Source organism: Anser brachyrhynchus (assembly GCF_964034855.1).
Source record: "Anser brachyrhynchus genome assembly, chromosome: 2".
NCBI classification, from domain to species: Eukaryota; Metazoa; Chordata; class Aves; order Anseriformes; family Anatidae; genus Anser; species Anser brachyrhynchus.
Genome location: NC_137695.1, coordinates 140,981,935 through 141,092,095, shown reverse-complemented (window position 1 = coordinate 141,092,095; position 110,161 = coordinate 140,981,935). Strand labels below are relative to the sequence as shown.

The window sequence follows — 110,161 nt, the reverse complement described above, 5'->3', positions numbered from 1 at the left end:
ATCAACATCTAGGCAGTACATGTGACTGGCGGGCTAGGGCTCCTACAAGAAATTCAGTCCAACAGCACAAACATGCCCACTCAGTACATATTGCCACAGTCAGTATTAAGAGAACTAAATTCATTTTTTCATTTTTCAGGATTCATATGGTAGATAGCTGTAGTGAGGAACCTAGCCATAAAGAAACAGGACGTTATCAACAAGATCATATGAGAAAGCATTGTAATTCCAATGTCTATTTTTATACCCTGAATATTGTAAGTTTTCTGTCTCTCTTGCATGAAGTATTGTGAGCAGAATCTTTGCTGAAAGGAATTCCAACTGTTTTTCTATCAAAAGATGCACAGTGCCAGCACATATGTTCCTGTCTGAATTGTGAAACAGAGAAAATGGAATGGGAGACAGCTGTGACTAGGTTAATAGTAAATTAGCATTTTTCTATTGGAGTGTGAAGAGGGAGGTAAGAAGCATTGTTAATTCCCAATCTCCCTAAAGAGTCTTAAGAAAACTAGTCAGTTATCTCACAACTTAACATTTTGCAATGCTGCTTAACATTCAGCTACAGTAAGTGAAAACCAGCACTGGCTACTGTGCTGTACTTATTAAAGCTAGCAGAGCATTACAGAAAAAAAAGATTTATGGTTACTAGCAGGGATAGAGGTAATGTTTCCAGCAAGAGGGAAAAGAAAATAATTCACAGTGCAAATGTTACTTTTATTTGGTTTGCATATATACTATGTATTATATACCTAGTGCCCCAAACTTAATGTGTTGCTAAAGAAAAAGAACCCCTTCAATAATGAAATATACTTTCATGTAACAATTGAACAACATACAGTACAAAGAAAGTTTTATATTATTGACCAACTGTCTCAATACTGAAGATACATCCATAGATTTAAACACGTGAGAACACAAACTGCCCTAAGAAACAGCAAGTAATCTCACTACAATTGGCAAAGTTACTCAGTGTTCACATCTGTGTGAGTGAGATCTTTTCTCCTATTAAATCCTCATGTATTCAGGTGATAATGTACTCTTTTGACTGTTGCATGATAGTCTGCTTAATCTTAGAATAAGCACAAAGAAACACGTGTGTATTGAATATTAATATTCCTTTAGCAATATATTCTGAGGTTATGGCTTTATCAAAAAGCAAAAACACAGCATCCAAGTTCCCCAGGCTAATTGTGTGCTGGGGTTTTACAGAAGATAAGTGCTATGCTTTATGCTTTTGCATACTGTCAGAAGGTGTGGAGGGACAATTTTGGGTGGGTTGAGAGCTGGAGGAAGCAAGCTGGTAACAAGTCCCGTAGTTGCTTACCTGTGATCTGCCCTGGTTTTTCACTCTTCTCTTCTAAGAAGAGAACATCTTCTTAGAACATCTCTTCTTTAAAAAAAAAAAAAAAAAAAATCAGGACCCATAGATGATTTCTACACTGATGCAAATATAAATAAACCTTGTTAAGAGATAACCTTTCCTCTGATGCCTCCTCCCATTTCTTCGCAATCCATTTCCTGTTTGTTAGGGTTCATTTTCCCACATCATCTGCTGTTGGACTTTGCTTTGAAACCTGACAGGCATGAAAGACAGCTCCTATAAGAAGGCAGGCTATCTCTAGAGTTTATGCTTTTCACCTACTTGCAGTAAGAAAGGAACCTCTGAGAAGCGGTGGCAGTGAATGTTGGGGCTAAGGCTGGAGGAGAAATTAGTTTTGTAATGTTCCAGAATAGGCTTGAAAAGATTCTTTTAGTAACTTTTCTGCCAGGCTCAAAGCTTTATCTTGTTGATTTTTGACTCAAGTGCTTAGCCACTATTCAGAGCTGTGCCCAATTACTCTGTTAGTAGGGAAAATTGGTCTTTACAATAAGGTTTTTCTTTAGTGAGATTCAGTTTATTTACAGAGAAATCTGCACAGCATCCTGCATGTGTGACCACACTAGGACCACATGGCAGCAGGCAGTTCACTTCCTCACGTTTTCTAAGCTGTCCTTCCCAGTGAGTTTCACCTCGGGAGCTCAGTGTGCTTCTTCCCCGACAATCGCAACGGCAGCTGCTTCACCCCCCTATTCTTGTTCCCTGGTGCCTTTGATCAGCATATGCACAGATCTGCTGTCAGCCAGCCTCTGGCTCCATGGGGTTTAGCTGTGCCTCAGTTTGCCATGCTGCTTCTGGCCTTTAGCTTCAGATTTAATTGCTCCTTCCTTTAGCAGGGACAAAGGACATTTGCCTGCTGGTTGACACAGTCCAGGTGCTAAAGACAAACACAAGCTTCTCCTAGCACAGCAGCACGAATATCTTCCTCCTAAAATTTCATAACTTCAACATGGGAAGCATTCGTTTCTTTTTGCATGTGTTATCTTATGACTTTTATCTGCAGAAAGGATATGAAAAGGATGATACTCCAATTATGTTTGCTGAATTTGTTAATATATATTTATATCTACATTACACACTGCATCCCCTCAAAATGAAAAGGGGAATCCTTTTTCACGTATGTATTAAGAAAGGAATACGTACACCAGGTTTGGGAAGAAATGTGGCTGTCCTAAGTCAAAGCCAAAGCTTTGGCATGAACCACTACTTTTCACAGATCTGAATTATTCAAGATACAAAACACAGGAGCTTCGCCTATTTGATTTTATGCAAAAGCCTTTTAGATCCTGATTTTTAAAAGCACAATTGGATCACTTTAGAAAAAATACTGTGAAGTTTAAAGAATATATAATTGTGAAGATTGCTTAGAGAAGGAAAGAGACCTCGGTTGAACAGAATATAGGAAAACAGCAAAACAAGAAGCAAAGAAAATAGCTTACTTGTCAATAATACTGATGTACTATACTTACAAATATTTCTTATTATTCATTCATTCATTATTATTATTTTTAAGCTGGTAGCATTTAACCTATTACTGTGTCTAGAAGGAAGTGATTATAGTCTGCGACAGAATTTAAATTAAAATCCTAGCTATAGTGTTGTTTTGAGAATATTTTAATTCTGGGACTGTTGCCATCATGTATTTATAACACAGAAATTTTTGCAACTGGAAGAGTTATCCATAGTAGTTAACAGACTGAGTTATATCTGTGATACTGCAGTTATCTATTATTTTAACATAGTAACTATGATTTCACTGTAGCTGCTAGTATGGAAAATATTGAGTTTTAAAACACAATATATTAGTGGAGTGAAGAAGACAACCTTGCTAGTTCTTTTACACTGAAAAATTTCATGGTGTGACTTTCCCTAGAGTTTTTCCACTGCTAAGAATACTGCTGTTGTTTATGTGATACTGAACTTGTTTTTTCCTGCAGGGAGTTCAAGACACACAAGCCAAATGTTTTAATAATTGTAACAACTAAATATGATGGTGTTTAATATTCTTGCATTTGTAATGAGACTTTGTTGACTGTTTAGTCTGTTAATTCTTTTGTAAAATGTTGCCTGCTACACTGGAAGAAATTATGCCTGCCTTCTTTGTATTTAGATCAATGAAAAACAGCATTTGAGGAAATGCTACATCAGATCTATTATCAGTACTCTTCAGATTTGTAAAACATAAGATGACCGATCAGTTATTTCAGTGCTCTGCAGAGCTAGAGAGATAATCTCTAAGTACACAATTTAAACTGAATAATTACAAGAAAGACATTGAGAGATTTTCATTTGGATATCTTTAGAGTCTATTGAAATTAAGATACTGGCATTTTATTTTATTTATTTCCTTGATATTTATATATATATTATTTCTTTATTTGTATTTCATTTATTATATATCATTTTATGTTATCTCTGCTGACATTCTATCTTCTGTATTACATCAGTGAGCAGCAACAGCAGTACTTTGGGTTTTAAGAATTATGACAGTAGACAAAATGGTAAATTGTTTATCTAACAGCTGCTTTACATTTTCAATTTACCGTTCTTTGATGATGTCTTGTTTAAAACAGTGTGTGTTTTTTGGATTAAGACATTGTATGATTCCTTTGTATTAGTGTAACAACTAACTTGACTTCTTAAATTTGTTAGTAATTTATTTTAAAGGACTGTTTGCTGAGCAAGCTAAACAAATGCAGGTAGTCGTTCTACCTGTGGTAAAACTCAGAGGTCCTGTAGTATAAACAGTATCAGCTACTCTTCTGAATTAAAAATATACAGAGGGAGATTCTCACAAGTTAAGTTACTTTGGAGAGGATGAATTATAGGTCAGATAACCTGGCAGCCTTTCGACTGACAGTGTAATGTTATGAAAGTGAAATGTGATCATAAATTTCCTTTTTCTTGCAGCTAGTAGTTGCTAGCATTGCCCAGACCAGGATATAAGTGCACGTACAGTCAAGTTGGTGAGAAGAGGTACAGGTATGGGCTCAGACCTTTTGCTTGGCAGCTTCTGTACATTGGCATAATTGTATAGTTCCCTACAGTGGCCAGACCTGGATGGCATATGTGCCTGATTCCAGATATACTTCATCTCCTGCATTCACATGCATTGCAGGTGTTTTTTTTTGTTTGTTTGTTTGTTTGTTTGTTTGTTTTTGTAAAGAAGCAATTGAGTTACCTGGCAAGATGTTCCCGTTTCACTTCCAGAACAAAGCATGCTACCCAGCCCACATGCACTTCTGTCGCAGGGGAGCAGCTGAGAACCCACATGTGGTAGTTGATGGTAGCTGTGATCCCTAATCCCCTACAAGATACTCAGAGACCACGGCAATAAATGCAGTATTAAAATGTATGCTGAATGAAATAGTATGATATACTGTCAGCCCCCACAGAAGTTCATAGGTATTTTGTTGTTGACTTCATCTTGAATTCTACCCATGCTATTTCAAGGTAATTGGAAAGTTTTCTTGAACATTTATATCAAATTTGGATTTTTTTTTTTATGAAGGCTTTCTCCTTATTTAACAAGGCAAGTTTGGATTTTACTGTTTATCATTGCACTGTCTGACTAAAGAGGGACCCCAAACTCACATCACTACTGACCATGAAAATGGTCATCTCCCCAAGACTCCTAAAGCCCTATGAGATTTTACACTTGTATCTAAGAGTTATCTGATCAAAATCTGAACTAAGGTAGTAAGGTGCCACATGTATTTCCATCTGCATTCTCTGGCCTGTTGTTATTAGTCCTCACTAATGGAGAGGTAAAATAACATAGGTACATACAGATTTTCTTATTTATTACCTTAATTACATTTACTATAGTTCAAGATATGTTTAGCAAATTGTATTTACTACTATTCCTTTATATATTACAATAATTTTCATCAGTCCATCTTTTCATTTCCAGTTCCTCAGATATGTTTCTGGCTCTCCCTTAGCTTACAAAATATAATTACAAGTCATTCAGTAATTTTATTAGTTAATACTCTGAAGAATATAGGGTGCATATCTTCTAGACTTGCTCATCTTTATATATTCTGTTTCATCATGTATTCCCTTACCTGCCAGATCACCAGATATAGTGACATAATCTTCATTACTTAATTATAATTATTAGTCAAGGGGTTTCTACCCCAGACATATAGCTTCTGAACAAAGTCTCTTGAACAGATTAGCAACAAGTTTGAAAAACAAACCATTTGGCACTGGGAATATTATCTGCTGGCCATCTGAGAACAACAGTAGCAGAATAAATACTCATTTATTATTTGGAGGATACTATGTAATGAACAAGCATAATGACAGAATGAAGACTGTAAGTGCATCCACTGCTTAAATTTATTCACTTTTGAAAGCACTGCAATTCAAAGTACTTTTTTCCCTTCGCATATAAATTATGCATGCATACATATATGTATATCAAAAATGTTTGTATGTTCCTTATGTGGGTTGGGGGTTTTCTTGGAGAGAAGGGGGGAGGAGAGGGAGCCTGAAATTCCAGTGAAGCCTAATTTGCAAGCAATTTGCACCAGCAGCTATAAATTTTACTCAAGAGATTTCCAGGTGCTTGGTGTACGCCTATACATGGGGAACATTTCTGAGGAAATGAAGCTTGATGGCTGCATTAAAATGAATCAGAAGCCGTATCTTGATGCAGGGTATTTGCATCCCTACTTTTTGTGAATCTTCATGGATGTGTCTTTTGCTTTTGCACTGTCCTCAGTTTTTTGAAAAGAAAACAGATGAATAAGCTTTCTAATAATGAGCTACAATAACAGCCTGCTGAATTTCCTGACAACCATTTCATGATTGTACTTGTTTTATAGAGGTAGTTCTTTAATTGAGTTTACTATACATATTACAGTATGCTTGAAATCAAAATCCTTGAACTATTGGCGCCACGAGTTCATGCTTTGAGACATCCAACATCCAAATCTTCTCAGTTTAATTTGAAAAGATGGGCAAATGAGCATTATCATTCTTTACGTTGGAAACTAGACTCAGAAAGAGTTTGTTATTTTTTGTTTTGTTTTGTTTTGTTTTTCTCATGGTCACTGAGTATAACTGTGACAGAGTCAAAATGTTATCTCTTGACAACAGTCTGAACAAGATCAGTTTGTGCCACCTCCTCTGGAAGTCCTCCTGTCAGCAGCACTCCAATCTCGAATTATTCTTGACCTTTTTTTTTTTTTTTTTTTTCCCCCTTCTGGCAAAGCCTAAATGTCACAGAGAAAAATAGGTCTTACAGGCAGGTTGGACCATCCCGTGCAGTACTGTCTGTACTGAGAGTAAGAATTTTGTCTGGGTTTGTTTAATGGGTAGTTGAAGTAGGGAGCAAATCAAAATACATGGGATACGTTTCACTTCTCTGAGCTGCTGGTTGGAAGAGCAGAAAATAAGTAACTAATGAGCAGAGCTCTAGAGTCCACAGGAAAGTTGTAGCAGTATGTGGAGATTTTAACAGCCTTTCTTTTGTCAGGAAATTTTACTCCTTAGAGCAAGAAGCATTGTGCCTGTACCAAGCCATCCAGGGGAAGCCAGCAGGGTCACCACAAGCAGCAGCCAAGCTGGAGGTTGTTTTAATAGGTTTCTTGCTGTACTAGATTGTTGGAATGAAGTTTCATAGTTCTGACCCTAAATGCAGCAGGTTTTATCTCCTCCTACAGGAGGAAATTACTAGACCAAGACAGGGATTTGTTCCTGCATTTTATGTTCGCATTCAGGCTAGGAAGTTGAAGTCTTCCCAGGAAGCAACCAAGTGAGTTTTATCATCTCCTCAGTGTCTACAGCAGCTTCTCTAGAAAGCTTTATCTGTTTACGGGATTTAGAGATTAACAGCATGGCCCAAGTGTATACTGTCTCTGGACACACAGATTAAGTGTGAGGAAATATTGGCTTCCCTTCAGTTTTTATCCTTCCTGCTCTAGATCTGTGATGAATGGGGAGGGAGGGTGGCACTGGGGAATGAAATAAGAGACGGGTGTTGCATTGTCAGCTAGCTGGGTTTCTGTGACATGGACCAGTCATCAGGGACAGGATTGCAGATAATGATGAAGGGTTTATTATTGACAGAGGCTTTGTCTTTATCCTTTTGCCCTGGACAGTCATGAATAAACAAGTAAAATTTGAACACTGTAAAAAATAACAAAATGCTTTTCTGAATTTTAAGAGCCTCACATGCTAGTTCAGAAGACAATGATCCCAGCTGCCAGAATTTCCAGGAGTCCCAGATATCTCCTGCAATACAATTATGCAGGCTCAGTAGAAAAATATTCTGCACATTTGGAGCTAAAGGACAATATAATAAATGACTACAGGAAACTACGCTGCTATTGCATCAGATTACATCTGAATCCACCACCAGTGGTTTTTCTGGTGTAGGAAATCTGCCCTTCAGGATCTCATTGTCCTCTTCTTTGTTTGCTCACATCCTCCTTGATACTGCAATACTAGTGCAAGTCAAAGGTAGATTAGAAACAGCTGTTTTGTAACAAACAAACAAAACCTTTTGTCTGTTAGCTGTTAATTTTTTTATATTTTTTTTTCCCAGTGGGTAGAAAACGCCAGCTGCCTGTTTGCAGACAAGCAAAACTCCAACAAATGCTTGAACTTTTTACAAATGGAAAATCTGGAGCTTGATCCAAGAGCGGTTTCAGGAAACCTTGATATTAGTGTAGTTTCATTTACTTCAGGGAATAGTGCTAATTCCTGCAGTTCATGATACAGCCTCTAGGTCTAAAATCTCTCAATACTGCCACAAAAATATGTCAGTGTTACTGTGCTACTGCTCAGTTGGAGTGTGTCAAAGACTTCTACAAGCCTGACAGGAATATATTGAAAACTTCATTTACAATAAATAAGCAATGTAACATAGTAGGACTAAAGCTTGAAAAGGAAAAATGAAGTGCAAAACTGTCTGGCACAGTGGAAAACTAACATGTAAATCAACTGAATCTAGTCCTCAAGACATTTTGTAGTATATTGAAAGGCTTCTCTGAATTACCACACTAATTCTAATACCCTGATCTCCGTGACTGCAGAGGAATGGGGAATACGAGGAGGTCTCTTCTGCCATGGATCTTCCACTCTCACTTACAGCAGATGCACTGAGATGTAAATGGGATTAGGACACGCAGGCCTTAATTTACTCCTGTAGCTCTAATGACCGGACATAAAATGTACTGTTGGTATATTCTCTGAAGTGTAGGTGACAAAATGTGAATGTCATCTTCCTTTCTTATTTTTGTGTATTTTAAAAAGTCCTGAAATGCACTTACTCTATCTTCTGTGCAATTTCATACAGGTTTGAATTTACAAATAAAGTTAAGTTTATACAGTAGATTTCAAATAAAGGTAGTTTTGTCAGAGTAGACTAGAATGCTCTATAAAATACCTTTGTACATGTAAAAGAAAAAAAAATTAACTGCCTTAAGTTCTAATTTGCATGTGTGTTTTGCACACACTTCACAACTAAAAAGTTCACGTTCATCTTTGGGACTTGTAGAGCTTTGCAAATCCCTGGCACTCTTAACATAGTGCCACATGGTGTTTGACTTAGCTTAAATGGGTGAGCATATAATGGTACTGCCAAGTTTTATGAGTCAAGTCATATGCAAAGTCTTATTCTGAGTCTTACGATTTTTAAGTAAGCATGTGATTTGGGGAAAGGGAAGACAAGACCTAAAATGACTCCTAGACTGTTTGGAATTGGCACTATTAAAATTAAGGTGCCTAGATAAGAATTTATTATTTGTATTATTCATATTAATATTTATTATTTATATGATTATGATACGTATGCACGTCTGTACAAATTTTGGACTTTTGACAGAGTAACTGTCATGTTCAGCAGTTTAAGTGGAAACCTGTAATAGTCCTTGGAAGGCTTTTGCTTAAACAAGCAGTTGTCAATTACTGCTGGTTTTAGCAGCCAAGAGTGTATCTTAGAAACCCCTTCTCTAACTTTGACTAACCTACGAATTATGTTGAGGTCTGCAGTTAGTTAGATGATCTGACTCAGTTCTCACTAACCTTCACCTAAGAGGTATCATAATTTTTGGATTTAAGAGTAGACTTTCTGTTGCAAAATCAGTTTCACTCGTGTTATGAGCCAAATTATGACTCTGCACATTGGGTTCTACTGGATGGGACAGTGGAAAGGCAGGGTAACAATGAAGTAACATAATCCTTCTCCAACTGTCTGGTTCTTGTAGGGTTCCTCCCTCCAAAGCTAGGAGCTATCCTGCAGAGCGGTCACAAACATGCCCTCCTCTACAAGTTTATACCACATGGTATTCCCCAAATTGCAACTCACATCTATGAAATGGCATCAGGTATGGCTATGCCAAGCAAAATCTGTTAAGAATTTTAAAAGAGAACCCAACTGCTATTGTGAAAGACAAACAACATACTTCAGTCCTGGTTCTGGAGAACTGTAGAAATCAGATTTAGCAATACTGAGGAGACTGAGTAAGTTTCTGAGAGAGATAAGGGGATGCAGAGCTCCTCTGTCTGTCCTCTGACTCAAAGTCCTCCACTTGGATGTCACGGGTCCACAAGACAAACACGTGATCTGGATCCATAGCTAAAGATTAACTGTACTTGTGAAAAGATAAAAGAAGTTATTTGGGCAAAATATTAACACTTGATATTGGTTGCATTTTCTTCCAGACCTGTCTACATGCAGAACATAGCTACGACTATAAAACTACAGTTCACTCCACTTCTTTTAACTTGGGCTATATTTTAGAAGTAGTTCACTACTTCAGACTTCATGCTGGCTCTGTCTTAATGACCAGTGGGGACATGATGTGTAAGTGCAGGCCAGATGCAGAAGGTTCTAATTTAACCTAATTAGAAAATCAAGAATATTACTAGTGTCAGTATGCAGCTTGAAAAGATAATTGCTTCAAAAATTGGGTGTAAGAAAAAATAAATTTAATTTAGAATCAAAAATGTAGCCAAAAAAAAGTATGTTTTTTAATAGCTCCTTTTACAGGAGGTAATTAGCCTGTTAGGTTTTGAAAACTGCTTATGAAATGTTCTGTTTGTATTAAGGAGATTTTTGATGTTCTTTCGAATCATGAAGTCTTCTGTTTTGGCTTTTTCTCTCTTTTGGAATATTCAGGTGTTTGGTTGTTGATGTTGTTTTGTTTCATTTCTTTCTTTCCTTTTCCCCTTGGTCTTTAGGCTTGTCTGCTCTAAAATTGAAATAGCATTAATAGTTTAGTTCTTCATTCTGTCCATGAATCAGCTGAACAGTTGCACTCTTTCTGTGACTGGCTAATTATTCAAAATTATTTGACTGTTTTACACAAATGTCTTTGCCTATAAATTCATTGCTTTATCTAGACCTTAAACTCAGGCTTTTTTTATGGCTTCATTACAATGTTTTCTAAAGCAGTGTGCACAGATGTAAAAAAAAAAAAAAAAAAAGGCAAACAACAACAAAATAAAAGACACAAAGGTTTTTGTAAGAGATTTTAGTGACAGAAGTTTCTTTCAGTTTTCAGCAAGCAGATTCTGTTCCTTACTCCCAAGAAGCTAAGTCCAAAGGTAAGGGAATGGCTGCTAAGTGCAGTCCGCTAAGTGCAGCCTTAGGTCTCTAAAGACTGGAGCAAAAGACAAGATTTTCTTCTGAGATGTGATGTGACTACACACTCAGATTCTCTGCTATCTTTTGATGCTGTTCAGCCAGTTTAGATAACCACAGATGCTTATCTAGTACATTGGTAATTCTGTAGTAAAATTATACTAATACAGTGGTTCTTACGCCTTTTCTGGGTCTGGTATTAAGGATACAGACAGAGGAATGAAAGTATCACCAAGCTTGTTGATATTTGCCTGCCACCTAGGTCCACATTGCTACAATAAGACTTAAACTGCTTTAGTTGACAATAAGGAAATAACAAAAGCAGTTTTAACACCATTGTTGTTAACATGTTGTAAGTACCCATCTAGGCATTATGTTACTCACTGTAATTGCAGACTGAATTAGGCCACGCTTTGTCACAAGGTTTATTCCAAACTGAAGCTACTTCTGTTGGATTGTCTTTGCAGCAGCAACATACTTTAATAAATGAACAAGCTTGGGCAGCTTTTCCAGAACTGTCTAAAACTAAATAATTAGTCAATAGCCATTCATGCAGCATATGACAGAGGTGCTATCATTGTCAGGGAAACTACAGAGCCTGTGATAACAACTCATGACTTAATCTGAACAGTTAGTTGAACATAACATGCCTGTAATATTTAAAGCATAATATCTAATACATGGGAAAAAAATAAAAATAAATAAATAAATACTATTACATTAGGGATATGATTTGCTTTTAAACAAGCTAACAAATTTTGCAGGTTGTTTTTAAAACTTGCTTATATACAAATACCTTTTCCCTGCTGGGGATCCAGTTGCTCCGTTTAGACTTTAGGCAAAAGAGCTCACAAACTGCCTGCAAACCTACAGTTCCCAGACGATAAAACATGGAAAACGAGCCCTGACTTATTTCAAGTGCTTTGTGGTAGTTTGAAAAAACTAAAGTGGATCCCAGAATCACTTAGTGGGGCACGGTGCTTAAACGAATATGCCCTACAGAATCAGTTTGAGTGCAACGTCATGATGATGCAGCTACACTGTCACTGGCTCCAGACATACTTCATTTGCAGTTAGCCAAGCTAACTATTTGGACTGTTTTCCACTGTACATTGTACAGCATGTCCTATATTTGTACAGTCCTAAGCATAATGGGACCCTACCCTTGATTGGCCTCTAGACAATAGCGATACTAATTATAAATATCAGGGAAGTAAATGATCACATAACACCTTTGATGCATTTTCTCCAGCATGCAACAGCAATATTAATATGTACTCCCGCACAATGCAAGCAGATTCTGATGTATGCGATATATTTTTAACACAATGGACTTGATCCAGACATTTCTGGCACCATCTTCTATTGTCTTTCATCACTTTGCAGCAAAGTTATGTAGGGTACTCTAGACTTGAGGTAGCTGTGGTCTAGTATTAAAATTAATGTTGAATAAAAAATCAAGTCTATTAGCACCCTTTAGGCGATTGCTGGGCAAACATCTGTTTGTTTGCTAAAAAATAAATATTATTTAAAAAAATGGAAATGAAAAAATGGAACAAATCATTTTTGTCCCACTCTACGTTCATACACTGTGCTGCAGAACAAATGAAAATCTGGGAGAGACATTCACTTCCTCTGATGCCTACTTTTTTCTACTTTAAGTTTATAAATAATTGATTTGGAAAAAATAATACCATAAAATAAACATATTTAGAATTCCACTGATGTCCCTTTTATGATAAAATCCTTGAATTCTTCTGCAAAAAGAAGATGCAGTAAATTCAGACGTGGTAGAGATCTCACCCCAAATTAAAATCTGATACTGAAAATATCAGCATTTCTTATGCCCTCACATGAAGGGAGTTTATGAGACAGAAAGTAATGAAACTGGTAAAGTTTTTATTTCATTAAGCTGAGATCTAGTCAACATCTTGAATTGTTCCCTTTCTTATTATGTATTAAAGTGGTGTCGAGATGTCCCAACCAGAAGTTGGCATTAGGGAGACATGATGTAAGATTGCCCCCTACAATTTTACAGACAGTCAGAGGAAAAGTACAGAGAAAGGAATGAACTGGGGAGAACTTTTACAATGGCTTGTAAAAGTGCTGTTACATCTGTGGGTGGCATTTGCTAACAGCATAGTCTGAAGGGGCAAAGAAGAAAGGGAGAACTGGTGAGGAAGGTGTAGGAAGAGAAAAAAAGAAGAGCAAAGATAGAAGGAAACACGTGACAGGCAACGAAGTAAAGCTGAAGTGACTGTAAAAAGACAATCACTGAAAAGAAAACAATGTGGAAAGTAAAACTGCAGGGTAATAAAGTAGTAAGTCGATATCATCAGTGGGTTCCTGATAATTCTTACTGAAGCTGCTTCAGTAGATTCACATGACAACGTTGAACTTCAAGCAGAAGAAAAATTGACTGTTATGAAACTCTTGGTTTGGTTCAAGGTCAATCGTGTACAATTTCAGGATAATTTATCTTTACCTGCCTTAAAATCCAAAAGAAATACAGTGTCAACTTCCGTGCTGCTTAAAAATTACTTCTACTGATAAAATTTTATTTTTCGTCTTCAGATAAGAGTAAAAAAATCCATGCAGTCATGATTAGAATTTTATGTATATACATTTATGATTTACTAGGCACTTTTCAGACATAAGGAAAATGATACTTTTCCCCCAAACATCAAAGAGATGAAGACAGAGAGCTCTTGGCAGAGGCCAACAGAAGGAGCTGCAAAATAGGCGTAAGATTTTTTCTCACATAACTTTGCCAGGAAAGAAGTCTTTTAAGTATGTCAAAGTTCATAAATTTGGTGAGCTTGCTAAGAGGACTACTGGGAAGATGTTACCTGATATCATGAGCATCTTGTCTGGACCTAACACATTCTCCTCCCTGGACTTAAAAAATCCAGTTCATCATAAGTAGGCAAACCGCAGCTGCAGAGGTTGTTCCTTAGGTCATTACATCACTATCTCACCTTTTGCTTGCCAAGATCGTTTAGTACCCAGGCAGGAGTCTTTTACATATCATCCTTTGCTTTGCATCTTTGATAACAGTGTAAAAATTAAGCACATGATGCCAGGGGTTCATGCTTTGCTCTCCACTGCCTTGAATGATCAACCTGGGCACACGATAAAGGGTAACCACTTGTTTGTGTGAGTGACTGAAAGCAGTTTTGCCAATAGGGATGTTTGGAATAGCATTTAATCTGAAAAGATAATTAATGTTTTCTTTGTTGTGCAACTGAAGTCTCTGGAAAGAGAATCATATCACATCTCTCAATAACATGCAACTGGGTGGTAGAAATTGGGTTGAACTAGACAGACAAAAATAACTTTGGGAGGAGCAGAGAAAGGTTATGGATCATGAGCTGATTTGTTTGTTTAATGTTGACCTATCTCTACAGCAGAGAGTTTAATGAGTTCCAGTAAGGACTTGCACCCAGAAAGTACAGCTGCAATTACTGTGGGAGGGTTAGAAGTCTCTGTGTGGGCACATGTTCTGTGCTGCATCTGTTCATAAAGGTAGCAGTATCTTTCTCAGCAGCTACAGATCAGACTTCCTAAGCATCCTTCCACTGCCCCCCTGTTAATAATTAACAACAAAAAGAGGAATGGGATACACTGGGTGGAAATATAGGGCATCTGAGGTTTCACTGAAGTTGCTCAAACCTGCAAGTAGAAAAAGAAAGAAAAAGTTTACTGGCGAAGACACTGTGAATATTTATTTGTATAAATCTGTAAATAGAGGTTGTGTTTCTTTCACCTTTCAAGTGCTATTTTTTGTATGCATGGTTACGGCTTCTGAGAGGTGAAGTCACATCTCTCATAGGTTCAAACTGTGACTGGATAAATTTACCAAAGACTAATCCATTGAGAGTTATTAAACTTGATGATATCATCTATAATTCAGGGTGTTCCTGAGCCACAACTTCCCAGAGAGTAAGGGAACATTCAGGCTTGTCTGGTTTGTCTTCCTTCTTTAGTGACTATCACTGATACTTCATCTACTTCAAGATACTCGTTCATATAACAACCTATTTCCCCTCCACGCCTCCAAAAAAGACGTATCTGCCAATATACTTCTCTTCCTTCTGAAATAAAATGGTGGGTGGGAAATAAACGGGGGAGGAATCAGAGAAGAGCAGTGAAAAAAGAAAGGAATAAGGAGAAATAGAGCACTCGCCACAGGCATCAACTTTCATGGAGCCAGAACTCTGGTCAGATCCAAAACATGTTGTCATGATGTAGCAATGAAGCCCTACCTGTGTGATTTTTGTTCTTTTAAGGAATGGTAATAATTTATTTTCCTAATAAATCAGCTCATCTAGTAGAACTGAGGACCTTTCAGGCAATAAACACTTCTCCAAGTCTGCAACTGACGCTGCAAAATTCAAGATAGAGATTGCACTGTGAATCCTACTTGCTTTTGATACTCGGTTAAACAATGGAGAGCAATAGGTAGGTGTGGAAGAGAAAAATAAGGTCATTAAAAGGTGAAGGATGGTTAATTTTATGTTAATAGAAATGTACGGTGGAGGATGATTAATCGTATGTTAAAAATGTACAGTGTCAACAGAAATGTACAGTGTCAAAGCTAGTCCGTAAATCTGGATGCAACGCATCAACAGCAGTTTCACTTTTTGTTTACACACTGCTTTTTAGGTCTTATTTGTGAAACGCGGATTTGGAGGCCAGAAACGCCTCGGCTGGGGCGTCTCGGTGCTTCACGGAGCGGGCTGCATTTCACACACACGTTTTCAGGGCACCGTGTCGGGCCGAGCCGCCCGGCTGCGATAGTACCGGGAGACGTTTCACCCCTCCAGCTCCTTGGAGCACGCTTTACGCCCTTCCCTTCAGGGGTCGCGGCCTCCCAGCGGCGGGGCGGGCCCGGCCGGGGCGGGAGGCGCCGGGCCGAGGTCGGGCCCTCCCCCGCCGCCCCGCTCCGCTCCGCCCCGCCCCGCGGCTGCCGGCGGCGCCTCCATGCGCTCGGGCGGGCAGTGCGCAGCCGCGGCGGAGCCCAGCCGGGAGGAGGAAGCGTTTGCGGGGCGGAGGGAAGGAGGCCGAGGCCGGCGGAGGCGGCTGCTCATGGCTCCGCGGGCGGGCGGATGAGGCGGGCGAGTGCGGGCCGCTAGCGCTCCCCGAGGCCGCAGCTCCGGCGGGGGGGCGAGACGAGGCCGGCTCCCCCCCCCCCCCTCTCGCTTGCGGCGGCTCCGGCTGCGTGTCGGGGGCGCGGCGGTGGCAGGTCCGGCTGCTCGTCGCCTCGCCGCGGGCCGGGGTTATGGCCCCTTGGGGGAGCGCAGGAGGCTCCCCGGCATGGAGGTCAGCGCAGCTCCTGCTCCTCGTCGTCTCCTGCTGCGGTAGGTACCGGGGCAGCGACGCCGCCCGGCCGCGGGGTGGGGGGGGGTAGCGAACAAAGCGGCCTTTCGGCGGCGGGCCCGGCCGGCCCCGGGGTCCCTCGGCACGGAGCAGGGCCCGGGGGCACCCCCTGGACCGCCCCCGTCCTGCCGGCCGGCCCCGGGCTTCCCCTTGCCTTCCCCCAGCCGCCGAGCCCGGCCGCTCCACGACTCGCTCTTTGTAATTTCTTTTTTTTTTTTTATTTTCCCCCCAACCCTGCTTGGGGGGCGTGGGTGGAAATCTCCTCAGGGAAGTCCTGCAGACGGAGGCTGGGATTTGGCCCAGCTGCCCTCGCCTTTATCTCCCGCAGATGTGTGCGCGGCTGGGAACTCCGGAGTTGGTGCTCGACTGCACAAACAAACAAACCCCAAATCCTCTGAGTCACGAGTGAGCGTTGGCTCTGGGTGGCGAGAGGATGCCTGGGAGAGATGTTCCACACCGGCCGGGTTGGGACGGAGGCCGTGCAGCATGTGCTCTCCCTCGGGGTGCCGAGGGGGTGCCGAGGCGCTGGTGTCGGGCGAGGAGTTTGTGGCACGGCCAGCGCAGGCCTCGCTGGGTCCAGCCAGGGACCTCCGCTTTTGTTCAGCGCGCCCGCAGCCCGTGCCAAAACGGCATTTCGTGCCTGGTTATGAACCCGTCTTTAAACAAAGCTGCTAACGAAAAATACTTACTGATTGTGTGAGTGGCTGTGTTTACGCTGCTGCTTTATGGTGTGTAGGTAGCCTGGTGACATGTAATAGGGCAAACCCCAGATGCTTTGCAGTGAGTGTTGTCTCGCTTTCCCTCCCGGAGTTGTGTTTGTTTTACAAACTTGAGCGCAGGCTCTGCCGCTGGGCCCCGACGTGAGAAGCAGCCGGCTGGCGTGGAGCTGGGCATGAGCCTCGCTCTCAGGGGGACGTCAACAGCGGCCCTGGTTTAGCCAATTCTGAAGCTGGTGCCTTTGCTTTGAACGTGGGATTGAGCATATTAAGTTAGAAGCTGTTTTACTGTTCAGTAAAACAAACTTGAGGCCAGGGGGGTTGATAGACTCAGGTTTTGTCTGTGCAAAGGGCTTTGTCCAGTGTGTGCCTGCGCTGCGAATAGCAGTGCAAACTCTTGTCTGTAGATATACAGCATAAATTTTTAAGAACTCTTCCCATTTCATTGATTAATATATATTTGAGTAAAAATAAGATAGGCTTCTTCACGTAGAACTACGGTTACACCAGTATCTGTAACTGAATAGTTACACTAGCGTAGTTTAATTTTTGAGTGAGCCCCCTTGGATGAGCGAGGCAAGGTGCTGACCAACCTTTTAAATGCACACAAAGCCAAAGAAGAGAGTCTTTATGTAGGCTGTTAAAAAATCATGTCAAAAGCTAAAGTGAAAGCACAACTGGAAAGGAGTTGGCTTGTGGTAGAGCAGGAAATGGTGGAGAAAATCTCAGTTCTGGAGATGTTAAGCTATCCTTATGTTTATGTGCTTAATGCACTTGAGAAATGTAATTTCTGTGCAGGGTTGTTTTTTTTTTTAAACAAACTCTGTATTCTTCTCTTATAATCTCCACAACTGAAATAAAAGTGAAGTTGCTAATTGTTGTGACAAACCTCACCAGCCTAACGTCAGTAGATAGTTTCGGACTGTGATGCTATAGCTTTGGCACTGTTGTCAGCATTTCCACTGTAAAACTTTAACAACAAGCACAATCTTCTGTTGAGAGAGCGTAGGCGTGTTTTTTGGTTGTTTGTTTTAACAACCAAGTAAAATATGTGCCAAATAACATTTTTTTTATGGACCTTTACGCTAGGTTTTCCAAAGTTTAACCAAGTACTAGGAAGGCTCCATAACTTTTTTTTTTCTTTTTGCCTTGCTGAAACCCGTTGCTATTCATCGTCACCATTGATATAAAGGGGAAAGCAGCGTCCGCTTTCAGTCAGTGGGCTGCCTCGTCCTCGTGAAGGATTAATTTCTCCCTACAACTTATTGTTATAGATGTCTGAAGTCCTGACCAGTTTCACAGCTCAAAGGAAAGGAACTTTGTTCTTCCCACGCTAGAGCATCCAAGAGGAGAGCAATTATTTGCTATGTAGCAAAGCCCTATCTCTCATTTTGGTTTGTCCTGTTCATTTCTTTGGGGAGAGGGAAGTGGGGGTGAGAAATATTCCCCATTAAAGCATATTATCTTCCTGTACAACTGCTTTTAGTTCTTCCAAACTAAAATAATGTCACTATGAACTTTGATCAAGGCATTGCTGACAGCAGTGTTGATCCTGAGCAGAGTCTTGCAGATATCATTATGGTACTGCATGTTATGGCTTTGAATACAGTAGGCAGTGCTCAGGGTAAACACATACTTGGAAAAGCAGTAGTTCATTGCTTTGGTTGACTTCCATTATGCAGTTGCACAGCTATATCTAGAATTTTCCACTAATTAAAATACTAAATTCATGGAGGTTGATATGTGGGACTTGAGCTCTCCAGAGAATGTTTCTCTGTTTCCCTGTAGTTAGTGATTTTTTTCAAACCTTCCTTCTGATGATGACTGTAATTATAAAAATTTGAGAAGGAGGAATACTGATGTGTGAAATATTGGAATAGCACTGACTAACAAGAATTTTAGCTTGGTAGGATATTGGGCAGCAGTATTCACTTTTTAATATAACTGGCCTTCCTGTTGACTTGGAAATTTTCTATCCAAGAAATACTTTATTATACATCTCTCTATACAATTCTGGCATGGCTTTTACCAGGATAAGCATGAAGACATTTCTGCATATCTCAAAGGCCCTAACAGTTGTCTGTTTTCAAAACAAAGCTGTGTGTTGCATTAAGTGACTTCTGTAGGGGAAAAACATCATTTGAGAAGTTGGTCGTATTCCCTTGAGGGCAGGATTTTTCAAAACAGAGTTTGATGATTGATTAGCTGGAAATCAAATGAATTTTGTTTTCTTGTTAAAACATCAGCTTGGATTTGAGAACTCAATTCCTATTACGTTAGATTTTTATTTAACCCTTGGCAGGATGATGGTTTATATCTTACAGGTGCTGTAATGCAGGGTTTTCAGGACCAGGTAGGGAGAGACTGGTGAACAGAGTTTAAGTTTAAGAAAAGAGAGTTTAAGAAAAGTCTCTGGAGTGGCACAGTGCAAAAACTAAGGCATGCTTTTGTTTGGGATGTGGTGTGGAGGTGTCGATACTCGCTTTCTTGAGATTGCTGCAGAGTCCAACTTTTTATTATCTTAACTGTACCTGTCATCCCATCCAGAATTTCTGTCCCACTCCACAGAAAACTACAGCAGATTTTATTGCGTGTTGTAGAGTTGGTAGTGATCAATGCCGAGGTACAGTTGGCAAATTACCCTACTTCTGCCTTCACCAGATGTAATGAGTATAAAAGAAAAGCATTTACAGAAGTAGGACTGTGTGACCGAAACAGCTCGAGGGAAGAAGTTGGTGGCATGATAGAGATCAGTCTTACTTCTCCGTATCTACAGGATGGAGTCGGGGCTTTACTTAAGTGCTGATGAATAAGAATCATTAGAAGAGGTCAGAAAATGGTTATTCCCAGAAATCATAATTGAAGCAATGTTGCATGTTACCACTGAGACTGCAATGCTATTGACGTTATTCTGGCCCATGAAAAGAAGAGACATACAGGCTTTAAAACGCTTAGTTCTGTATTAGTACCATGCCGGGTTTCTGTGGTACAAATGTTGATTGAGATTACAATGAGATCGCACATATAATCTGTCGGGTTTTTTTGTTTTTTCATGGTTTTAAGATCAGGCAGGTCAAATTGTTACAAAAGTTCACTGGTCTGGACCCAAATTTCAGTTTTGTGTCAGTTTACTGACAATGGCATGAGGGAAAGTAAATTTTTCTTCATTTGTTTTGTTTGAAAGAAAAGCTTGAATCCTGTAAGCAAGTAAAGTCTGCCAGCCAAATTATTTCCTTTTCTAAAGAAGTTGTGCTATAAAGCCAGAACACACTGTCATAAAGGAATGGCTTGGCTTAATAGACCATTGTACCTTAAACTCTTAAATGTCACTTTTTAGTGATACTTCTGGGATACATTGGACAAATATATTTTGCTAGGAGGTAAATCATATTATTGGCAAAACTGCTGCGTTTAACATATTAGAAAGGTTTTGTAGTCCTTAAAGAGAAAATGGCCTAATTTTAATGGCATAGCAATTTCTATTGTCTAAGAAGTTTATCATCTGTCAAGTTATGTAAGTACATACTCAACTGGCTGTTCAGAGCCACAGGAGTCAAAGTACCTGTGAGGTCATGTGGATAATACTTAGAGTGTTTGTCTGAGAGGAGAAGAAAAAAGCACGTCCTAGACAACCTCATAGCAAAAAAGAGTTTGAAAATTTAATCTAAGGTAATTGGGGTGATTGTAAGTACGCACTAAATGAGAACACCTTCAGCCAGAGGGTGAGCAGAGAGGTACTTGTAGCTGGAATCAGGACAGGAGCCACCTGACTCCATTACTGTCATCAGAGCAAAATGTATAATTAGCTTGGCTTTTCCAGCTTTTTTCTGACATTGCTAGGAGAAGAAGAGCACTGCTGGGTTGGAAGGGCCCTACGGGTGAATCTGTTTGACTCCTTTGTTTTGCTGCATCCTATTTCAATATCAAATAGATGAGTACCACATCTGTATTATTTTCAACTGAGTACAATGTATATTGTTTTTATATTTCTCCCGGCTAAGACTTGCAATTATGATCAGTCTTATGGTTCATTAACAGATCTCAAATTCTTAAAGTTAATATTTTGATACGTTAGTTAGATAAGTACCCCTGCACACACTTACCTTTTACCATAGCTTTTTTTGTGCCCTAGCTTTCCAAGCTGCAGAAGGCATTTTTCTCATACTTGTTAAGTATGAGATTCATTCCCTTATTTTTTTATTCATGAGTACTGTTTGTACTGCATACGTAGTCTGTTTTTGTTTTTTGAGATGGCTCTGCATTTTCCAGGGGTAGTGTTCTGTTTATATTGTCGCAGATAGTTAATAGTGATGCTGAGCACTGGAACAGCTAAGTTGTCTAGCAAGGCACTAATTGAGTGTGTGATTTGTTAACAAGCTTGGATTTTTTTTATTTTTGCTGTCTCGCAGTTCACATAATCGCACTTGTATTCAGTGCAGAATTGCTAGCTCTAACGTTTTGTCGTGCCAATTATACTGAGGTGTCAGGTGGTCAGTAAGATTCAGCCTGCTTAGTTGACGTGGCTTTAAGAAAACGTTGGGTAGCAATGTGTTTAATAGCATGGGAGGTGGCTGTAGATCCAAGTTCCTGTGTTTATCCTGTCAGTAGCAAGCAGTGGTTTATATAGCAGGCTCTGTGATACTGTGCTCTGAAAAGTTGTGTTCTCCTGACTACATTTTGTGGCATTTTCTACCCTTGACTTTTTGACATAGCTGTTCCTTTAGTAATATCTCATTACATTAAAGTTTACAATTGCATTGAAATACATAGTATTGCTTCTCATGAATATTTAGGCTTAAACTACTGCAATGAATGTGACAGACAGGTCAGCGCAAATACTTCCAAAAGCGCTCTTCTGGACTTCGGTTCTGACTTGGTGCTCTGACCAGATGCTTTAAACTTGGATACGCTACAACTTTCCTACATGGTTAGCCTGTTGATGAAAGAAAGGCTTTTTAGCCAGGCAGATATATTTAGTAGTGATCCATTCGATTTTTTCCCCCTCTAATCTGACAGTCTGAATGAGGGCATTGGTGATAAGTTGCTCAGCAGTTTCTTGAGGAACAACTTTCTGGAAGTAGTCAGGAAAAAGTGTTAAAAATCTTTTTGCCCTAACTTGTTACTGGATCAAAAATTAGAAAGCAATGATAAAAATAAAAAAAAGCCTTTAAGTGGAGTGCATTTATTTTTTGGGGGGGAGGGTTGCGGGGGGGGGGGTTGGTCATGCAGAAACATTTGGCTTAGTAGCTGCGGTTGTCATAAGATACTCTCTCTTTTCACGTAAGCATCTTGTGATTTATAGGTACTTTTTAGTAGGTTGTGGGGAAATTTGCTTGACATGCAAGAAAGATGAACATAACTTACTGAGAATTACAAACTTTCTGCAAAGCAACGAAAGTGCACTATTTGCATTTCTGCGTAAGGTGAAAGTAAGCTTGAGCTATGTTTTTAGGCTGTGATTTGCATGTTTGCATGCACCTGATTGTGTGTCTGTAATTCGTGACCACCCTTCCCTTAACCGAGATGTTTCTTCTGCCAAGTGGAGTCCCCAGGACTGACTTTGTGTAGCAGTTCAGGGCAGTGTTTAAGTCAGTTGCAGACAGAAAACAAGAAAGTGATCCTCTAACAAGCAGTATGAGTACACTCTGGTATGTGGTGGAAGACTGTGGTGGTTAAAATTTAGGAAAAAAACACTCTGGTAGAGGTTCCTGTAACTTGGTTTTATTATTCCAGCTTTGTATGAACCCACTGGGAGACAGGTCCTTCTGAAACTACAGATTGTGGGAACAGGTCTCTCCTGTACTTTTCCTCTAATCTATAGATCTATACTATCTTACTAGTAATAAGTTTGTTCTATTCAACACGTCTTAAAAATTTGATGAGCTTATTCATTTAAGGAATTGTTCCTTTCAGAATAACTTCGTCATTCTGAAAGTTTTCAGAAGTGAGCAAATAGAGAACAGAAATTGGAAGTCTCGTTGATGCGTCTCGGAGAGGGGAAAGCATGTGCTTGTGTTCATGTGTTCTGGCTCCTAGGCTTTACCTGTATGTGAATTTTCATTAGAGTTTTGTTAGCACACTTTTCTATCCCTTACAAAGCATACTAGAATCCAAGAATGAGTTAGTATACCCTCATTAGGGTATTTTACTTGCATGGAATTGCATTTTGAGTATTTCAAATAGAAGAAAGTAAAAGCCTCAGTTAGGGATATTGTAGTAATTGGGACTGATAATGCTAATGAATAGGGTCACCTCATGCAGTAAACAAATCCTTATATATAAAAATGCATAGCTTTAAGTGGAAGCCTTAGCACCCCCCTTGTTTTCCTGCTGAAGGAAGCCCTTTTCAAAGAGAATGATTCTAGAGCCCTAATTAACATGCTGTCTTACTCGTTGCATTCGTGTATTTACTGCAGTCTGTTCTTCATACTGCTAAGCAATTACACGTTTCCATTTGCTCTCTTCTAAAGAAGTGCTCAGAGACAGTGCACAGGGATTTAACTCCAAATGCATGTCTAAACCGTATGGAAATATTTGTAACTGGAGTTGGGAGAGTTCCTGTTTCTTTCTTTCTTTTTTTTTCTTCCAATTTATAATTATAAAAAGTACGGAGATACAACATTTCTCCTTTCCATGATGCAAACACCAGTTTAAATATTCCCAAGCAGATCTCTGTTGGCAAGTCAGGAAGATAAACGGTAAAATTGTCAGACACCGGTGTCTTGATCATACTGACATGCAACTGGATGTACTGCTTGGGATTGATTTGGGTAGTTGGGTAACTAGTAGAAATTGAGCTCCCATTTGTGTGCCTTTCTGGTGCTTAAGTTTCCTACCCTAAGGTTCGAACAGAATGACCAGTTCCATGGCTAGAGATACTCATGAAGAGTGGAAAGTTGGGACAGCAAAGAAGGAAAGACTGGAAAGTCTTGAGAAGACACATTTGTGGCTAACAGTGGCAGAACCATTCTTTAATACGGAAGGGAAAGTGCAAGCTCTCAGGGAGAACAGCTGTTACTTAAGAGGCTGTGAAAATGGCAGTAAGGGGAACGGTCTTTTTATTTTAAGGGGCGTTATGGTGACTGTGTGAGCATCTAATCAGTCTAAGTTGTTACTCTTAGGAATTATCAGCAGTCAAGAAAAAGGATTGGAGTGCAGCTGGTCTTGCATGTGAGTCCATCTCTCCACGTGGTCCATCTCTCAGGTCTCAGGAGTATGCTCAGGCAGCGGGTTGTCACAGAAACTTGAGATTCCTGCTTCTTACCTGTGCTTTAGAAGAGATAAGTGAACGAGCGGAGATATTAGAGGATTTTTGTAGCACAGCATATGGCTTTTGTCAGCATTTTGAAACATTCTTTTTTGTGACCCTGGCGTGTGTTCCTCTTCTTGCTGACAGGGCGTTTGGGCTTTGTGCTTCGCTGCTGGCTGCGTCTCGGCGCCGCCTGCTCCTCAAGTGTAGTTACTGCTGACCTCCCTGTCGCTGCTGATCCAGCTGCAGCGCTTTGCAGTGCCTGATGTTGTCTGGCTGTCTCACTCCCATCCCTGATGTGAAGTCGTCTCTTGTGTCCGTTGTCTGAGCACGCTGCAGCGAAGCTTCAGTGCTACCACAGTTCTAAAGTAAAGAGTAACCCAGCATACCAGGGCTGAGTGATAATGTTACCACTCTCTTGTGAAGTCCACAATACTAAATTTCTGTTTCTCTTCTTCAGCAGTGGAAATCTGTGAACAATACCTGGGGCCTGTAGAGCCCTTTTGCCTTAATGCTGTAAATGTATGACTTGGCAAAAGGAGTATACCTTTGTCTTCTTGCTGTAGTGAGGAGCAGAGTCAGCTTTCCCTGCCATCTGTTGGAGCCACACAGCTTGTCTGTGGTGCCTTTGGGTCCATGAGGAGTTTTCCTGGAACAGGAGATCCGGTATTCCAGATGTGCAGGTTAGAAGGAGCAGCAGTGCTGCGAACTGTATGCTGTAATGGTGTCTCCAGGGATGAGCCCCTTTGAAGTCAGGCTGCCCAGAGTGTCAGGTTAGGGCCATGGATGGGGAGTGAGACCCCCCTCTGTACTCCAGCTAACAAAAAGTTGAGTAGTGCTCAATACTGACTTTTCTAGAATCAGTATCATGAAAGATTCAGCAGTACATCTGTCTTGAAATATCCTTTAAAAGGGCAGAGGCCAGGAATATGTACGCGGGGACTGAGTGAGTGTGTTTGAATCGCTATTACCAGTTTTCTAGAACTCACCCTGGTTTCTGGTTTTGCAGAGGAGGTGGACCTGAACTCTGGGTAGCTGTTTCGGGCTTTGCACATGAAGGAGATAGCCATAAAATGCAGTAGCTTTTAGAAATTATTAATAACCAAAGTAAATCTGAATTTAAATTTTTAATCTGAGACCCTGCTTGCTGACCGTAGTGTACATTTGGGAGCCAATAAATTGCTCAAAGCACTTAATTTGAAATAAACATCCGCACTTTCTCATGCATGCGTGTTACTTAAGTAAAACGATCACATCAAACAGTAGCTTTTTTTCCAAGGGAGGATGACGTATTCTGATGGAAAGGAGAGCTGAAATAGCTTTAAAGTTGAGAGTTGTTGCACACAATTTATAAATTATTGCTATATATGTAAGGATTATGGCATCAGATCCTTATCAAGCAACTCCTTCATGCCTGCGCTGAAATGCTGTATACTTTGATATATTTTTGAAGTGTCTGAAGATATTTTATTTTACTTAGACATGTAATCGGGGTTTGTGTTTGGCAGTTCATGAGGTTCCATTGTTCTGGGCCTACTCTTCTCCCTATATCTGGAAATCTGCTATTGAAGAGAAGGGATGTGTACTTAACTGAGATATATGCTTTGTTATTACATAAAAGTGGATAAATAGAAATTTGAACATGTAGGCATTATGTCTGACATCGATCTTCTACTTGTCACCATGCTGTGTCATATTTCTTGCTATTTTAAAATTCTGTGCTTTTCTTTCAAAAGGGTGTAGGAGCAAGTGCTGAATTTTGTTAGCAGGTTGGCTTTTAATAGAGTGAAATGTCTGCCTGTATACGTAATTTTTAACTGTTTATTTTACAGCAGAATTAGTGCTTTGAAGCCTAATATACCCATTTTCCTTTTCAAGCTATATTCCCCAGAAAGGAAATCCAAGCCTTAGAACTGCTCTGTGGAAATACAGAGTGAAGCATGGTCATGATTTATTTATTTATTAGTATTACCAAATACTGAACCACTGCCTTAGCCTCTTCTTAGTGAAGTTAGTTATTGACTTCATCTGTAATTCTGCTAACGGAAGTTGACAAAATCGAGGTAAACCTCTGGTTTTCTGATGTGCGTATAACTTTGTGTAAGTGCTAATAAGTTTTCTGGCTGTTTTGATTATGTATATACGTAGTTGGAGGGGGAAGGGTGTGGACTTTTAATCCAAGCTCAGCCTTGACTTTGCTGTGCTTTGTTGTGATCAGTGTAAATTTTACTGCTGGCATCAATAAGACCTAAGTCAAATCAAATTGAACTGCTTTTAAAAATGAAGTAAAATTGTTACCTGCAGTTTCATAACTATAAGCAAGGAAATTGACTTTAGACCTTAGGAATTTTCACTGGCATGTTTATTAATTCAAAATTATCTTTATAAAAAGCTGCATTCGTAAATTTTACCCAGCCAGGGTTATTGTAGGCTATTCATCTCTGGTTTAGGTGATCCACTTTAGAAAGCTATGCAGGTTTTTTTTGTTTGTTTTTGCTTTGAGAGGATAAAGGCTGACATGAATGACTTGTACATTCGCTTTTAGCTGCAGCAAGCCTAACAGTCGTCTTTCTGGGTACTGATCTGGATAAAATACTTGTAAGAGAGAATATACAGACCTCTTGAGAAACCTCATTGTCTTAGTGTGTACCAGCACTGGTAATAACAGAAACCATGTAAAAGTCAGTGCTTAGCCTCTGTGTATGTCTGTAGGTGATCCTGAAAGGAAAAATCAAGTAAGTAGTCAAGTGGATAACAATCAGTGGTGGAGTATAAACAGAGCAAGAATTTGCAAGTATTCTGTCTTCACAGTAGGCACTTATCACAAATAAGTCGTACTCTTCAGTTTTGCAATAATACCAACTTCAAAGTACTTCCTAATTTTAGAAAGTAATGTGTGTATATACTACAAATACAAGATGAAGAATGGCAAACTCATACCATGAAATATTCCATGCTTCCTTTATACTTCTTTTCCAGAACCGTACCTCATGTAGTGATGCCCTCTTCCTTTTTTTTTTTTGAATAGTGAACACACAGCGAAACCGATGTCCTTAAATTGTGGCTTATTATTATTCATTGGGCAGAGTTGCCAGTAGGAATTGTAAGGGATGTAATCTGCTTTCATCAGTGCACGAGTGTAACAATGCTTTTCATGCAAATTGAAAAGAAGCTACATCTGAAAGAATACAACTGCCTGTCAAATTTGGTTAATGGTATTAACATAACATACTAGTATCTTTGTACGTGGCTCTTTTCGAAAGCGTTCTTCATCACATCCTTCACAAGTCGGTTTGTTTCACTTGAACAGTGGTTGAATTTGAGTGTCCCAACAAATAGCTGCTGTTTGAAGTTTTTTCCCTAGTTGGCTGTTACTTCATATGTATCATCTCTTTGTAAGAGAGCACTTGTGTATCAAGCAGTGGCTTCCTGGTGCTAAGCTTCCTTAAAAATAGGCTTACACTGGAAGGATACCATCAACCTAACTGACTTAAATTTACTGTGCTTTACTGATATGACCTGCTTGGAAAGAAATCTTCAAAGAATATTTTTATTTTAGAATATTTTTTGTGCAGTTGCCTAAAAGCTCTTTATTATCTACGGATTAAGCATTAAGATGGGCTAATAACCCCTCACACTAATAGTGTTCCTGTGAAGTATTCTTGTTTACAAGGTAGAAGCTGAAGCACAGAATATAAAAAGCTGCTCCATAATTGTTCGTGAATAGAGTCTGCTACTTCCCATTTCTTGTCGTTTCTGATTTTGTGCATACAGTGGGGAGCATCGGTTTGGCTTAGCTTAAGGCAGAGTCAGTGTGGGAAAAGGCAAGCTTATTAAAGGGATGAGAGGCAACAGGAATGTGACTTACTGATCTGAACCTGTCTTCAGAGAAGTCTCTTTTTCTCACTTCTCAATGTAGGCAGACAAGTCTGATTACTTAAATGCCTGAAGCTCAGTAGCGTGCAAGTCCTGAAGTGTGCTAAGTGCATGTATCTTGGAGGTTGGCTTCGCACCTGGAAAATTGCCCACTCAGAGGAGGGAAGATAAAGGGTGAAGAGTGGTCCTAAAGCATTTAAATGCAAATGGCACCCTTTTGGGAAGGATGCAATTGCTGAATTTTTGTGGAACTGGAAGGAGGCTGCTTTGAGAGCGGTGTGTCTGTTACCACTGTATTTAAAACTCCAGCTCCTGTCCCTGTCTGTTTTTAAAACTGTAAGTACCAACTGATGCCTCTCATCCCCAAAATGCCAGTCCTCTTCTGCTACGGCCTATTGTATATTTAAGCTACTCTTTGTTAAGTGGACGGATGCAGTTTAGTGATGATCTGCTGCTGGTGGTTAGAGACCTCCTTCAGACGAGCCATTTTACTGGAAGCAGGAAAGTAAAAATGTTTCTTCTCAGGATTTATAGTATTCTGTGTCGAGTTTCTTATGTGTTACCCATTTAGTAGCAGGTAGTTTTGCAGTGAAGCATTTGTGTTGGAATACAAGGAGGAATATACATTTTAATGAAACTAAAACCTGATTTGGGGGACTGTTACCCTTCTGCCAAATGTGGTAGAAATAGTCCGAAATATTGAGAAATGAGTGTACAGATGCACACAGTTGCTCTTATACTACGTGATCCCTTGGAAACTAGTCTCAAGTTGATACACAGATAGCCAGATAGGAGTGAGGGTGAGCAAACTGAACAACTCAGGTGGCTTTGGGAGTATCGGGTTGTGAACTGGGTGGATGGTGGGTTGGGCAGTAATTACATTACTTGACCTTCAGCCATCTAGTGTTCCTCTGAATGGTTCTGGCAGGAATTTTCTCTGAGGTAGCGTAGAAACATTTTGATATAGTATCCCATATCTTTAATAAGATTTTTTTTTGGTGGTGGTGCATTGGGGACCCAAGAGTTGGACTGGACTTGATGATCTTTTTGGGTCCCTCCCAACTCGGGTATTCTCTGATTCTATGATTTTTTTTAAAGATATTGTAAATGGACTGCAGAAAAAAAAAAAGTAAGTTGTTAAAGCTCTTAGCAGAAAGGAAGTTAATGTCGTACGTAAATGTGTGAGAACAATTTTTGGTCAAGACAGGAGAAATAAGAGCTGAAAGGGCTTGATGTTGAGGCAAAAATGGAGATATGACGTACTAGGTGTAGGGATAACGTGCTGGAAAGTAATTATGAGTACGAATGTCAGAGTACATGGTGATAAGGGTTTTGGAAATACCTGTTAGAGCATATTCTCCTCTCAGAGGCATTCATTCCTCTGATTATATTCAAGCCTACTTGGGCTTTTGCCATAGGAGCTCTCTCCTAGAGAGTGTGTGTGTATGCTGGGGTATGTTCACTCCTGTTGCTCTGCCTTTACTTCCCCAGGGGAGCTGGGCCTTTGGTAAGGTTCTCCAGTGTACTGTGGTGTGAGGCTTGCTGTACTGTCTTCATGAATGTCTCAGGGTCTGGAGGGGATGGGGAGCACCGTGAGTGCGTGAACCCTCATTTATACTTCTGCCCTTCTGCGCATCAGCCTGAGAACAGGAACATGGCAATTCAGCAGCCTCACGCAGTGCTGGAGCTGAGAGGGATAGTGTAGCCTCAGGTATGGCCACGATTATGAGATCTGCTTCAGTTAAAGGAGACGGCTTACTTCTTGGCCGTCCATCTTCATAGAGCTTTTTCGTTGAGATGGTAACATTAGGTGGAAGTGAATGGTCCAGTTCACAGCTCTGTAAATGTGCCTGTCTATTTCAAGGTCGTCCCTAACTTCCTCAAATCTGTTTGCTCTTTTGAATCACCGTGAACTTACATTTAAGACATGAAGGTTCAGTGTGCCATGAGACACCAAAATTGGCTTTATTTGACAGAGATAAACAAATAAACGTCATAAATTTTCTAGACATTTCCAATTTCTTGCAAAATGCTCAGATTCAAATCATGATTGTGCTGCACTGAGGTACATTTACGTGCTTGGCAGAGGTGCATCTGTACGTGTTTGAATGACGAGAAGGAAACAAGGATGTCGTTTGAATCCTGCATTACGGACATAGCAACGTAAAGCTGAAGGATGTGGGACTTCTCTTGCATGCTTAGAGTCAATGTACTATAATAAAACATGGGATTTTGTGACCCATACGATGTAAGGCTTTTCTTACTGCCTCTTTTGAGAATAAACACAGAAAGTGAATTTAGGGGCTTACAAACAACCTTCATTGTATACTTTGGCATCTACAAGTCATTGTGATCACTTAATTTCTGTAAGAAGTAGTAGTCTTTCAAAAAATAACCCAGGTTTTCCAGTGGTGATTTCTGTGTCTTGGGAACGCAGATTCACAGCAGGGAAATTTCACATGAGTGTTTAGAAACAAACTTAGGTCTGCCCTTTTTGATGAAGCTACGTATTCTGTGGCTGTCTTGAAATCTTGCTGTACTCTGAATTGCAGCTGCCTACACTGGCTGTCAAGTCAAATGCTTATTCAACCCTACAGAAAGGATTTCTTTGCTTTGTTTTGCAATTGTGGAGCCATAGTGCTATCCAACAGTCTCTTGTTTCTAGGTCCAGATATTAGAAGATTGTTTATCTTTTTTAATTCCTGTGAATCCCCGTGGTGAGAGGCTCCAGGACCCTGCAGTTCTTTCCAATGAGAAACGAAATACTCTGGCTGTCACATGCATTTCTTTTCATAGCATATAGAGGTGGCAGTGTTAACCATCTCTTTATATTGCAACTACTATTTTACAACTGTTTTCACGTAACACCCCCTCCTGTCTCTATAGCTACCTCCAACACAAAATAGTTCAGGCTTTCCTAAATGCTTCCCAAAGTTTCCAAGGGGCAGACCTTTACATATGGTGTGCAGAAGTTTGACTTGGGTTATTTGGGAGAAAGAGGGAAGGCGAGGGAGAATGATTAAGAGCTACTCGGTGCTTAAATTCCTCAAAGTTCTGCTTCACTTGGTTTTACCGTCCTGTTGGTCTGCAGTGGTTCTTTACTGATAGCTTTCTCACTTATTAACACTGCTCAGGTTTGTCCATTTTTCCTTTTGTGCTTCCTACCACCTGGGTAGATGTCTACATGGGATGAACAGAGCTGTCATATTTGCTTTCCTCAAACCTTCTGGCCACTGCTGAGGTTCCTATAAAGCACCGCTGTCTGATTATATTTTGGCACCTCATGGGCTGGGATTTCCGATCGGTTTATATATTGTTCTCTCTTACTGTCTGTTCCTTTAGCCGGTAAGATGTAACATACACCGTTCTCACAAAGCAGTGAGCTCTATGGAGCAGTGGTTGCTTTTTGCATGTGTCTTGCTCCTGACACAATAAATCTATAATGATGATAAATACTTACTTGTGCTTTTAGGAAAAAAAATGAGTAGTATATCATTGTGTTTTACAGATACTATGAGCTAAATAGGGGAGAATCTAAACTTTTTGCAAATTCATTTTTGCAGGTGTCATTTCAGACACACAGTGTCTGAAGTCAGAAGTGTTAAAAGTTCGTCTTGTAACGTGCAAAGTACAACACGAGCATCTTTCTTGCAGGACAAGAATCACAATTTTAACAGCAGATAACATGGAAGGAGGGGAAAAAAAATCCCCATTCCAAAGAGAGGGAAATAAATACAGGTTTGAGTCTTGAAGTTTTATACCTGTTCTCTATTATTCTTTAAGTAGATAAATACATGTAGGCTAATTCTAGTCTTTTGAAAATATTCATTGAGCTCCTCAAATTTACTATTTTAGGATCAATGACTTGTGCTGTAACAGATTTTTAGTAGAAGTATACGTGGGTCTTGCTTAAAACGTTGGATAGAAAATAAGTTTTGCTGGATTATACACTGTACTGGATATTTCCTTTATTATTTGTTTTTATGAAACTAATGTGCTTTCAACAAAAAGAATGAAAAAGTAGCAAGGCTGCCACATACAGAATTCTTCTATGGATGTTGCACATACTCATGCAAGTGTGTGCACACGTGTTTGTACCAGGAATGTGCCTTGGCTATTAAAGATAATAAGAAAATGAATTTCACGTATTGTAGGCAATCTGTCTAACTAAACAATCTAACTAATGTCTGTCTTCTTTTTGAATAGAAGCAAATCACGATGCGTTTTGAGGAATGCAGCATGTTATGACTGGCAACTTGCAGCAAATTCAGCTCTTCCTAACTCCTGAGGATATTTAATAAACAGCATAGTTTAGGCAAGTCTAGAAAGTTATTGTAACTAATTAATAGCCTTTTCTGTCATAGTGATTGAGATTTTGAAGCTGACAACTGTAGAGAAGCAACTACGTGGATTGAATGTCTTTTTATTAGTGAGAATAGAAATGTCTACGTGTTGTAGTTCCCTCAAAACTCAGTGACATCTCCATTTCTATCTGCTACAACTAGAGCAGATCAAATTATTCATAATATATAATGGCACGAATTTTGCATGTGGGTGTTTGTACAAAATTAACAAAAAGCCTTGTTCTACAGGGGTTGGAGGCACAGGCAAGAAGTGTGTTCCCTGCGGGGTTTTTCCCTGCTTTGCCTGTGCTTTTTACCACGTTGTTGCAGTTCATCTGAACAGTGGTGTGCTGAGCTACGCTATGCGGGGTTACTTCTACACTCCAATAGCTTCAGTGAAGCGTTAATAAGGGACAGAGGTTCTGTCCTGTGTATTGGAAGATAGCTGGGCAGACTGCGTGACATTTCGTGTAAGCTCAGTTTCAGTCTGAATAGGTGCTAGGGGTCTAAAGACTGGCAGACTTTGCATAAACAAGTCTGCACAAGTATTTGCAAGGTCTGTGGTTTCTATGAACTTTTTTTGTAAATTAAAGAAAACAATCTTGGGAACTTTGCAGTGCTTTTTAATTCTATCAGAAAGAAAATCAAACACATGAAGGAGTACAAAAGGTTGTCCAAGTCAAAGGTTTATTTCTAGTAATAAGTAGCAGGAAGGGAAGAAAACAGTTTTATCTTTCAAATGAGTGTTTTTCATAGACACAATGAACTGCTGTACTTCTATGATTTTTATATTGGATGTTTGTGCATGTAAATACAATGTTGTTTCACTGTCTTTTCCAGTAAAGGGCTTGCATTCAGTTCAGTTATGTCATTATGGTGAATGCAGGTGGGTTGTTTTTCAGTTAATTTGTATTTAGTGTTGTTACCTTCCTGAAGGCAGAGTTGAATCTGAGTGGAAATCTACTCTTTAGCTCTGGCATTCCCATGTTTGCTCAGGCTGAAGGTCGTTCACTAGGAACCCAGCTAATTCAGAAGTTAAGTTTATCAATCCTCTGCTTTTGTGCCTGCCAAACGTATGAGATTTCCTCCTTGATTTCTGCCTGAATTGTAATATCTTAGCACATCTGTTGTGTAAAGGCTTAAGAATAATTATTTCAATTGGCTTTATTGTATGAAACCAACAAGTTTAATGCTTTCTGGATTTTGAGGCCATTAATTGTGTTTTTTTCTTGTTTGTTTGGTTTTAGTGAACATGACTAGTTTCCAGTATTTTCCTTTTTCTCTTTTGTTTTGAGCTATCGGTCACATGTGATGTAGGCCCCTAATAAAGAAAAAGCAGTGAAGTAGTGTTTTCCTTTTCTTTAATAATCCTCGTGATTCTCTTCGCCCCCCTCCTTCCCCCAGTAGAAAGTACTCCTACACTACTTAAGTCTTTTTTGGAAAAAATCAGTTGTAAATCTGAGTCATGCTGTCATCTGTAACCAGAAGCTTAGATATTTTGAGGGTTCCTGGTAGGGATTCTTGGGGTAATGGCAGATAATGTTTTCATTTCTGCAAGCTTACATTAGATCTCTGATGGTTGCTGTATTAGTTTATGAATAATGATTTCATTTCTTCTGTTAGTACTTTTTCAAGACAGAACAGAATCAAGACATTGAAAGAAGACAGGGTATCCAGCTGTATTATATCTTAAGAATATATGACCCGAAGCTCTGCTTTTAACATCTAATGTCTGACAGAGCTCTGAAATCTTCTGGTTGACTGTAGATGGTTTTTAGATTTATTTTTATATATAATATGCCAGCTGTATGTATAGACAGTTGCCTACTACCATGTGTTCCTATTGTTGCAAGGAATTAAGAAGGGAAATCAATCTAAACCTGCATGGAGCAAAAGCAAAACCAGGTATTTTACTGCTGCAACAATATAAAGAAACTGTAGTAGATAAAAGTATGAAGCATGTGGAGAGTATGAATCAAATCTGAAATGCTTTTTCCCCCTACTGTATAAGCACTATGCAGCCCACACATCAAATTTTTCCCCTAGTCTAGCACTTCTCAAATGAGAAATACTTTTAGTTTCTGAAATGGGATTTCAGAAGGAAAGAATAGTTGCTGCAATTGAACATGTACAAAGGCTCTGAACAGCCCTTTGTTAAAATAATTGAGCTTTATTATTTTTAAGCATAGCTTTTTAAAATAGCAGAGAGACTCTGGCTTTTTCAAGGTTTGTAAGTAATAAGACAGTGGCATGTTTTTGAATAAGAGGGTAAATTGCTAATTTGCATTCATAATAGGGCCTAATCAGTTAAGAGTAGGTGCTGAAGCCTGTTCTAAAACCTTATCAAGGAGATAATTTAGTTAAGGATGGGTAGGCAGTATGGTCTCTTTTTCCCCCTAGTTTCTGTTTTACTCCCTTCTCTTCTGATTTCCTTACCTTTTTTTTTAATTACTTCAGATTTAGCTGTAAATTCACTGTTTGAAGTGTTTAATTGTTTTTAGAATTCCATTTTTTTTTCCAACTCCCCATTTGGCTAATCCAAACTGCTGCCCTAGATTACCACCCAAGGGCAAGTAAAACTCACGCTGTGGTGTCAGTCAAGTATCTGACTTTGTACCTGGCGGAGCAGAAGTATGGGGTTTGACGTGAATAGAACTACTTATGTGCTTAAAATCAGGAATCTTGCTGAAGCTGAGCCAGTGTCTCTGCTAGATTTCCAATTTCCACTACTTGCTGCCAAGTATATTAGAACTCACTATAAATATTTTTGTGGCATTTTTGAATGAGAATTAAATAAAAATAAATAAAAAATCAGCCTGTCTTCTGTCCCCACCTTTTCTAACTAGAGCTGATGAGTTTTAATTGTTTTTTTTTTTGCTGAAACTTTAATACAAATGTCCTCTGAAGTTAATAACTAAAACAACTTGACTTAAAGTGGTGTGTTTTTAATTGTGTGTGCTCAATTAAAAAAATGTATTGTGGAATTCACAGGTGCTTTTGTACATAATATTATGTAAAAAGTACCAAGTTTTTTTCCACCTGCAGCATTAAATTGGAGTTGCTATAGTTACTACTCTAGCTTCTCTTTTGGGGCCTAGTATAAAGGAACCTTGGGTTATCTTGGTAATTTGGTGTGCAAAGACCTCTTTCAAAAGTGTTTCCTGTTCTGCATCTTGTGCAAGTCTCTCCTGCTGGTACACCCAGAGATTAGGCTTGTGCTGCATTAAAACAGCCAAGCGCAGAACTGCTGCTTGCTTTGTATCTTTGACTGGCAGCAGCAGAGAGCTGTGGCTTCCAGTGGAAGAAAGAAAGAAAGAGCAGAGCAGGAAGTGGCAGAGGCGCCTTACCTTTAGAGTAGGAATGCGTGAGCTCTCTTTGTAGACTGCAGCATCTTCCAAATTAATTCCTTGTTGTAGCCCAGTGGTGCTGGGGGCTGTATTTGGATGCTCCAGCATCATCTGGCTGGCAACAACTGGTGTAAAAGGGCAATAGTGGTAAAGGATTACAGGTCTCTACATCTCATTATGGTTTATATGGAATTCTGTAAGTACTCTTATTTTGTGACTTGCGACAGCATTTACAGTTGGTGTAATATTCGTCAAGAGTGTATGCTTGTTTAATGAGTCCAAAAAAGAACTTGTGTTGTTCATACTGAAAGACCATGGAGAATCTGAAGATGGTGCGTGGCTTTGAGATGGAGCCTCGCTGACAGAGCTGAAGCTGGGTAGTTTGAAGGGTGACTGCATTCACAAGCCCTACGGCCTCACAGGACCAGATTTGTGGAGCAAAACAAGCTATACTGAAGATTTGATGTACGCATCGTACACATTTCTGTAGGGCTTTCTTTGGAAAGTGTGGCCCAGGGACGCATAACCAGTAGCAGTGTGTCTTCCAGGTTAGTGTTCTCTAAAAGGAATACAGATACTAGATGCTGTAAAAACTAAAAATAAAATCTAAATCCTACATACAACAACTCCATTGCAGAATTGATTATCCAGTTCTTGTCTTAGTTTTCTAAATAAGCAGCATCGTAGCCTAAAATAAAAATGGTACATCATAAAATAGCAGCATTATTGTAAACAAATGCTGTGCTTTATCTTTTTTGTTTTTACAGTGAAATCTTTATGTGCTTATTTTGTGCTTTTGTGTCATAAATACATTTAAATAAGCCACTATTTCAATATAATTTCATCTGCTAGTCGTTTTTATTCTTTCCTTAATTAAAGAAATTAATTATGCTATTGGAGTATTGGAGTATACAACACTTTCTCATTTCAGAAGAACATTCACTTGCACTGTTTGAAATTTTAGATATATTTACTGTATCTTCTTTGTAGCAGATGTTCTTCTGTTACAGGCATACGGAATAAATCTTGTCACCCTGCTCAGCTTGCTTTCAGTAAAAGATTTCAGCTGATGTCTGTGCAGCACTAAGGCTTTGTCTTAATGCTTCTGTCACATTACATGTGTAATTTCATATTAAAACAAAAGGTTATTTAATCCTTCCCTTACCTGGAAGGCTAATTAACATCTTACTGCACAGTTTAATGGTATTTTACAAACGACCAGCTGAAATTCCTATGAATCCAGTACTTAACCCTAAGGAAATATGTTAAAGAACTGCACATGACTAATTAACACCCAACTGTTCATTAAAAAAATAATAAATAACTCTTGCAAAAATTATTCAGATAAACTGGAGATTATTAATCGGTTAATGCCTAAAAGTAGGTCTTGTCATTTCTCATGATGCTTTTTTAGTTGCTTTTGTCATTAAATATATAAACTTGTGCAGAAATGCCCTTTTTTCAAGGAAGTAAGCTGCAGCTGGGTACGTGACAAAAACTTCAAAGATGCAAAGCACTATGTAAAGAGCAGTAACAAAGACACGGGGATAGGAAGTGACTGGGGATCACTAATCTGACCTTGAGTAGTTAATCCAAATACGTATCGGTGCACCAGCATCTTCATTCCACCTCTAATGAGAATGATGCTGTGGTTGCAAACTCGGTCATCAGAAGGCAGGAAATAGTGCAGTGGTGTCACCTGTACAGGCGGTGACTGGTTTCTGTAGGAATGTGGGAATGACACTGCTGCTTCGCCTTGTTATGAGCGTAGGGACATAATGAATGCTGCCGGGCTTCAGTGGACTGTGTACTCTGAGCTCAGCCGCACCTTAATTTGAAGCATTCCCTGTAGCAATAATACTGTTTATTTCATGAACTGTTCTGGGAGGGTAAGTTTCGAATGCTTAGACTGTACTTTTTTCCTCTCTCTATTTGTTCAGCTTTCAGTTCCTTATGATGTTGAAGTTTCAAGTGTAGCTCTGCTCCTGTCGTCTTCGGCAGACAAATTCTGAATTGCTCTCACACAGTTTTACAGTGGTAAGAGAACATGTTTTGCACAGACAGAAGAAAAAGAACAAGAGATATCAGAATATTCTGAGACAATTATAGATTTTAAAGGGTGAAATACAACATCTCAAGTCCCTTTTATATCCTCACATTCATTTTAGATTACAGAAAAGGTTTTCTCAATTGCATAATCTCAGTTCAGTGTGTGCTACTCCTCCAGAATCCTAGGAGGAGAGTTTGGCAGCAGTACAGCCATATACCTGTGGATATGGAGCTCTTTGCTGTTGTTACGGGATTAAATCTCTGCACCTCGTGCATTAATTCTAAATGTACAGTAGTTTAAGAAATAATAAGCGCAGAGTGCTCACTAGGTAAGGGATTGTAAAAGGTGAACCAAAAGACTGAGGAGGATCCTGCCTAATTTCTGCATGTGACATACACGGATATATAAATAATCGAATATAGTGAGTTTGGTGACATACTGAACAAATGTTTTATCTGGAGGAGGGAAGTAGTGCTGGCTTTTCTGCTGGTCTCCCCCATGCTCTGCTGTGAGACACAACATCTTCACTTCATCCAGAGTAACCGTACCTGTGCTCATGGTTGTGTGAGGCCGGGCAGGTGGCCTTTGCACCGCTCTCCTGCAGGCTCAGCAGAGCAGTACTGCTCTTGTTCAGCCCGCTGTCAGCATTTTCTGCCGGAGCTCAGTTCTGCAAAACCCTGCTTAGGTACTGGCAGGAAGTGGGATGGCAGCTGCCTGTGATTAGCACACAGGGTGCTTGCAGAAAGTGCTCACACTCTGAAGCAGCATGCTGGAATACTACAGAGATATCGTGGCTGTTTTCAGCTCCCATAACTAGATCTGGAAGGATATCACCATTTTTTGGATCAGGGAGTTACAGGGCCCTTGCTACAGGGCTTTTTAGTGGGGTGGTATGTAAGGCACCAACAATTTGTTTATGGAAGTGTATTGTAAGTTTCATATTTTGTTGGCATTGTCCATGCTTTACCAATTAGATGTAAAATTTGGTGAAGGTTGGTGCAAGGTAACTTAATCTGGAGAGTCAGCATCAACAGGCCGAGTTTATTCTTTCTAAGGTACAGGACGGGACAGCAATTTTGGAAGTAGGAAGAAGAAAGGAAGTTCGATCGTGTATTGTCTAAGTTGAGCACGTACCATAATGAAAGGTATTTGGAAGCACCTGACCTACAGGAAGTGGATACGATACATTGTTGTCCCTGATAATTGTACTGCAAGAGAAATAACTCGGTCCAGCCTGCTTGTGTAGGACTCATTATGCACCACGTGGTGATTTAACTTCAGGTGGTTTAGAAAAAGCTCTCTCTTCATAGCCATGTGGTTACAGCAGTTCCTCATTTTATACAGCCCTAGTTATAGGGGTTGTAAGTGGGCTGTAAAAGCAAATGGAAGTGGCTTAATCTTGACATAGGAGAATTTAGTGTCAAGGCAGGTATGATTGCATGATTTTTTTGTGGACAACAGCTACTTGATTTGACAGAAACAGCAAAGGTAACTCCAGTGTGGTTGTTTCCACTATGGATTTTTTTTTCCATTTTTCATTTCAACAGTGAATTTTTCTCTAGAACACAGTTGGGATTTAATTCAGTCCCAAGATACATGTTCCTGTTCCAAACTGAGTTTTTAGAACACAGCGAATTTTTAAGGTGTGCTTCTACAACACTCATCAGTTAAGTGTGCATTCGTATTAGTAGTTTTAGTCAAATTAAGACAAGGTTTTAAATTAAGAGTGATTATTTGGTATCTCAAATAGGGCAGTAACTTGGTAAAAAAATAAACTTGATGCTCTTTGTCTGAAGCCTATGAGTTCATATATCTAAAATGCAGAAGCTTGTCTTGTTTAATCTGAAAGTTTTGACTAAAAGGGACGTTGTTACTGGGGGCTGGGGCTGTTTGGCTCTCCTTGAAAACTGCAGGCGTTTGAGTAAAACTTAGGGAAGTTCATTTCAGTACTGCAGGCTTCGTTTTATGCTGTGAAATTATCTGCAGTCAACCATTTGAGCCTGATATTTCCATTTTGAGAGAGATGTAGCAAGCATGCCATCAGGTAGGAGGCTCGTAGGGGTCTGACCTTGTAAAATGAAGGCTGCTGCATTATGGATAGGCTCCCTGTAATCTGAGCATCGCATCTACTGTGTGGCTATCAAATAGATGGAACCCTGTAGCTATTTTTTTTCCAACCATAGCATGCTTTTCAGGTGTTAAAGCACTGCTTTTTTCAAAGTTTTTCCCCTTCGTTGTCCTCTGCAGTTTGGTCGGATAAGTTCCCAGCCCCACCCTCCAGCCTATATTTACGTTCCTGCCTCTGATGAAATTCACATGATATCAATGAATCAAATACCTTCCAAGGCTGGCTGTTATCTTCCGTCTAGTTTTGCTTTCCTCTTCAGACTCCATATCAGAGTAAAGGGCTCGTGGTTCTTTGACCAGGTTTTTAGGAAGTGACATTGTAAGGGTATTGGGTTGATTTTTTGGGGGTGTGGGTGGTGGAGAGGATGCATGTAGCATGGTTTCATATAGACCAATAGGGGAGAGATGCCCCAAGTGCTGAAAAACGTGCAGGTAAACCTAGTGTTGTCTTGCCTGCTGCTGTGGCCAGTGAAGTGTGAGAGAAATCAGAAGGAATTAATTCACATGTTGTTGGAGCTACTTGTCTGTTTCTGCCTGCTGGGAAGACAAGGCAGCATCTCAGCTCAGAGCATTTGAGTGGGATAGAGAGAAACTGAGGGCACAGGGATGGGGTTTTGTGCTTTGAAAATGAAATAGGATTTTCAGGAGGAGTCCATGAGAATCAGTAGTTGGTCCATACTTAGGCCATAACCATACTTCGGACACTTAAGGGATTTTTAAAGTTAGTTGAGACAGAAAGCTACCTCTGGAATGGGAAGCTTTTCTGTTCTGTAAACATACCCTGTAAACAGTCTAACTCATTTAATAACTGGCTGATTTTTGATTGCAGTCAAGGGATCTTTAGAGCTATCATCAGGAGTGATAACATCAGGCACGTGTGCACTTGTCTAAAAAGCCCTTGGAAGTGCTTTCTGCGCATTTGTTCAGCCTCTTACTTGTCGTTTAGCACGTCATACCCTACAAAGATTCTATTTTGATTTAAAAACAAGCACACGAAGGAAAATAAAAAACCATACGGGGTGCTGCTGTTTAATCTTGAGCCTCGTTAATTTGAATTTTTTTAACTTAAATGTGGTTGCTGCCCATATCTTAATGTGCAGGACTAAATTTCTCTTGCATTTGTTTAACAGCACTGCAATGACATTAAAAAGCTCTTGTCCATTTGTCATATGTATTTTTTAAAAAAAAAAAACTATATAGTCCTGATTACACAAGTGATTTTTTTTTTTTAAGGAATCAACAACAGCCCAAAAAGTGATGAAAAATGTCAGATTTTGAAAAGCAACTTGATTTCTTGCAGGCAGGCTGAATTAGTGCCTGAGCTTCTTTGTGTCTTTCTTCCAGCACTGAGCCCGTCGCACATCTTTCACCAGCTCTTGTAGCTGGTGTGGACAAACTTTTATCAAGTTTCGTTAATGGCAGCTGCTTCAATTTCAGGTTCAAATGGGAATGAAGAGGGACTGAATATTTCTTTAAAACATCAAGAAATATGGAAGTTTATTGGTGACCTAAGAAGACTTTTATATACTCAAACTCTGATGTGTTAAATAGACTAAAAGGATTTTCAAAGATAATTATGTTACCATATCTTAATGAAAATTACTACTCTATTTTCTGATATATCGATATTCTAGTGCCCTCAGTCTATATGGAACTGGGACATAATTGTTGAGATCTTAGAAGGGTCGTTGCCTAAAAATGTTACAGAGTTGCCAGCAGTTAGTAAGGGCATCTCCACACAGTACGTCAGTGGTAGTTTCCAATAAAAGAGGAAGGAAGTAATACTTTGGGAAGTTTCTAAGGTTCATCTTTCATTTAATGAAAGGTTATTGGGAATGAAAAAAGAACTTTTAGTATTACACTGCTTGGATCGGAGTTGAATTTATCATCACACATTATTGCTTCTGACTACTCACTGAAGCTAGCTTGAAAATAAATGTAACATCACTGTCAAGTTACTCTTTTATCATAAAGAATATTTCGAAGGAAAATATCGAAGTACTTCATTTTGCATATTGACATAAGTTGCTTTTCTTATTCTTCCAAGTCTAAGTGAATGTGTACAGGATTTGGGTGTGAGTTCCCATTTTAATATGCTTCTGGTTATTACTGATGTATAGTTTATTTTTCTCAGGATCTTTTGTATATCCATTTTGTATGTATTAGTAAGTCCTTTTTGAAAATACAGAACTGGTAAATAATTGCTGTAATTTGAAATATAAGAGGTTTTTAACTTAAAACTAAAGATCTTGAGATAAGGGCAATATTTCTCTTATGTTAACTGAAATAATAGGAAAAAAATGATCAGAAGTAGGCTTCTGTGGAATCAGTTACAAGTAAAATTACTTTATACCGAAGATGATGTTTATTTTGTAAGTTTAGAGCTAAGTGTTACTGAAGACATGAAGTCAGAGTGAGAAACATTCCTTGGCACGTTAATTTATATATGAAAGGGAGAAAGTATTTGGAGTATTTGGAGCTTTCTAAAACTTACAGGTATATTTTAGTTTTGAAAAAAATTTTATTGGAAAATAGTTGCTTGCTAACACAGTATTTGAAGGGTTTTTTTGTTCTAAAGTACTTCTTCCTTTGGAACTTAGAGGGAAATTTTACAATGTTGACTTGTTTTAATTGAGACAAAAAAAAACTTGGTATGTAAATATCTGTAGTGAAATTAGTATGTAAAAATACAGGGAAAGGAAAAAAAAATCACTTAGAGCACAAGGATTTGGGTTGTAAAAGAAGAAAAAGGAGACCTGGTATTTTTCTACAAAGTTCGATCATCAGTCTTCTAATTGTGTTGTGTCTTTGGGAAGTGAAAAATTTTGACTGTGTTTGCTGTCAACCCCAGGAGTAATTTCAGGAGCATTTTATTTGTAACAACTACAGGCGAGGAGCTTTGAGATGCTTACATAGATCCGTATGTTCGAAGTCAACTGTAACAGTCTTTAAGCTTGGTATAAGAGGACTTTGAGTTTTCTTCGTGTGTTTATGGTTCTTGTTTATGCTCAAGTTACCACACATACATTTCATTGCTGGTAGAACAGCTGATTTTACATGTTTGAAAACCAAGTATGACATAAAACATCTACAGTAGAACAAAACTTTGAGACTGTGGCATGGTGTTAAAAGTTGCTTCGTTGATGTATTTAAAATTTTAGATTCACAGGCTGTGTTCAAAACAGCCTATGTATGAAAGCTGCTCTTCTCCTGAAATACCTGGAAGATAAAAAAAAAAAATAAAGGTTAAAAGAAAAGATGCAGAGTAAAAGAGGAGAATGAGAGCTGTTGAGAGGGAAAAAAAAGATGCACAAATACAACTTGATCTGTCACATCTTGTAATCTGGCTACCACCTGTCAGCAAAAGTATTTGCTTTAGCAGATTCTTTGCAGAAGGGTGAAGTAGCATGAGATTTGGAGGAACAAATGTTGTCTTTAACTCCTGATGAGCACATGGGTTTTGCTGTTGGTCACCTTTGCAAGTACACTTAGTTTTAAGGAACGCTGACGTAGTTAGTTCTTGGCTGTATCTGAAACATCTTTCTGTGAAAGGGTATGGGCCACAGGCAGTATGAATTGGATGCATGTCTTCCTGCGGCTGTCCTTATTTGCATAGCATTTACTTCTCTCCAGGAAGAGGTGGGGAAGGTGCATTGGAATAAACCTTTCTTGAAAATGGTGGAAAAATAGCACAAAATCTGCCATTTAAAATGTCTGAAGTTTCTCAAAACTCTGCTCCTATAATTTCTTTCCTTTCTTAACTTTCTAATATGTGTAATTGTTCCTAATACATTAATGATGCTTGTTTTTATTTTTGTTGTATAATAACTTTTTCCTCCATTTTTTCCTCTTAACTTTTACCATAAAATGAACCTAGGCCCTGTAATGTTTAATATTAATTAAAATAACTTCAGTTTTGTTCTTTCTGTTCTGTAAAAGGGTATCTGAAGAATTTTTACAAATTTTATCTTGGAAATTAGCTTATTCATTATGTTTAATTTTAGGAAATGGTGCTCTTGCAGAACATTCTGAAAATGTGCATATTTCAGGAGTGTCAACGGGTAAGTCATTTTTTGTAATGTTTAAATTTCATGCATGACTTAAATAGTAAATATTGAAAGCCACCTGGTATCTTATGAAGAGATATTTGGCTATAAAAATTATTACTGCCTTTTGCAGCATGTAATAAGGAATGAAGCAACTGGAACATGGAAAAATTCTCATAAGATAAAATTGATACCTGCATGCTCATGAACAGATTATGCCTTTCTAAGTGGACTGCTTAATTATTTTTCCATACAAACATTGAACTAAGAGAAAAGTTGGTTTAAGTTGAATTGATATTTTCTTTCCACAGTAAAGTTTTTGTGAAATGAAATTTATTGAAATGTAATTTTGGACACTGCTACTATCAAATAATATAAATCCAGGAGTTATGCGTTTCACCTGATTAGATTGAAGCAGTAACTGAAACTGCTGTACACTTGACTGCACATTTTCTTTAATAGAAGAAAAAAAGAATTTTAGAACTCATGAAACTGAGAAACTGATGAGATGCCGGGAGAGTACAGGGCATAATAGCAGCAAACGTTGCTCAAAGGGTGCTTCATTCTTTTCCTGTAAGTCAGTTTTGGGCCTCTTCTGGGCAGCAGCTACAACTGGGACCTGTATTAGTGATGTGACTGTATGTCAGTTAAAGCATTAGATGATACCAGTGTATATTCTTTGTTCCCCAGTGTCAGCTGACCAGTTGGTCGTGTTTTACACTTAAGTGATGCAGATATTCAGAATATGTGCAACTAAGGAGATGACCACCTTCCTTCAATGGGTAGAAGAGTATAAGCCTGATTCTTTACATCGGGAAGCTGCCACTAATCCTTGTAAATCAAAGTGATTTTGACACCATTCTCCTAAAATAAAAGTCAGAATGCAAACTCATTTTATGACAACACGTTGTATAAAATTGGTTTTTGTTGGTTTTTGTGTACACGGTTAAATTCTTAGATTAATGTAACTCAGTGGATGGTCTCTGTTAGAGCGTACAACCTTCTTTCCCCTTCCATTGCTTGCTACACAAACACTATTAACAGGCTAATTATAGAGGATCTTTGCTATCCATTCTTGTGCTGCATCATCAAGGATGTTGTTGTTTTTCAACAGTAATAATGCAACAAGAATCATATATAGTGTGTTTATGGCACACAAATAACAGCAGGGATACTTGCTGCTCTTGGAACAATTGTTGCTGAAATTGATTGTATGAGATATACTGAAAGCTGCATAGGTTTTAACAACATTTCACAATTTGATTTACTGCAACAGACCTGTCACTAGTCACAATATAGGCAGAAAAGCATCTGCTGGGCAAGAGGTGAATGGAATTTTTGACTCTGCTTTCAGTCCTTTGGCCAGCAGGCACAAACAGGCTGTGCCAAGAAGAGGAGAACACAACGTACTTTCTATGCAAGATAACAACAGCTGCTAGAGAGACCTTTAGATCCTTGGAAGAAAGATCCAGCAAGGGCTTCCATTTAAAATAAACATATATTAAAAAAATAGTTTGAACAGTACTGTGTTTTAAAAAACAGCTTTGTGGGTAGGGATATATATATATATATATATTATATGTTAAGATAGAAATTTTAAGAGTAAAGTGAAAAAAATTTCACTGGAGAATTTTGAGATAGCTGGGGGATTCTGTTAGTGAAAGTATGAAGAAAGCATGCAGGCAGACACAGTGGCATTTCCCTTATGGTCACATGTATATACATCTTAAAATGTAAGTGCGTAGTCCAGGTATAAAAGGTGAGGCTGTACTTGCATAATTGTTGGGTTCCTTTGAAACAATTTGGGTTTCCCAAATGTGTTTGGACTTGGAGATTTTATTTTTCATCAAGCATACCTGGGCAGCTTTACATTTAGCAAAACAATTTTAAACAAAGAGTTTCTGTAAAATAGAACCAAAGACAGCTGGCCTTTGATCTTTCTAATTCCAACTCTAACTTGGTTTTGAAACCAGGCAGGAGATTTTCTTGGACAGTTGCTGCTGGGAAGGAATTTTAAATGAAATGATCGTCTTGATGGTAGATTTCCTGTTGTGCTGCTGCTGTAAAGCTACATGACCTACCTCACTAAATTATGTTTTAATAGCAGAGACTTCTGTGGTCTTTGGTATTTATGCTTCTGCTGTATATTATATCTGCCAAGTTGCAGGTAAACCTCTAATATATGAGCACACTTTTTCTACCAACAGCAGTAATGGAATGTTGTCTCTTGTGTATAAGCTGTCACTACTGAACAAGTGTTAATGCCTTTAAAATCTGAAAATTTGAGAAATATTTTCAGGTCTGTCTTTGTGGTATGTGGCACCATAATTTTCACAAGTGCAAAATTATATTCCCCCACCTCTGTTTGAAAAACTTTCTGTACTGGAGAAAACACTTGTTCACGACAATAATAAAATAAAATAAATTCGTAATGATTCCTTTTTATCTATTGTGTCCCTGTATTGCAGAGCAAAGGGCATTTTAAATTAGAGGTTTTTCAGTGTGACCTGGAGGCAAGGATTCCTATGCCTGCTTCCCCTGTAGTTCTCCAAATAAGACTTTCAGTGGCTCCTGAGAGTTACAAATGCAATAATTATCCTCCCTATTCATGGTTTAGACTTTATCGTAACATTATTCTCTTTTTACTCTAAGCTGTTTTAAACACCTTCAGATCATTTATCCAGCTGCATTCATGTCCTTACCATGTCCAATATAATGCATGCCTTATCATCTTGTGGTTCACATTGAAAGCTAATTCTTTTATCTTTTCAACTAATCTCCTGGCATTACTGTGAAGATAAATCCCTAATCTCCCTCTCCCTGCTTTTCTGAAGTGACTTTTTTCTTTGACATGTTGTTCACTGTTGCTACAGGTACTTTACCTCTCTTGCTACAGAATTTTTGGATAACTTTCTTAATTATTTTCTTGTTGTAACTTGAAATTTGAGTTCTGTACCATAAAGTTTTCATTGGCTCTCTTTTGTTTACCAGTCAACATCCTGTAGGTGGTATATAGGTATGTTCTGTAAGCTGGGGTGGTGAACACGTTTCAGGAAGAAGGGAATAAGGAAACCTTTTGTAGAACACGTTTTTAAAAAAAGTCTACAAGAAAATCCACATACACCAGAAAACCGTGTGCAGAGCTTATCATCTCAGCAGTGTTCTTGACCATTATTTTGCACTCTAGTTTGTGAAGAGTCTTCAGTCGTAAGTAAATTATTGCAATCTACTGAACAGAGGTAGGAAAAGTAACAAAATCACAAATATTTTAGTAAAATAAAGGCTGGCAAAGGAAAGAACTTAAAACAGGTAGGAGCTGGAGTAGCAGAATTATACCAAAGAATGCAGTGGTGTCGGGGGAACTGAGAGGAACGTAGGCAGAGACAACACCTATGTAGAAATGTGTTGTACAGAAAGGAGTCAGTCTCACCCAAAGCCCTGTAGCCACCAGCATGGGGAGATTTGAAAATATCCTGGGGTTAAATTGCTGTACATCCTCTGAGCCTTCTTGGTTTGTTTTGTGCTTCTGTCTTGGTTAGAACTTCATCTCCTTTTTTCCGGACTCATATTGTTATATACGAGTTATACATATATACACATAACATATATATATATATATATGTTCATATTGTTATTTTCTTACGTATTTTAAATGCTTTAAAAGCTGGTCTGTTTTTCAGTAATTTTTAAATACTCAAGGCTGCTAGCAATGGAAATTAGAAGTGCAAAATCTCCAGTTTAGGGGAAAATGCTTAGCTTTATGCGCTATCACCTGAATTGTTTTTTGAGTCCCTGGCCTCCTTGATGTTGCTCACATTATTCATGGCTACAAACAGATTAATAAAATGTATGTTAAATTATATTTTTCTCGAAAGCTTTAGAAGAAACATCCTAATTAAGCAGAGGCTTAGGAATTGATTTAAAAGGCTTAGGAGTTGATTTAAAAGGTTTGATATTATCTTTATAAAGTAGATGCCCTTTACAACTGTTTTATTTCAGAAGGTTGTACTTGATTTTAAAAAATCTTCCTGAGAAATTACTCTCAAGATGACAGCACTTCTGAAGTGCAGCTCTACTTTATAGAAGTTGTATATATGTGTGTGTGTGTGTATATATGTTAAAGTTTTCAAGCAAATAAGAGATTTCTGTTGTCTCCTTAGTTGTAGGAAAGAGATTTTAGTGCATGAATGCATATCAGGTATGGAGGTACATTGAGCCATTGAGCTTACCTGAACCTTCAGTTCAGGTAGCTGCAGTTCCCTTTTCAAGTCCGTTTCCTTTTATTTCTTGAACCCCCACTTGGTCGTATGCAAACTCTTCAGTTCGACTTTTCTATCTCAGCATATTGTTCATTTCACCCTGTGTTTTAGTGCCTGTGTTCATCCTTGCTTCCTCATGCCGTCCTTGTTCTGCTTCTCTTCCAATATTAGACAAGGCTGCAAATGGTCATGTTTTGCCCTCAGCTCTTTAGTGGTAGCTTCGGTGGAAAGAGGGGAAGCCATCTGAAGTGAAAATACAGAAAGTGTAGGGAGACAGCTGGTAGTGAAGGAAAAAAAAAAAAGGTGGGTACAGGGGGACAAAAGAAGCTTGAATATTAGTAAAACTAGAACTTTTCAGGGTGCTTTGAAAACAGCAGCTTGGTTATACAGGCTTTCTCTGTGGAATTTCTTCCAAGCTTGTGTAACAAGTAAAAGTTTCTGCTTGTACTACTGTAGGGACTGGACTGAGAAATGGTAGCTGTCAGCGCTGTGCCAGCGTAGCAAGTTGCAAAACTAATTGCATAGTAATTTACAGTTGATAGCTGTGTTTGGAGGTTTCTATTCAGCAAACACATGCTATACGTATATTTATAGCATGCTGAAGTCTTCGGAGGTGAACTTTGTAAAATTGAATGAACATATGTTGAGTGGATTATTTTGATGCTCTAGGATGAGGTTATCCTCTCTCGTGTTGTCAGGCAAATTTAAAAGCTTCCTGAGAGGTTTTTGATAGCAAAATCTAACATGTTAGCGCGTAAACATCTAAAACCAGATGAATGCTCTAATAATATAAATTTCACCTGAAGGCAGTTTATTTTAAGCTCTATATCAGTACCAACCAAATAGTGTGTGGAATTGCTTGCCAACATCTGTAAGCTTGGTACAAAACATTTTACACGTTTTAACTTTTTTTTGCATGTGTTTTAGTTTCATACCAGTCAAAAATTATTTTTTATTGCAACATTCAATTGTGAAGTTTTTCTTTCCAGTCCTTCCATTTATTGTCTGAACAGATGCAAAATGTATCCAGATTGCTCATGCAAGGGTAGTGTTCCAAAATACCGTGGTGTTCGAGCACCACCTATAGGGCCTTCTGGAAATTAAAACAAGAAAGCTTAGAGTGAATAGTTAATTAACTATTCAAATAAAATTCTATCTTTCTGTATTTCGAGACTTTTTCTTTCCAAGGTACTTCACTGTGCAGCATGAATTATGCTCTAACAAGAAACATTTGAAAAATTTCTTAAAGCAATGTTGTTTTAAAACACCAGTTGAAAACAGTAAATCTACCGAGTTTTATTTGTGTTTCTAACTTTATATATTCAAGCTAATGCAGCAAATGTTGGCATATGACAGCATTTTTGTCTTTTAATCCTTTTAAACCTGTTTTTAGAAAAACGTTAGTTATGCTACATTAAAATATTTGTAAGTGATAATAATCATATAGGAATGTAACTTTGTATTACATTGTATCAGAGTTGTTCAATAATTTCAGATCTCTGTACTCTTGAAAAATTTTCTAAAAACTTGATTGTGGATTAAAAATATGAAAACAAAAGGAATAACCTGTTTACATTATTGCAACGTAATTTTAGTAATTATATTTTTACAAGTGCAGTTTATTCTTACACATTTGTTCACTGTGCCAGTTCTGATTTGTCATTTTAATCAAACATATATTGAAAATTTTAAACATTCTAAAGTTCTTGTTCAACAGACAATGATGAAAATGCCTCCCAATTTGTCACAGTTCTTTTCTTTAAACTACTTCTTTGCATAACTGTTGGCTTTACCAGTAAACTTACAGAGTCCACAAGTTTTGGATGAGCAGTGATGAAAGATTAAAATAAAAGAAACGTGGGCAATTATTTTGAATATGTTTTCCGGCCTCTGAAACTTAACAGGGTCATAATTTCAAGCACTGTAGTGAGAGCATTCTGGCCTTCCTATCTATGTGAATGTTGTGAATATTTTATATGACAACTGTTGGATATAAGGCTGTTAAGGAGAAAAAAAAAAAAACACAAAATTAATAAGAACATTACTTCAAATAAAATTAGCAACACTAAGAACGCTCCAGTGAAAGAAAGAAGCAGCTGAGTTAAGGCCATTGCAGAAAGATACTCCTATAATAAAGTACAAATACAAATGGTTCAGTTACTCTGGTTGGATAGAATTGGTCCTATAAATAAAAGCTTCCCAGTCCATTACCAGAAATGTAGTTATGCAAGTCCCTCTTAAAAATAAATTCTTGTAAACCTAACTTAATATTTGTAAACAAAGTATGTTGCAATAAGTGCTGTTTGCCATCCAAGATCTGGGAATCTTGTGAGAGAAGATCACTTCCATGCCAAGGTCTGGAAGGCCATATTTAAAGTATGGCTAGGCACTGTGTCTTTGTAAGACAGGAAATTTCAGCTACCGGATCATTTTGCTTTAATTTATTTCTCACTTTCCAAGACATTTGTCACTATAAGGTGTAAATGCATAGTTACATTGAATCAAATTTTTGTGAGGGCAAAAAAGTAAGATTAAGAAATACTAAATATTTCACTGAATAAAGATGTCAAAGTCAGTATGTATTAATATATATTTTTTTAAATGTATTAATCTGTGGTATACTAACTGATAATAGTACAAGCTTCTGCACTGGAAAAGTTGGAAGACATCTTCCAACTGACTTATTATGGCCTTTGTCCATTAGCAGCTACTTTAGACATTTGTTTTTACTGCAACCTCATCTAACTCGATGTGATATTTTCCCTGGTAAGTGCTGATGATTAATTTTGTCCTACTGCCGTTTAAAAATTAATCAAATTGCTTTTTGTGTGCTTTCTATATGCATATTTTTTAGCTTGTGGAGATATTCCAGAACAAATTCGATCACCAAGTGGGACAATCACAAGTCCAGGTTGGCCTTCTGAGTATCCTGCCCGAATCAACTGTAGCTGGTACATCCATGCAAACCCAGGGGAGATCATTACTATCAGGTAATGGTGGTTCCTGTATTAACTGCATGGACTGAAGAAGTACTGACTAAGTATTTTTAACTGGTTTGTTGTGTATAATTATTTCCTCTATCTTCCTTGTAAATGTAGGATTTCCATTTTGTCCTTTTTTTTTAACCTTTGAGTTACTCTTAACACAGCCATGTAGCATTTGTTTTCTGAACCTTCTTTGCTTCTATGTATAGGGATAAAAATTATTTTTTTTTCAAATTATGTCAACTCACAACTTCTGTTGAAAGCAGTAAGAGCTATTGGATGATTGAAATAGCATCCATTTCCGTTCAGTAGTATGGAAGCAAGAGCTAACTCTTTCTGAAGAATAGTAAAGCTGGGACAAATATGAGTGCTTCTATAAATATGGTTCTAAATTTACATAAGTTAATGAGAGAGTGACTAGCTTTTTTTTCTTAATTTTAAAAGAATATAATCAAAATGCTCATATATATTTTATAATATATTGTGGCATATTGTAACTGTCAGTATTAAAAGGTATGTTATAAAGCTAAAGTTGATCATTTTCTTGCTGAGTGTTGTCATGCCCATTCCTCCTCATCCCAAGTATATTTTCAAAACTGCAGAGTTGAAAACCAGAATAAATATGTTCTGTATGCTCATTTATTTGAACTCTTTTTAATTTCTCTGAAATATAAGAATCTTTTATTCAAAAATGTGTATGGGCAATTCTCTAATGCTTCATTACTACAGAATCTCGTGGTGTGCTTAAAAGTAACAGGGAATAAATAGTAAATCAATAGATAAAATAGTGGTTTTGGAAGTGCTGACTCCACAGTTTCAGATACCTTGTAACATTTGGAAAGAAGTAGTATAAAAAGTTGTGTAAGTTCTCATCAGTTCATTCTCTGTTAATGCCACAACAGAAGTCTAGGTTTGTTCTAGCATCAGGATACAAATTGGTACTGTTTCATAGGCAGCTCATACTACTGATTATGAAACTCTTTCTAATACAGACCTGCTGAGTAAGAAGAAGCTCTTCATTAGCAAGTATCTGCTTTGACATCAGTTACTCCTTTAATTTTTTTTTGAATTTAAACAATCTTTCTACTAAATGTTAAACTGTCATTAACACAATGTAGAATAGGTAAAAGTGCACATCTATTAGAATGCTTTCTAAAATCTTTCATACAATTTATTTTTAATAAAACTTCTTTTTTCTCTCACGTTGTTTTCTTTCACTCATCTTCCTAGCATACATTTCACATTTCATTTCAGGTTTACAGCTCTGTTGTCTGTGCTGACCTGCTTTGCCTAGACTATCTCCCCTTTGCACTTCATTACCATGGCAGCATGCCTTTATATAGCTGTAGTCAAAGCTTGGGTAATATCTTCCATGACATATCCATTGGGTAACTGAGTAGTGCAGCTGAGGGCAACTCTTATCTTAAATAGTAGTTTTGAACAATTTAGCTGAACTTGCAATGTCAAGTCCTGTCATTGGCAAAGTGTAGCATTAGCTAAAGTTCTGCTGAAATTTAGTTTAAATAAAATCACTTAGTAGCATATGAAAATCATTAAATGAGGTTCAAAATGCAATTTCATGCATAGAATTATTTAAAATTTTTCATTAAAGTGAAAGATTATTTATTTATTTAGGCAAAACTGAGCTTTTAAAGTAGTAAATGCAATATTGTGGTTGACAGAATGGATTCTTGCAGCCCTTATAACATAAGAGTATTAACACCACAAGGTTGAATTGTATTCTTACCTGGATAGAAAAGCCATTATTTTTATTTCAGACCAGAAGAGTACTTTCAACTAATTTCCATTTTTATGTATAGTACTTCATCAGCTTGGTTGGGTTAATAGCCAGGTCAGTAGCAATTTTGACCTCTCTTCTCTTTCAGCTTTCAAGATTTTGATGTTCAGGGATCACGCCGATGCAGCTCAGATTGGTTGACAATTGGAAGCTACAAGAATATTGAAGGCTATAGAGCGTGTGGCTCCTCCATTCCTTCACCATACATCTCTTCACAGGATCATGTTTGGATCAGATTTCATTCAGACGACAGCATCTCCAGAAAAGGCTTCAGATTAGCCTACTTTGCTGGTATGTTTCAAGTGATACCTAGTACACAGTTTCATGGGTTTTCTTTTCTGGTTTAAGATCTATTTCCTTGTAGTAGGGTGCAGTATATGTATTTCCTGTAGTCAGTTCAGGCCTTATTGAAATCAGGGAAAATATACGTCATGTGAAGTATTTTAATCCCATCACAATTTGAGTATTCAAAGCTGGAATTATAACATTTACGATAATACTCAGAATTAATAAACTGAATGATTTGGGGGAAAAAAATCAGTTAATACTAGGTAAATGGAATATGTTCTTTGTTTTTTCCTACATAGCCTAAGATTTGATTTTTTTCCATCAGAATAAAATCAGTTTGTTAAATAGTTGGGTAGACTTCTGAGTTGCGTAAGTATGGCAAGAGAAGGAAGAAATAGTGTGGTTGGTTATGTATTTTTTTTTGTTTGGTTTGTTTATTTACACTTCTCACAGAAATCGTATTTTTTTTTCCTATTTCTGGTATATATAATCTCTTTAAATATAAAAATAAATCATGCATTTATGATAATTTACTTTAGCCAAGTACAGACATGGTTTTGTACAAGTGACTTTTTTCTTGAATAATTCAAGCATGCAATATAAGCTAGTTACCAACAGTAATACTTTGAGACTGTTTTGTGGGCAATTTTTGCTCTAGTAGCTGTTGCCCAGAGAGAGAGGAGGAAGCCAGTCATTAATAAGGGCTAGTTCAAAACTGTTTTCTGGCATTATGAGGTTGTAGGATTTTATATAATAGCATGATCGTGGTGTTCTGAGTCTTCGTCATAAGAAATACTGGATTAGATTCTTCTTTGCTTTTGTAATGTTTTTGTATTAATATTTTGTATTTTCTTGCTCATACTCCATGCTCTGACATGCTCCAGATCTCTGCACACCTGCATTCAATTCCTCTCCTATATGAAACAACTCATATTCTCTTATACCTATCCAGAGCCACCTGTGTTCAAAACTACTTCACCAAGCCTCGGTAAAAGTACCAATCTTTTGTACTCTGACCCAGGTTTGCCCGTTCTGTATTCTGCACTCTTTCTAATGGCTTCCTTCACCCTGTCAGAGCTCTTCTTTCAAATCTAAAATTCCTAGGAGGGCTTACCCCTCTATCACACATTTTGAAGCCTGTGAAAAAGTTCCCTCTATGCTTCAGCTCCTTGCAGTTTAGCAAGGCTGGGGCGAAGTAATGTAGCCATGCTTTTGATGCAGACTCAGCTTTCAGGTCAATATTCCACCAGGATTTTTTGCTTACTGTCTCATCAAAAAGCATGACCGGAAGAAAAAGTTACTGCCTAATCAGTAATCCTTCACTACTGTTTCTGCTAACTGCGCACAGACACCCTATGCTGGGCATTGGCTTCTGCCCGACTTATCTCAGTGGCTCAGAGGAAAGGTAGAGTTCCTGCCTGGAGGGTTATGAGCAAGAAGAACATTTTGGATAGGGATGTGGATTTGGGGGGGGCAAGCCACAGGAGTAATAGAGTTTTTTTGAAAATCCTTTTCTGTCTTTTCCTCTAATCTTGAAACAATTTCACTGTGTAACCCCCTTTTGGAAGAAGCTATAACATTTCAACAAGCATTTTTTTCTTATGTTACTTGATTTCTTCTTGCTAGCATCATGCAATAGTACTCAGCTTAACACCTCAACAGATAATTTAGTCCTCTGTTTCTGAATGTATTTTTAATAGTTTAAATGTATATTTTTAAAAATGATCCTACTGAAATTGGCTTGATGTTGGTCCGCATACTAGATAAGATACTTGGTAAGTATTTTATATTTGAGATGGTAGTATGGTGTTTCAGAGATCAGGGTGGTCCTCTAAAATTGTGAAGTGTCCTGTGTGTGAGACAACAGTTGAAAAATCTGCTTGAGTAATCTTTTAATTGGCTCTGCTTTGCAGCGTGAAAAGGAGACTCCTGAAATACCAGCTATGTTTTTGCTATACGTTCCGTTGTGCCATTGTGGTTTTTGATTCCTCCTCACTATTGTTACGCAGTAGTGCTCAGTTTAGCACCTCACCAGACTATCTATTTCAATGTTTCTAAGGCACTTCTTAAAGGTGGCATGTGATTGAAGAAAAAGGGGGTAAAAAAGTATTGTGTTGCACAGATACTATTTAGATTTACTTGTACTGAAATGATAGAAGCAATAGAGATCGCAGGCCTAAAAAGGACCATTAGAGAGCCCTGCATTTAAAATCTGGTGTGGAAGTAGATAATGTCTTTAAGGAAAATATCCATATTTCATTTTAAACAAAAACAACAACAAAAAATTCCATGTAGGAAACATACTTAACCATAAGGTAAAATTTTGTGATCACTTTGTCTTCCCTCTGTCTCCATTACGTGTATCCTAATGGGTCAGAGATTACTAATCATTGATGTTTAGTGAAAAATAGCGTTAATAAAGGTAAAGAAGTTTATGTTCCCTTATACATGGAAGAATTGCATTAGTTCTTTGGCTACAACTGCACTTGAGTTTTTGCTGATTATCTTGTCCTATCCCAAAGTCTTTTGAGGTATAACTTGCAAGGATAGTTTTATTTTGTGCATATTCCTAATTATTTTATCACTTAATGTTTGATTCGTAAGTAAGATTTCCTGATGTAATGACTCAAGGATCATTGATTAAAAATGCTAACTTAGGGTCAAGTAGGCTGCTCTTTTCTGGGAAGTTTAAAAGCCTACAGAAGAAGTGTTTAAGTTGAAATTGTATCTTGTTTCATTACTACAACATTGCCATGAATGTTTACAGCTCTGTGTTATATTTTTCTACTCAACATTTTTCAGAGTTCTGCAAAGTAGAAACGGTGAGCTAGACTATAATCAGTACTTGAACAAGTTCACCAACTCTTACGCATATGATACTGTATTGCCCTCTACCTATGGCCCACAGTGATAGGACTGTCATGATCAGTCTAGGAGCAAATTCATGCGTACAAGTTTCACATTCAAAGTCCAGGATCATCCTAAGTATTTGCCATGCTAATATTACGTATGCTGTGTGTGTATCAGAATAAGATCATGTCATTTATACTAGATCTGTTCTTGTGTGGTTTTGTTGGTTTTTTTATGAAATAAGAATTTTCTAGAACTTAATCACCAGTGAATTTGTTGACTTAAATACTCTTGAGCATTGATCTTAACATTTATCACCCTTGTTGGTTCCACATTTTCCTGTACTCATTTTTTAAAAGCCTTAGCATTTTTGAGATGTTTCAAATGCTGATATTGTTATTGCATCTTTTTTTTTAAAGTTGATTCTTTTAAGGTAGCATATTTCTTTTTAATGCTTTCCAAGCATTAATGAAATAGTGGAAAAAAAACACAAATGTGATGTGACTTGACCTATCACAGCAGATCAGTTGCAGCAAGGGAAACCAGGACTTAGGTATGAGGAGTCTTATCAGTTTGAGTGGTTCAGCACTGGAACCTTGAAAATACTTGATCGGATAAGGCCCTGGACAACCCAACCAAACTTCACTTAGTCTTGTTATGGGCAGATTATTTGATTAGGTGATGTCCAGAGATCCCTTCCAATCTGAATTGTTTTGTTGTAAAGCAAGATAGAACCCCCGCTTCTCTTGGGAAAGTCTGCATTTCAGTAAGTTCATCATCGTTGTCCCTGTCCTGTTTCTTTTTTAAAACCATAAGTACAGTGTTATTTAGACTTAGTATGTATCTGTCTAAATTATTTCTTGAATTACTGCTGCGTAGGACCATCTGCATTGCAGATTTTTTTAATGTTTTTTTGGAGGATTGACCGTGGCAGTTTGTTTTATAGCCTGTTTTACAGTCTGTGCCATCATCTTCATAAATTTAGTGATTTTGAATGATACGGGGTATTTGACTCAGCTAAGTTGTTACAGAGATTAAATAAATTGTTTCTGAGGCATGCTTCAGTGTTCAACATGGATGGAACCTTTATAAATGAATCCTGGCAAAAAAAAAAAAAAAGTTGGTTACAAGTGTGGTAGTAGCCACTAGACCACGTTTTATAAATAAAGGTGTCTTAATTTTTTCAGAATTTAAAAAAAAAAATCCATACTTTCTGGACCACTACTTGCATCCTTAATGTTTAAGGCATAATTGTGTGCTTAGCCAAGTATACGTTTGTGCTTTTCAGTGCAATCTTCTCTCTTGATTGCTGGAGGAGAGCCAAGAGGAGACAGTGGGAAGAGAGTGAGGAGAGAAATTTCTGTCTTAGGTTGGGGGTAATAAGTGACCTTCAACTGTCAGCTTCTCTCTTGCTATAGATCCTTATGTACAAGGTATAAGGTAGGAACCTGTGAAAATGGGAGAGAGGACAAACTGCTTTTAGGAGAAGGAATTTGAGGAGGTGACTACAGGACAAAATGTTTCTATAGCTAGCGTGTACGAGAAGAGAAACAGTCTTCCTGACGTATTTTTTGCACCTTAGAAGCTGGGTTTTTCGATCACCATGAAAGAGCATTGTTTTCTTGCATAGGTTAAAGTTATTTAACTGAACATAGCTAAGAATGACACTCATGCTGATGCGCTCACAGAACGTAGACTTCAAAAGCTGCTTTATCTTGAAACATTGAAAGCTGTGATGATTTACAGAGATTTTAAATAGTTGTTTTACCATTGTGATCTACTTGGTGCGGCAAATAAATATGCAACACAAACCATAAATCATTCTCTTTCTTTAGAATGTAGTGTTTTTATTACTCTTTTTCCCTTCTTCCCCAGGAAAGTCTGATGAACCAAATTGTGATTGTGACCAGTTTCATTGTGCTAATGGGAAGTGTATTCCAGAAGCTTGGAAGTGTAATAATATGGATGAGTGTGGAGACAACTCTGACGAAGAAATCTGTGCCAAAGCTAATCCTCCAACAGTTTCTTCCTTTCAACCTTGTGCTAACAATCAGTTCCAGTGTCTTTCTCGCTTCACCAAGCTTTATACTTGCCTTCCAGAATCTTTAAAATGTGATGGTAACATCGATTGTCTTGACCTAGGAGACGAAATAGACTGTGATGTGCCAACATGTGGGCAGTGGTTAAAATACTTTTATGGTACTTTCAGTTCTCCCAACTATCCTGACTTCTATCCACCTGGAAGCAACTGCACCTGGCTGATAGACACTGGTGATCATCGCAAAGTAATTTTGCGATTCACGGATTTTAAACTTGATGGTACAGGCTATGGAGACTATGTCAAAATATATGATGGATTAGAAGAGAATCCACGGAGGCTGTTGCGTGTGCTAACAGCATTTGACTCTCATGCTCCCCTCACGGTTGTTTCGTCCTCAGGACAGATAAGAGTGCATTTTTGTGCTGACAAAGTGAATGCTGCAAGAGGATTCAATGCCACCTATCAAGTGGATGGTTTCTGTTTGCCCTGGGAAATTCCATGTGGTGGAAACTGGGGTTGCTACACGGAGCAGCAACGCTGTGATGGCTACTGGCACTGTCCAAACGGAAGGGATGAAACCAACTGCACCATGTGCCAAAGAGATGAGTTTCCCTGTTCTCGAAATGGTGTTTGCTACCCCCGTTCAGATCGCTGCAACTACCAGAATCATTGCCCTAATGGTTCAGATGAAAAAAATTGTTTCTTCTGTCAGCCAGGAAATTTTCATTGTAAAAATAACCGCTGTGTGTTTGAGAGCTGGGTTTGTGATTCTCAAGATGACTGTGGTGATGGCAGTGATGAAGAGAATTGCCCAGTCATTGTGCCCACTAGAGTAATAACCGCAGCTGTCATTGGGAGTCTTATTTGCGGACTGCTGCTTGTCATTGCACTGGGATGTACTTGTAAATTGTACTCACTCAGGATGTTTGAGCGAAGGTAAGTAGAACAGATGGACTCGGGTACTTAAATTTTTAAAATGCTTTCATATCTTTTGTTGAATCATTACTTGAAACACTTTTATTCATATACAATTATTTTTTCATGTGTTTTCTAAAGGTTTGTTTATCTTTGACAGTAAGAGGTTAGTTGAAAGGGAATAGAAGTATTCTGATCATTTAACTGTTTTTACGTTATTACCCAAAAGAAAATGTAGAAATGCTTCATTTTTGCAGTTAATATTTCAAATCTGTCTAACAATTTTTCTTCTATTGTAGACTCTGTCGTGCCATGATTACTCACTCTTCACTTTTTAAAAATATTTTTAGCATCTGTAATGGTGTCTTTTATATTTAGCCAATGCATTTTCTTAGGAATTTATTGTTGCAGGGGTGGTGTTTTTTTTGTTCTTTTATGATTTGGACAGACCCATGGGAATGACTGCAAGGACTTACTGTATTTTGAATAAATTAAATTGACATTTAGATTTAAATCTTTATCATAGTTTTATGTATTATGATTTTTTTTCTCTTTGAAAGATCATTTGAAACTCACTTGTCAAGGGTTGAGGCTGAACTGTTAAGAAGAGAAGCTCCTCCGTCTTATGGACAGTTAATTGCCCAGGGTTTAATTCCACCAGTTGAAGATTTTCCTGTTTGTTCACCAAACCAGGTAAGACTCCAAAAATCAGGCAGACTAGTCAAAACTTAAAGATACTAAAATCTATTTTGCATTCCTTGTCCTTTTTTGTTTGTTTTATAGCATTTCCTTTTCTTCCTTTCATGCCGATTAGTATTATACTAAAGATGAGCTGTTGGACAAATCATAATATTGGTAGCACCACGCAGTTTAATTTGCAGAATTTTTTTATTGTTGAAGGCCAGTAATGCACAGTATAGAATCATTCTTGCTGGAAAAAGTTAGTATAGAGTGATAGACCCAGCTGTATGCTCTGTATTATGTTGTGGAAGTTAAGATTGCAAGCTAGCACTTGAAAATTTGGGAAAGATTAGAGTATGCAAAACCATTATACACACATCCACTGTGCATATGTGTTTAGGTATGATCAAGCCTACTATGCATTGGAAAAAATGATGGTAAAGGCAAGGCTATAATATAACATTAATGGCAAAGTAACAAAGTAAATTGAGTATATAGGAGTTAATCATATCTGCCCATCTTGATACTCATAGGTAGCATTAGCACAATTTTATTTGGCTAAGGAAAATATCTATCAAAACAGCTTTTTCCATTAAAAAAATAAATTGGCGTTTGGTTAAAATATTCTAGTGTGTGAAGTAGAAGAAAAGTCTAGGAATCTTGCTGTAGTGCTGTGCTAGTATTGGTATTAAGCTGTGTTGTGTTGCATTTAATACAGCAAAGTTTACTGTTAGCTAGTGTTGGTGGGCAGGTAAGAAAAATCATTACAACACCATAAGGGGAGAGTTTTCTCTATTTTAAGTGGAACTGATTTCATTACACTTACTCTGCCATAGATTTCACTTATTATTTCATGCATGCATGTTCACAAGAAGCAGGATGTTTGAAACAAAGTAGTCTTGCAAGGATTACTTATGGTGATACAGAGCTAACACCAGTTACTGTGTCCTCATCACATGTCCTGTGTTCTTCCTGATGGGTGACCGTGTGCTGTTCTGTGTGCCTTCTGTCAACTTTGGGATGCGGGTGACCACAGTCTTTTGCTTCCTTACTCTGCCCCACCTCTGTTTTTTCTCACTTGACTGACTGACTTCTTTGTCTTGTGTTGCGATTATTGTTGTAGTCTGTTCTTTTTATGAAGTAGGTGTCTAGAGAAGCTGTATGTGATTGTACTGATTCCCCACTGATGAAGATACATGCTATTCTTTTATCTTTTCTACTGTTATCTGCATTTCATGCCTACATTTCTCTTCCTACTCCATCTATATGATCTTAACATTTTAATTAAAAATTTCTTCAGAAGTAGATTGCATTACCCTATAGTAGCACACTTGCTATTACTCCACTGCTTAGGTAAATGGTATAAATTGGGGATTGTGATCCATCACAAATGATTTTATACAGTAAAGGAAGAAAAAAGTTGCAGTTGTTATGAGAGACTTTGAAAGCAGACCCAAAACTATACATTGTGAAAATTTCTTAGTAGATAAATTGGCAATAGAAAGGTCATTTGAATGGAAAACAAGCTCTTCTTTCTAGAGCTAACAAATATTTTTGTAAGCACATGAGCTTCGTAAAGAATGCTAATAATGCATGCTATAGAATCACTCATTCTCACTGGAGGGGTTATCATGTTTAAGCTTAAAAACAATTCTGTACGCCTATGGGTTTGGCTTGCTGTCCTCTTTTTTTGAAATTAAGGGTGTCCCTCAGCTGTCTGTTTTGGGACCAGTGCTGTTTTATATCTTTATCAACGTCAAAGACAGTGGGACCAAGTGCATGCTCAGCAAGTTTGCAGATGACACCAAGCTGATTGATGCATTCGGCACACCAGAAGGAAGGGATGCCATCCAAAGGGACCTGGGCAAGCTTGAGAAGTGGGCCCATGTGAACCTAATGAGGTTCAACAGGGCCAAGTGCAAAGTGCTGCACCTGGGTCAGGGCAATCCCAGACATCAGTACAGACTGGGAGAAGAACTCATTGAAGGCAGCCCTGCAGAGAAGGATTTGGGGATGTTGGTGGATGAAAAACTTGACACAAGCCAGCAGTGTGCGCTTGCAGCCCAGAAGGCCAACTGCATCCTGGGCTGCATCACCAGAGGCACGGCCAGCAGGTTGAGGGAGGTGATTGTCCTCCTCTGCTCTGCCCTCGTGAGGCCCCACCTGGAGTGCTGCATCCAGGTCTGGGGGCCCCCAGCACAAGAAAGTTGTGGATGTTAGAGTGGGTCCAGAGGAAGGTGAGAGGAAGATCCTCAGAGGGCTGGAGCACCTCTCCTATGGAGAAGGCTGAGAGAGCTGGGGATGTTCAGCCTGGAGAAGAGAAGGCTCTAGGCAGACTTCTTGCGGCCTTTCACTACTTAAAGGTGACTTTAAAAATAAAAAATGGAGAGCAACTTTTCAAAGAATTTTTTTCAAAAGAAATTAAACTTCACCAGTTTGTGACGCAGCTATTCTCACAAGTCTCCTAAAGTAGGGCTAGGTCAAGAAAGTCTGTTAAGAGAGTGCAATTGCTATGCCCAGATACGTAATTCCTCTGGTACAGGCAACTTGAAACAAAACAATGTTTCCTACACATGCCTACCCTGTATAGGTTTTTCAGATTTGGTGCGTGTGAACATATTTAGGAATAATCAGACTTTCAGGTGAACTTAGTTTGCTCAGTCCTGTTTTTCATCATGAAACCCCACAAAGATTGCCTAAAGATCTTGGTTTTTACTAAAAATCAAATCTCTTGATAGAGAGGACAATTCTGAAAAACCCAGATATGTAATGGCTATGTCAGGGGTTGTTTGTTACTGAAGCTTTTAAAAAACTATGCAATTACAGAAATTCATTTATCAGTTGAGTTAAATTGAATTAGCTAGTTGTTATTGTTTTGGGTATAGTTTTGGTTTGTTTTATTTTAATTCAAATATAATGGAATTCGTGGCAATCTTCCCTAGTAACACATAACTTGTAGATGCTTCTTAGTCTTTCAGTGTAACCGTGATTTCATACTCCTTAAAAATACTAACGCAAATATTGATGCATGTACAATAGTTTTGAACAATTAAAGTTCTTCGGTTGTTTTGATTTGGATATAATGCTTTGTGTATAAAGCTGATGTGTGCCTTCAGTACTGGATTTTCGAGGGTAGGGAGCAGTCTCTCCAGTACCTTTTGAAAGTAAGGCTACTGAACATATGTATTTATATACTTGAATTCAAATGTCATTCTATGAATTACTGGAAGGGAAGAGGTAGATGAAAGTACATAAAAGTGTTATTTGGATACTGTTGTATGCCCTGTGGCATCTGAAGGACTATGGAAGGGAGTTGAATATGATGTCAGATCACTGAAGTTCACTGTAAACAAAGTGAAATGTATACATATATGTTATGTTAATCATTTAAAAAAAAAAAAAGGCTGTTCCGAAGAATATTCTATTTTGTTTTTACAATAATCTTCATTAAAAGGATGTGAATATGGATTTTATCCTGTAATTCAGTGCAGCAATGAGTACTTCCAGAGTCGTGGACATCTGGCAGATTTTCTGCCCTAATGTTTCTGAGAGCTGAGCTACTAGGCTGAGGCATTATTTTCTCTAATTTTGAATATGGGAATCCCAAGCCAAAGGTGTTAGTATGATCATGTTACCTTACAACTTAGAAGTTGCACAAGATATTAAGCAGAAAAATTCAGGCACGTATTGTTCCGTAACTGACTAGAAAATTTATACCAAAATTGAGAAACATATGATTTAGAACACATAAGATAATTTTAATTAAACAGAAGCATGAAACCATCTTGAAACTGGAATTAAATGATTATGCAAGAATGGGGGAAAAAACTACAAGCATCTCTGCTGGAGAGGATATTTAATTTAATCTCCACTCTAAGCAGTCCCATGATAGTTGGCAACAAATGGCCACATCTGTTATATCTTGAGGAGTTTCTGGGGGATTTCTTCTTTAAATCCCAAACTTTTTGAGGCATGTTAATATGTACCGTTCTCTGAAGTCCACAGAGACTACTTCACCTTCTTGATAAGACTGTATGTAAAAGATCTTGCATACCTGCTGTACCGTACTTTCTGCACTGGATTTGTGGCTCTACTGTTCTGTAATCAGTGTTCCGTATCCAGGTTATAGTGCATCTTTTTTCACTTTGCCTTTCTTTAGAGGTCATTGATTTGGACAAAAATGTAACTTATACTTCATTACTTTTTTATTCCCCTTTTTCTTCTATACATATTTCCTCTTAATTTCCCTGGTCATAATGTTTTCTTCTCAAGAGAATCCAGGCTTCTCTCAAACCTGCTTTGTTTCAAATAACCTATTGCTACATATACCAGATCTTTAATATTAAAGACTGATTATTTTTTTAATAGTTAAGAGACTACATTTAACCTTTGTGATTATATGCCATTGGGCACAATAGTTGTCATTCTTCTTTTGTGTGAACAGTGCAAGCATATTGTCAACACTTCATTGTTGTTTGTCTTCTCATTTAGGCTTCGGTTCTGGAAAACCTGAGACTGGCAGTGCGATCTCAACTTGGATTTACCTCCATCAGACTTCCTATTGCTGGCAGATCAAGTAACATTTGGAATCGAATTTTTAATTTTGCAAGGTCACGTCATTCTGGATCACTGGCACTGGTCTCAGCAGATGGAGATGATGTTGCCAGTCAAAGTACTAGTAGAGAAGCTGAAAGAAATAATACTCACAGAAGCCTGTTTTCAGTTGAATCTGATGATACAGATACAGAAAATGAAAGAAGAGACACAGCAGGAGCAGTCGGTGGTGTTGCTGCCACCTTGCCTCAGAAAGTCCCGCCTGCAACAGCAATAGAAGCAACAGTAGGAGCATGTGGGAGCTCCTCTGCTCAGAGCGGCAGTAGTGGTAACACGGATAGTGGAAGAGAAGCGGCAAGCGTAGAGCCCCCAAGCACAAGTCCTGCACGTCACCAGCTCACTAGCGCGCTAAGTCGTATGACTCAAGGCTTACGCTGGGTACGCTTTACGTTAGGGAGATCGAGCTCAGTGAATCAGAACCAAAGTCCTTTGAGACAGCTTGATAATGGGGTAAGTGGAAGAGAAGAGGATGATGATGTTGAAATGTTAATTCCAGTCTCTGATGTAGCATCAGACTTTGACATGAATGACTGTTCAAGACCTCTACTTGATCTCAGCTCAGATCAAGGACCAGGGCTTAGACAGCCTTACAGTGCAACACATCACGGTGTAAGGTCATGCAGTCGAGATGGTCCCTGTGAGAGCTGTGGCATCGTACACACTGCCCAGATACCTGACACTTGCTTAGAAGCAACAGTGAAAAATGAAACTAGTGACGATGAGGCATTATTACTCTGCTAGGTACGGATTGTTTAGGAAAGATTGTGTACAAGTTGGAGCAATATCTGTCATTGTTTTGTACTTCACAGTTAAAACTAGTTTTTAGTTTAAAAAAATCCAGGACAACGTTATGTTAAAACTATTTTAGCAACTGTGTGGTTGATTAAACATTTCTTATACTGGATGACTTTATGGAACTATTAGAGTGAACGTTTAATGGCTCTGAATACACAGTATGTGTATCCAGTATAATCTGATTACTCTTTAAACTGAAGTTATCCCAGTTAGTTTCAAATTTAGTTTATCCTGGTACTGTAGTTCAAAACAGAAACATGGCCGCTCAAGACTTATTTGGCTGCCTGTTTAACCCCGTATTAACAGGTGAATTTGTACAGAATTATTTTCCTTTAGGAATTGACTCTGTTGTATTATTGCCAACATACTTGTAACTTAATATACTAAATGCTGGTAAGGATTGTTAATGTAAAATATGTACTTTTCTTTGAGTTTATACATTTTGTCTAAATATTCTTGAATTTCATTATAATGTGAACTTATTTAAAGGGAGGAGAAACTTTCTCCAGGAATATTTTTTTCAGAAGTACAAAATGCAATGATTTGTGAAATTTAGATACAATAGATAAACTGATGGCAAAAGCTTTTATAGCACTGACTTCCCTAAACTGCAATCTAATATGGTACAGCCAATTAGTATGTAAAATCCCCAGTTGTTAGTCTTCCCAATTCGAAGTAAAAAAGGGCCGAAGATATTACAATATGCGTTAGTTCCTTAAATATCCGATATGTACAAATACACTACAGAGTAAGTTCCAACTGGTAATAGATCTTTCCCTAATACTGTAGGGTATAAAGCTTGTTTGGACTCAAGGGATTTGCACTAAAATCATATTAAGGTCTCTAAATGAGCTTAGTGCACAAGCACTATCACTTTAAGTACTATTATTGTCTAATATTGCAATGGCTATATATTTCCCATGGCTCTTTTCTTGGGGTGTTGCATTTTTGTTGCAATCGAATTTGCTTTACTAATTCCCTATTTATTCATTGTATTTAAAAACTGGTTTACTTGGTTGCAGACTGGTTGTTTTTCTAAAAAAGAATCCCTTTCAGTGTATTTTTTTATGATACTACACGTTGGAACAAAACAGATCAATGGAAAAAGCTCATAACTTCCAATTTTGTGATAAGCAGGTTAATACGTGGCTACTGGCTTGACAACAAGAATCTACACCTTTTAAAAACAAAAATGTCAACTACTGTTTTATTTATTCTTTGCCAGTCTGTTTTTAGTAGGCTTAAAGATCCAGTATGAAATGTATTTGTGTGTGATTGTATGCTATTTATTAAATTTTAAATACTTTGTTGAATGTCATTTTAAAGCATGTTTAAAGTCTTGTGCATTTCTGTCGTGTTATGCTGTCAGGCAGAACTGACTAAAATGTTTTAATACGTATCAAAATTAAATTGAATTTTTGTTATGTTTTTGAGGTACTTTTAAAGATAAATCCAAGGTCTGTCTGGCTTTTTATTTTACTTTTTAAAAATCCTCATCTCTGAAGTACAAATCACATGCAGAAAAAAAACAAATAACCGAATGGATTCCAAAGTGTATATATCTTCTCCCTCTTCTCTTCATTCACAGACACTGGGATGAGAAAAATAAGTAATTTTACCATCTGGTTGATTTAATTCACAAGAGTTAGTAGGTAAAATCTGAGTTCAGGACACAGTTATGTAGATTTGTGCTTTTGAGGAGCTTATGTGCAATACAGTTGTAAAAGATTTTATTAAAATAACCCATGCGGTTTCAAGTTTCAGAACAGATCACATCACGCTGGTACCAGTTCAGGTACAGATTGGCCCATAATTCCACATACCCAAGTAAAAGTCATCAATGGCCATTTTTATTCACATTGAATAATATCTAAATCTGTGGGTAATCTTTAGTCTGATTTCAGTGGCATTGCTTACGGAGCAGGCAATTTTGCAGTATGAACATGGTAACACACCCTGAAATACATGTGAACAGTATGTCCTGGTATAAAATACTGGGTTTTTAAACCTTCGTAACGAATTATCATTAGGAAGTGGTTACGGAAATGTTTGTCACTGAGGCAGATGCATTTTGAAGAAGTAGTCTTCACAGAATACCTTACATACATATGTAAAGTGATCTAAAGTGGTTCCATTAGATACCCCAAATAGCATGTACCTATGGACTCCATATTGCAGATGTAAAAAGAATACAATGTTTGATTTGTTTTAAAGGATAAATGCTACACATTAAACTGAGAAGTTGGATTTGATTGAGAATTTCGAAAATTGTAAATAAAATCCATATTTGTATGAGGCTTATTTGTCGCAGTGATTTTTTTTCGTAGTGATTTTAAAGGGAGTGATCAAATCGCCTCTGATTAATACAATACTGATTGGTTTTACCTTTTTTTTTTTTAAACACAGTTCTTGAAGTCCTGTTACTTCCTTTCATTTTATTTTGGAGCTGCTTAACTAACATTTTGTTTAAATGATTCTTGCTTTGGCTCTGCATCAGTGCTAGTAACATTTTGAAAAAAAGTTGATGATTCACTGTGGAATTATTTTCTGTAATCACTTTCATCTGAAAGCTTTAAAGAATGTAGGTTATTGTGAGGTAATTTTTTCTCCTCATGTAAAGCTTTCTAGACATTGAAGGAGTTTGTCATTGTTCCTTTTCACTTATCACACTTTTTTTGGTCATCTGATTTGCACTGAAGTATTAAGGGGGCTGACTGAGCCTCTGATGCTACAAGAGCTTGTTTTGTTTCCAAAATCAAGTCCATTTTCAGTACAGTTCAGCAAGTATTGCTGATAAATCTTCTTTCAAATGATTCCCAGGAGATAACACTGGGATTAGTTATATTATCCGTTGTTCTGATTCCTGTCCAAATGCTGAAGCAGGAACTTGGGGCAGAGTTTGGATTCAGCCTAGGTAAATCCCAGTTCAGATTTGGAACACAGACTTTTTCAGTGAGTCTTCACGTTACATTCTTGCTGTAGGTCAAAGTTAATAACAGGTTTTCCTGTTAAGATGAGTTTTTGCTTCATTTGTGAAATGTGGATGTTTACTGCCCTGTTTGATTCCCCTGGTACTTTTCAACTGCTGCAGTCATCTTTGGAAGTGTACTGCACATTTTCTATAAAACTTGTTTTAAGTCAACAGTTTTTCTGCACCTATGATGAGTGAGGTTGGGGGGGGTGGCTGTAATTTGTTTTGTTTTGGCTGTCTTTCTCTCTTCCTCTCATGTAAGTTTCTGAAACTAAGTAGTTGGTAACTAAATTCCACCAGGATATCACCTACAATTTAATTACTCAAAGTGGGATATGTTCTGAAAGCATGAGAATTAAGTCTGTCCCCTTGCTAAGTCACTAAAAGTTTGAGTAGGTAAGCAGATCAATTCTTAAAACTGTTCTTTTCTTTTTTTCCCTTTTCCTGTTTTGATATTTGTACGACTACTGTTGTTACCTATCCCTTATCCAAGTAAACTGAGTTCTAACATTTTAAATATAAGGCTTGTCTGCATATTGGAACTTCATACAGAGACATTTTATAGCACAACATTCTTTTCTTGTCAATATATTCATCCAGTTTAGGCTTCCATTCACATCCAGTACCACACTGTTGTGTATGTGATGAATAGTAGCCTGGGGAAGAGAAAGTAGTATTCACTAAATTGAAGTTGTATATAACAAGGCAGGTACACAAGACTTCCTCCACAACTGATAGGGTTAATGACACAAGCAGTATCATAGAAGCAATTTAAGTTAGTGATTCCTGATCTCACTTCAAGAAAGGGCATTTGGGGAAAACCAACATTTACAGAACATAGCTAAACTTTGTGAATATCCTGGCACAGATTATTCAGTTTCTAATATCTTCCCCTGTGAAATCTTGCAGAAGAACTTAGCTCTCAGCATTAGGTCCTCCTTGTGACCACATTGCATGAAATTGTTGAAGTCAACAGAAAAAATACAATCTGAAAGAACTTTTCTTCACTTGCCTTGTTTGAAAGATTATTCTACATTATAGTTATCTTACATGCTGCTTCTATAAGTAAAGGGTAATGGGGTGGAAGACGGGAGGCAAAAAATAAATATAAAGAGGTAAGTCACTGTATTTTGATTTTGAATGACCAGAAGGTCTAAAGGAATAATTATAATCTGTAACATTATGCAATGTGTTTGTATTTGGAGATGAGCAATGGTAGAAGAGACACAGACCAGCCCAAAATAAAGCAGAATAAGTGTTCTCGTTCAGAGGGGCCCTCCTAGCAAATAATGTTTTCTTATGCAAAATGTAAAGGATAAGTGAAGAAGCTAGTTTAAAAGAGTAAGAAAAAGATCCACAAAATAAGGATGTGTTTGTAGATGTTACCCAGCAGGGTCTGGTGTCTTGAGTTCAGAGGAGCAATTTCAGATTTTGTCACAGCATTGTTGACTTGTGATGTTACAGAGGTATGGCAGAACAATTAACAGAATTCATGCTTTTGTGACAAAATAGTCGTGTTTCTGAAAGTGTCAACATAAATGCAGAAATAATTTTTTGGTGTTTCTTAAGGTGTAGAAGATTCAGTAAGAACAGCTGATAAAGTTTGCTGAAAGTGGTATCCTTTCTGTTAATTTTCTTGCACTGAAAATCTGGTTCATGATCCAGTCTGCTCTCAATGGAGGGAAGTTGCCAAAAATGGAAAATACAGTTAACAATACATCTTCATTAGCTGTGCTTCTCCAGTGCTCAACATCAATCTCTAGTTCCCTTAACAAAGTATCTTCACTGTTTGTCCCAAATTCTATTTGTATCTCATGTATTTTGAGATACATCTCTGCTTCACCATCTTTTATTTGAAGCTCAATGCCAGTAAAAACTTTTGGGTTAAGAAAGAGATAAAGAGTGCATGAAGATAAGAGCGTTTTTCAGACATAGGGTATCATAGGAAGGATGTGAAAACAGAAACAGAGAGAGGATAAAAGTAAGATGGGATAATTACACCAGAAGATAGAAATGAATAAGTAATGCTGGGAGGTAGAAATTAAAGTCTCCATGGGAAGAAGGGTGAGTGTATGTCTCAGAAGATTTAGACTAGATTGTGTCTTTATTAAAATGACTTGTAGGTGACGTCCTGTAAGTCTTCTGGAAGATCCCAACCTCAGTTTTCTGTTTCTTGCAAACCTATTCTTTAATTTGCTGAATTATTTGGTAAATAAACGACAAGGACTGGATTTTCTTCAAGGTTCTTTATCTTAAATCAATTAAATTATTAGGTTACTTAGAAGTCTCTTTGATCATACTTCTACGATAGCCACTCTAATCAAGACATCCCCCTGTAGAGATTTACAGGATTATTTGCTTTGCTGCAGACCACAAAAACATTAGCCTAAGATGCAAGTTCAAGGTTGCAATGGATGGCTTTCTGCTATGTCTCTCAAATGACTGAACTACTATGTGATATTTTAGGATGAGTAAACATTACTCAACAGGAAACTCCTCTGCGTAGTGCAGAGTTAGGCACCGACTACAAAACAGAGATTTGTATTGAACTGTGCAAAGTGAAGGGCAGAAAGAGTAAAATGTTTTGTGGGTGAGTGAAGGTTGCAATGCCAATCAGGGGCCAAAGTCCCTGTTGCAGCAGCAAGTACTCAATGATAAATAAGAATACACGGCTAGTTGTCTTCTCACAGTATTACAGGAATTATTTCTATCCCACAAGTGATATTTCATGCCTTTCTGTCCAGGGACAGATGAGCTCTGAAATATCAAATATTTACCAAATTTACATAAATGCAGACGAAGCGAGATTATCTTGTTTGTCCAAATGGACAAAATAAAAGGACTGCTTAGACAGAATGTCATTATCTATTTAATGTGTTCAAAACCACCTATGGGATAGATTCAGTTTTCTTATGCACAACAGTATAAGGTCTTGACTCTCAATTTCCTTGCCAGTTTGTGGGATCAGCAGCTCTGAGCTGATCTTGGGAGTTACAGGTAGGAAGGTTTATACGCTTAAGAGCAGGATCCACAAAACCAAAATTAGCCAGGAGGAAAACTCAGGAGAGGAAGTGGAGCTCGAGCCCAGTGCCTTTCAGAACCTCTAGAGATGAGTAGGATTTTGAGCCATGCTATTCTTCATGCCTTTAGGTGTCCCCAGCTCTTTCCTGCACAACACACACAAAAAAGGGAGTCGAATATCCTGAAAGCTTACCACAACGTGCTGTGGTGTGGTGGGCCTGTCTTCAAATTTCCCTCTGCTCTGTCTGAAAGAAGGATTCAAGCAGGAACAGCTCACCACTACCCCACAAGCAGACTTGGGGGGTGATGGACCGGATCTGTCATGTAGAAATTCATTTTGTAGAAATAAGTAAATATCCATTGGCCAGGGAGAAATACTAAGAAAACTGACCGTTTTCAATTGATTGGGCACTGAGTGGGAACATTCTGCATGAAGTCTATGCCAATAAATGCTTAACTTGTTGACACTGTTCAACTCAAAATCATTAACTATTTAGTGGGGCAGGCATGTGAGCTTGACTGCTGCACCCCATGGGCACCCAAGGAATGAGCCTCTGTCTTTGCAACCCTCTGTCCTCGGTTAACAAATGTCACTGCATTTACATCAAGTGAAACTTTTGTATCTGAGAGGCATCCATCTCAGATCCCCGGCAGCCCAATTATTCAGGTGCCTATCTGCACAGTGGGAGAAATGGGTTTGCTGTCTCAGCAGTAGCAGAGATTCAAATTATACCCATTATCCCACTTCAGTGCCCACCTGGACATATTTTCTTTCCTTACTCTGTAGTAGTCACAGCTCCTGCCTTAGAGGACCATAACTTGACTTCTTCCTGGGCCTTTCTTCCCTTGTTCTTCGTCTGACTAATCATATAGCAGAAATTCAAATGTTCCTGGCTCATTGATATCATTATGATTATTGAGCCAGTGTTGCTGTCTGAATTGTCATCACTGCCATTTTACCAGCTTTAAATACAGATGACGTGGTTGGTGCAGGTTACCCTTTCCTGCCCATCCAGTGCTCTGTGGGTAGCCCCAGGAGTCTTGGGGAATTTCACTTTCTGTTGTTCTTATTCTCTGCTCTTCTTTTCCGAATGAGTTTTAGCCTTTACTATTGCTGTGTGATGCAGTGAACCCCCATGGGTCTCTGTCCTGAAAGCACAAAGGTAAGGCACAAGAGGAGACATTTTGGGACAAACAGATACAAAAGCAAACTTCTGGTACTGCTCTCCTACCCACTTGGGAGAAGGAAGTGGGTCCATCATCCATGCTGATGGGAAGGTGAGCACTTTCACAAAATCACAGAATCGTCTAGGTTGGAAGAGACCTCCAAGATCACAGAGTCCAACCTCTGACCTAACACTAACAAGTCCTTCACTAAACCATATCACTAAGCTCAACATCTAAACATCTTTTAAAGTCCTCCAGGGATGGTGACTCAACCACTTCTCTGTGCAGCCCATTCCAATGCCTAACAACCCTTTCGGTAAAGAAGTTTTTCCTAATATCCAACCTAAACCTCCCCTGGTGCAACTTTAGCCCATTCCCCCTTGTCCTGTCACCAGGCATGTGGGAGAATAGACCAACCCCCACCTCACTACAGCCTCCTTTAATGTACCTGTAGAGAGCGATAAGGTCGCCCCTGAGCCTCCTCTTCTCCAGGCTGAACAATCCCAGCTCCCTCAGCTGCTTTATAGTGTGCCGCATCGAGTTTCATTTGTCTAAACGTCTTTTTGGTAGCATATATGTGCATGGCCCTCATAGACAATATTCTGTCTTTTGAAGGCATCGTCGTTGGCCTGAAGGAGGTTGAGGGGATGAAGATGCTCGTGTTCAGCAGGCTCAGGGACATAGTGAAGCAGTGTCACTGCTAAGTAAGCCACCCTGTGTTACTGGAGAAGTGGGAAGGCCCATACAGCAGGTGTCCCTGGGGTGGTGCAGGACAGGCGATGCTAGAGACGAGCTCCTGCCCTCTTCCAAAGGGAGGCTGTCCCCAGGACTGCGCCTCTCCCATGGTGTACATTCATATTTATCCTGTGCTGAGGGCAGAAGGAAGGATGCAAGCTGAAAATGAGGGGCAGAGAAAGCTAAGGTGCGGGGAGGGCACTGCATCCAGAGTGGTACGGAGGAGGCAGTGTTGTGTCCATGGGGAAAAGGAAATTAAAAACAATATAAACGTGAGATGCAAACCGATTGTAAGGCAGTAAGAGTATTTCTAAATAGGTACAGTGTGGTTCTTCCCTTTTCTTTGTCCAAGTTTTCAGATCATTTTCTCCCCACTTTACTTTTACTTTCCCGCCTCTGCCTCTGGGCCGAGGCGTAAGCTGCCCTTCCAGCTGGGCTCATGACAGCCCTTTTCCCAAAAGCCCTCTGCCAAAGCCTCTCTTTCCCTCCTCCCATGGCCCTCCCGGCCCAAGGGGCCACCACCACCCCCGTGCCCCAGCCGAGGTCCAGTTACGGGGCCCAGCAGGATGGGGCCATGGGCCATGGCCGGGCGGGGCCTGCCGGCGGTTGTGTGGGCAACAATGCGGGGAGGGTGGGGGGAGAGCACGGAGCAGCTGCCCTGAGCACAGCCGGTGGGGACAGCGGGGGCAACGGGGGAAGCAGGGACGATGGCGCAAGGCAACAGCTACCGGAAGATCGTTTTCATGTGGTCCTTTGACAGTGGCCATGTGCCCCTGGCGATTGAGGACAAGGTGAGGAGAGGCCTCAGTGGTGCCCAGAACACCCGCAGGGGCTGCCATCTTCCCCCTGCCAATGGCCATTGTGTTTCTCTGAGTACTGGCATTTGGGAGGGGGAGCTGTGCTTGGGTCCCCAGGGTTGCGGGCCTGTTCCCTAAAGTATCTTCTAAAACGTGACTTGGGAACGGCTGCTGTTGGCCTGTGCCCTCTGGAGGGGACTCAGGTGGCCCCCAGCACGTAGGGCTGTGGTGACTAAAGTGAAGCTTGGTCCCTGCTGCCCTGGGCTCTCAAGGCCCCTCTACTTGGTCCCACAGACTCCTCAGCCACCTCCATGGAGAGCTCAAGTCACCCTTAGGCTCCCCAGCCAGAGAGCTCAGGCCACCCTTGGGTGCTCAAACACCACTGCATAGAGCTATGGTCACCTTTGGGCATCACAAGTCGGTGAACAGCCAGATTTCCCAAATGGCCCATCATGTTTCAAACATGTGCACAGGGCAGGGCTGCAAGCAAGTGCCATGAGAATCCAGCTGGACTCTCCTGAAAGCCTGCCTCCCCCTTTCCCAGGTAAAGAGAACTACAGCAGAAGTGGCCAGAAGCAGGCTGTCTGCTTCAGCTCACTGCACGCCCTTGATGGGAGGCCACTGGTGCCTCCCCAAAGGCAGTAGGTAGGTGGAGCTGCCAAAGGCCAAGGGGGCAATTCCTCTGATTTCTGTTTAAATAACCCTGTGTGTTGTGTGCTTAGGGCCACTTTCAGATAGCACACGGCTCTGCGAGAAGGGTGGGCAGTGAGGTCCTCTCCAGCAAGAGCAATTTTCTGAGCTGAGTCTTATCATCGCCTTCTAGGCTCCCATGCCAAAGCAGAGACTTCTCATCAAAGGGGGAAAAGTTGTGAATGATGACCAATCTGTGGAGGCTGATGTGTATGTGGAGGATGGAATTGTGCAGCAAGTGGGACCAAACCTAAACCTCGAGCCCCCCACTGGACTCACCGTGCTGGATGCGACTGACAAGCTGGTGATCCCTGGAGGCATCGATACTCATACGCACATGCAGTTCCCTTTTATGGGTAGCAAGTCAAAAGATGACTTCTATACAGGCACAAAGGTGGGTGTGTGCAACTATGTCAGTGCATATATGCATGTCTATGTGTGCATCTGGGCTTCCTTGGAGGTGTGTCTGCTGATTATGTATATTAACGCTAACAGAGAGAATAGAGTATCCATCAAGCACAGGCAATTGTTGCTGTCCCTTGGTTGCGCTGTTGTAATAAGCAGTCAGGGTACCCAGAGGTCCACCTTCCACCAGCATGTTATTTGGGTTCCTTCAGAGACCTTGCTATCTGCAGGTAGCAAGTGTAAAGAACAGTCATTTAACTTGGCTGTCACCATGCCAAATGCAACTTGCCTCCATATGAGCTTCATACTTTTCTGATCAAAGGTTAACCTAAAGCAACAGTTTAACTCCCCCGGTGTGTTGGGAGCACTTCTGTGGTAATCTGATCTTTCTCTGTTAGCTTGAGGGAATGTAAGTTTTTCATCTCTCATTCACTTCTCTACTTAGTGTTTCAGTGAACACTGAGTTCAAATATGCTTTCTAAAAGTAACTCATTTCTCCCAGTTAAGTTCTTTGGAGTTCTTTTTTTCAAATTTTTAGCTGATCTCATTATATTAGCTGCATTAGCAGTATATTACCTAATAGTATTAACAGTGCATCATCTCTATACAGTAAAGATACTCATACAGAGCTCCCTGAAATTTGTAAGCTATTTTTGTGAAGTGCTTTGCTGTACAGGCTGAAATCCTTTGCCCACAGAAGGGATCACATTGCCCTGTGAAATGGCTTTTCTGTTAGCCTGCATCCTCAGAGAGCCAGTTATAACCTTGCCCTCTCATGGCAGAACTGAGGTTTGCTAAGAATGAGAAAAAAATTGTCCCTTCTAACTAAATAGTTTTCACTGATTTTTTTTTTTTCTGTTGTGCAAAATACTTATTTGCCTACTTGAAATAAGTTAAATTGTTCTAGTTGAAATAAGTTAAATTCAACTCATTTTATTAAATGCTGTGATGTGGAAACCACAAAAGTCTCACAAGCCTTTCAACTTCGCAGTCCTGCTTAGACTGACCCTATTCTTCAACAGGAAATTTTATTTCTTTCCTGCCCCACCATGTTATGATGGTTTGAGATGGATTGTCTAAGTGGATTATTTGTATATTTTCATACTCTAACAAAGATTTTGATTTTTTTGTGTGTGTCACCCAGAGTACTGGAGGGAGAACTACAAATGACCTGTATGTTGTCCTTAAGTTGCTGTCATGTTTCTTTCAATAACAGTATTTACTCCAACTCAAGATAGATTTGCTGATGTTACTGCTGTTATTTGGAACAGAAATATTTTACACTGCATAGCTTTAAGGACTAGAATTATTCTTCTGAATGCACAGGGAAGTTATGGTAGCTCATTAAAATAGGGTGTAATTATTCAGCAAAACTTTGACAAAAATTATTTTGTCCATCACAGTAGATCTTTTCTACCATAGGTAAATGGCTTCTCTGCCAAACATATCATGTCTCTCCAAGTCAGACATAAAATGAGATAGAAAAATGAAAAATACACTACTGAATCTCTACCTCCAGAACCGATAGCTGGAAAAGGATTTTAAAATTGATCATTGCGTTTTTTTTCCCCACACTCAGTATCTTCCTTAGCTATCTGGTAGAAATGAGGGAACCTGTTATTATATGGGCCTCACAACACATTTTAGTTATTGAAATGGCTTCCACAAGCAGTTTTTGGTCTTCACACTGCTTTTTGTGATAAATGGATAGAAAGAAACCCCAAGTCCACAATGTCTGTTCTGCTTGTCTACAGACATCACAACTTAGGTTTCCTGGCTGAATACAATGCAGAATTAGATTTTTGGAATACTTACTTTACATGATTTACAGTACAGAAATATATACCTTTTTTTTTTCCTTATTTTTTTCATTTTGTGGAACAAGCCTTTATTTCTCTTTGAAGACCATTCTTTAAAGTGCCTCCATTGACATTAAAGAGAATCAAAGATTCAGACTAACTCAAATTTAGGTGCCTATGCTATGAAATCCCAAATTAGGAGAGATGAATTCCTTGCTAACTTGCAAAAAGAAAGTAATAATTTGAATTAGCATGTAGGGTTTTTTGAATAATTATTTGCATTGAAGGCATTTGGCACAGAAGCTCTAAAACACAGACTGCATACACAAAACAGTATGTCCTTAGTCACTTGGGTGACTAATGGAAGATTCTAGATCCAATCTAGTGATCAGATGTCACAAAGTTAGGTATTGGATTAGATTCTTGACCCAGGTCAAAGTGTGGAAAGTGTTCCGAGTTGTTTACCCAAGGTTGTTATCTAACAAATATCTTGGCAGGAGACTCATAGAGACAAAGTGGTGTTCCAACTATCACAGAAATGATCGCAGTGATAAGCTAAGATTTATCCATTCAGTTGAATAAATAAAGGCACAGAATACTTCTATTCACAAATGTTATAGGAAAAAAGAGACTTTGGTAGGAATTGTTGAACCTGTGACTTTTTTTTTTTTCCTTCAAGCTTACAAATTCGCTTTAAGTTTAAATCCCGTTTAACAATTAAGAAGCCAAGCTGTTTTATTAAAAATGAAAAAAAGAATGTCAGTTTGAAGATCTTTTCTTGGAGGCAGTGTATTGTTGAATTCATCACAGAATCATAAATGTTTATGTCATTCTCCAAACTTCTTTTTTTTTTTTTCCGAATATACTGACATATTTGCAATTTTGCTTCTGATTGCTAAGTCAAGACAATTATTTGAAATGTACAGAACACAATCATTTGTTACCAAAAAAAAAAAGTCTTCACTTGCATGAGGGCAAGCCAAATATTTTTTTCATAATTGAAAGAAATATTAGGACTTTATAAAGAAGGATTTATGAGCTTTAACGAGACAGAGTCAAACAAATATCTTTTAGAGAAAGAAGGAAGAAACTGGTTGATTTAGAAACAGAATAAAGTAGCTTGAATTTAAACTGTGTGTATTTTGATCTGAATAGATTGTACCTGTTTTGCAAAGGGATGTTGTTCAGAGCAATAAGACAATTTCTCTGACTAATTTTTAAGAGAGCAACAATTGCAATGAAGAAATTGCCTTACTGTATTCACTTCCTCTAGTCCAGGATCTGGTTTCTGACAGTGACTACCAAAGCTCCTTCAAAGGAATAAAAAGTTGTATTCAATTGTCTGTAAAGGACAGTGAAAGTTCCTCATTAAAAAGCAATTTTAATCCTCATAACTAATATGAAATAAGATTTTATGTACTTGCAGATATCTATTTGGAGGCTGTAAATATCTTGGCCTTTTTGGAAATTTGCTGTGCGGTTTTCCAAAATAGTACCCTGTCAGTAACAAAAATAATTTCAAAACACTTTTTAAATCCTTCTGGTGTTAGACAGGAGTTTGGGGATTCTCATACTGGATTTTTAAACTTCTTTTTTTTCCTTTGTGTATCTGTCCCTTAATGCTTTCCTGTTACACAGGCTTGTTTTTTTCAACTAAGTAGACTCTGAGTAAGCATATCTCAGGTTGTTTGTTGTCTTTTGGTGCTCTTTCTCTGTGATCCCATCTGCTTAAGAATACTCACTGATGCATGCTGCTGACTCATTTCCAAATCTTCGATAGGATTATAAGTGCAAAAACTTCCTTCTCAAAGGAACATCCTTCTCAAAGGAACCAAAATTAATGTCAACAATCATTTTGCAAGTTCAGACTTCACTCAAGAAAACTGCATTGACTTTTGGCTTTTCAGTGTATCAGTATGTAACTGTTAGACAGGGAATCAGAGAGGGTGGGAGGAACTATGCATTTTTCTTGCTGATTGCTAAATATTAACTTTTTTCTTTCAGGCTGCTGTAGCAGGAGGCACCACTATGATCATCGACTTTGCCATTCCTCAGAAAGGCTCCTCTCTTATTGAAGCTTTTGATTTGTGGAAAAGCTGGGCAGACCCAAAAGTCTGCTGTGATTATGCATTGCATGTGGCAGTTACATGGTGGAGCAACAAGGTAGACACAAACACTGATCTTCAGTTCCCTGAATTCATACCATGTCTGCCTTGAATAAGTCCTCAGGTGGTAAATGTAGTTGCCTACAGTGTTATAGTTAGTGCATTTTTCTATGTGCAAACTACATTTGGAATAGTCCACACTTTATAAAAAGTATGTGTATTTGAAAAGTCTGCAGATAACCTACATCCTTGGATAATATTGCATGAGGTTAAAGGAAAAGGAAGCAGGTTGTGCAAAGTCAAGACCAACCAGACCAAAAAGGACAAGAGTTTGTTTGTTTGTTTTTGTTTTTTACCTGAATATTCAATAATCTACATTCATGTTAAGTCTCAGGATTGGGGTAGGGATGATGTATTAATAAGGGTATATATGAAAAATATGGCAATTTTATTTGCAAAGGAAGAATTTTATTCCTCAGTGACTGCAGTAATAATTTCTTAAAGTAAAACAGAATCAGAGGCAAGAATTTCTTAAATGTGAGATTATCCAGAAAATCTTTTCGGAACTTAAGTATGGGAGAATCATCCTCGTTGTGTGAATGTTTGCTGATTGCCTGAAAGCTTTACTGAGGAAATGAACTTTTCATGTACTTGACCGATGTTATACAAGACCACTTAGAGAACTTGCATCGGTCATAAATATACTTAGTAAATTCCATTTTTAAGTATGAAGTATGAGTACTTCCTCTATTTTTTTATTTTTAAAATACGTAAACCAAAGCCTTCACTCTGCAAACTCTCCATCTTTGGTATTCTGTGCACTAAACAGACTGACTCCAGGTTCTAGCTTAAAGCAAAGACATGCAATAAATTCTCCAATGAAGTTTGAGGAATAAGCATTTGAAATAGCCTTAGTAGAGAAAAGTGGAATTACACTGAAAATACTAGTCAAACGAGGGAAGTGTAAATCAGCGAAATGCTCTGTTTTGTGTTAAGAAGTTTAACTTCTGCTTTTAAAGGCCAAGACTGAAAAAATAAAAAGTTCTGATGTTTTGTAGCCATAAAAGACCTGGATAAAGTAGCTGAGGAGTTTGGTATATCATACCCTTCTCATTTGCTATCAAATCCTCAGGATTTGAAGTCTTGGTTATAATCATACATTCTTTAGAATGCCTTCCTTTAGTATTAGTAATTTGTGATTAAGAAAATAAGTGAAAAAGAAATGCTTTTTGCTTCCACCTTTATGCCAGAGTAGGGTCTTATGTCCAGTATTTATTTTTTTTGATAATTTCCACTAAAGCTAATGCTCCCACCCCTCTCCCAGGTGAATCCCCATTTTTTTCTTTTTTTTTTTCTTTTTTTATTAATGTGTCACCTTTCTTGGGCAGATCCAAACATATTATTAGAGAAAAGATGAAATACGTTTTACTTTTTCAAAAGAAACACATGGAAACTGTAAGAGCATCATAGATGCACACCAGGTACTGTCACCATCATTTTGATGGGAAGGAAGAGCCAAAGTTAGTTAACAGATAGTTCTACCTAACTAACTGCCCAAGAAACCTTTGGGCTAAAATCTACATTGTTCATTCTTCCTTGGGATATACAATTGTGTTTCACAAACTCAAGCAGAAGCAGGGAATCTTATCAAGAAATGCACATAGGAAAGAAAGCAGGCTTGCATATAGAGTTTTGGAGCTGTTTAATTTAGGGACAAAATATTTCAAAAGGCTGTGTGTGTGCCATTTAGCATTAGAACACAGCTCTAGAAGATAAGAACTTTTCTGTCACTGTCATTTGTCAGGAGACTGTTAGGATTCAATTTTGAAAACCAAGTTTTTACATATCTCTATGCTCTGTGTTATAGGTTGGATAATAGTTGTTGATATTGGACAGAGTGTTTTCAATATCAGGAGGTTTTCATTGGAATAAAATTATACTTCACTGTCTTTTTAAAAAAGTATTCCCTTCCAATCACTTTGTACCTCCAATATCTGCACTATAGTTGGGCTGGTTTGTATACTTTGAGAAGCAATTTGATGCAAGAGGAATAGTATAAATCAGCCTTTAAATGTGCGACTTGGACTGTTAGGACTGAATATATGTTTGATGGGTGTGTAAAGGAGAGGTGCCTGGAGACTGGAGGATAGCCAATGTCATCTTCAAGAAGGGCAAGAAGGAGGATCCAGGAAACTACAGGCCAGTCATTCTCACCTCTGTCCCTGGAAAGATAATGGAACAGCTTGTTCTGGATGCCATCTCCAAGCAATTGGAAGAGAAGAAGGTTATGAGGAGTAGTCAGCGTGGATTCACCAAGGAGAAATCATGCTTGACCAACCTCGTTGACTTCTGTGATGGCATCACCAGCTGGGTAGATGGGGGGAGAGCAGTGGATGTCATCTACCTTGACTTTAGCACGGCTTTTGATACTGTCTCCCACGACATCCTTCTAAGCAAGCTGAGAAAGTGTGGGATAGATGAGTGGTCATTAAGGTGGGTTAAGAACTGGCTTACTGGCTGAGCTCAGAGGGTGGTGATCAGCGGTGCAGAGTCCACCTGGAGACCTGTGACTAGCTGTGTTCCCCAGAGGTCAGTGCTGGGTCCAGTCTTGTTCAACATCTTTATCGATGACCTTGAAGAGGGAATAGTGCCCACCCACAGCAAGTACGCCGATGATAAAAAGCTGGGAGGAGTGGCCAACATGCCAGAAGGCTGCGCTGCCATTCAGTGAGACCTGGACAGGCTGGAGAGCTGGGCAGGAAGAAACCAAATGAGGTTTAACAAGAGCAAGTGTAGAGTCCTGCACCTGGGAAGGAACAACCGTATGTATCAGTACAGGCTGGGGGATGACGTGCTGGAGAGGAGCTCTGCGGGGAAGGACCTGGGGGTCCTGGTGGACATCAGGTTGACCATGAGCCAGCAGTGTGCCCTGGTGGCCAAGAGGGCCAATGGGATCCTGGCGTGCATTAAAAGGAGAGTGGCCAGCAGGTCAAGGGAGGTGATCCTCCCCCTCTAGTCTGCCCTGGTCAGGCCTCACCTGGAGTACTGTGTCCAGTTCTGGGCTCCCCGGTACAAAAAAGACAGGGATCTCCTGGAAAGAGTCCAGCGGAGGGCCACAAAGATGATATGGGGCCTGGAGCATCTTCCCTATGAGGAAAGGCTGAGAGACGTGGGTCTGTTCAACTTTGAGAAAAGAAGACTGAGAGGGGATCTTATCAATGTTTATAAATACCTAAAGTGTGGGAGACAAAGGGATATGGTCAACTCTCTTTTCAGTGGTTTGTGGGGACAGGACAAGGGGCAATGGCCACAAAATTGGTCACAGGAAGTTCCACACCAACATGCAAAAGAACTTCTTCACAGTAAGGGTGACAGAGCACTGGAACAGGACGCTCAGGGAGGTTGTGGAGTCTCCCTCTCTGGAGATATTCAAGGCCTGTCTGGACGCCTACCTGGGCAACCTGCTCTAGGGAACCTGCTTTGGCAGGGGGTTGGACCCAATGATCTCTGGAGGTCCCTTCCAAACCCTACAATTCCGTGATTCTGTGATTCTATAACGGCTTGTTGTTGCTTCATACTTTATATTTCTTTGTAGAAAGTTAACAGGTAAAATTTTATATTGCTGTTTTGTGAGAATTGCTGACTGTCTTTCAGGTGAAGGAAGAAATGAAAAGTCTTGCTGAGAACAAAGGTGTCAACTCCTTCAAGATGTTTATGGCCTATAAAGATGTATACATGCTCAATGATGAGGAATTATATGCAGCCTTTTCCTACTGTAGGGAACTTGGAGCAGTTGCTCAAGTCCATGCAGAGAATGGCGACCTAATTGCACAGGTAAGCATTTGTCATTTTATCCATCAAATTCAGGAATATAACTAGTGCTGTTATCTAAGCACTTCAATAGATCATCGTAACATAGGGAAAGGCTTTTTCCCCTATTTAACTTCCAGGGAACTAAAGACAAACATCTTGGCCAAAATCTCAAATGATGCTTGTGGTGGGCCAAGAAATTGTAAGCTGGAGTACTGGGTTCGGAACAGACAGGAAGCAAATGGGCCTGTTCTAATGAGTTATACTTGCAGAATAACATACATACTTGCAATATAATATATATATTTGGCTGATGAAGAAAGCATCAATCAGAGACTGACCATGGGCCAGGTTGAAGGGGGAACACTTGGACAAGCATTTACATGTCAGGTGTATGATACCTGGTTTTATACCTGGTCTCTCCAAACATAGTCAGGACCAAATCCAGAAGTACAGAGGAAGTTTCTCTGGGCACAAAAGTTCAAGGCCCCTTTGTGCACGGACAGCCTCACTTCATACTTGATGCTAATATCTCAGTGATAAGTAGAGGCACTTGGAGTACACGTACAGTCTGATATCTTTGAGTTTCTTCTACTATTCTAGTCAAAAGTGCTTTGACTCTGACCATGTCCCATAACAGAAATGAATTTATTGCAAAGTAATCCCAAATCAGCCAAGCATAAACTCCTGTAATAATACAGGGACAAAATCTTATGCCTCTTTAAACCTCAGAGCCTCATTCAAGAGGCTCTTGATGTGTATCTTTGTGCTTAGTAAGGATCTTTCAATTTTTTTCTAAAGAGGGGTTAGTATTGTCATCTCAGTTACTGGCTATGATCATTTTTGATACACAAATTGATACAGAATTAGGATTTTCAAAAGCAGTGATTTACCTTTGAAAGCTAGTGGAGCATGTTCTCTCAAGTCTTAGTCATTCTGAAATCTGTGTTTTTTGAAGGATACAGTGGATTTCAGGTAACACAACAATAACTCCTCTGAAATTGAAAATATCCTAACTGACTTGTTCTTTCTCAAACTAACTATAGTGTCTGGTCTAGGATCCATTTGGCTGGTTACACGTTCATGACACCATGGTTGCACTTTAACTGACTCTTAAATATTTTTTATGTCCAGAATTCTAAGAAGTTACTGTCAATGGGAATAACTGGTCCTGAAGGGCATATTCTCTCACGTCCAGAGGAAGTCGAAGCTGAAGCTACGCAGAGAGCGATTACCATAGCAAACGCTGTAAACTGTCCCCTTTTTGTTGTCCATGTAATGAGTAAATCTGCAGCAAGAGTGCTAGCCAATGCACGAAGAGAAGGTAAAAGTCCTAATTCATTTGTGTTTTGACCATGGCATTAGAGGAAGGGGCATTAATGTCCTACTTAGCATGGGTGCCTTAACCCTCAAAATATTGGTGTACTTGGAACGGGATGTTTAAACTGTGTACGTTTTGAGGCCCAAGGGGAGCTAAGCAGTATGGCAGAACGGCAAATGGTATTGAGCCTTCCTTCTCCCCAGAACAACCTTTTTGTCCTTCATGCTATATCTCCACAGTTGAAGTGATGGACAGGACAGCATTGCATTAAAAATTATATGACCAGTCCAAGACAATATATGCATTGCTATTCCTCTCCCTTGAGTTATAGTCTTCAAGCCTTTACCAGCCATTTAGGTGAGAAGTTCTGCAACACCAACCACTCCATGTTTTTACAGACAGTGTCATTATATGACCAGGACTCCTATTCACTAGGCATTTAGAAATCATGGTGATGTTGACAGTGTCCAAAAGTATTAATTCCCTCCAGGGAAGGGTTTCTCCAGTCATACGCTTCAGGGTTCATAAATAGTTCTGCCAGCCAGGGGAGCCTGACCCTCTTGGCCAGCTGTTGGACAGGCTAAAAGCAGTCTGTAGGCTGTAGGGATTCAGGTTTTTCTACGTGCTCATCTATCTGTAAGTTAACCCAGAGCTGCCTGTGGAACAACAGCAGTATGAGGGGACATTATGCGAGCGGAATGAGAAGGACAGAGGCTGTGATTTAGGGGGCTGGAGTCCTTATGGGTTATCTGTCCCTGTTATCTTTTCATCTGACCTTATATGAAATGCATACAGATCTCGGTTTCCTCATTTCTGGACTTTAGATAGTACTTTTGCTAGCAGCATAGATTATTAATACTAAAATGCAGAGTCTGATATCTTGGACAAAAGTGCAATCAACACCAGTCTGACATTATTGTGCTAAAATAGATGGATACGTTTATGTGGAATATGTATTGATCATGACATTTATACTAAGATTTTTCTGTAATTCAAGTTTATAAAATAATCACCAGCATATTGTTTAGAAGCACATTTTTTGGTACTGTGCTATGTTAGATTTCTCCACTAGATGACAGTGCTGCTGGTAATGTGGATTGTATCCATACATTTACTGTTCGTTGTACACCCATAGGTGTGGTGACGTTAACTACAAGAAGATGTAACAACACTTAAAATACTCAGATTAAAGACAAAACACTGGCTGTGAACATAAAATACCTAAGACAGGAGGTGGTGGTTTATAACACAGTAATCAAGTAAAAAATTCTATGCTGATAGTAAATACTCTAAAATATTGTTAGGCATAGGAATAGTCTGCAGTGCCAGTATGATAAATGACTTTATATCAGTATGCTTCTTCGGTGTTTAAAAAGAAATTGAAACGACTTATGCTTATTGTTTTGCAAATTGCATTTAATAGCTTCCTGGGTTCATACAGTCAAAATTGTCAAATGCTTGCATTTATGCATCACAACATATAACATCTTACCATAATTAATTTCTATTCTCATGGGAGTATATATCTTAGGAAATAGAAGTCTACGATTGATTAAGAAATTTGAAGAGAGAGCTAATGTACAATAACGATAGGTAAAAACAGTTATAGGTTTTAGTGAGACTGAGCTGTTTGTTGTCCCCTGTTGTTGTAAATTTCAGAAAAAGTTATTTTCCATTATTCAGTTAAAAGTGGTATTTCGAAAAAAAAAAAAAAAAAAGTAAATTCTCGAGGTGCTGTATAAATGATATAAATAAAACTGGCAAAGTATTGTCAGCAGATGGAGAGAGGTGATCCTTCCCTTCTACTCAGCACAGATGAGGGCACACCTGGAGTACTGTGTCGAGTTCTGGGCCCCTCACTATAAGAGAGAAACAGACATACAGGAAAGAGTCCAGTGGAGGGCTACCAAGATAATCAAAGAACCAGAGCACCTCTCCTAAGAGGAGAGGCTGAGAGAGCTGGGGCTGTTCAGCCTGGAGAAGAGAATGCTCAGGGGGATTTTATCAATGACTATAAATATCCAAAGGGAGGGTGCAAAGGAGACAGGTCCAGGCTACTTTCAGTGGTGCCCAGTGCCAGGACAAGAGGCAGTGGGCACAAACAGAAACATAGGAGGCTTGTTCTGAACACCAGAAGCACTTCTTTACTGTGCAGGTGACAGAGCACTAGCAGAGGTTGCCCAGAGAGGCTGTAGAGACTCCCTCCTGGAAGATCTTCAAAAGCTGTCTGGACATGGTCCTGGGCACCCTGCTCCGGATGTCTCTGCTTGAGCAGGGGTGGGAACAGATGGCCTCCAGAGGTCCCGGCCAGCCTCAGACATCCTGGGGTTCTGTATAATAAATAAATAAATAAATAAAATAAAGCTGGGGTAAAGAAAATGGGGCGGGAGGGGGGGGGGAGGGGGGAAAATGTCATTTGAAGTGATGGCATTTGTCTTCCCAAGAAACCACTACTCATGATGAGCCCTGCTTTATTGGGAGTGGACCTTAAAGTGGCCTTTCAATTCTTAAAGGGAGCCTACAGGAAAGATGAGCAACAGTATTAAACTAAAAGAGTGTAGATTTAGATTAGATATTATGAAGAAATTCTTATGAGAGTGGCAGTTGAGCAGATTGTCCAGAGAAGCTGTGGATGCCCCATCCCTGGAGATGCTCAAGGCCAGGCTAGATGGGGATTTGGGCAACCTGGTCTGGTGGGAGGTGTCCCTGCCCATGGCAGGGGGCTTGGAACAGGGGGGTTGGGCTTTAAGGTCCCTTCCAACCCAAACCAGTCTATGAACCTATGATTATTAGAGTTAGAGTCTGAAGGTCTGTTCCAGTTTTCTGAAGACGGAAAGCATAATTCTGTTACTTCAGTCGGCTCCGTCTCAGACCTTAAAGGCTAAAAACCAGTCATACAGACTGTACAGGAATACTAGTTCTTATACAGGATTAAGGAAACTTCAGGGGAATCCCTTGAGTTGCCTCCTTTCTCTCTCCTTCCCTCCATGCCAAAGTCCACTATGTCTGCTCTGCTGTCCAGCTGCACCAGTCAACAAGGGAAATCTCCAGACTGCAGCAGCATGTTTTTCAGGTAGATCAGCAACAGCTACAGTGCTGCTGAATTCAGGAGAAAGTCCAAGATTTCCACATGTTGTGACTGTGTTGGAGAGGTAGAGGTTAACTCAAGCCCCCATCCTGTTCTTTTTTTGGGCCCTATGAGCCTATTTGCCAAAAGCAATTGTTCACCAGCTCTCCATTTGAGAGGGTCAAATGCAGCACCTCTCTGTGAGAACTGTGCTCGCTTGTTTCTGTCAGCTGTTTCTTCATCCCTCTGCAGAATGTGATCTTGAATTTTGCTAAAACAGGCAGAGGAACTGTTTGCTTCTGCAGAAGGGCTGACCAATATCTCTGTGTGCATGCCAGTCTTATTCTCTTGTGTGGGATGACTGTCTTATTTTCTTGTGTGGGAAGACAAAGAGGATCCTCTTTCTGTTATTTACTGTAAAGTCTTCCCTACAATGAGAAGGCAAGGCTGTAGCGAGCCGGTGCTGGGCAGTGCAGTTCCCTCTCCTCGTTAGGGCTGCCTGATGCGAATTTACCAGGGAGAACTAATGTGGCCCTGTCACCATTCCCTCTGCTAGTAATGCCGACAGGGCAGCAAGGTTAGTAAAATGTGATGTAGATATATGACTTATACTGCTTTCTACTTATATATGCTTTCATTCTAGATATGCTAAAGGCTAGGGATCATTCACGTCCATTTGCGCATTTAACTACACTGATACAGTTAAGGAAATAGGACTGTCTAGTGCAGACCAGAACAGGAGAGCAGAATCTTACTAAAAAGTGATTTTTTGTAAAAGGTTTCTCCCTTTAAATATATATATATATATATATATACAAAAATATATATGTAGTCAGTTTTAAAAGTCCATACTTCACAATACCAGTCACAGTTTAGGCCTGGGGGGTGTACAGACTCTCAAGCTGATTCTGAGCGCAGGAATGCAACTGAAAATCCAGACCTTTTAGCTGGCTCATGCAGAACAGCTCAGGTCCAGACTGTAGAAAGTCTAACTGATGCAATGATGTGCCTGAGCCAATAAAGCCTGCCTTGCAGTCCCACTTCTTTCAGATCTTAGCTGGTTACTGAGTATCTTTGCCCCGTATGACTTTATCCTATGTCCTTCTGAAAATTTCACTAGAATAAACACACAGGGACCAGTTTTTCAAGCCTGTAAATTTTATTTATTTTTTCTCAAGATTATAACTCTTTCTGAGTTCTGGTAAAATAAATTACAGTTTTGTGTTCTTCTTTGTTATAAAACAATTTATATGAATATAGCTCTTGCCAGTCAGTTTCATGTGTAATGAAGAAGTCACCAAATCTGCAGTTATTTCCCAGAAGCTCAGAGATGTCAGAAAGACCAAACAGAAGAACACCCTTATTATTGCGCCCTTCAGTCTGACTAGTCATGGCCCAGATGAAATGTAAGAAATTGCACAGTCAGCAGAATGTCCAGATATAGTCCATTGAAGCTGCAGTGTTCATACTCGAAGTCACTTGCGGAAATGGCTTGTACTCTTTCCCACTCATGGGAACAAGGGGGGCTGTTCAGGTCAAATTCTGACTGCAGAAATACCGTCATCACCTGCAGAACCTGAGCTAGGATCAATTCAGCATATACAGCTGTGAGTTTGAAGACTATCTTTTATTTTGTATGTCATGAAACTGATGTAAGAAATTATTTATGGAAACTAAACATTTATTCTCTTCCTACCATTATAACTTTTGACATTTATAGCTACGCCCTAATGATATATAGTTCAGGTTTGCTTTGTATGGAAGTTTCTTTAGCTTGTTCGGATGCATTTAGGAAAGACTGCACACACAGACATACCCTCCTTTCTACTGACGTTGCTCATTAAAATCTGTCAAAAGCCTAACAGGAAAATAGAGGAGATACTGTGTATGTATGCAGAACTTTTTCTGTATCTATCTAGGCTTATGGCAGCCTTTCCTCAAACACTGTATTTGGAGTTGCCCAAGGAAGGCCAAGGTCCCCCTTCTGCTGCAGCTCTGGATTAGGAAAATACTAATCTGACTCAAACCTCCTTATTCACTAAGTGTCTGTATCACTTAAAGGGATAGCCTTGTATTCTAGTATTCGGTGTTTTAGGTTTTGAAAATAAAATGAAAAGAAAAAAAGAGAGAAAAAAAAAAAAAAAGAGGCGAATAACTGCTTAAGTCATGATTTTGAGTCCAAAAAAATGATTGTGGTCTCCTTCTCAGTCCAAGTGTAAATCTGTAATTTATGTGGATAAGTGGTGCTAGAAGTTTAGAATGCTCCAAGCCAAGGCATTAGGACAGGTACATCAGTTCAGCATGTCAGAGCATACTGAGAGTGTTAGAGCAAATTAATAATGCTAATAGGGATTCTCTAGGTTGTGATAGAAGTTGTACTATGTAGTACTTGGAGTAAATGCAATGTACGGTAATGTCAGAGCAGGTCTTGAAACCTTGGAGAAATAACTGTAGAACTTCAGATCTTAATGTGTCCTCAGAAATGGTACGAGGCCTTCTTGCAAGTCTAGCACAGAAAATTTAAGAAATGACACCACAGTGGGAAATATTTTTACAAGAACTGAGCTCCTCAGAAGCTACCTATGCAAGTGTAGCAGCTCACGGAAATACCAGAACCTAATGCACAGCAAGAAATCTGCAACGGTTTGCTTTGTTGTTTTCCAATAGTACAGGTGAATACCTAGCTTACACTCAGACAGAAAAAAAATGCTGTCTAGTAGCACCAAGCAATGACCAGCTGGGGTAATGTAATGATAGTTTTAATAAAAATTGTCTGTGGTCACTAGAGTGAAATCTGAGATCCATCATAAGATGCACACTGTTTGCAGAGAGCTGGGGCAGGAGAAAGCTCTTGCTAGAATCCAGCAGAGGCTGCCTTTAATAAGCACCAAGCAGCCTATGAGTGGGTGTGTGAGGTCCTAGCTTGCTCTGGTTCTTCAGAGACCATCATGGTCAGTTGACATTATCTTCTCTCACATACAGAACAAAGTGGCTGGACCACCTCTTCAGGGAAGGAAATATTTTGTTTAATCTCCTGTCTTGTTCTGATGAGTTTCAAGCCCGTGTTTCCTAGGAGAAACAAACAAAAAAAAAAGTGTTAAAATGTATTAGTTCTATCCAAAAGCTAACAGCTGGTTTTGACTGGGGTCCTCTTCTGGAGAAATCTAGAGTACTGTGCCAAGTGGAATTAAAGTTTGGGGAAATAACTTTTAAAATTAAAGTATTTATATTTTTTTTATTTTGGAAATGTTTTTACACTCTTTAGATTTATGTCTGGTGCCACATTTTTTTCCTGGATAGCATGCCTGCAATTATAGCCTGACAGTTATAAAGGTCTGTTTGATGTATCTATTGACTCACATTGTTACATCATCAATAATTTCAGAACACCAAACAGGTGCTACCAAGAAATATATGGATCTTGAATGTAATTAATGCAACTGAGGACTGTGTTCCTTTTGAAATTTCAATCACACACCTAGTAAACAATGTGTAAAACCCATTATAATATATCTGTCAACAATTTAATTAAAAATCTTGCCAAAGCAATGCTCTTTTGAGAAAATATATTGGGAAATCACCAGCAGAATATTCAGAACAGAAATGCTGTGTTATAGCTTAGTTCATTATGTTCCTCCATATGTTGGTGTTTAATTTGAAACATTCATTCAAATTCAAATCCATTACAACCAAAAAGGTCTGAAACAGGAAAAATACGAGATATGCATTTTTATGTTATTTGATGATGATACTATTCCTTTGCATTTTTCAGGAAAGGTGGTTTATGGGGAGACTATTGCTGCTTGTCTTGGCACTGATGGTACCAACTACTGGAATAAAGACTGGGCTCATGCTGCAGCACATGTCATGGGACCTCCTCTGAGACCAGATCCTTCTACTCCTGATTTCCTCATGAACTTACTGGCCAAGTAAGCAGATGAACAAATCGTGACAGCTGATGCCCAAATACTCAGCAAATTTTTTTCTGAGTGTGTAATAGCAGGTTGATGCCCTGGAGATTTTCTAAGTACAGAATGCAAAATATTATCAGGAAGGAGAAATGGAGGTGAAACCATAGATAAAAATATTTTTGTTACAGAAATTAGAAACTGTTCAGATTTTGTTTCACTAAACTCTTGTGGCCTTCTTTCCCCACCTGATTGTAATCAATAAGCCTTGCCTTGCTAGTTCTGCAGCAAAAAATGAAACATAACCAGGGGGATAGTAAGCCTGTATGTTGGTGGGAAATTTGTAAAAAGTGGTCACAGCTAGAGGTTCTGGTTTTTGTTGTCAACTTGTTTTTTCACTTGAAATTTGGATGCTACATAAAAACTAAGCCCTCTCTCTTCTGAAGGCAGATATGTCTTGTCCACTTCATACTATCTGCTTCGGAAGGAATTATGAACAGAAGTATCCTTCAGATATCTGCAGTTAATGAAATGTGGTTTGCTGGTATATTACTTACCAACAAACCCTAACTCCACAGAAGAGCTGAATTTGACATAAGAGTCTTTGAATGTATGCCTGAACACAGTCTGACTGGTGGTAGTACAAATCTGGGTTAACTTCACAGGGAGTGACACAATCCAAAATTGCTCTAAGTGAGGATGACATTGAATCTTTTGCTCTGGGCAAAGTGGGACAGTCCTGCATTTGTGGGACACCTTTGACACATCCAAATTAAGTGTGGTTTTGGTGCTTAGTGTCTTCCACAGGCTTTCTGAAGAGAAATTGGCTGTCACTGTTAAACTACTCTTAGAGGTTGGAACAGAAGACAGGCTTACAGGGTATTAACAGTTTTTCCTTGCAGAAAGGATGGCTGGATCTACCCGGCAGATTTTCTTGTGTGGCACTGTCTGGTACATGATCCAGTTCATAATGTATTTTGTTTCTCTGTAGTGCTGACCTGTCTGTGACAGCGACTGACCATTGCACTTTCGACATATGCCAGAAAGCTCTGGGAAAGGATGATTTCACCAAAATCCCTAATGGAGTGAATGGTGTGGAAGATAGGATGTCAGTCGTATGGGAAAAAGGCGTTGTAAGTATATCGAGATATCTGAACAAGGAGGTAATTATTATCTCCAACAAAATATAACCTTTCAGCAGAATCAGCTCCTTAGTTTTATCAAATGTATTTATTACAGGATAACTCCTTGATCAGAGACCATAACAGGGTCCTCACTAACTCACACTTTGTGGTCCTGGGAGATGGAAAAGGATTCTCGCTGCTTAAAAAATAGCACGTGAGAATCATTTCCATTGTTTATCAGCAAAGGACTGCTGTTGTTTCAGTGTTAGGGCACAGTGGTTGGAGAAGCTTCCACAGTGGGTGTCTGCCTGGCAACTTCTATTTTGTGTTTTCAAGCAGAGGAAACAAGCTAGAGATATGAAATGCTCCTCTTATTTATGTCTCAGTCATGTGGTGTGATGAGATGAGTACCTTCAAGTCCCATTGACTGCAGATATTCAGTGCCATCATGAGAATGTTCAGTGCTTCTCAGGATAATGTCCTTTAGCCTCTAAACAAATACAAATATGAAGGCTAGTGGCCAGGATTTTTGGATATGGAGTAGTCTTGTGGGGGAGGATGTGGGCTAATCTGAAGAGGGATCTGCCATGTACTGGGTGTTATGATTGCTCTGGCTGATACAGTACTCTCAAGTTCTGGAGACTCGTTAAACTTTTTTTTTCATTAAGTTCTCTCGCAGCAGGGAAGGATTCTGGTTATGCACTACAAAGTATATTTATTTGTCATAGTAAAGTTATCTACCTTACACAGTTGGTAAGGAGGTGTTTCAGAATCTCTCTTATTTATCTCTGTTTGGAATTCAGCTCCCATTTGTGTGTACGAAGATGACATCTGTCTGTCTTCACCTTTGGCATATCTCTAGTGAGATTTTTTGTGGTGTAAACTGTAATATAATCTGATCTGTGGTTAGTGTGAACATAAGACTTAAATATGTACATCAATGCTACTTTTAAACAGCATGTCCTGTTGGGCAAGGTAGTTTTTCAAAGGATTCTTCAGTCAGTAATATCCTCCATCTTCTTATTTGTAAAATATTATACAGCTGTGAGAATTTATCTGGAAAGATTCCCTCCCTTTCCACTCACTGTTATTTAGAATAACAGTGTTCACCAGCTTCTAAAGCTTTTCTTCTCCAATGACTGCTCACAGACAACCATGCAAACATGGTTTTATGACATTCAAATTCCTATACTGGCCTATGCACACCATTACTGCCAATGTAGCTGGCTTTCTAAGCAAACAACAGTCACAGATAATGTAGTTACGTAGCAGTGACCAGTCTTGAAACACATGTGTATCCATTCTTGTTTGCCATTTTGATGATATGTCTCACTCACAAATCTGTCTTTTATACTTCTCAATCTCAAATATTTACTGAAGAGTACTACCCTCTGCATTATTGCTGCAGAGGATTTGCAAATCTCCTTTTCTATGTTATGTACCATGCCTTGCCTCTCCCTTCTGAGTTTTCACATCCACAGTATTAGTCAGTCTGATGTCCGCATTTCTTTAATACTGTATCACAATTTTCCAAAACCATGATACTCGTGAAATGTTGTCTCCTGAGGAAACTGCTGAACAGGACCACAGAGTAAAAGCCAGCTAAATAAATCCAATTCCAATTGACTTTTAACTATATTCACAGCTTTAAAGTTGTCTTTTTTTCCCCCTTTTGTTATGAGGTAAACTAGTATAAAGTTAGTATTCAGTGAAAGTACATTGCAGAAGGTGCATCAGAGACAAATAGATATTTTTCTTCTAATCTCTTCAGTAAATCGATGTGGTGTTGTGATTTTGGCAGAAAGCTGTCACTCATCCCAGCCTTTTCAACAATAAAAGCATTTTTTTCATCCCTTATTTTAAAAAGTAATGAGTTTGCTTTTGTGTACTGTTCTTCAGCACAGTGGAAAAATGGATGAAAACAGATTTGTAGCTGTTACCAGCACAAATGCAGCAAAAATCTTTAACCTTTACCCAAAGAAGGGGAGAATTGCTGTAGGTTCTGATGCTGACATCGTAATTTGGGATCCCAAAGCTACCAGGTATGTATGCGTAGTTGTTTCCTTCCATCCAACCTCTCTGTAGGAAACAATATCTCAAAGCATTTGCATAGCAATAAGCCTTTAGGTGAGAGTTTATGGTGTTTTTCAACAGCATTTGATGAGAATTATTTACAGGTTATTTATTTGTCTCCTACAATAGTGTATGTAAGTAGAGATCCTTGATCTCTAGATGGAAATAAAAAAATAATAAATCACCTGAATTGCTAAGTGCAAAAATAGCAAGATCCATACATTATACTACCAGTGCATGGTATCCTAACAGTAAAAATAGCCACTTTAGGATCTTAGAGTAACTCTGCTAAGTGTTTGAGTATGTTCAGCTTCCTTCCACTGCAAAAAGCAGAGAGAGGAGCCTGTGTTCCTGAAGAGTGACCCATTACAATCTTGTGTTTTGAGCTTAGAGCTACTTCAGACATATTCAAAGGTAGTCAGTATGGTTGGTGAAAGTGTGGGGTCCTGACCTTCTAATGCTTCTTCCTAGCTGATTTCGCAAATAAAGTGGTAGACTGCGCCATGAGTGAGCTTAGGTTTGAAGCTGTACTTGCTTACACTTTTATTTAAGGAGTTTTCTGGATTTGTGCACAGGCTAGAGTAGAGCTTGTCACACCAACAACATGTGCACAAAAGTTATGCTGATCTCTCATCCTACGTGACCTGATGCCTTGGTATATTTATGCTACAAAGGACATGCACTGTCTTTTTGTGAGCCTCAACTCATACAGCACACTGTGCACTACAGCCGATTCCTGTCTTCAGGTATATTCACACCATCAGCCAGATCCATAATCAGGCCACTATAAATATCTCAAGAATCTCTCTTGGGTATTTCTCTGGCTCTTATAGCTATCCTGGTCTTGTCTAAACTGCATGGAAATGGTTTGAGAGCAGGCTGTCACAGAGACATCACTGGGGGAGGTGCTTTTATCAGCTGAGATGCCCATGGGTTGCGCATGTACATCTCCACTGTTTGACCTCCAAGTAGATCACCTTAAATCTGCGAGCGTTAAACAGCTGTGCCCTACCTCTGACTGACCACATTCTGCCCCACACATGCCAGCAGCAGGTCAGGAGGTGTGCCAGGCTGTTGCTTTGGTCTCAGGCTTAGTTCTAGCAAGCAGCGTGAGCATACAACTGCTCTGAAGGCACACACTGACTCTGCCAGTTGAAATTACTTCGCTGGTGTCATCTAAACAGTGGGTAAAACCCATATAAGAAAGCAATCACAAATCCCAAAGCTCAACACTTTGTGGGGTGCTGAGCATGATGACAGCATAGCCAGCTTTCGTCGAGGTATCACAGTGTTTGGTGTTCCTAAAACTTGAGCTGTTGTAACTCATAGATGGCACTAGATTTTCAGCCTTTGATTTTAAAAGAGAATTGAAGACTCCTCTGATGGTAGAGGAAAGTTTGGAAACATAACTGGGCAAATTGGAGGCTCAGAAACCAAACGGAGATAAAAAGCCCTTATCCTAGATTTACCTTACACAAATGAAATTTTCCTCACCAATCTGCTAGATCTTGAATTTTTGATAATGAAATTTCAAAATTTTCACTCATTTCAGCATGCTCATGAGTAGCAAAAGCATGTAAAGTGACAGGAAAAAACATTCTGTGTTTTGAGCGGCAAAGCTTGAGGACATGGAGGTTGCTTTGCAGAAGTCCCACCAAAAAAAACTGGCAATACCAGCAAAAGAAGTTTCAGGATTGTCAACCCCAATCAACACAGAGGCCTGCCCAGTGCTGGGTCAGAGAGATTTTGCTGCTGGGTATGGAATGGTTCATGTATATTATGCCTTCTGGCATGTTGAGCAAGCATATTTTGAGATACTAGCAATGAGCTATTTCAGGACAGTGGAGCTACGAAGTCTGATTTAAAAAAAAAAAAAAAAAAAAGGATTCCTTTCTGAACTCACTTCTACTCTGCCTGAGGACAAATGAAACTAGTAGGATAGCAGAGTTCTGACATTATTCTCAAGGTGCTTTGTCAGCTCTTAAAATTCTTTATCCTTTTCCCTCCCAGGCATTCCTTCTGCCTCCCTTCACTCTCTCCTGAGTACTATCATGGCGTTTTGCCCACTGCAGCTGTGAAGATACAGTTTTTCTTTAAATATTTTTTTCAGAATAAACTGTATTTTCTTACTGAACAAGCTGATTTTAAGTTGAACTGATACTTTTTTTCCTCCTCCTGATCTGGTACTGTTCCCATTGTTTATCCCTTTGGCTTCGCTGGAAACAAGCCACTGTGCAGGTACAATTGTGTGAACTATATGAGTAAGTATAAATAAATCTAGTCCTTGTCTATTCATTTCACTATAAATCCTGAAGAGGGCACAAACAGTCCAGCAGAAAAAACAGATCTAGCTAACAGACTTCAACCATTTAATGTATTACACAAGGTGCAACCTCGTATGCTGTTATTGCATCTGGGTAGTAATTTTCGATATCAGGATAGGCTTGTTCCTCTGTCTTGCAAACTCCTTTCTGTTTTGAGCATGACTATTTTTCTTGTCTGTAAGTCTAAATCTTCTAAGAGAGGAGAATGTAGTTTTCTAGTTCTGGCTTAATGCTGTGTTGCTGCAGTCTTAAAATGCTGGCTGATATTAGCTTAAAGAATTAGGCAATTGCTGAAGTATTGTTGTGAAGAACTGGTATTACCACCGTCTGGCAGAGGAAGCCTATAGGGAAGATTCTAAAGTCCTTCTGTAAGATAGTGAAGCTCTTCAAAATGCAAAAACTTAAGTCACTGCAAAATCAGTTGCCTTTCTCCTTCGACATCATTGCACAATAGCAACATGATGGCTACTGTCTGGGCATTCAGGGTGTTCCCTTTCAATGTGGCAAAAGCTTAGTGAATTCAGCCCTGCAATCTGGGAGCAGTTGCTATTCAAGGTTCCACTTCCAGCATTCTGCTGCTTTTGCTGAGATTTTATTTATATAGCTTATCTTCACTGACTGGCCTATTTCTGTAGGCTTTGCTGGTAATTTTTGCAGAAAATAATGTATGAACAACTGTATGAGAAATTACTAGTGTATTTCAGGGCTTCCAAATACTGGTTTTAGGATGTCCACATGAAAGCAAGCAGTGTTGGAAAGAAGCACTTTAAATGTATAAATTCATTAGAAATTGCATTATAAAAGATGGGTTGTGAGTTCTGACAGGTTAGGTCTATTTCTCAGCTTCCTTATAGTCCTTGCATATTTATTTAAGAACACACAAATTCTGAAGAGACCAGTTGTTATTTTGCAGCCATGTGTTACTAAACATCATCTTGTGGACCTCAACACTCGCAGCAACCCAAGTACAGCCTGTGCACACACGACTGTTTTGTGAGAACTCACTGGGAAAAAAAAATCAGCAAGTCAGTGTCCTCTATAGCTGATACTTTTGGTTATTTGAAATCAAGTGAGAATACAAAATCTCTAGGGTTTGTTTCAGAAATGTTAGGCAAGGAATCTAAATGCTGTGGTACCCAATTCAGACTGTGGCAAGAGCTGAACATCCCTTGTAAAGTAGGGGCAGAAGGCAGTAAACATCGCAGAAGAGACGCTCAGCTCCTGGCTGTTATTAGGACTCAATAGACTCACTGTAGCCTGTTCAGAGCCTTGCAAATAAGCTGTGGATAAAGCCCTGAAGGCAGGATCAGAACAAAATTTTAAAACATCCACAGACATTAAAAAAAAATCTCAAATGGGATTTAACTGTCAAAGTCCAGTTAAATTATCAAGCTACTTTATAACAATATGCTGTCTGAGAAGCCCTACTCACCATTTATTTTCCATTTACCAAATATAGCCTAAAAGTTAGGCTACCTTTGAATGTCAAGGCAGAGTTTCCTATGCAGGTAGCAGTCTCTCACCTCATCCTCTTTTGGCTCCTCTGGGGTGGCCCTCCTGGGCCCTCGTCTCATTTGCAGACAGGTCTTCAGCCTCAGAAGCTTAAGCGGGGACAAGTTACAACATTTAAAGACTCTATGCCAAGCAACTGCCTGTAATTTTTCATACAGTGCAAGAGGAAAAAAAAAAAACAAGTTGTTAGCAGATGATTAGAATGAATAATGCTGTGACTGTATTACTCTTTTGATGAATGAGCATGATATTGAATACTGAGTATATGGATAACTGCATCTAGACTCAATTAGGGAAAATGAAATAATGTTGCATACAAATATGTGTGCATAGGACAAGTAAGTTCTGGCATTTTCAGTAGCTTTTCTTTTGCACAAGTACAAGCCTGTGTATGCATGAATGTACGCTATTTCACTAAAATCATGGAGTTCCTGTCAAAAGCCTGTTATCTCAGACCAATGGAACATGGAGAAGGAAACAATAGGCACAAACTAAAATGCAAAATGCAGGAAAATCCGTTTAAACATAAGAAAGAACTTTTTTTTTTTCTGTTTTTTTTTTGGGGGGGGGGGTGATCAGACACTGAAAAAGGTTACCAATAGAGATGGTGGAGTCTCCATCCTTGGAAGTATTCAGAACCTGCCTGGGCACACCCCTGCTGTGCCAGACCCTGACCAGAGCATGAGGTTGGAATAGATGATCTCCAGAGATGCTTTCCAATTTCAATGCCTCTGTGGTTCTGTGAACTGTAACAAAATAAGTCTATCAGAGAGCATGATGTATGTTTCCCTAGTAACTTGCTGCCTCACAAAATGTCAGCTGCTCTCTTTAGAGAACTGAATCTTAGAAATGTTACCAAGAAGAAAAAAAAAAAAGAAAAAAAAAAGATTCTTTCTTATTTTCTCCTTATATAAGCTTACCTTTTTCTCCTGTGATCACTTCCAGATCTTCTTTAGTCATTGAATACTCATTTGTATTTTCCTCTCTATCCTTTCCTGCAAGCTTAATTTCTCATTACTGTTTTCCTTCCTGCCCATTATATAGTTTGACAGTTTCCACTTCCATCCCATATCAACTTGTAGTGATTGATAGGAACAAACTGATGGTATTGTTGATAAATGAGTTGCTTACCATAATCAGAAAAATCATTCTGTTGTCATTCTCTGCCCATCTTAACATGATGTATCTTAGGAGATATGAATGCATTAAATAAAGATCCCATCCCTCAGATATGTCTCTCTGACAAGGAGCTCCTAAACATTAACATCCTGCCTCTGCTTGTAACTGTTATTTTGTCCACAAATCCCCTCACTTCAGATAGCTACTCAAAGACAATGCTTATTTAGGCATATTTTTAAGAGGTTAGGGATACAACTTTACTAATAGTTGCCTACATAAGATGGTACGTGTAGTTATAACAATTCATTAATTGTAAAGTAGGCCATGGGCTTTTTAATCCACATCATAGGCTTTTAACAAGCAGTTTGCACATAGATTTTAAGGTTTTCTTCTTCTTCTTTTTCTTCTCTATATTCCTCTCCTTCCCTTTTCTTTTTAATACTTCTGTCTCTTTAACAAAGTCCAACTTAATTATCTTTATAAATGAGTGGTGTCTCAGGACAGCACAGGAAGGTGAACCAGAGATTTATTTTTGTCTAGAGTTTAGAAAAGCAGGTTAACAATATGGAGAATGCAAAGGCAGATGAAAGTAATGTGAAGGGGCAGCTCACAAAGGCTGATATTAACCTCAGCAAACTGGCATTTCTCACCTGCCCCCAGCTCTGAAAAGCTTAGAGATACTGCACTGTAAGCACTGGGAGAAGTTGCTTACATCTGAAATACTCACTCTTACATAAGTTGGTTTTCTATAGCAACTGTCTGCAAAGCAGTTGTTTTCTCTTCAGCAATGGACTCGGGTCATTTTAGCTGCCTTTATTCCTATGTTTTCACTTAATTAAGTAATTATAAAATCTGTGTCCTCCATCTACTGAGGTGTTCAATAGCTATTCTTGCCTCAGGGCTGTTGACTACAGAATCCCTTCATATTCCTGTGCCTGGAATTTTTAAAGAAAACTGTGTGAAGTATGCATCCAGTTCCCATTAAAAGTAATTAAGTTCTTCATTTTCATATGCCCCTCTTGAAAACTACAGTGATCCAGTCCTCACAGCAGTCAAAGTTTAGGTCCTGGAGCTCACTCTAGTCCGACAGATCCACCTTCACTGGGCTGATGTAGCTTTATTTCCTACGCATTATGAGGGGTAGAAGATACCTTGTAATGTCAAGATTGCTTCCCTTCATCCAGTTGCCCCTCTTGCCTGACTATAACTTACTATATAGTATTTCAGGCTCTGACTGAGGCATAGACATGTTTGTGATGCTCCTAGGTTGCGTTTGACTTGAAATGTAGTCTAATACCCCTAACTCTTTACAAAGATTCAGGGCTTACCAAAGGCCAATATTTTGAGCTGACCACTTGTACTGCCTTGAATTTCACCCTACAGCTTTCTGCATTAGTCTAATATGATGCTCTCTTCTAAATTTCAAACGTCAGTTTGTAGTTTATTTAGATATAATATCCTAGGATTGGCTGTAAAGTCTTTTATCACATACAGAATAAATAAATACAAGATTACCAGTCACTGAATTATCAAGCACACAGAGAAAATTTGATAATCGATCTTTGACTATAAAATAATTTCTTCTTGACTGCAAACAGTTGGACAGAAGCACTGGATTGAAAAAAAAAAAGGACAATCTCAGAAGCATGTCTTCTTTTGTACTAGGGGAATATCAATTTTTTTATTGATAGCCTGAAATCTCTTTGAAAGACAGGTGTATCAAAAGCAGCTGAAGTGAATTAAATGAAAACACTGAGATAAGTAGGAACAAAATAGAGCCTGATGTCTCTGCAATATCCTCCTCATATAGAGTTTTCTTCCAAATATTCAAGTTATCATTCTGATCTCTTTCCATTTGAGGAAGGGTTGTTTGGAACAAGAGTCTCAGTAGTTTATCATGAGAATTAGAGAATTTTAGGAAATATATAAAAAAATTGTCATTTGGGTTTCTGAAACCTGGAGTCAGAATCTGCTTTCTCATGTTAAGTAACCCATTATGTCAGACATTGCTTAGGATGTTAGAGGCAACTGTTATGTTCTACTTCACTATGGTGTCAGTCTTACTTTCTCAGATTATAAATAGTTGCTAGTGTACTTGTCATTAGTTGAGGGTCAATAGTATTCAAACTTTCAGAGCAAACACTGGAATTTCACTAAGTTTCCCAGCAAGCTGCCTTTTACTGAAATGGCTGATATAGCAGAAAACAGTGTGTGGCATAAGGTTGTTGAGTTGTGAGCTCCAGATCCAAGCATACTGTCTTCGTTTTAATTCATTGCTCACTTCCTACTTGAAACTTTCCCTGCCATTGGTAATGTCAAATAAAATTGCTAAAAACCTAAATGCAGATGAGTTTTGGTGAGCTCCATCAGGGAGACTGCACTTCACCTTCAGAAAGAGTAGCAAGAGTAAATCTTGGTTCAACAGAAGAGTTATAAATGATTTCTATACAAGTTGGTTGTTGAGACAAGCTATGGGAAATCTGTTTTGTCATATTGCAGGGTTTACCTGTACCAACGGATGTCTCTTTTAAATGCATTAACTTCCGTTAGTTTTGTATCTTTTTTTGAAGGACATACTTACCTCTGAGGCACGTTTACTACCAGTGATCCTGCTCTAGCACATTTAAACAGCTCACATGTTGAGCTGAAGGATCTTGCTTATTTTTCTGTTCATTTGCTCAAAGTACTTTTTCCATTTTCCTTTTTGCATCCCAGTGCTTGTGTGCAAATAGATATGATGTATACCCAGAGAATGCTCAAGATAATTATATTACAGTTGTTCTTACTTACTGTTCTAGCAATTGGACCCATAAGTGTAATGCAATAAGCTGGAGAAATATGTTCACCAGCTCTTTGCAGAGCTATTATAACACCCATGGATAAACTTGTTCAACAGTATTCATAGGACCAGTGAATACAAGAGAGGTCTGACTTCCATTGCTTGCTCTTTCCACTGTGACTCTGCAAGATGATGCTGATCCTGGAGAGCAGGCAGGCATAAGTTTTCTGTCCAAGCTGCTCTGAATAAGGAAAAGTTTTTATTCCTATCGGCAGATTGGCCATAGAGAACATTTTTAGATATACAGCATTTGAAAAGTTAGTTGCCACTGAGATTTAAATGTACTTAACTTAAATTTAAATTTACCTTAGTTCAATGTAATGATATGAAAGGCAAAATATGTATCTTTCCAATAATTATAACTAATCACTTGAAATATTTGATACTTGATTACCTTTGAAAATGGTGTACTTCAAGAAAGATAAAGATTTTGCTGTGGTTTTCTCATTTTAATAAATATGTTAATTAACGTTTTTAATAATTCTTATCCAAATAGATTGATATTTTGATCTATTAGTATTTCATATTAGTTTTTATTTTGAAAATTCTTTAGAAAAAGAATTCTTTAGAAAAAGAAAAGACGTAATCATTGGAATAATGTTAGTGTTATACATTCATGATAGTTTTTTTACCATGTGCACATATTCCCATTCTGGAAAATTCTGACTGCTCACCAAAAAAACATCCTTCCTTTCAGAAATTACAGATGGTAATAGAAATATAAACTTTACAAATTAAAAAAAAAAAAAGATTGGAAATAGGAAGCTAATAAAAGTAATTAAATTTCAAAATCTTGTGACATTTTAGATACAGTAGATAGTAAGTAGCTCAGTAGGGAAAATAGATAGTAAAGGAAGTATACGCAGTCTGCACTTCCAAATACTAATGTCAGCTCTAGTATTAATTGTCTTTAATGTAGCCAGTTAGGGTTGGAGAAATTTGCCAGAAAAATGGTGAACATAAAGAATGAGGTCTACACATAAAAAAAGCAATGATACCATAGCTCAAATTAATACTGTTGAGGTCTAAAATTATAATTTCCCTAGTACCCTTGGAAGAAAAATATGCAGGAGTGTGATGTCATTATTATTAAACAGCATAAAGATATTTGGGCTGTCAGTCACTGGATCAGTCCAATTCACTTTAAAAGTTACCAAAATTCATTACAATCTACCGACTTTCCAGTGAAATAGTCTTTGTCTTATTTATGAGTTACAATCTTTGAAACACTGCAACCATACTTTTCAAACTTGAAATTGCAGGTAACTCTAGCTAAAGTGTTAGAGCTTTTTCTGGCCTTATTGTACACAGATATTTGCTTGACAAGGCAGAATACAATAATTTTATTCAAATAAATATTATAACCTGATTTTTTTTTTATTTACTAATCTTTTTCTAGTGGAAACTTTTGTGTTTCAAGGCTACAAAGTTCTGTCCTTTTGACTCTCTCTTCATTCTTTTGGAATGCAATTACTGTTCAATGAAATGTTAATGCTCTATTCTATTTTTACAGCTGTTCCATGATGTACTCTGCAATGTCATAGTTTAATAATGCTGCTAAATTTTCTTCCTCTATCAATTTCTTAAAATTTCATAATGAAATACAATGCGAAGTTTGCAGTAATTTCCGTGGTTTTTTGTTTTTTTTTTTTATGTAAACACAGGACAATATCTGCAAAGACGCATCACCAGGCCAACGACTTCAATATATTTGAAGGAATGGTCTGCCATGGAGTCTGTGTTGCAACAGTTTCAAGAGGGAAAGTGGTTTATGAAGGCGGAGTTTTCAATGTCACAGCAGGAGAAGGCAAATACGTCTCCCGTCCACCATTCCCTCCATATGTCTACAAACGAGTCAGGCAGCGGGAGAAGGTTAATTAAACTAATAAATCTCCGTAATGCTTTCTAGAACATGAGGATAACTAGCTCTTGGGAACAGAGGTTTGGGGATTCAGTGGTAATTTCCCTTACTAATCAAAATATGCCAAGGTGGGAGGAAATAAAACTAAGGGGACTCAATTTTTATTGCTCTTCATATTACAGAGAAATATCATAGACAAGTTCCTGCTCTCAGGGTAGCTGGTACAGCTTGTAGAAAAAGTCTGGGTACTTTTAAAAATAAGTCCCACTTGCAATAACATTGGACAAAATATTTTGCTCATGGGTAATCTGACTACCTGCTAGATTTAATCACTGATTTTACTACAAATCACAGAGGCTCAGCATCATGCTCAGGGATAGAACTTACACTGGAGGAAGAGATCAATAGTTTTCTAACTCTTCCATGGATCAGATATTTAGAGCTAAGCCCTGTAGAATGCTGAACATTTGGCTGTGTTCCAGCAACAATGTGTTAAAAGCTGAACAAGTGCAAAGTGATGGACCAAGTTTGCTGTTCAAGCTCTTGTTCAATCTTTTTTTGAAGAGAAATTTTGCAAAAGACATGCAGATTGAATTTTCAGTGCCTATTTTCCATGCTGGCACATGTGAAGAATATTTTTGAGGCCTTAATGTTGCTTATTATGGGTAGGATTTTCAAAAGCACCCAGACAATATCTCAAAGTCACAATCTGAATCAGTAGAATTCACTGCAGGATCTAAAAGTTGAATTAGACAAGCATTCATGCGAGAGCTGGCTCTTTAAAATACTTCCAAGATAATACTGTGCATTACATCCTTCTGTTGTCTTGTTGGACTACAAAAGGCATGTCAAAATGGCTGAGGCTTTCCTCCAAAGACAGCACTTTCCCAGGAGCTGGTGGGGGCTGTCTGCAAGTTGATAGGCATAATACACTTCAGTGGATAGGCAGGGAAGTCCGTTCATGAGCATGCAGTTTTTCCCTGGGAACTTAGAACAAGAAACAGAAGATTGCATATTTGGGCTTTCCGAGCATAAAAGAACACATTTTTGTACCAGTACCAATCAGTGTAAATTAGATAAATTGGAGGCATTTTCACTTACATTTTGTCAGCATCTAACTATATTGATTATACTTTGTCTCTTATTTTGAAACCAAATTTCTTGTTTAAATCTGTCACACCTTTTCAGTGTGAATGAAGGTTCATGTTTGTGGGAAAAATGAAAGAAAAAAATCTGTTCCTGGACTTTCCAGGCCTACTGCATGAGTGAACCAGTACCCCAAACTGTGAATTTTTCTGGAGAAAAGATCTTCCCTTTCCATGGAACATTTAGTTGAATTGAAACAATTGCTCCAAAGGCCATGCAGTTCCATGGCCAGTTGCAGGATAAGATTGTCACAAGCTAAACAGTGAGAACTCCTCATCTACAGTAGAATTATTCTGCATTTTTAATCTGGATAGATTCTTGTTGCTGTATTCCTCTCATCCTTTGGGTCTGTCTTCAGTGGGATATGTCATACACAAAGTTCAATGTGACTGTGAATCTGTTTAATCCACCAGACATTGAAAATGTTTGGTACTTTGTTAATGAGGGCTGCTTATTATTATTGCACTTTCTTTGTTGTGTAATGTTGGTCCCTTTAACTTTAAATGCAAAATAAATGCCATGTAATGGTAATAGAAGCTAGCTATTGAAACCAGATTTGTACCGGCATTACATCAGCAAAAAGTTAGGACATTCCTTTTCATGTAAGAGAACATGATGCAGTTATTGAACGATAATTAGGTGCTTCCCTAAGCATAGCTAAGTTGTAGTGACTCCAGACCCTGGCATCTCTGCTGAGGCATCATATCCCATGCTAGAAGAAGATTAGTACCAAAACTAAACTAAAATTTAAGATAAATTTGGCAATCCTAGAATTCTAAAAGACTTCAGTGAATGTTGTCATTTCTATTTCTAATCAAAGCTAGGGAGAATTTTTCCATAACCAAAACATCAAGTGCAAAACGTTTTCAGAAGTGATTTTTCAACCAACTCAACCTCCTGTAGTCAGCATCTGGGATGGCGGATGGAAGATACCCACATAAGGCAGGAGTGGCTTTGTTTCATTTATGTTCATTTAACTCTCTTATCTGTACTAAGAGCATCACTGGGAAATGTGATTACCTTAATGAAGAACAGGCTTACAGTGTGAACAGGCAGTGAGTCAGCTATTCTGGAGAGCTGCTCAGGTCTATTTGCTCTGTACTTCTTCCCCCTGGGATATCCTGATGAGTAGCCGAATGAATATATATATACATACATATGGAAACAAGCAAATACTGCAGATAAGTGGTGTTTTTTGTTTTGTTTTGTTTTTTAATTTATTTATGTGGCATAATCTCTGTGATTTTGCCGCTCCACGAAGTGTTTGAATGAAGGGAGGCAGAAGCATCAACAAAATGAGGTGAAACATGGTCTGTTGCTTGTTAGAAAAACGGTTTTAGTGTTCTTTTGTTACAGTGATGAACAGACTGAACCACCTGCCTCCTGATGAAAATTGAGAACTGAACATTTTAGTTTGAATGTAAGGAACATTTTCAAAAGAAAATTTTGATGGAATCATTGGGTAGCATAACATTAAAAGCTGGGTTATATCAGGACTGCTATTCTCATTGTGTAGAGTTAGCAATTACAGGAAGACAAAATAATACTGAAAGGTTTGAAATGCTTCATTGCAGGTCTGTCAGCCGGTTCCTGTTAAGAGAGCACCATACACAGGTCTGGTCTCAACTACACCCATCACACCAAAATAATAGCTGCATTCCCAAGGTTTGGTTCTTGCAGGTAACTGTCTATTTTGATTAGTGAAAACTACTTTACTTAATGCTTCTCTGAAATTTCAAGAAAAGTGCAGCAGGCCTTCTGACGTGTGACACGCTTGTCTGAAATGAGCCCTCTCATAAAAATGAGTGGCAGCTCGGGTATGGAAAGCCTCTTTCTGACTGGAACCCCATATAAAAATTTCCACTGAGAGCACAAATGAATTTTAACTGTGAAACTGAGAAATGGGTATGAAGGCCCACAGAAAAGCTGAGCTCAGTTAGGCCATCCCTTTTGAAGCAGCAGGAGTAAAAGTACAAGCCTTAGGCTTGCAATTTTACAGAAAAGCCAGAAACAGTTTGATGTAAAAAATTATATTCTCTAGTGTTCCTTTCTTACAGACAATAAATCTCCATCAATTGAGCTGTTGGGGTTAAGCTGAGAGATCGGTATTGCAAGGACAACATCTGTCTTCATGCAGTAGAGGTGCTGCAGTCAAAGCCAGTTGTGATCTGATGGATGGCTGAGCTGCTATAAGGCTCAGAGCTGCTAACAGTGCAGTAACACCCAGCATCATCCCCTCCCTCTTCACCACTGTCCACAGTGCACAGCCTGGTTATTGACATTCCCTCAAATGTGTAAGCCCTGGTGCTTGGTACATCCTTCTCTGAGTTGATGTACTTGATAACCCAACAGAAAACAAATAGCTTCCTTTTTCTGGGTTAGTTTTCTAATCTCACTCTTTAACTGTTTACAAGCTGCAGAAATGCTTCAGGAGAAAATAAAAGAGCTAGGTATGACCTTCAGAAAGCACAACTGGGGCATGATGCTGCTGTATGCCAACTGCAGCTGAAATATTTTTCTGCTACAGTAGGGGGGTTGATTATATGGGTCGGGGGTATGGTGAGTGGCAGTAAGCATGACAAAATCCAGGCTGAATTTTTGTGTGTATATAAGTACCAACAGTGAGATCAGCTAGCTTGAGAAATAAATTCCCAATAGATGGATGTAAAGCCCCAGTTCACACCTCACATAAAATGGGTCTGTTCTTGGTTTGTTCTTAATTAATGAGGACACGAACAAACCTGCAGTGCTGGGAGGGTGAAATTAGCTTTTCCACATTTCATTGTATTATTATTTTAAAGCACCCTCACAGGGAAATTCATCTAGAGCATCAGTAGCAGCAACAGAGTGCAGCGTGCTATTTGTTTTCCTCTGTCATAAGGGAGAAAGCTTTTGTAATAGAGAGGACTAAAGGCTAAAGCTGCAATAGAGTGAGGGAGAAATAATCATTCTTTCTAGCTCCTAGCACTCTTTCTCTATTATTACCTCTCTGAGTGACAAATTGCAAAGCAGAGATTTTCTTTTGAAAGATTATATCATATTGTCTTTTTCTTCTCTGTAGATAAAAGCAAATGAAAATGACCCTGCTGTCCTCACCAAAGCAGTGCATGCTGGTTCCAACAGTCAGCTCACAATCAACTTCGCAAGAGCCAGCATGAAACATCAGTAACCAATAAACATACTGGGCTTCCTGCATGAATGTTGTCTTGCAGTTTCTCTTTAAAAGAAACTTTATTATTAGAGCTGGAAACTCTTTATAGAAAATGGCATAAAAGTAAAATAATAATTACAGTTATAATGTGGCAGCATGTCTGTAGGTTCTTAAAAGTGGGTAGATTTGGGGGCAGTTCTTCTTAATATTTGTCTTTAGAGGGTATCAGTTAACTTATAAAATAAAAGCAATGAGCAGTGGCCTTTAAACATATTGCCGACATTTTTGCTCTGATAGCTCACAGGAGATGAATACTAATTTGGTAATTCATGTATTAGAAAGATCTCTGTATTTAGAGATGCAGAGAATTCTCATACCACATACTGAATTTGATTTTTCTTTTCCCCTTTCTGGAAGGGATCAGGTACAGAAAAATGTTGATTCAGGGGAACTGTCACTCTTTTAGAGCTGCTGGTACATCTCCCTACCCCTGTCTTTAAAGGAGTTCTGAATACTGCCAACTACACAGCCAAGTGTTTATCGTTATGGTCAAGTGTTTACTTTGTTATACCCTATGGAAATCTATGCTAGCCACACTGGTGAACTCATGTTCTGGCTTTATGGAGGGCTCACACTCATAACTTAAAGGCTTATGAAGTGAGGTTACCAGGGCCAGAAAATAATGCATTTTGATTTTTTTTTGATTGAAAATGTGAGTTTATTCCCAATTTAAATTGTACTTTGTGGGGGGGGGTCTGTTTGTTTTCTTGGTTGTTTTTTCTAGGATGGGATTTTTGATGGAAAAAAAAAAGAAAAAACACTCATTTAATTTATCTCATTTCTTCTTTGAGAAATTCTTAGAAGCTTCTTCTTAACCTGCATGTTACCATGTCTAGACAGGTTTTGAAACCTAGAATTCTGTTTAAAGTTGCACTTTCACATGCAAGAGCCCTTATTTTTAAGCAGTTGTCTCTGGGAAATATTTATGAGAGAAATGAGGCCAACAGAAAAACATCTGTACAGGGATTTTATTGTCCCGCATGTAGAAGCGTTATCCCTAGTTTCATGCCTAGGACCACAGCACTACAGCCTGTACTTCTGTGCAACCCATAGGTCAAACAGACACAGAAGGAAATTCATCTTTGTAAGACACACACAGAAAGGATATGATAATTACTATTATTTTTTTTAACTTGACAGTGGAAGGCAGACTTGTAGTTCCTGCTAGATCCATGGGCATGCAATGCTGTATGAACTTGTAGAAGAAACAGACTCCTACTCTAACTCAGTACTTCTTGTGTCTCTAAATAGCAAGAGATTTTTCTTTGTAAGATGATGGAGGATAATTGTGGAGATGTTCGGAAAAAGCTACCACAGGATCCCAATTCTCAGGTTGTCTTTAGGGTGAAAGAACAGCAGAACTGGGCATCCAGCACAATCACAACAACTGTTACAATGCAGTGGGGTTCACTGCTCCGTGTAGACTTCCACAGTGCAACGGCTTTTGTCCGAGTTTGTTGTCTAGTCTCTCTTTGTAATCAACAAATAGAACGAGGTGCTGCTCCACTCATCTCTGTAGCAAGATCTAAAACAGACTAGATGAACCTGTTCAGAGTTGTTCTCCTCTGGGATGAGATGAGTAGTTTTCTTGCAATGCCAATTTGTCTACACTGATTACAAAGAGGTTACAGAGTGAGGGATCTGCAGATGTCTACCCTGCAGCTGCCTTTCACTCGCCTCACCTTTGCCTCTCAGAACTGGAAATTTCTGGTAAGAAGGATGCCTGGCTTATGTTTTGTTTCATCAAGAATGCAAGAAATTTGAGAAGAGGAAAGGGGAAAAATCAGATAGGAGAAAAAATACATTTCTACTTCTAATGGTA

The 110,161-nt window shown here is 38.8% G+C and overlaps 2 protein-coding genes and 2 long non-coding RNA genes across 6 annotated transcripts; 3 read left to right on the top strand and 1 right to left on the bottom strand.

The window, feature by feature from the left end:
* Positions 1-15,977: 15,977 nt before the first annotated feature.
* LRP12 (LDL receptor related protein 12) lies at positions 15,978-67,631 on the top strand. Of its 2 annotated transcripts, XM_080580687.1 has the most exons (7): positions 15,978-16,336; positions 44,068-44,124; positions 51,223-51,358; positions 53,239-53,441; positions 58,164-59,265; positions 59,805-59,937; positions 64,417-67,631. In XM_080580687.1, exons 1-7 carry the CDS (start codon positions 16,258-16,260, stop codon positions 65,278-65,280), a joined length of 2,574 nt encoding a protein of 857 aa, XP_080436813.1. In that variant the 5' UTR covers positions 15,978-16,257; the 3' UTR covers positions 65,281-67,631. The 2 variants fall into 2 exon arrangements, with proteins under 2 accessions (XP_080436813.1, XP_080436814.1); XM_080580688.1 differs by lacking the exon at positions 44,068-44,124 and having other exon boundaries at positions 15,993-16,336.
* Positions 16,348-43,307, top strand: LOC308189971. Its single transcript, XR_013946758.1, has 2 exons — positions 16,348-31,934; positions 32,403-43,307. It is a non-coding gene; the product is annotated as an uncharacterized lncRNA (long non-coding RNA).
* Positions 67,163-74,303, bottom strand: LOC308189972. The gene is made up of 2 exons (XR_013946759.1): positions 71,520-74,303; positions 67,163-68,961 (listed from the first exon to the last, which is right to left on the bottom strand). It is a non-coding gene; the product is annotated as an uncharacterized lncRNA (long non-coding RNA).
* A 417-nt stretch (positions 74,304-74,720) lies between these two features.
* DPYS (dihydropyrimidinase) lies at positions 74,721-108,323 on the top strand. Of its 2 annotated transcripts, XM_080580689.1 has the most exons (10): positions 74,721-75,109; positions 78,924-79,082; positions 82,679-82,858; positions 83,969-84,158; positions 90,995-91,151; positions 92,122-92,263; positions 94,154-94,296; positions 103,786-103,993; positions 106,703-106,808; positions 108,190-108,323. In XM_080580689.1, exons 1-9 carry the CDS (start codon positions 74,855-74,857, stop codon positions 106,775-106,777), a joined length of 1,509 nt encoding a protein of 502 aa, XP_080436815.1. In that variant the 5' UTR covers positions 74,721-74,854; the 3' UTR covers positions 106,778-106,808; positions 108,190-108,323. The 2 variants fall into 2 exon arrangements, with proteins under 2 accessions (XP_080436815.1, XP_080436816.1); XM_080580690.1 differs by lacking the exon at positions 106,703-106,808.
* The last annotated feature ends 1,838 nt before the right edge of the window (positions 108,324-110,161 follow it).

What these genes read in the sequence shown, in the direction of transcription:
- LRP12 (XM_080580687.1), top strand. Translation starts at nt 16,258, where the DNA reads ATGGCCCCTTGGGGGAGCGCAGGAGGCTCCCCGGCATGGAGGTCAGCG. An exon ending in TATTTCAGGAGTGTCAACGG is followed by an intron (nt 44,125 to 51,222) that starts GTAAGTCATTTT and finishes CATATTTTTTAG; the next exon opens with CTTGTGGAGATATTCCAGAA. An exon ending in CTGTTTGTTCACCAAACCAG is followed by an intron (nt 59,938 to 64,416) that starts GTAAGACTCCAA and finishes CTTCTCATTTAG; the next exon opens with GCTTCGGTTCTGGAAAACCT.
- DPYS (XM_080580690.1), top strand. Translation starts at nt 74,855, where the DNA reads ATGCCAAAGCAGAGACTTCTCATCAAAGGGGGAAAAGTTGTGAATGAT. An exon ending in AGCCAATGCACGAAGAGAAG is followed by an intron (nt 84,159 to 90,994) that starts GTAAAAGTCCTA and finishes TGCATTTTTCAG; the next exon opens with GAAAGGTGGTTTATGGGGAG. An exon ending in TCGTATGGGAAAAAGGCGTT is followed by an intron (nt 92,264 to 94,153) that starts GTAAGTATATCG and finishes ACTGTTCTTCAG; the next exon opens with CACAGTGGAAAAATGGATGA.